This window comes from Rhinopithecus roxellana, chromosome 4 (assembly GCF_007565055.1).
Source record: "Rhinopithecus roxellana isolate Shanxi Qingling chromosome 4, ASM756505v1, whole genome shotgun sequence".
Classification (NCBI taxonomy): domain Eukaryota; kingdom Metazoa; phylum Chordata; class Mammalia; order Primates; family Cercopithecidae; genus Rhinopithecus; species Rhinopithecus roxellana.
Window position 1 is genome coordinate 104,345,078 of NC_044552.1, and position 144,179 is coordinate 104,489,256.

The window sequence follows — 144,179 nt, forward strand, 5'->3', positions numbered from 1 at the left end:
TCCCGCTGGGAGGACTATAGTGACTGACACTCGCGAAGACGAGGCGCTTCCAGCAGCCGCGGGGCTGCGCGGAGGAGTCCCCTCGCGGCGCAGAGCGCGCCAGCAGCGGCCAGAGCGCGAGATGCGGCGCGCAGCCTCCGGACCGTCCCGGCTGGGAAAACCCACGGGCGGCGCTGCGCGGCGCTGACCCGGCGCGGGTCCGAGGGGTGTGCCCCTGCCCCTCCCGTCTCCACCCCCTCCCGCGCCCGTCGCGCGCCCCTCCCCGCGCCAGCAGCGGCGGCGGCGCATCCAGGGGCGGCGCGGAGCGGTGCGGAGCGGCTAGCCCAGCCCAGCAGCCAGTGCCTGCGAGCTCCGCGGCTGCTTCGGGAATTCACTTTGCTGCTCGTTCGCTTCTCCCTTCCTCAGGCTTCTTCTGATGGCTTTCCGCCTCCGGCCCTAGCCTTTCCTTTAAAAGGAAAACTTTACTGCGATACCTTTTTCCCCTTGGAGGAGAGGATTAAAAGTTCCAAGAACTGGTGACGCCCGTGCCATTTGGGCGCAGGGAAGGTGCTCGGCGGCGGGGTTCCCGGTCCCACCATGTGCACCAATATAGTTTACGAGTGGCTCAAAGCGCTGAAGCTTCCGCAGTACGCGGAGTCCTTCGTGGATAACGGCTACGATGACCTGGAGGTGTGCAAGCAGATTGGGGACCCGGACCTGGATGCCATCGGGGTGCTGGCGCCCGCGCACCGCCGCCGTATCCTGGAGGCCGTGCGCCGGCTGCGGGAGCAGGACGCCAACGCCGCCGGCCTCTACTTCACGCTCGAGCCGCAGCCGGCGCCCCCTGGGCAGCCCGCCGACGTTGTCCCCACCGGCCGCCGGGGGGAGCCGTGCGGCGGCCCGGCCCAGGGCACCCACGGGGACTCTCGCGGCCACACGACCGCCCCCCGCAGCAGGGAGCTGGTGAGCTACCCCAAACTGAAGCTGAAGATCATGATCAGGGATAAGCTCGTCCGTGACGGCATCCACCTGAGCAAGCCGCCGTACTCCCGCAAGGTAAGGAGGTGCCGTCCGGGCGGCCCGGGGCGTGCGGCGGGAGGGGACACGACCCAGCTGCCTGTGCCAAGGCTTTGCAGCCCGTTCCAGGTGACGACGGAGAGGCCAGGAGGCTTTGGGTATCTGGGACCCTCTTCTATGTTCTTTCTGTATTAGCCCATTATTTCTTCCTTCGTGGTGTCTCCAGTGGTTGGTAAGACAAGCCCCCGCATCCAGATGTTATCTCTAACGACCAAAACTCCACATCGTCTCTGGTGCTTGCTTGTCAGGAATCGGACTCGCGCTGCTTTTCCTGGTAGCCAAGGGGAATTCCTAACGCCCTCTGTAATAGTTTTGGGTTTGAAGAGTACCAGAAAAATGATTAATACCTGCATTGCTTTCTACCTTCCTTTCTCTTTTTCTTTTCCTGTTTTGAGTCTTGAGAAACTCCCAAGGGAAATCGGTGAACTCTTCAGAGAGTGGGAAGTCAGGCCCTGCCTTTCTCAATTCCATAAAAAATCCCAGCGCTGCTACAAATTTGAGAAGCGTTACCATTCACATGAGCATTTTAAGGGGAAAAGTGAAGGAAGCACGTGTCAGTCCACTTGAGTTGATTTCCTAAACTCAGGTATACTGGAGACAATAAGGTGCTAAGGACATCGGAAATAATCGGGTCACAGGATGTGCTTCAGAGGTCTGTGCTGTCACCAGTTTGGTTTATTAAGCCAGATAAGATGAAGTAGGTACAACTGTGACTTCCAGGAAGTGTGAGTGAACTTGCATTTGGGAGAGGAGGATCGAGCACAAGTGAACTAAAAGGGAATCCTCTGCACAGGGGGCCGCAGGAAAGGAACCTGAAAGTTCCGAAATGTGGAGTAGGAGCTGGGTAATTAACAGAAAATTGTACTTCACACCAGAGCTCTGCTTCTAGCTGCGAATCTGTTCGGTTTAGGTTTCTAGCTTGGGCGGCTGTCAGAGTAGAGGGTCCTAACTTGATAGAGAAGTAGATAGCACAGGTAACCCTCAGGGTTGCAGAAGGTGCACAGGAATATGAGCACCTCAGCTTAAAAATCAAAACTTAGAAGAGCCCAGAGAGAAAATGATGGCAAAGATACTCAGTTGGTGGGCCACATAAACCCAACTCCCTAATAGGAAATGTGGTTAATCTTAGTGTTGTGTGGGCATCTTGGGCCCTGGTAGTATTGCTGTAGAATCTTAAGTAAAGGCCGTAATGCCTGGACTTAAGGAAGTTCAAGGGAAAGCTTTGTAAAGAGTAGATAACAATACCTAAGGTAGATGGGAATAAGGGGTTTAATATTATCTACTACCTTGCAGGTACCATAGGCAATTCAGATAACCTGCTTGACCATGTTAATTGGTTTTTTTAAGGAGGATACAAAGAAGGCAGGTTAGGAGGACAGAGTGCTTCAAATTAAACACATGTTCCGGTTACCCACTCTGACTGTGCCACCGATGTGTGCGCAAAACAGGAAAGGAGAGAACACTTTTCCCAGTCAGTTGCCTGTATGTAGGAGTTCCATGTGTGTCTAGTGTGGACAGAGAGATCGGGTCATGAGTATGAAGGCTTGGTCCTGGACACAGCAGGTCAAAGGAGATCAAAGCCCAGTTACATGTTTGTTATTAGCATCCCAGGAAGTAAGGTGGGCTTAGTCTGAGAGAATGTGAGTACCTGGGCACTTGGTGAGGACATAGTTCAAGTCCTGGCAAGAAAGGTAATGCAGAAAGCAAAGTGTGTCACTAGAGCTTGCTTATTCTTCAGGAAAAGTGCTGTGTAATGGGGTGGAGAGAGCAGGGACACTGTGGGCTGGAGATGAGAAGGGTAAGCTTGAATTGACACAGTTTAGTTCTGATTCTTAAAGAGCCAAAGACAGACCTACATATCAAACTTAGAGGCTGGAAAGGATGTTGAGGTGATTAAATGTCAGCACATAGGCTTTGAACTGTGGACTCCTGCCTTGATCAGTGGGTAATATGGTAGTGCATTTGCATAAGTGCAGTTTACATAAGAAAATGCCAAGTTGCATTGCAATACTATTTACTTTCCAGGGAAATAATTACTTCAGTCAACTTTGCTTTAAAATAAATCCCATAGCAATAATGCTTGATAACAAAGATATGCTCCTATTCACTTTCTATACATATTTAATTCTCCTCAAACTGATGGAAGAATAAAATAGAAACAGAAGTGTTTTCATTATCTCCTTCACTGATCCTTGAGTTGGGGACCACAAAAAAAACTGGCGCTGACAAACTTTATTGTAAGAAAGAGTAACACACAATGAAATAGGCATTAACATATAATTAATGTATATAATTAGTGTACACATATAATTAATATACATATATAGCAAGCTGAGCCTACACATGTTTAGTACCAGATCATGTTGATCATTCTGGATTTGTTGCTTGTATGTGCATTGCCTCTTAAGTTTTGGATTTTAAATTATTGAAGAATTTGTTTTCTGATGTAGCTAGTTTCTTCATGAGCAGTGCTAGGACTTTTTCTTTTCTTATATGATCCACATTCTAATTTCTCCACTTTCCTTGGCTTTATCATGCTCAAATGTGTAGTATTTTGTTTGTTTGTTTGTTTGAGATGGAGTCTCACTCTGTTGCCCAGGTTGGAGTGCAGTGCTAGGTCTCGGCTCACTACAACTTCTGCCTCCTGGGTTCAAGTGATTCTCCTGCCTCAGCCTCCCAAGTAATACCTGGGATTACAGGTACCTGCCACCACGCCCAGCTAATTTTCGTATTTTTAGTAGAGGCTAGGTTTCGGCATGTTGACCAGGCTCATCTTGAACTCCTGGCCTCAGGTGATCCAGCCGTCTTGGCCTCCCAGAGTGCTGAGATTACAAGAGTGAGCCACCACACCTGGCCAGAATGTGTAGTATTTTTGATGTGCATTTGGAATTCTGCTTGGTGGAGTGGGCTTCAATCCCCTTTGCAGTCATTTGCATCGATGATGCCTATGATTTTGTATTTTGCTGAGATTTTTAGATGGCTTGAAAGTGAATTATGCCAAAGATTATCGAGATAGGGAGAGTGAGTCTCTTACAAAGGAAAGTAAGTTGAGGGGTCTTCCCAAGAATCACCTGAAAGGATTGTAGGATTTGATCCAGTAATGGTCAAGGTTATGCGATTTAGGGATCAGTGAGTTAAAACATAAATGAAAAGTAAATTTTCTTGTGTTTTCCAAAGGGAAGTCTATAGCTTTGAAAAAACAGGAGCTTAGAGAGAGCACCAGGCTTGAAATCAAACATCATTGGAAGAGTTCCTCTTTTGCCCTGTATGTAGCTTCTCTGACTGCTGTGATTTCTACCTTTGTGAAATGGAGATAAAATAATTTTTTACCAAGCTTCTCTATGTCAGGCCTTCTGCTGTACTCCAGGTTGCTGTGGTTGGCAGGATGTGAAAGCTCTGCCCTCTGGGAACTTAGCATCCAGTAGGGAAGACTTAAAATGGAATGAACAATAATGATAATGTGTGATGACTGATTTGATGAGAGGTATATGATACCATGAACAGGTGTATCCAACCCAGTTTGCAGGGATTGGGCACCATCTCAGTTTTTCCAGAACTGACCCATGGCCTGAGTACTGACGGTTGAGCAGATTTAGCCTGAAGAGGAGCAGGGTCTTAAGGGGAAGAGTGTTCTCAGCAGAGAACAGTGTGTGCAAAGGCCAGGAAGGGGAGGAAGTTTAGCATCAACAAGAATGGCAAGGAATTCTGTCTGGTTAAAGCACTGAGTGCCTGGAGAAAGTGGCAGGAGATGGAGAGGCAGACGGCGGCCAGTCTTGGGTGGCCTAGAAGTCATGTTAAAGAATTTGGAGTATATCTTGTGAGCAGAAGGGAGCTATTGACACATCCTGACCAGAGGCAAGCCGAACACTTAGGAGATCGTTGCAGTGTCAGGAGAGAGATGCTGGTGGCATGGGCCACTTATGACCGTAGGGCAGGAGCAATGGAAGTAGACTTGACAAAACTTAAATGATTGTTTGGATGACAGGGTGGGAGGGGAGAGGGGTTGGAATGACACGCAGATTCCTGGTTTAGGATTGTGCTGTGATGTAGGAGACCCAGGAGAACAGCGAGTTTGGGAGAGAAAGATATTGTCCTTCAGGTTGAAACATATGGAGTGTGAGATGCCTGTGGAATGTCCCTACATCACACACAGCACACTGCAGCTGTGACTACAGATGAGCAGTAGAGGGAGGAGCCGTGGGGAACAGCAGGATTTCAGACACGTGCAGAGGAAGAGAAAGCTCTAAGGGAGGCTGTAAGTATATTTTATTTTCTAGCAGACTCGTCAAAGCAAAAGGGAAGCTCTAGGGTAAATAGCATGGAGAGACTGACAAGGGTAAACAGAGGGTAGGTGGAAAGCAAGAGGAAGTGGTGTTCTGGAAGCCACTGGAAGCAGTGATGTTTCAAGGAGGAGGGACAGGTCAGGAAGTCAGATAATGGTCAGGTAGGACAAGAACCAAATCACTTCATGGGAAGTGGTAACCATGCCATCGGTTACCTTTGCCACAGCAGATTTGGATGATGGGACCAGTGGGTACAGACAGGGATGACCCACAACTTTGAAACCAAGTTTGATGAGAAGACAGAACTAAGGTTACAGCTGGAGGAAGAAGGGAGACTTTGTGTCAAGGGAAGGGTTTTGTGGGTTTGTTTGTGTTTAGGATGAGAGAATCTGGAGTATGTCTGAGTGTTAATGGTAAGTAGCCAGAGAAAAGGAGATGCTGGGGGACAACCCAGGAGACCAGGGTCCTGGAGGAGGTATAAGGGAATTGTGCCCAGGGCACATAAGTGAAGGGAGCATTCACTTCTGCTTCCAGTGGGCAGGGAACTTCTCTTCCAGGTCAAGGGGAGGGAAGAAGAAGGGGTCAGGAGACTGGGACCTTTGGAGTCCTTACACCAAAGAGCTCTCATTTCTCTTTCTGACTGAGCAGTACCAGTGAGGGAGGAGATGGAAGGATTAGAGGTTTAAGGACAGCATTGTATTAATATAGAAATGTTCGATGTTGTGATCTAGTGGAATCCTATACATTCCATCATGTAATGTTTAGATATGGTCATAAACATTACATGATGGAATGTATAGGATTCTAAGTACGCACACACAGAAGGAATGCTCACCATTCACATATTTGTGCATGACATTTTGTTGAATTCCATCATGTCTGGCAGTGCTTATAGGGCTGTGGCAGATGTGAAGGGTATGGGGCTGTAAATATATTTGTCAAAGCAAAAGGCAGGCTGTAGGGTAAATTGTGTGGGGGAGGCAGTCTAGATTTTTTCACTGAAAAGTTGCTCCTTGCCACATCTACCAATTAAAATTGTTTGAGTTAGTATAGCATTATTTAATAGTTTTGTAGGAGTGTTCATCTTCATTCATACCCTTAGTGTGACTTTTATGAAGTAACAAGCATCACATACTAAGGCTATTTATGGATATTCTAGAGAGATGGCCTGGAATGAAGGGATTTGGAGAGACAGAGGTAGCAGGAAGGTTTCTGTCACTGGGGCCAGGGTAAAATATTTAGAAAGGAGAGAGACAGATTGGCAAAGATGTGCTTGTGTCCTTTGGAGTTTTGTCTTGCATGTTGGCAGAAGCTGAAATGGCAATAAATATTCTTCCTCCCAAGAATTCCTTCTGCCCTCATGACATTACTAGGGACAGATTGGAAGCTGGAAAACTTCAACTGTCTCCAACTCAATCAGTGTCCTCAAATATCCTCAACCTGTATCCTTCTAGGTTTTTGTTTTGTTTTGTTTTGTTTTCAGTGGCTGATTGGAACACTGTGGAAAAAAGTGGGGGCCGGAAGGAGACAAGAGCTTTGATGGTGTGGGAACATCTGCCTTTGTGTGCTCCTCACTGTTTACTGCCTGTGGAGTTTCCACATAAGTGGACCATTAGCCAACTGCCTGTCCACTCATCCATCCATCGATTTATTAATCTATCCATCCGTTCTTCCATTTATCCATTCGTCTCCCATCCATCCATGCATTCATCCATCCATCCATCCATCCATTTATTCATCCATTCATTCTTCCTTCCATTTATCCATCCATCCATTCATCCATCCATCCTTTCATTTACCCATCCATCTCTCCATTCATCTATCCTTCCTTTTATCCATCCATCCATTCCTCCATTTATCCATCTATCCATCCGTCCTTCCACTTAACAAATACTGAGCACATGCCATGTGCTAGGCTTTAAGATCAAGATTGCAAGGAGCTAGACAGACATGGTCTCTGCTTGTATGTGGAGGCCTAATCCAATGCCTGACATGTAGTAGTTGCACCATATCAAAGTTGAATATTATTTCTGCAAACATGAAGGATTGGAGAATGTTGCACTTGTGTTTATTTCAAATGTTAAAAGAAATCAACTCTGATTAAAACTCAAGTAAAGGTAATGAATGATGAAATTACAGATCAAAATGTTTATTCCTCAAGGGTTAGTGAAGAAGAACTGGGAATGAGAATGCTACTCCTGTAGGACATTTTAAAAGAAGACCTCTTTCTGCAGCATGGCCAGGACTAGGTGAAGCAAGTGAGACGACACCAAGGACACAAAATTGAAGGAGCTGCTGATTCTCAGGCTCATGCAAGCCCAGGCTTGACTAGATGGCTGACCACCATTAACAAAATAAATTAGTTACTGTGAAATATTAGTTATTAAGAGGTGTTATAGGCATTCCTCAAATCATACACCAAGTCACCTACTCTTCTATGCTTAATACCTGTCCTCAAGAGCAATGTGCTGACAACCATATCAGTGCCCATCTCCCAGACTAAGAAAACATGACTTCTGTGAGCCATGGGAGCCCATGGAATTCATTTAAGTAAGAATGGTACTGCTTTCTGCTGACACTGTAGTGTAGTGGTTCAGCGCAACAGGCTCAGAACCAGATATCACAGTTCAAGTCCCAGCTCTGCTCCATACTAGGCCACTGTTGGCTCCTCTGTGAAATATAGGCAAAACTAGTGACTGCCACATAGGGTTGTTATGGAGATGAGATGAGCTAACACTCATGAACTTATTAGATCGACATTTCTATGTATCCTAGAACTGCCATAAAAAGTTCCACAAACTAGGTGTTTAAAACAATAGAAATGTGTTCTTTACAGTTCTGGAGGCTTTAAGTCCAAGATTAAGGTGCTGTCAGGGTCTTGCACAGAAACCCTAGAGGCCTGCACTGTGAGTCAGCTCTAAGGCCCAGCAAAGGCTTTAAACAGCATCCATGTCTGCCACTGTTACTTCAAGTACCTTTGGATCTGCTGGATCATATGGCCCAAGTGGCAGAGCAGCTTGCACGACAACCTGGACCAGCAGAACCTTCTTTTTTTCTGGCTCCAGTCAAAATTAGCAGCTTTGGGGTCACTCAGTAAATAGGTTTTTGTAGCACACCCAAATGAGGAATATGTTGTTTTCAAAATTCAACGAGGCTCACTGGATATTATGCATCCTTCTCGGTTGTAGGAAAAGCCATATGCAACACCTTATTCTTCATCTTAGAAGGGATATCTTGATTTGCCCCACGTCACTGGACCCCTGCAGTTTTCACTGAGGTAGAAAGTCCCTGATTTTTTGTCAGATTTATTTTCCACCTTCTGACATGCAAAGTAAGTCTAAAGTAACTGCTTCATTTCAATCACTAGATCCAAACAGCATAATGTCATCAATGTAACAGACAGCAATGATGTCTTGTGGAAGAGAAGGGCAATCAAGGCCCCTGCTGGCTAAGTCATGGCATAGCACTGGAGAGGTGAGGTACTGGAGGTGGGACAGTGAAGCTGTATTGCTGGCCTTCCAATTGAAAGTAACCTGCTTCTGGTGTTCTTTACTAATAGGTGTTGAGCGAAAAAGAAACATTTGCCAGATGAACAGCCGGGCTGTAAGCACTCACCTGTGGTAGCTCCTCTGTACGTGGGTTTGCTTGGACATCTCAGTCTCCATCATAGTGGCCATGTGTCAGCTGTGTACAGAAGGGTCTGCTGACCCAGATCTTATTCCTAATGATAGGGGTGTTTGATGATAAATCAGTGGTAGATTTTTGGTGGAAATCATACCCAGTCATTCTTGTGTACTGGAGGATGGAATAACAAAAATGATTTTTAAAATATAAACATTTCAAAATTTAGATATTCAAAATTAGGTAATAATCTTGAAAACAGTCACTTGGAAGATCACAGTGTTGCTGTTTCTGTGTTGCTGTTTCTCAGAACATTTCTAGAGCTCTGATGTCTCAGAACATTCTTTGGAGTATCTTCAGTGGTGGCAAGCCTTCATTCTTATCAGATAGATCTGGTTTGGGGTAAACACCTAAAGTAATTTGGAGTCAAATCAGGCAGTTAAGAGTGATGACATTCAGTAAAGTGTGAAATGGAAAATGTAATCTTGGCAACAAATTAATGAGGTTTTTTTTTTTTTTTTTTTTTGGTATGACTTATAGAATGGTTTTCAGATTTTATGATATTTATACTCTGTTTCCCTAGTTTAAAACACTTAAAAAATGCTCTTAGTGGGTATCCATGTTTGTAAATATGCAAATTCCTCCAAAATACTTTTCAAAACACAAAAGTCAATTCCCCATGTATTTGCAAAGAGCAAGGTACCTGTTATGGTCTCTCCAGACGGAATTTTAGTGTAAAGGTGTCTGTGACCCAAAAAGGGAAGAATTAGGTAAATCGTGCATGGATGTCAGTAAACTGTGTGGCACTTGATGGAATAATCAGGATTTGGATAGTGTAATGGTGTTTTTAGGGCTCTTCACTTGCTGGTCCTTCTGTTCGTAGAAAGCCCTCTACTGTCTACCACCTTATCAAATCATAATGTAATCATAGCTGTGCTCATTCTTTCCTCCCCACTCTTGAGTGAAAAAAAGGTGCTAAAGGCAGGAGTGGCAATATTAAGGCTGCCCTCAAGACCTTTGTCTGTTCTTCAGTAGTTATCTAAGGCATATCTATGAAAAATAAGATAGAAATCAGAACTCTATAAATAGATAAACATGCAATTCTCTTCAGATTCTGTTCAAGTGCTCAGATTCATCAGAAATATGTTCTGAAACTAATTTTCCTGAAGTAAGGTGAGTCAGATGACATGGACTTGATCAGGGTTGGTCCCAGAAATAAAGAAGGCCTATCCTGAGGTGAAGACACCCTGAAGCTGAAAGAACACTGTCCAGGGTGGAATAAAGTACACTGGGAACCATAATTGATGGCACACAGCTTGTCAAGGTTATAGCGTGTGCAGAACTAGAAACAACATCACATTTCTGGCTATGGAAAAGGCTTGTTATTACTATTAATGCTACTAGTGTTGAGTTGAAAGGTTTTTATCAGTGATTTTCTAAGTTTTATGAAAAAATGTTCTTTCAGATCAGCCACTGGTTTGGACCTGGGGAGGCCTGAGAAGAGTAGTGAGGGAGTCCCCATTTTTAGTCAATATAAAAACTATTAAGGGCCAATAACTGTGGATCACGCCAAAAAGAATTAAACATACAATCTGTCTTACATAAAGACTAAGTGACATCTAATAGTTTAAAGATATTTCATTACTGCTTCTAATTGAAATAAATGGTCTGATGCTCTCTAAAATCTTACTGTTACATTTCCATAAAGTTAAAAATGCAAACAAATAAGACCTCCTTGATTTGGAACGTGTCAGAAAGATAAGGAAAATGATTGGCATGTATTCTTTATTTAGCAAAGTTGTAATGCACACATTGGACAAATTTAAAGATGTTTTTCCCCTAGGATATAACGTAACTCTATAATAAGACTAGAGATATACCTACTGCATTTGATACCCAAAATGCATCATTTTTTAATACCTTCACTTTTATATGAAAATTTACTTTAAGTAATAGTCATGTAATAATACACAGTAATTATTATTGTCCTCATTCCTTCTTTAGTTTTAAAGCAATTAATAATTAAAGGAATACGTTTTAAAGTATTAAAATTTAGTAAAAATATTTCATCTGCAAAATAGAATTCGCATTTACCAAACTCAAGTATTGCACCTTGCAGTTTGTATTGTTTCACTGTTTTAATTTTTCAACACAAATAAAAACTTCAAGTGGTCACATAAGAATAAAAGAATTAATGTATCACAAATTTTGTTTGCTCATTTTTACAGATCATGGTGTTATTGTTTATTTCAAATTGACTGTTTAACTCAAGAATATGTAGTCTCATGGGGGAGACAGGGCAGCTTTACAAAACTTACTCTTGAAAAGTACTTTTTTTCCAAGTATGTGGGTTGGGGGCCTCTGAATTAACTTCCATGTAGAATACAATGCTTATTAAAGGACAAGTAAGATGCTAATTTGAAGCTTATACAAACCATGAAAACTTAACATGCAGCAATTAGCATTTAGGCCAACAAGAGATTTTTCAAGGTGAAGTGTTTTATCACTGACATTGTTTAAAACTGTCGGCAGGACATGTTCATAATAAAAAGTTTTGTTTTTAAGGATTCCTTTATTCTTATAACTGGAGTGACCCTTCCCTCTGCCTGGTCCTTGCAAGATACAGAGAAATGTGTTCACTTTAAGAAAAGTTTCTGTATAGTGGTGCCAATATCTACCTCACAGAGCTGTGGTATGAATTAAATGGGATAATACTTATGAAGTAGCTTTGTAAAATTCTAAGATAACTTTATAGATTTTTTTTTTTTCGAGATAGAATCTCACTCTGTTGCCCAGGCTGGAGTGCATTGGCGTGATCTTGGCTCACTGCAACTTTTACCTCCAAGGTTCAAGCGATTCTCCTGCCTCAGCCTCCCAAGTAGCTGGGACTACAGGTGCCGCCACCACACCTGGCTAATTTTTGTATTTTTAGTAGAGACGGTTTCACCATGTTTGTCAGGCTGGTCTCAAACTTCTGACCTCAGGTGATCCACCTGCCTGGGCCTCCCAAAGTGCTGGGATTACAGGTGTGAGCCACTGTGCCTGGCCAAGAACTTTATAGATTTTAAGTGCCTTTACTGATAGTGAGTAAACCATTGTGTTTATAACAAAATTCGAAAACTGTTTCTGTTAAAAAGCAAACACATTGTATTGAGAAAATTTGGAGAACAGTGAAACAGATTGATAATTTTAAGTGGCCTATATTACAATTTGTGACATTATGCTATATTTCTTTAAAAATCATTTATGTGTCAGAATACACAAAACTAGTATCACAGTCTAAATGGTTAAGAGTCAGGCTATTTTTTGTCAGCAGATGTCATTTGAAAAATGATTTTTTCCTAGCTTTATTAAGGTATAATTGACAAATAAAAACTATATATTTTTGGTGTGCAGTGTGATGTTTTGATATTTGTATACATTGCAAGATGATTAAATCAAGCTAGCTTATCCATTACCTCACATACTTACATTGTAATGATGAGAACATTTGAGATATAATCTCTTGGCAGTTTTCAAGTATACAACACATTATTATTAACTGTAGTTCCCATGCTGTATAATAGATCTCAGAACTTATTCATCCTGTCTAATTGAAATTTTATACCCTTTAACCAACATTTTCCCATTCTCCTTCCCTTCTGAAAAGTGATTTTAATACTAATACATATTCAGTCTCAAGTTAACACCATAATTAATTTAAGCATATCCTTATTGGCCTGAAATTTTACCCGTGTTACTAATAATTCTTTTTTTATTATTTGAAAATGTCATGTTTGAGAAGTGGCATTTCATCATTCTTTGAATTACATTTCTTAGATTACCAGTTCACATAGTTTTATATTTGTGGCTTTTTATGTATTGCCTGTTCATGGTACTTGCTTCTTTCTTCTACTGGTCTTAGACCACATCTTGTTGCTTTGCAAGAGCTCTCTATGGATTCAAGAAAACAATTATTATTTCATACACGTTGCAAATATTTTCCCAAGCATAAGAATGTAACTTACCAGAGAATTTTATGAGTATTTTTTAGATGTCCATAAGTTTAAAATTCTTGTATTTTCTACCTTTTCAGTAATGTTTTAGCTATTTCTTTCAAACTGGAGAAATAGAGAGGGTGCAGTCTCAGACAGAATTGTCAATTCTTTCTTTACTGTTTGCTTGAATAAGTTTAGTTTTTGTAAACCTGAATTGCCTCATCTATAAAATGGGTGTAATATTACTTATTAAGGCTATTGTGAGGAATCAATAAAGCAGTATGTAAAGGGCCTCATATAATGCCTGCCACACAGTAATCACACAGAACATCTGACTCATATTTATGATGTTATACATAACTTTATGATTTTGAAGTGATTCTCAGTGTGACGACCTTATCTTAAATTATTAGTTCATTTCCTTGCCATTCTGTGGAGACATAGTTGTTCTTGTCATAATTTTAAAAACTTCTTTAAATAACAGGAACTACAACTTGTTTTTACTGTCACAACCATTAAAAAAAATTTGCTCAATTTGTCATTTGCCTTTTAGTTTTCTTTATTTAATTAGAGAAAACAGATCTTCTTTTGTGTTTGCTTTTATCTTTACAAATCTTTTCTCTAGTGCAAAATCCATTAATTTTCACCCATATCTCCCATTAATATTTTGGTTTCATTTTTACATGTAACTTTCTAATCTGTCTAAATTTATTTTAGTATGTGATATAAGGTAAAGCTCTATTGTTACAAAATTGCACACACATGATACTCTCATCTCCTACTTTGCAGGAATTATAGCTCTTATTTCTTTCTTCTAGTGTTATTGCATTGGCTAGAATTTACATAGCCATGTTAAATAATAATGACAACTAGGTATTCTTGTATTTTCCCAATTTTAATGGAAATACTGAAAGTATTTTGCAATTATCTTGCTGCTGGCTATCAGTTTAACATAGTTTTCATGACTATATTAAGGAAAAGCATTAAGGAAAACATCCTTCTTTTCCTAATTTTGTAGGAGTTTTTATTGGGATTGAATATTTAATCCTATGAAACATCTTTTAGGCAACTTAAAAATAATCAAGAGCTTTCTAAACTGGGCCCATTATTGTGATGTATTAATATTACATTAACAGATTTCCTAGTCTTAAACTATTTTTACATAACGGAGAAGAAGTAAAAAATGAAACAATAGCTTTTAAAGAAAGCTGAGTGTGAGATAAGAAATTTATAATAATCTTACTCCAAGACCATTATACATTCTTTTACACTATTGTATATCTTTTCTTTCATGATAAATGTTTGACATTTACCTTCAGTTGTGTAACCACTTCGATGATTGTTGTCATGATATCATTACAGTTGATTTCCTGCCAATAACTTTTTGGAAGTTTCAGTCTCTGTCTAGACAGGTACATGAGGCAGTGATAGCAGTGGGGCATGGAGACCAGCACCCCCGTTGCTCAAAAGGCAACAGCCACATAGTTGTGGGTAAAGGTTTCCTTTTCTGGCTTTTGCAGACATTCTGTTTTTGAACCAGGGGACAGAGACTGTGAGAAGGCAAGGAGTTAACTTGAATCTCTACTGATTTTACTGTTTTCACAGTAAAGAGGGTTTATTTTCCTCAGTGTAGTTCAGGAAATTCCTCCCAGGATCTGGAATTCTGTTCTTCTTTTTCATCCTCCACTCTTCTACTCGCCTCCCCCTCAATCCCCCATAGTCGACTCCCTTCCTGCTCCCACCCCACCCCAGACATTTTAGTGAAATATACACTTAGGAGCTGCTTGCCAGATGCCATGTCAAATTGAAAACCCTTATAAAAGAAATTGAAATGACAGTCATTCTAATTTGAATCATGGGCTTTGCATAGAAACAACAACCCAATGTGTAACACAGAAAATTGAAAATTCTACAAGAAATATTACTATAACAAATCCTTGATTTACGTTTAAACATTTATTGACACATCAAATAGGTGGATTTTTTTAAAAGGTCATTGAAGCAAGGATTAAGAACAGGGTACAGGAATCATATTTTCTGGAGAACATACCTCAACTGGGTGCTAAACTCAGCGAGTTTGCAGAAATGGATGCACCCAACACTTTCCAAGGTAACCATCAATCATGCAATAAAGATAGAGCCACTTTAAACAACCATGTATCAATACAGAATGGAACACTGCTATATTAAGACATGCTCCTCTGGGAAGTTCTTGATTGACAAAAATAGTACTGTGTTAAGCAGCAGCAGCATTTTCATGGCCAGAAAGTAATAAAACTAAAGATGAGCTTTATGAAGAGAAAATATTTCACATAAAAATCTGTGGAGTCATTCTTAGGACTTGCTTCCTTCAGGATCAGGTTAAGGGGGCAAAATGTGAAATGTGAAAGTAGAAACTGATAATTTGCTAATTTGTTAATTACCCACACAACTGGTCTTATAGTCACTGTCATTTACAGGCATCTGAAGAAAGGATGGGATAGTTGCTGCCTGGGATCACACAAACTCACTCTATCTCTGGCTTGCTTAGGCTTGTACAGTAGGAGCAAAAATCAGGATATTCATATTGAACCCATTATAGATTAGAGTTGAGCCAGAGAGTATGCGAGGAATTTGCTCTTTGAGACCTACTTCATTACAGAGAGGTGGTAGAGAGTCGGAGTTAGGTTGGTGACATTAACTTTTCAGTTTTATTGCAGTGTCATTTTAAGTCAGGGATTTTACTGCCACTTTTTGGCATAGCAGTTTGGGCTAGTATATTTCTCTCTTTGTTAATGTGACCCTTCTTGTTGATATACTTACCTTGAAAAAGGTGGCAAATTGACTCTTCTGCTCTTCTTCTGATCACTTCTCCAAACACTATGGCATGACCCATTTGACCTGCTCTCCGACAGCCAGTGTGATATTCTTGATCATCCCCAACATAGCTGGTTTTGGATGAGCATGATAAATTCTAGTAACAGTGATTTGGGGGGAAAGGGGAAGAGTAATGGTTTTTTTGTTTTTGTTTGTTTGTTTGTTTTTTGAAAACAGGCAAATTGTAAAAGCAAGAGCTCCTATAATAGTGAACTGAAGCTTTATTCTGAAAACCTTTTCATCGTGTTTTGATTTCATTGATTGTAATAATTAGACTTCTTCTTCGTTTGGCTATATGTTAATTAGTCACGGATATGTCTGCCATTCCTTTTCACATCTGGAGCAGACTTCTCTGCTTGCTTGAACCACCTCCCTCCTTCTCTCTGGAGTTTAGAAAAGTAAAATATTGTTTTCCATTCACACCTAGATTCACTTTTTAAATAAGACTTGCAGAAGTTGGGAGAAGCTTCGTGCTGTTGGTGGTCTCGTCAGCTATATTAATAACATAAGGAAAAAGCCTTGAAATATGTCAAATCACAGAAACAGTAGTGAGTTTATATTTATTATCATTTGTGAAGAGTGCTTTACCACAGTATTTCATTCAATCCTCACAGCAAGTTCTTAAGGTTGAGATTGTTTTTCCCATTCCTGTTTTATACACAAGGAAAATGAGGCTTAAAGAGCTTAAGTAACTTACACAAAGTCACATAATTAGAAAATTTCGTTTGAAGGCCACATGTACTGACCTCAGAGCCCATGGTTCTCATAACTGCAATTTCTCCAAGAAACATTGTTTTATAAGATTTGGCAACTGCCTGTTTCTCTGTTGGTGAAAAGTAGGTATGATATAGGGAGTGGGTATGTCTTAGAGATTTTTATTAAAAAAAAAGTAAGACTTAGCAGCCTGTGCCCTCAGGAACTTGTGGCAATAACCGCTCAATCAGTAGGGTTTACATTGACTGTGGTAAGTAGGATGAGTAGCTGTGGGGACCTGTCTGCGTGGTTCATGGACTGGGCATCTAGTATGACAGGAAGGAAGATTTTCATGGAGGTGGTGATGGTGTGGCTGACCCATGAAGATGTGTGTTGGAGACAAGTGTGTCATCAATTTGGCCAGCCTGGAGTGGGAATACATTTTTAAAAGTCTGTAGAACACTAATACATGGGGAAATAAGAATAGACTGGAATCTGTGGAAATGGTATTTAATCTTTTAGTAAACTCTATTAATTGATATCCAAAGTATTAGTAGCTAGAGGTTACAAGGGTAATGACTAACTTTTCCCACTTGTGACTTGGCATTGTTGTTACTGGCAATGGAAAGGCCAAATTTAAATCACAGTCATCAACCTTCTAAAGAGAGTAGTTCAGAATTTAATCAAGGTGTGAGCTATGGGGGTTGGTTACTATGTGAGCAAAATCAACACCTATGTCAAAAAGTCTGATGAAGAGAGAAGCCTTTGCCAGTCAGCATTAGGGAGGCACTGGTTACTGCCAATGTCCCTGAATGTTCTTGACCAGTTCTGCTTCTTTAGCAGGATCAGTCTGTTGATGTGTTCACATACAAGAAGAAAAGCACAACCAAGAAAGCCAGCATGCCTTCTGGAAAGCTAGATGGTTTCATGGTGGTGACATCAATCTCCAAACTAATCTTCAATTTCAACAAGCAGCAGGTATAGGCCCAGCCTTCTGGCCATTATCTTTGCATATACCACAGAGACCACACCTGGCTGCCTTTTGAGACTTCATCAGTGTCACCTACAACCACACTCTTCATAGAGCTTGCTAGAAATGAATTCCTAGGGCAGAACTCAGACATGATGAACTGGGCTTGTTGCAATTCAACTAAAAAGCATGAATATGTGCAGAAGGAATGGGAGCAGTGTTTTGCAGGGAAAACACTTTAAAACTGGAGTTTTATAGGCTTAGATTTGGTGAGTCTCATATTTGTGTTTAGTAGTGCATTTTAGCCTATTATGTGATTATTAATTAATACTGTTACTTACATTTTGCAAATATTAATTGAGCATCAAGAATGTGCAAAGCACTGTTAGGTGTGATGGGGGAAATTCAAAGGTGACAATAGTATGAATGTGCCCTAATGGAAATTATAGTCTGGAGAAAGATAAACACTCACACATCCACAGATCCATCCATTCATAGAAATATGTGTAAGTAAACATAACATTTCAGTGTGATATGAATGCCAAAATGAAATACAAACCTGTGGGAGCACCAAGGAGAGAACTATTCATTTTGACTGAGGTTTTGGAGTATCTTTCAGCAATAACTGAATGTGGAGGACAGATAGGATTTTACTAGGCAGAGCCACAGTGTGGACTGGGTACTGGAAGCTAAGGGAACTGGACTGTGAACTCCACAGGGATACTGTCCATTTATAAGCTTTTGTATATTCAGCACCTTGCTATAAATATTTATTGAATGAATGCATGCATGAAACAGCATTAGCAAAATCTCAGAGTGGCAAAAGTGCAAGGTATGGATTGGTGAGTGGTCCACTTTGGGTGGCGATAGGATAGGGGACAGTAGTTATGTGGTATAAATGAAGCATAAGGTTGGGCTGAGCTGTTGAGGAACTTCCCTGTGGTACTAATGAGTTTAGAATTTATTCCAGAAACTGGGACCTGTCAGATATATTTGATCTGAAGAATTACCTAACCCTGTTTATTTAATGAAGCTCCTTCACATTTTTACCATTTTTGGATTTCTTTCCCATTCTCTCTTCAGGAGTTCCTAATCTCTTTATCCCTAAGCACCCCTTTTACTGTATCCCACCTTATCCTCCAGCTTTGAAGCTTTGCATTGAAAAGCTTTGCTACATTGCTCCAGTGATAATCAGTTCATTTTCCTATTTTCATTGATCAAAGGCACATAACTCAGTGTACTAGTCCATTCTCATATTGTTATAAAGAAATACCAGAGACTGGGTAATTTATAAAGAAAATAGGTTTAACAGCTCTGGATTCTACAGGTTATACAGGAAGCATGGCAACATCTGCTTCCAGGGAGGCTCAGGGAGCTTTTACTTTCGGTGGAAGGCAAAGTGGTGATCCAACACTGAGTATGGCCAGAGCAGGAGGAAGAGGGGGCAAGGGCAGAGGTGCCATAGACTTTTAAACAACCAGATTTTTTGAGAACTCCCTATACATTTCCAAGGGGGTATGGAGCCAAACCGTTCATGAGAAGTCCACTGCCATGATTCAGTCACCTCCCACCAGGCCCCACCTCCAGCACTGGGGTTTACAATTCAACATGAGATTTGGGTGGGTACACGTATCCAAACCATATCATTTGGCCCCTGGCCCTTCCCAAATCTCATGTCTTTCTCACATTTCAAAATACTATCATGCCTTCCCAACAGTTCCTCAAAGTCTTAACTCATTCCAGCATTAACTGAAAAGTCCAAAGTCTCGTCTCAGACAAGGCTAGTCCCTTTCACCTGTGAGCCTGTAAAATCAAAAACTGGTTAGTTAATTCCAAGAAACTGGGTAATTCATAAAGAAAAGAGGTTTAATTGGTTCACAGTTCTGCAGGCTGTGCATGAAGCATAACAGCATCTGCTTCTAGGGAGGCCTCAGGGAGCTTTTACTCATGGTGGAAGGCAGGCGTCTTACATGGCAGGAACAGGAGCAAGAGAGTGCGCAGAGGGAGGTGCCATACACTTTTAAACAACCAGATCTTGTGAGAACTCACTCACTATACAAGCGGGGAGGCTGCTAAACCATTCATGATGACTCCAACCCCATGACCCAGTCATCTCCCACCAGGCCCCACCTCCAACACTGGGGATTACAATTTCACATGAGATTCGCTGGGGACACAGATCCAAACCATATCACTCAGGAACCGGATAAACCAGCAAGGGTTAAGCATGGATTTAACTGCTGACTGTATTCGTTTGCTATGACTGCCATAATAAAATACCACAGACTGAGTGGCTTCAGCAACAGAATTTTATTTTCTTACAGTTCTGGAGGCTTGAAGTCCAAGATCAAGGTGTGGACAGGTGTGGTTTCTTCTGAGGCCACGTGCCCCAACTTGCAAATGGCCGCCTTCTTACTGTGTCCTCATGTGGTCACCCCTCTGTATCTTGCCTGTGTCCTAATCTCCTCTTCTTATAAGGACACCAGTTATATTGTATTGGGACCCATCCTGTGACCTTATTTTACTCTAATCACCTCTTTAAAGGCCCTGTCTGCAAATACAGTCACATTCCAAGGTACTGGGGATTAGGACTTCAACATATTAATTTTAGGGGAATGCAGTTCACCCCATAAGACTGACCTAAGGAGTTACATCCGTGCTGTACCACCTGACTTAGAAAGTTATGTTGTCAGTGGTTAAGTTAATCCCAGTCACGTGTGGTCGGAATTTGAGCTTGACTCTAACAGCTGATCAAACTAGATTGTTGCCTAGTGAAAGTGGTCTCCCCTAAATAGTTCCGTTTCTACCACATGCAGGAGCAGTCACTATTACAATAGCTTTAAGTAGGCTTGGAAAAGATGAACATAAATCCACTGCATATTTGCATGGCATTTGTTAGAGAATAACCCCCTAAACAAAGGCCAAACAGTACCATTGATGAAATAAATCTCAGACTCCCAATTCACATGGTCCTGACTCCATCACTTTTGATCTGTGTGACCTCAGCCAAATTGCTTCAGCTTTCCCTGCCACTGTTTCCTTATAGATAAATCTAACATAACAGTGTTTCCTCCTGCCTAGAAATGTTCTGAGGATTAAGTCAGAAAATGTATGTAAAGCACTTAGCTTAGTGGTTGGTACATAGTAAGCACTTAGTAAACTATTATGTATTCAGTGTTAGCTTTTATTAAAGATGAAAATGGCAGATCTATTCACAGGCAGGTTAGCAATAAAACTACTAGTGAAATATTACTACTAGTGAAATACAACTACTAGTGAAATATTACTACTAGTGAAATAAAACTACTAGTGAAATATTACTACTAGTGAAATAAAACTACTAGTGAAATATTACTACTAGTGAAATAAAACTACTAGTGAAATATTACTACTAGTGAAATACAACTACTAGTGAAATATTACTACTAGTGAAATAAAACTACTAGTGAAATATTACTACTAGTGAAATACAACTACTAGTGAAATATTACTACTAGTGAAATAAAACTACTAGTGAAATATTACTACTAGTGAAATAAAACTACTAGTGAAATATTACTACTAGTGAAATAAAACTACTAGTGAAATATTTGCAGTTATATTTATGTAAATCAAATAAGTTTTCATACATTGGCAATCATGTTTTTAAAATATTATAAGTATTGTTCTTCTAACCTTATCAAATAAGATATAGATTTTATTCTTATCTATACCCCAATATTATTCAAGAATAACTTCAATTGGTCTTAATCCAACAATTTGATGAATGCCAATTTAAATGTAATTTAGGTGTATTTATCTTCTAGAATTGAACATTCTCTTCTGCTAATAGTATAAACGTTAATTGTCTTATAAAGTATACACGCAGATGAGCTCTCTTGTTGTGTTGCTAAGATATACAGGATGATTGGACACTTATTGTTTCATTATAGACAACCTTATAGGAAGCCTTCAGAAGGTTTGCATAAAGGATTATAGCACACATAGAAAATGCTGAATAAACTCATCAGTAATGATTTCCTTGGGTCATTTTTACTTTCTGCCTACTTCATCTCCACCTTTAAGCAAAGCATTTGCTTTTATCAATGCTTTTCATACCACTTATTTTGCTAGTATTATACTCATTTTAGAACATTTTTTAATATCCAATAAAAATGAATTGGACACTTACAAATATTTTGTACTATAAGAATTTTTTTTGAATATTATAATTAAAACAGTTATTTCAGGATTTCTCAGTTTATACAATGCATATGGCAACTGAGATACTTGTGATCTGCATTATGTGTTTATCAGAATAAAGTTAGTGAAAAAGATTTATTAGTTCTAGGAATCGGTTGAGAAGACATTTAAAAATGTCATGTGCATTAGGGATTCTTCAGCACTTTGTCTTATGGTGGTTTTTTTTTTTCTTAAAGTATGTTTTTACCATATATGGGGACGATTTTTTTTCCCTCTGATACTTAGGCTCTGCGTAAACTCCAAACAGAACTATCAAATAAACATATTAGAGTTTTTGCTGCAGAAAGGACAATATTTATTTTTAGTGTTGGAGATTTCTGTGCGGTAATAATTAACCTTAGATTTTGAACTATCATTGGAGGTGATGTGGACAGGAAACACATTGATACTGGAGGAGAAATTATTTTTTGCAATACGGTAACTTACTACCTTGCGCACACAGGCACTGCCCATGTGCAGGGACATTTTACTTGTCAAGATTTACCTCGCATGAGCATGGTCTGTGCGCAGCACAAAGGCGGCAGGTGCGGATGGCTTTTTTCTCAGTGATAGAGCACGTCAGTTCTTATTTCCTATGTGCTGAGGAGCACAAAGCGAAGCAGCCGGTGTTGCTCTCTGGGGCCAACCAGCTCCTTCCTTCCCCTTGCATCTTGGAGATATGCCATCCTCTCCCAGTCCCTGCCTCCTGAGCAACAACTGGCTTGTGGGTTTGCTTTTTGTCTTTGTGGTCCTTGTCGAGGTTTGTGTAATTAATAAGCAGAACCACCAGTGAGAGGCAACCTTGTGGACAGGGGAATTCCTACAAAAGCTAAGAATCACCAACTGAAGAGAGCAAAGGTGCAAATGGCTTGGGGTGGAGTTGAGGAATTGCCTGACCAGGCCATGGTTCCCAAACACAGAGAGAAAAAGCACATTCAGGGTTCTCAGCCCCAGGCATTTTGCATAATCAGCCTTCTTTGCTGTTTCTACTATTTGATGTCTTAATCTGTTATTCTGGGACCTATAAAATTGTGGAACACAGATCCAAGTTAATCCAAGTTAACCTCTGAACTTGACCTACTTTCATTTAGAATTAGTCTTATTTAAAGTTGTAAACTACAATCATGACTGAAACACACTAAATAGTGTTCTCTTATAAAGCATAAACCTTTTTCCCTTTCCTGTAGATCCTTTCTGGCTGAAGAGGTCTATGTAAGAAAACCAGAATGTATTTTTCAGTTATCCCAGGACATTTAAACTTTTGAGAATTTAAAAATGATAGTCTTAAAAGTTTTTTCTTTTTTTTTCATTTTAGAGATGATAGAGATTCTTAATTTTGGGTCTGATTTTTAGAAAAATATTTTAATCCTGTTTATGTGAATAAAGTCCAGTCCACATGTGAAATTACACTGAAGCCATAATAATCAGTTATGATTATGTAAATTGTAGAACTGATTTTGGCTAAGCATTTCAAAATCCTGCCCCAAATTGCAGTATTTAATTGTAATCTTAGATTATTACCAGGATAATTGCTGTTTTAAATCTTCTTATTTCCATATGATGGGAAGGCAGGCCCATGCCTTACTCATCTCCTCGGCCCCAGGCCCGGCATAATGCCTGGTACCTGGCGGGCACCCAGTGAGTGTTGCTGGGAATGGAATGCTCACTAGGACACGTTCCTCCATTTTCATTTTGCCCATCGGTGCAAATAAATGTATCAACCAACATTCATGTCAGAACTTATTGCTCATTATTGCAACTGTAGGATGGATTCCCATATAAGAGCTTGGCCAAAATCAACAAAAAACATTCTGTGAGAACCAATTGGATATATGAAGTTGATAATGAGGGATATTATAGAGTTTATTTATTTTGTAAATTGTGTGCTACATAGCCTTTTATTTTTGGTCTAGAAAAAATATTTTATTTAAAGATGAGCAATAAAATGACCCATAATAGAGATTTGTATGAGATTATATCATCCAAAAGTTTTAAAAAGGAGGAAATAGGAGAATTGTATTCAATATAATAATTTGTCATGGACAAGATAAAAATATTGAAAAATTTTGTAGAAATTCAGTGGAGTAATCATTTCTATAGAATAGGATCACAAAAGAGATACTAAAATCAACAATTATGTAGATACTACCAGAAAACAAATGTTCATCTCTTTTTTCATTGCTCTATTACTATCCCCTAGAACAGTGACTGGCACATAGTGTTTCATATATATATATATATATATATATATATATTTAAAATAATTATTTTTATTTCAGTTTTGGAGGTACAGGTGGTTTTTGGTTACATAGATAAGTTCTTAAGTGGTGATTTCTGAGATTTGGTGCACCTGTCACCTAAGCAGTGTACACTGTACCCAATAGGTAGTCTTTTATCCCTCACTCCCTCCCACCTTCCCCCACCTCCTTGAGTCCCCAAAGTCCATTATATCATTCTTAGGCCTTTGCATCATCATAGCTTAGCCTCCACTTATAAGTGAGAACATATGATATTTGGGTTTCCATTCCTGAGTTACTTCACTTAGAATCATGACCTCCAGCTCCATCCAAGTTGCTGCAAAACACATTATTTCATTTCTTTTTATGACTGAGTAGTATTCCATGGTGTGTGTATATGTGTGTGTGTGTGTATATATGTGTATGTATGTATGTGTGTATATATATATATATATATATGCCACATTATCTTTATCTACTCATTAGTTATGAGCACTTAGGTTAGTTCCATATCTTTGCAATTGCAAATTGTGCTACTATAAACATGTGTGTGCATGTGTCTTTTTCATATAAAGACTTCTTTTCCTTTGGGTAGATACCCAGCAGTGAGATTACTGGATCAAATGGTAGTTCTGCTTTTAGTTCTTTAAGGAATCTCCAGACTGTTTTTCATAGTTGTTGTACTAGTTTGCATTTCCACCCACAGTATCAAAGTGTTCCCTTTTCACCACATCCACACCAACATCTACATAGCCTTTATGTCAGTACAGTTTATAACATAGTTATAATGAGGTTATGAATGTGTCCACATGCATACATTTTTCTTCCCAGAGAGCCAGTTGTTAAATATTTAGCCCTGCACCACCAAGAAGGCATTTTTATTATGGTTACTTGTAGTTCAGATTTTGACTAATAAATGTCAACTAAAGTTCTTTTAAAGTGAGATTTGGGGGAGTGGTGGTGTTTTACTTCCTGTGTCATCCTCCCTGTACAGCAGAATGAAAGCAGTGCAGCCAAGGGGGAGGCCTTGGTTGGGAAGGTGGCTGGCAGTGCCAGCAGAGGCCAGCACACCTGGAGCCCAGACCCGACATAGGGGTCCAGACCAATCCACCAAGCCCTGGGGCGGGTACAGGGCTTGCGGGGCATGAAGTTTATGAAATGTAAAGGTCTTCTTTAAAGGAAAAGAATACAAAATTAGGTAAAGGGCCTGGGAAAACCAGGGCAAGAGGGCTTAAGGCCTCAACTTCATAGTAGACCTACTGATCAAGAAGGGAGAGCATTTAGGAAACCAAGGCCGGGCACGGTGGCTCCCACCTGTAATCCCAGCTACTCCAGAGGCTGAGGCAGGAGAATGGCTGAACCCGGGAGGCAGAGGTTGCTGTGAGCTGAGATCACACCATTGCACTCTAGCCTGGGCAACAAGAGTGAAACTCTGTCTAAAAAAAAAAAAAAAAAAAAAAAAAAATGGGAAGAAAAACTGACAGCAGGAAGGTAGAAGACAGGATTTGCAAGAGCATCAGTGGTGACAGAAGACAGCAAGAAGAGAGTCACCAGGAGTCCAGCAGAATGAAGAGATCTGTATTAGAGAAACAAAACCAAGAGGATGTGTGTCTTCCCTTTCCCCCTTTCTCCCCTTCCCTGCCTCCTCTGTTATTTTAAGGAATTGGTCACACCACTGTGGGGCAGACTGGCAGCTGCAGATCCAGGGATCCAAGAAAGCTGATGTTGCAGTCTTGAGATTGAGGGCAGTCTGGAAGCAGAATTCCTTTTTACTTGGGGGACTTTAGTCTTTTTCTCTCAAGGCCACCAACTGATTGGATGATGCCTACCCACATTATGCAGGCTAATCTGCTTTATTCAGAATCTACTGATTTAAATGTTCATCAACATCTAAAAATTACTTCACAACAATGTCTAGACTGATATCTTACAAAAATAAACTGGGCACCACAGTCAAGCCAAGTCGACACTTAAAATTAACCATCAGAAGCCCCAGTGTAGATTCTCAGCCTAGCCCAGGAGATAAGGAGGGCCAGGAGGGCAGGTCATCTCTTCCCACAGTGTGGACATGACCCAAGGTACCTAGAATAGAGGTGAAGGACTGCAAGAGGAATGTGGAATTCAGAGCCCTGTGATGCCATTAGCTAGTTTTGTTTTGGGCCCAAGTGGTGAACCCTTTTACCTTTCCAGCCTGAGTTTTCTGCTATGTGAAGTGAGAGCACTTGTAGAGACATGACAAGTCACAGGCGAAAGGACTGAGTTCTTTTTTCTCATGGCACCCTTTTTAAAGCAAAATCTCGTGTGAAATCCAAACCTCCCCAGAGTTCAAAGTATCTTGTCTAAATGAATGGTTAGGGCAAGGATTGTAACCACCCAAGGGGTTTACCCTGCCGGCTGCCTAGACAGATCCAATTCATCAAGACAGGGGAATTGCAAAGGAGAAAGTGTAATTCATGCAGAGCTGGCTGTGTGGGAGACCAGAGTTTTATCATTACTCAAGTCAGTCACCCCGAGCATTCAGGGAGCAGAGTTTTTAAGGATAACTTGGTGGGTGGGGGCAAGCCAGTGAGCCAGGAGTTAGAGATAAAATCATAGGAAGTTGAAGCTGTCTTTTTGCACTGAATCAGTTCCTGGGTGGGGGCCGCAAGATCAGATGAGCCAGTTTGTTGATCTGGTTGGTGCCAGCTGATCCATCAAGTACAGGGTCTGCAAAATATCTCAAGCACTGATCTTAGGAGCAGTTTAGGGAAGGTTAAAATCTTGTCACCTCTAACTGCATGACTCCTAAACCATAATTTTTAATTTTGTGGCAAACGTTAGTCCTATAAAAGCAATCTAGTCCCCAGGCAAGAAGGAGAGATCTGCTTTGGGAAAGGGCTGTTACTGTCTTTGTTTAAACTATAAACTAAGTTTCTCCCAAAGTTAGTTCATCCTGCGCCCAGGAATGAACAAGGACAGCTTGGAGGTTAGAAGCAAGATGAAGTCAGTTAAGTTAGATCTCTTTCACTGTCTCAGTTATAATTTTGCAAAGGCAGTTTCAGTCCCTTCCTTTGGGTTTTATAACACCTTAATTTCAAGGTATAGGCTATGAAGACAGGAAAAGGCCGTTGATTGCTTTGGCTTCTTCCCGCTGACAGGAGACATAGTGGGAATGGGAGAGAACCCCAAGGTGAGAAGTGTGGAACCGCTTTGTAATTGTCTAAGCGTACTCATGCAGACCTGGTTGAGCTTCCAAGGCTTTCAGGGCAAAAACATTAGTATTTTCATTTCTAGTTTTACTACAGTGTTTAAGTGAACAGCCTACTATAAGGTAAATAACGAGTCCTAGGATGAGGAGTACAATTTTCAATTTTAAAAGCAAAGATTTGAAAACATTAATTTGGGGACTTTTAACCCACACATAATTTAGAATTTAGTTTAAACTGCAGAAAAAAACCTTAAGAACAGCTAACAACAGTGTACTATAGTTTTTCTTTTGAAGCATAATTTTTTTCTTTAGTCCCCATTTTTATTAAAAACAAATCATGATAGAACTGATTTGTTTACAAAATAAACTTTAGTCTTTCTGCACTTGACCTGATTATTTGCATACAGTGTAGCAAGAATAATTATTTTTTACTTATACTTTTTTAATTGGCTTTGATAAAACTTTATTCTATGAATAATTTTAGCTAAGACTTTTTAAAAGCCAAGCCTAGCCATGGTTTATATCCTTAAATATCTGTGAGTTGGGCAAATTCCTTTTCTCTGGAGGTCCTAAGATAATTTGGGGTTCCTGGGCCTGTTAGAAAGTGACATTTTTTATTTACCACAGGTCAGGAACCTTGTATAGGGAATCTGTGTAGACAAGGTGTGAGGTCAGATGCCCTAATGTGCTTTAATTGGCTGTGTAAATCAACTTGGAATCTTTAAAGGCACCATGCCATTTCAGTCAAAGCCTTAATAAAATAACCAAGTTTTGTTTGTTTGGTTGGTTGGTTGGTTGGTTGGTTTTTTGAGATGGACTCTTCGCTCTGTGGCCCAGGCTGGAGTGCAGTGGCGTGATCTCAGCTCAATGCAAGCTCCGCCTCATGGGTTCACGCCATTCTCCTGCCTCAGCCTCCCGAGTAGCTGGGACTACAGGTGCCTGCCACCACGCCCAGCTAATTTTTTGTATTTTTAGTAGAGATGGGGTTTCACCATGTTAGCTAGGATGGTCTCCATCTCCTGAACTCGTGATCCGCCCTCCTTGACCTCCCAAAGTGCTGGGATTACAGGCGTGAGCCACTGCGCCTGGCCAAGAAAACAGATTTTTATTGTAATATGCAATTAACTATACTGCCATAAATTGGGAATACTTACAAATAGTTTTTAAATTCTGGAGAAATAAGGTAGAGAAGAACAAATATGCTTTAAGTTTTGTTTATAGGAGCAAATAGCTTTCAAGATATAAGTTTTTTTGGCTTTGCAAACAAAAAGTTTAGCAATGTTTAATGCATTAGCTTTTTATGACAGTCCAAGAAATTTGTTTTGTTTTTAAATTCCAGTAGCACAATTTTAAAAATTATTTGAGACCTGCACTTAGAGCCTTATATTTGATTATAAACTGCCTTTTGAAAAGGACCAAAGTAAGACAAAATATCTGTGGATGACAAGTCTGTAGCCATTATTAAATCTATAATTGACTAGGAATTTTGGTTACTTCTGTGGTGTACAACAATTTTACATAATTATAATTATTGATAATGTACACTAAATTATATCAACATTGTAGAAGTTTTCCATAATTTTGGAATACATCTTAATAACATATTTATACAAATACAGTCCAAAGAAAACCAAACACCATTCACTCTTATATTTGAATAGTTTTTATTCTAATGTTGCAATTTTCCAAAGTTATTAATCAGAAACCTGCATTTAAGAACACCTGTTAAGTTTTATAGCTAATTATAAAATCATTTTTTAAAGAGGACCAATGTGAGATAATAATTGTCTGTGGATGACAAACATTTTAGAGCAGCCACAGTTAAAGTCACAACTGATGAGGAAATTTACTTCTGTGGCACATAGTCATTTAACATAATAATTGTAATTATTACGGATAACATATACTAAGTCATATTAGAATTATAGCAGTTTAACATAATTTTGGAATATATATCAATAACACATTTACACAAGTATTAGACCAAAGAATGCTAAACACCATTTTATATTTGACAATGCTTTCTGTTTGATTTTTGTACCAAATAAGCCAAATGCCATTTTTGGACTTTAGAGAACCTAATATCTAAAATACTAGGTTAGAAAGAGACATGATTTATAATTTGATATTGGAAAGTTTGTTAAATATTAAAGGTTTAAAACACTGGATATCACGAAATAGAATTCCAGGTCACCATAAGTTATTCATTTGGCCAAAATGGTAACTCCAAAAAAATTTTTAAAAGACAAAATCTTTACTCTGATAGAGGAGACTCAGCTTTCCAAACAAGACCCAATAAAGATAGCATAAAGCTAACTAAATTAGTCTCTTTTCTTTTCTCCCTTTTTTCCTGGCCATGTACCCAAAGGAGATAATAAAACCCATTTGTAATTTTTTAACATTGCATAAAAATCATCTTTGAAAGAGAAAAGTAAATTTCATGTTTGCATTAGTGAATTTTTAATGTTAAAGCTAGTTTTTTATTTTTACTTTATTTATTTACTTATTTATTTGTTTGTTTGTTTTTTGAGGTGGAGTCTTGCTGTGTCATCCAGGCTGGTGTGCAGTGGCACGATCTTGGCTCACTGCAAGTTCTGCCTCCTGAGTTCGTGCCATTCTCCTGCCTCAGCCTCCTGAGTAGCTGGGACTACAGGCGCCTGCCACCACACCCAACTGTTTTTATTGTATTTTTAGTAGAGACAGGGTTTTTTAAATAAAATTTTATATCTGTTCAGTTTTAATTTGACCATAAAGTAAGATTTTTATAAACTTTTTAGAAACCTTCACAATTTTCCATCAAATAGCAGATTAATTTTTTTTAAGAAAACCCTGTTATTTGGACACATGGGCCCAGATTCTGGCCCCACAACAGTATCGTTTTAATGTTTTAACCTATGGAAAAAAGCTAAGTAATTTTTTTTTTAAATCTTAGCCAACTTGTTTATACCCACAGATTTGAGACGGAGTCTTGCTCTGTCGCCCAGGCTGTAGTGCAGTGGCACGATCTTGGCTCACCGCAAGCTCCGCCTCCCAGGGTTCACGCCGTTCTCCTGCCTCAGCTTCCCAAGTAGCTGAGACTACAGGTGCCCACCACCACACCCGGCTAATTTCTTTTTGCGTTTTTAATAGAGACGGGGTTTCACTGTGTTAGCCGGGATAGTCTCGATCTCCTGACCTCGTGGTCTGCCCGCCTCGCCCGCCTCGGCCTCCCACAGTGCTGGGATTACAGGCTTGAGCCACCTCGCCTGGCCAATTTTCCAATGCGATAAACTCTTTACAAACCCTTTCACTTTGCTTAAACTTTTAGTTTTGTTCCGTTACTTTTTTAGGTTAAGACCATCTTTAAGACCCTCTGAACTAGACAAAATTATATTCCCTTTAACAAAAGCCATATTCCCGTGCCTTTTTATAATCTTTTAACCAAAACACATTTTTTACAAACCTTGCATGTAAAACTGTTTCTCCCATTGTCTTAATTATATGTTACAATGTTACTTTTATTTTTAGTGAAAAACTTGATAAATAAGCAATGTTAATTATGTGCCGGGGTGATCCTAGGATGTCAGACAGAAATGAAGATAAGACTTGACTGTTTTTAGGATAGTTAGTGGGCATAGCTCTTCATATGTCCCCAGGCCTTATTCATAATCTAATGCTCCAAAGTAGGTAAATCAAAGTTTTCAAAAGTTAAAGAAACACTTTGACCTTGAAGCATTTAGCAAATCGGATATCTGACCTTAATTTAGACCAAATGTTTACACTTTGAAGACATTTTATTTTACTAATAATTTTTAAAACTGTTTTTATTTCCAAAAGATTACTGAGGTCACGTGAACAAAAAGGCATTAAAGTTTTTATTTTTTTGACAAAATATTTGATTTAAGCGCTTTTGTAAAATCAGTTAATCAGAGCTTTTTTATATATAAACATCACACACACGCACTACACATATACATACAGACAGAAGATTCAGCACTTAAAAGATTTTTCATTTGCCAGTTTTGTGATTGGATTACTGGCTTAAGGGTGGATCGCTTGGAGGAACAGGGCTAGGAAAGCATGCATTTCTCGGGTCAAATAAGCAGCAAAAAAGCAGCCGAAAGCAAAGACAGATCCCCAAAATTAAGGGTGCCATTTTATACTGGATCCTGGATCCCCAAGAGGAGGGAAATGTCTCCAGGAGAAGACAGTGCAGTACATCTACTCTGCATTTCGTTGCAAGGCAACCCAAAGCCAATCAGCCCGTTTTGTAATCAGCCTATCCTTCACGAAAGGAGTCTCATCTCCCAGTCTGGGGTGAGGATGTTTTCTTGTCTTCCAGGTGGCCAAGAGCATGCTTCTCTGATCCAGGTGTTCAAAGAGTCAAGTATCCCTCCCTAACTATTATTAGCCATCCCTTAAAGTATATTTCCTACCTAGTTACTACATACCAAAGTTCTTTCATAATGCAAAGTAATTTCTGATGCCCCCAAAACTCAAAACCATCAGATAACACAATGCAAAACAGAACATAACTTTTGATTTTGAGAGGGATTAATCTGCTTTTAATTCCTGGGGTATCATGAGGAAAACAGAGGTTTCTTCCCCCCCCCCACCCCCCAAAACGGGGTCTGTGGTGCCTTCTCTGTTTTTCCCAATGAGTTCCAGTCTACCAGAAGTTATCTTAGGACCTCTTATGGGTGCATTAAGAGTGGCAAGACAAAAAAAAAAAAAAAAAAAATGGAGAAAAATAATTTGGTTGACTGAGAAGAAAAAGCTTTTCTCTAGAAAAAGAAGTTCCAAGAAGAGAAAAGCATAAAGGCCTTTTAAAGATATTTATAGCTTGTTTATCTACTTTTAATTGAGCTGGCTTATAACCAAAGTTTTTAAAAAAAAATCCTTTAAAATTTTTTTATTATCTGACTTTAGCCACGCCAAGCAGCCAATGATTTTGGCTTTTGAATTTTACCACAGGTAATGTCCCACATGAAATTAATCAGTTTTAACTAAGATTATAACTTAACCATGGACACATAGGTGTCTTAAAGAGATGGTAAGCAGTTTCTTTTTTTTCTGTTTTTCTTTTTCTTTTTTTTTTTTTTTTTAACAAGGTTTAGAATCTCCCTCAGGGTAGTTTAGAGAAAGGTAAATTTAAGACTGCAAATCAGAAGCTAATGGGGGAAAAAACCTCAATAAATGGCAAAGTTACATAAATAAAAAACCAGAAAGGAATAATTCCGGAAGCCAAGAATAGAACCCAGGCTGTCATTGTCAAAAAGCAAAGCCTTAGCTACCGAGTTGGAGAGCAGTGAGCAGTTTCTATTGCTCTTCCCAGAAGGAGCCTAGAGAAGCCAGTTTCAAGCTTGCAGTGGCTTTTAACTGCTTAAGATAATTTTTAGGTCTATGACATGAACCTCCAAATTCCTGTCCTCTGGATGGTGGAAACCAAGAGAAAGTATCCCCATATGGTCACAAGGTTAAGCTCTTAAGGACACAAAACAAGACAGAAAAATTTCATACAGTATTTATTGGTTTCAGAGACCTGTAGCAAAGTTTGTAACTGACCAGCCTGCTGCAAGCTTCAGGGGTCTTAAACCCACATTCTATCCTGTGATACTCCTTTCTCCATTACAGAATACAGAAAAGTAAATTCTTAGCACAAAGTACACCAGATTTGCTGCCATCTAAGACTAGTCTTATAAATCCTTTTTCTGTTAATCAAACCCTTGCAGAGAGACAAGAAGTGACATTTACCATTTACCCAGACAGAGAAAGACAGAGAGAGGGGGACCAGAAACTTGCCTGGTAAGAATTTCTTATCCTTTTTTTGCCAGCATACCAGGTTTCTGGGATCCCTTTCTCTGCAGCTTCCTGAAGAACGGAGTGGCTTCTGATGACCCTGCTCACCACACCATAGCTGTGGGGTTCAAGCCACATTTTTTTTTTTTTTTTGAGACGGAGTCTCACTCTGTCACCCAGGCTGGAGTATGTTGGTGCAATCTCAGCGCACTGAAACCTCTGCCTCCCAGGTTCGAGCAATTCTGTTGCCTCAGCCTCCCGAGTAGCTGGGATTACAGGTGTCCACCACCACACCTGGATAATATTTGTATTTTTATTAGAGACGGGGTTTCACCATGTTGACCAGGCTGGTCTCCAACTACTGACCTCAAGTGATCTGCCAGCCTCAGTCTCCCAAAGAGCTGGGATTACAGGCGTGAGCCACGACACCGGGCCCTTCAAGCCACTTTACAAGAGAAAATCACCCCTTCCTGTTTTATGGAACCATACGCAAGATTCTTAATTTGCAAGATGCTGCCCAGCGGGCTGCAGGGGGGATAGAATTAACATTTTCCACCCCAGCAAAACACACGTAACAAAACAAACATTAGTCACCTTGTTTGGCACCAAGTATTAACCTGGCAAAGCTCAAACTTTTTCCCGTTGGTCCCTGTTGTCTTTGATTCATTCCAGGTGGGAAGGGATGACCTCCAAATGGTAATTCACAATGGGGTCTCTGGGCAAGGCAAAGAGCAGCTAGTCACTCTGAGAGACAGGCCTGTTGAGCCTTCTTTAGGATTCATTGAATGTGACCAGACAAATAAGGAGGGTTCTCTGAGTTAGGCATGCTGGACTTCCATCAGCAACCCCTTCTGAGATCCCTTCCACATATACAAACACACACAAAGACAAGACAGACAGAAGGCCTTCCAAATCAGATCCCTAACCAAGAACTCCAAGAGTGTCCCTTCCAAACAATAGTCCTATTCTCCATTTGAGAAACCTCCTCAAAATCTTCCTGATTGAGAAGTCTCCCATACCAGGACTCTTCCTACTACTTAGAAAGAGCCAACCAAGATCCCCCAGGAGCTGAACAGACACCCCACAATGGGGCTATAGACACAGACACCCCATAGTGGAGCTACAAAGAGACACCGTGCAGTGGGGCTACAGAATCAGTTTGGAGAAGGAAGGAGGTGTTGGCAGTGCCTAGGATACTTACCAATCCAGACACTCCACAATGGGGCTACAGACAGATACCCAACCATGGGGCTACAGATAGACACCCTGTCATAGGGCTATAGTTAAGAGACATCTTCCCAGGACTATTTCTCCGTTGCAATTAAATCCATGCATATTGTGTCGGCAGCACCCTGCCAGTAGAGAGAGTACCAGAGTCAGTCCCCAGTCCAAGAGAACTAGGTGGCTGCTCGGGCTGGCTTCTGGATCCATTGCTGGAGGAGTGCCACTGAACCGGTGGCAGGTAGCCGCAAGGACAATCCCGGATAAGCCCCCAAATTTGTAACCACCCAAGGGGTTCACCTGCCCACTGCCTAGACAGAGCCGATTCATCAAGACGGGAATTGCAATGGAGAAAGAGTACATGTAGAGCCAGCTGTGTGGGAGACTGGAGTTTTATTATTACTCAAATCCGTCTCCCTGAGCATTCGGGAAGCAGTTTTTGAGGATCATTTGGTGGGTTGGGGGAAGCCAGTGAGCCAGGGGTCCTGACTGGTCAGGGGTGAAATCACAGGGAGTCAAAGCTGCCCTTTTGTGCTGAGTCAGTTCCTGGGTGGGGGACACAAGATCAGATGAGCCAGTTGATTGATCTGGTTGGTGCCAGCTGACCATCAAGGGCAGGGTCTGCAAAATGTCTCAAGCACTGATCTTAGAGGCAGTTTAGAGAGGGTTAAAATTGTGTGGCCTCCAACTGCATAACTCCTAAACCATAATTTTAATTTTGTGGCTAATATTAGTCCTACAGAAGCAATCTAGTCCCCAGGCATAAAGGAGGTCTGCTTTGAGCAAGGGCCGTTACTGTCTTTGTTTAAACTATAAACTATAAACTAAGTTTCTCCAAAAGTTAGTTCAGCCTACGCCCAGGAATAAACAAGGACAGCTTAAAGGTTAAAAGCAAGATGAAATCAGTTAAGTTAAATCTCTTTCACTGTCTCAGTTATAATTTTGCAAAGTTAGTTTCAGGATTGGTCACCAGCAACCCTGGGTAGGCCGGACAACTGTGAGGAATGTGATTTGAAAACACTGATTGGCATCATTCTAACCATCCTAGTTTTTTGAAACCACTGAACCTACGTCTGTCCCAGGATCACAGGATGACAAAATGAAGAGTTGAAGTCATGTTCCTTCTAACTGCAAAATTCTTTTTATTGATTGAAAGCTGTTTAGTTTTATCCCTGTTTACATTAATTTGCCTAAACACACATGTTCTGATACCTAGAAACAACTTTGTAATTTAAAAATAGAACATTTTGCCCAGCACTTTGGGAGGTCGAGACGGGCGGATCACGAGGTCAGGAGATCGAGACCATCCTGGCTAACATGGTGAAACCCCGTCTCTACTAAAAAAAATACAAAAAAAAAAAACTAGCCAGGTGCGATGGCGGTCGCCTGTAGTCCCAGCTACTCAGGAGGCTGAGGCAGGAGAATGGCGTAAACCCGGGAGGCAGAGCTTGCAGTGAGCCGAGATCGCACCACTGCACTCCAGCCTGGGCCGCAGAGCGAGACTCTGTCTCAAAAAAAAAAAAAAAAAAAAATAGAGCATTTTGGTAGATCTCTCATTTCTCCTATTGCTAGAGAAAGTTCTGAGAGTGAGGGCAGAATTATAGAACTTAGTTGAACCTGCATAAAAGTGAGAAAATTTTAATTAAAAAGATTTACTATCAGAGTCTTCATATTGGTGTTTGTGTGGTTGATTTATTTGCTTGACACCTACCCACATTATGCAGGATATACCGAATTGGTTATAATTACCATAATTTATAATATTTAGGTATGTATACTTGAGAAAGGACACCTTGTTCTGAAATTATGGAAGGGCTAGGTATTGAGAATTGTGGACAATTTTCTTTACTACTGCAGCACTAAGACACGGTCTCTAATGATGAACTTACAGTTGACAAAGACAAATCTGTGAGATTTTAAATGCCTAAGTTAAGTGACAGTTTGAGGCAGCAAATATGGGAAATCAGGGTGGTTATTAAATGAACTAAAGGTTCAGAATAGGGAAATGATTCTTCAGGATGAGGTGATCTGGGTATGCAGTCAGGTCTAGATATGAGTTGGGAGAAGGTTTGGAGGCATTGCAGGAGAGTGTAAAATGCAAGCATACATGGGAAAGGAATGTTTAAGGGAGAGCAAGCTCCTATCTTTTAAAGATAATAAGAAAGGTATGTTTAAAATTAAGATACAAGAGATTAAGGCCCTTAACTGTATACTGTGAATAGAAAATTATAATGCACATAATTTATAAAAGACTTCCTAAGGTGGCACAACATTTTTATAAGAAAATTGTTGGGTTTGCAGGCTGTAACCCCCATTGTGGACAACAGATACGTTACTGTCAAAATATAGAAAATTTGATTTTAATGAGCTGACTTGCATTGCATGATCAGTTGTATGATGTTAATAGTAAATAGTATATTTAGATATATCCATGTGAATTCTAGTATTTATGGAATATTAATCTGAAATTCTGAAAGATGCACCAACTTAGATTTTCCCACATAACCAATCATTCTTCCCAGAGTAACATTTATATAAATTTATATGTGTAGCAAAACAACTTGACTTATAGTTATCTAAAGTATTCATCAGAGGAGTATTAAGGGTTTTTAAGAAGTGGTTATTAAGTTATAAGCACTTAAACTTCTGTAGAAAGTTATATTCAGAGTATGGCCATCTCTCAGAATGGCTTGGTGGATTATCCTGTATTCATTTCTTATATTCATGCAAATAAAACTGTTGTCATAGTGTCCTTGTTACCTTTTTGCAAATTTAGCGACATACCTTTGCCATCTTTAGTAAGGAGATTCATTTATGCTGACATTGCAGGGTCTGTTGTAGTCAGCTCTGATGGGTGGAGGTTTTGCAGTGGGATGGGAAGTGATGTACTACTTTATAAACTTTTGTGGCTGGTATATTCTATTTGATTTTTTACTCTATTTTTTGCATACCATTGTTTGCTGTAGAAATGTAAAATCCTGAATGAATAAGAAACAATTCACATAATTTTGTTCCGGAACAGACCACCAAATTTGGCAGTCTAAAATGCTGTTACTTATTGCTGTAGACAAAATGAACACTTTCAAAGTTAATTCTGCATAGCTGAAATTCTTTGGCAACAAAATAAATTCTGGATACTAGTAGAAAATTTATGGATTTCAATTAGAGTTTGTAGTGTGTCATAATTCTAGTTTTATATTCCATGAAGTTCAGAGTTTTGAGTTTTTAATGGGGCCAGTACAGTAATAATAAAAGTGATTCAAAATGCACCCAGTAATTACAGAGATTTGCTGTTGCGTTTGCATTAAAAGTGATGATGATTTATGCTTGGTGAAATTGTGGTCTGTGGCTCTATTTAGGGCATTCTTGCTATTAAGCTGCTTATTAGTTATGGTCAGTGATTTAAAGCTTAAGACCTACATTAGAGGGCTGTAAAATTATTTATTCTTTAATAGATAATAGTAAATTTGAAGCAGACGTTAGGTTAATTATAATCTTGTACATTAACGAATACAGATTAGTCCTTTGTCTCTTTTTAGGTCTTTTGAAATTCAAGTAAATGGAAAAATGGTTGATTGAGTTAGAGAGTTCAGTGAATTTACTTTCCGCTTCCTGGTTTGTAAATAGTTAACACCTTTTCTGAATGTTCTTGAAGAGAATTTTAACTTCTCATCATGGCTCCTTCTCCATGCTAAACAAATACAAGTTCTCTCAATAACCTGTCTTTGTTCCATGTTGACATTCCTTAAATTAGCTGAAAAGATCCGAGAGGGAGGCTTTTTGCCTGATTTGTCAAATCAGGGGTGGGGGTTGTGGGGGATGGAAATGTAGTTAAGGATAAGTGGACTTTAATTTGGCATTGCAGAAGGGAGTTTGTCATTATTCCTATTACTAGTAATTATGTATAATTTACATATATATGTGTATATATTTATACTCAGGTGCACACAAGCACAAATGTGTGCATGTGTGGGTGTATATATATACATAAAACACAGACACACACATATATACATACGTAAATCAGGATTTATATACCCTTCTCTATAGTTTGTGTAAGACGGAAATCATCTAATATATAAACATCAAAGTGTATTAGGAGAGGAATTTCTTGTAACATTAATTAAATTTGATATTCAAATTCCTGTGTGATGCTAAATGCAAATTCCTGTGTTACGCTAAAACAAGATAAATATCTAAGAGAAAGAGACTGCGTATAAAGCTGTTAAATCAAATGAGAAGATATGTGGGTATTATTCAGGATAAGATTTGGTTTCAGGATATGGTTTAATAAGAAAATATCTGCCCCTCCTCCAACCCCCTAATTCTCAACCTTAGCATAATAAATGCTTATTTCTGGCTCTTGCAAAGTCCTTAGGGTCTGTGGAGGCTTTGTTCCATTCAGTAACTCAGTGATCCAAGCTCCCTCCATCTGGTGGCCTATCATCTCAAAACATGACCTGACCTCTTCAGGAACAAGTGAAGACTGGCTTAGGATGATTTTTAAGAGTGAGGCCTGGGCTGGGCATGGTGGCTCACGCCTGTAATCCCAGCACTTTGGGAGGCCAAGGTGGGTGGATCACCTGAAGTCAGGAGTTCTAGACCAGCCTGATCAACGTGGAGAAACCCTATCTCTACTAAAAATACAAAAATTTACATGCCTGTAATCCTAGCTACTCAGGAGGCTGAGGCAGGAGAATTGCTTGAACGCTGGAGGTGGAGGTTGCAGTGAGCCAGGGTCATGCCATTGCACTCCAGCCTGGGCAATAAGAGTGAGACTCTGTCTCAAAAAAAAAAAAAAAAAAAAAAGAGTGAGGCCTGGAAGTGACTTCTTTTATTTCTGCTTACACCCCATTGACCAGCTCTCCATCAGGTGGCCCCAACCTATCTGTAAGAGAGCCTGGGGACTAAAGCCTTTTGTGTGTGTGTGCTAAGAAAGAGGAAAACAAAATGGCATTAGATGAACACAGTGTTGTGTTTTGTCCGCTGCAGTATGTAAATGCTTCTGAACTCTCTGAATATAATCATGTGAATTTACAATCAGAAAAATCCCAAAAATGCATGACATCTTTTTAAAAATTTCATGATCTCCCCATTCCCTTCTGCCCTATGTGCTAAGAATTGGAAAGAAAAATAGTTGATTGTTTCTAGATTCCTATCACTAGTGGTTTGGTACACTGTAGTTTATTCTAGTTATTCTGCCTCTTTCTTTCTTTAGAGTTGTTGATGGCCTCACCTGAGAATAACACTATACAGCTGGGCAAGGTTGGCGTTTCCCATTAGTCTGTCCCACTTTGGGTCCTGCCTTTCCATCACTGACCTCCTCCCTCTTTCCCCTGTTGAATTATCTTCCTTTTGTGAGAATTAATGGTGCACATTCTGAAGGTGGGAAAGAGTCATTATTTAGCTGTTTAACAGAACACCTTGGTTGATAAATCTAGTTACATGTTGCATTAGTTTTCTATTGCTGCATAATAAATGGCCACTAACTTAGCTGCTAAAAATAACATCCATTTATTATCTCATAGTTCTGTGGGTGAGAATTCTGGGCAAGCCCCAAGCTTGAGTGGATTCTCTGCTCAGAGTCGCAGAAAGCCAAAATTAAGGTGTCAGCCAACCCGGGCTCCTATCTGGAGGTTCTGGGAGTGGGGAATCCACTTCCAAGCTCATTTAGTTTTTTGGGAGAATTCCTTGCAGCTACAGATAGGAGATTCCCATATCCTTTGCTGGCTGTTAGCCATGGTCCACTCTCTGAGCTGGAGGCTGCTCTCACTCCTTTTCATGTGGCACCTTCCATCTTCAAACCAGCAATGGTGGGTTGGTTCTTTGCAAGCTTTTAATTTCTCTGACTTATTATTTTCCAGCCAGAGAAATACTATGCCTTTTAAGGGCTCAAGGTATTAGATTAGGCTAACCCGAGAGAATAATCTCCCTTTTGTCATGTACTGTAAGCTCATCATGGGAGTGCCATCTATCATATATTCACAGGCTCCACCCACACTCGAAAGGGAGGGGATTACACAAGAAGAGAAATCATTGGGGTCATTCTTAGAAATCTGTTGACTGCATATATTTCTGCCCAAGATAGCTTAGGAAGGAAGTTTTTTCATAGAACCTGTAGTTTTGCCCAAATTCAGAATTGAAAGGCAAGAAATCTTTCTTTGTTGAAGAATTAGATACTGATAGGGGAAGAGGAGGTGGCTGAAGCTGGTGGGGAGAGAGGATGAATTTTCTTTTAAAGGCTTCTTGATATACAGAAAATACTTAAAAAGCAGCTTAATTTAGGTAATGGGCATATAAGATAGTTTACTTGCTTGATTTTCAAATTAAGAACAGCACTCATAAAATCTCATTTAATAAGTTCAGCAAGAAAAAATATAATAATAGCCAATTAAGAGAGAGAGATTTAGCAGGGAGTGAGAAGCAGAGAGACAGCACAGAGAGCAAAATCCATTCAGAGATCTTTATAGATGAACAGTACCCCTTGGAGGATACTGTTGCTATTATTAAAAATCAGGTTGTGATTTTACATGAGTGGTTTAATAGTTTTTGTACATGTTGCTTCCTCAGAGAGACCATCATTTCAGTACCCCAACACTCATTATCATATCACTCTCTTACTGTCTTTCTAGAAGGTGGCAGAATTTGAAATTGTCTATGTTACATGTCTAATTGTTTATTCTCTGCTTCCCAATTTGAATACAGAATTATGTGTTCCCTGTTAACTTTATCCCAGAATGGGAAATACAGAGAACCAAATCCTAGTCCCAGGTCTGTCATTAACTTGCTTAGAAGTCAATTCATTTGTGATTCTGAGAACTGAACTCATCGCAACATCTATAAAATGAAGAAATGTACAGTAGAGGAATTAGATGATTTCAAATGCTTCTCCCAAAGGTATCTTCTATGCCTTTTTTTCCCTTTGGAAAATGATCTACTTAAAATGATCTGCTTTCTTGATTAGTACTTAATGTTTCTAAAAATATTGGGTGGTCATGTGCTGAAAGAAAAGATGGTGCTGTGAAGGAATTTGCACAGGATTCCCTGAAGTCAATTGTTTCTCTTACCCTTGGCTTTTTCCCTATGAAAATGAAGGCAGAGTATGACGGATTGTATTTCTCTTCTTGAAATCACCTTTCTTGCATGGCCCCTCCCTGCAGGAGTATTATGTGTCTTAACCCTTTGATCTCTGACATGCTTTGGTTAACAAAAGGTGAGTAGAAGTGATGTGTCTGTCTTCCAGGCAGAAGCTTTACAAAACTGTGCATGGTCCCCAAATTAAATCTTTTCCCTTAGTCACAATGACTGGCAGTGATCCTGGAGTGAAGAAGATGGCACAGAACCATAGCTGACCCACAATGGATTTGTAGCATGAGTGAAAAATAAACCTTTGTTGTTGAAAGCCATTGAAATTGTGAAGTCATTTGTTACTGCAGCAGAACTGGCCCCTCCTGACTGATACACGTGGCCTGATACTTGCGTGCACCAATTCAAATCATCTTGGCCTGAATTCATATTGCAGCTACTGCTGAGCAAACAGCTCTGCACAAGTTTCAACCAGCATCACATAGGTGCACCCTAGCAACTCACTGGTTTAGGCCTGTGCTTCTTGCTTTCGGTCCAGAGGTTCCTGTAACTTTGTCATGTACTCCCGTGGGAGCTGACTGGGCACTCATACATGTATGAACAGGAAGTGCAAGGATATTAATGCCCATGAGGCAAAACTTGACAAATGGATAATGGAAGGTGATGGATAAATGTTTCTCTCTTTGTTCTTTTTTCATGCACAGCTCTGAGATGCATTTCCTAAGGCTCCTGGAAAGATTTTACATAATAGAGCAACACATCTCCAAGTGGCCAACCCCTTCACGCATCACATGGTTTTGGGCTTTCCTTCCTTTGTTTCACTCTCTCCTTCCTTTTATTCTCTGGGATCACATTCCTGAATAAACTGTCTATATATGAGGCTTTGCCTCATGTTTTGTTTACTGGAAGAACATGACTCATCACCAGTTAGACTCTCTTTGAATTGAACCAACTTGAACATTATCCCCCACCATAGCGAATTATGTACTTCTATAGCATGGAGGATTATACTGTACATTTATAGTAACTTGCAAAACACAAACAGTTTGCTACTTAGACTGGAAGTTATTATTAGATTTGCTGATTTAAAAATAAGTTCTCCCTCCATTAATCCTCTATCAACTGGCTATTATTAAAAAGTCAAAAATAGGCCATACGTAGTGGCTCATGCCCGTAATCCCCACACTGGGGGAGGCTAAGGCAGGAGGATCACTTGAGCCCAGGAGTTTGAAGTTATAGTGAGTTATGATCACTGCACTCTAGCCAGGGCAACAAATGAGACTCTGTGTCTCTTAAAATAAAAAAGTCAAAAAATAGCATGCTGAAGGGAAAGGGAACATTTATACTCTTTTGGTGGGAATGTAAATTAGTACAATCTCTATGGAAAACAGTACAGAGATTTCTTAAATAATTAAAAATAGAACTACCATTTGATCCAGCAATGCCACTACTGGATATTTACTCAAAGGAAAATAAATTATTATATTAAAAGATACCTGAACTCGTATGTTTATCACAACACTATTCACAATAGCAAAGATATGGAATCAACCTAAGTGTCCATCAGTGGATGAACAGATTAAAAAATGTGGTGTATGTACACAGTGAAACACCATTCAGCCATGTAAAAGAATGAAATTATGCCTTTGCAGCAATATAGATGGAACTGGTGGCCATTATGTTAAGTTAAACTATTCAGAAACAAAGTCAAAAACAGCATGTTCTCACTTTTAAGGTGGGGGCTAAAGAATGTGTACGAATAGACATAGAATGTGAAATAACAGACTTTGGAGACTCAAAAGGGTGTGAGGTGGGAGGGGTTGAGGGATGAGAAATTACTTAATGGGAAAAATGTACATTATTGGGGTCACTGTTAGACTAAAACAGCCCAGACTTGACTACTACTCAATATATTCATGTAACAAAACTGCACTTATGCCTCTTAGATACACACACACACACACACACACACACACACACACTCCCATTATTAGTTCTCAGTCCATCCTGGTGCCATAACACACAGATTTTGATTGGGAGGCATCCATGTGTTTTGGCATTCAGTGATTTGTTGAGTAGCATGTTGTTAGACACAAGTTTCAGTGTGAAAACACAGTAGAGGGGTTGGGAGAGCTGCCATTCTATAATACCTGTTGCCCTTCCACTCCAAGTTCTCAGACCACTGACAGTGCCCTGGGGGCACAGTTCAGTTGTTAGGTGCCAAGGGAAATATTGTTTTGTTTAGGAACTGAATTGGCCAAATTCTCGTTTGCATCTGGGCTCTGTTCCCTTTTTCTCCTCATCAGTCTATTCCCTAGAAATCATAAAATTACAGCATAATAGAACCAAATCTTAAAATCATCTAGCTAACTCCCTTATTTCATAGGTCAAAAAACAAGAGGTTAAGGAAAATGATCTACTTTGTGGGGTGAAGGAGAGAAATTAAGGGGGAATGTAATTTTGGCTGTTAAGGAAATACCATTCTCTTTTAACATAATTAAGTTCTTGATTGTGATGCTCTTAAATGAACCATGAAATTCTAAGCACTTACCATGCAAGTGTGATTTTTAACTAAGCCTTTTTTTTCTACCCCCAATCTGAATGTTAAGGTGGCAGATGCATAACTAATCTTAGCTGAATCTATATTAAGAAATCAGCAAGGTGTCTTTATTTAACTTCCATGATGTGTGAATATAATGTAATGTTAAATAGCATGATTTTGCCCATTATGTCCTAAAATAAAAACAACTCCCTTAAAGTGATAGTAAAATGCAGTAATGTGAAAGGTTATTTTTTATTTGATCTCAAACAAATGACAAGCACAGAAGAAAAGAATTGGATACCTTATTCTTAAATGTGATTCTTATATATATATATATACTTTAACATTTTAATTTATATATATTTAATACTTTTAAACCTGAAAAACAAAAGTCAGTGTTTGGGTTTATATTCTATGTCACACAGAGGAAGCTCCTATCAGCAGGAGAGAGTGTCTAAAATCCTTGTTATCCGAGTTTAAATTTTCTGAAAAATGTTCTTGCTCAGGGATGTCTCCATGGGTCTGTATTAGTTCCAAGAAATTTGGGTCCTTTCTATTTTGTCTCTGGAATTGAGGTTCCTGCAGAAACTACAAGGGATTACCTGTGTTCTTTGCTGTTTAATGTCTTTGCTGCAATGAGTCAGATTCCTGAAGGAGTAAACAATGAAATGTTTTAAGGCTAACTGTGGGAGATTATGTGGAGAGGAAATACAGCTATTCTGAGAGAAGACATATAAAATGTTGGCCTTTTGCTTCTTGAAATAATACTGTAAAGACCCCTTGCCTGTTGTACATTAACCACTGCAAGCATGTTATATTTGAAGTTGGGATTCTGGGGTTCAACTTTTTCTCAGTTACTGAATTTTTATTTTAATGTAATTGAATTTTCTTTAAGAACCCAACTTCCACTTCAGAAGATACCATTCCCCTGGGAAAGTGACTCCCAATCCAAAGAACACAGACCCTTGAGGAATTAATACAAAACTCTTGGAACCTATTTGGACACCAACAATTGTCAGTGAACATCTGCATAAATAGTGTTTTATATAAATACATTTGAAGGTATTCTTACATTTTTGGCCACTTTTTAAAGCAGTACTTTTTCTCAATCAAAGGGTAGCAGGAATATAAGAAAAGCCTAACAGTAAGGTGACTCTGTGTATGTGTTTGTGCACATGCATACATATGCCTGTGTGGGGCAGGGGTGCGGAGGGGCCATCTGTGTTTTTAAAAACAATTAAAAAGGCCTTTATGCTTTAACAAGCTGAGATCTACTATGGTAGTTATGTTCTGTACAGCATGCATCACAAAGCTAAATGAAAAATTTTTAAGTTAATGGCTAACCAGTGCTTAAAGCATACACATTATTCATGATTTATTCTAATAACATTTGTGGATGACTAACTTAATAATGGTGCTGAACATCCATTATGTTTTTGTTCTAAACATGTGCCTAAGTATCTATGCCTCCTTAGGGGTGGGTTTACATCACTCTGCTATTGAACTGAGATATATAATTCCATGTCTTTATATAGGACAGGTACTGGAAAAATCATCCAGACAGGTATATAGGCTTCCACTGTGCCAGATCCTGTTCTAAACAGTCTTACAGATATTAGCCCATTTAATCTTTAGGATAACCCTCTGGAATGTAGGTACTACTGTGGTTCCCATTTTGTAGATGCGGAACTGAAACAGAGAGTGGTTAGGTTGGGTAATATGTCCAAGGCCATCCATCCATGAAATAGCAGAGCTGGACTTTGAATCCAGAGTCTGAGCAGATCCTTTGCCCTGTCCTGCTTCCCCCAGGGAACTTCATGTCTGTCCTGGCAGGAAGGGATGGGATGACTGCTGGGGAAAACCTAGAGGCTGGCTGGTTTGGTTTGAAGTAGTATGCCTCATGTGTTCTCCACTCCCTACCCCCAACTTCCAAATTGTTTTCTCTCTTTCTGTTTCTTTCTTTCTCTCATATACAAACTCACATACCTACAACCACTCTGGACCCACTCTGGACACCATGCCATAAGGTTGGCTGAGAGGTCCTTTTATCTGGGCTTTGCTCCTAAACATTCCCCTAGGAATTGTCACTGTATGACACCCAGCAAGAATGGGTAAGGTCTCCAATGCATGATAGAACTCAGTCCTATTTACATATTTTCCTGCTTTAGGTCACCCATTTACATTTTTTCCGAATTCATTTGGACAAAGTCGACATCTTGAGGGTTATTCAGATGACTTTGTAAGTCCGTTCTTTTAAAGCAGTTAGCAATGGTCTAACTTGAAAGCCACATCACAACATTTTTTTTTCTGAGAAGTCTGAAAGTGTTCTTTTTCAGCCCTGCCAAAATTGGAGATGAGGTAATGGGATGGAAAACAGCATGGGTACCCTGGACTTCCTTCATTCTGGCTGCCACTAAATATGTGTGTTAGTCCATTCTCACACTGCTTTAAAGAACTGCTCAAGACTGGGCGATTCAAAAGGAAAAGAGCTTTAATTGACTCACAGATCTGCAGGGCTGGGGAGGCCTCAGGAAACTTACAATTATGGCAGAAAGCAAAGCAAACATGTACTTTTTCACATGGTGGCAGTAAGGAGAAGTGCTGAGCAAAAGGGGGGAAAGCCCCTTATAAAACCTTCAGATTTTGCAGGAACTCGCTATCATGAGAACAGCAGTATGGGGGTAACCGCCTCCATGATTCAATTACCTTCCGCCGAGTCCCTCCCATGACACACGGGGAATTTTGGGAACTAGAATTTAAGATAAGTTTTGGGTGGGGACACAGCCAAACCATATCAACTTGCATATGTGCCTGGGAAAGAATTGCTCAAGAGGATGACGGCTGTTGTCTTGCTTCCTTGCCCCTTCCGATTCATCAAGTGAGGTCATGGCCAGTGGAGGCCAGGCTTCAGTGTTTGGGGAATTGAGCTTCGTTGCCAGGAGGCCACAGGCTATTTTGATATGGCAGACTGGCTGCACTCAGAATTGCTGGGTCGCTTCAAAAGCTCTTGTTATTGAAAAGGCTGGCAAGCACAGTCCTTCAGAGAACCATGTTTTTTTCCAGGCAGAGCAGCCGTCTTTGCAACCCCCTCACCAGACTTCCTCAATGGCAGGAAGGTTCCAGACTTCCCAGTTCCTGAACGGGCTAAGTTAGATGAGAGCCAGAAGGGTGAATGTGGAGTGATTGCTAGGTTGGAGCTATCATTTGAATGGGCAGAATTCTATTTCAGACTGACGACTTGGTTTGACACTTGATGCTGATTTTGTGATACCTACCTTGACTTCTTGTATCCAGACGTGCTATAGAGCAATAGTTCTCAAAGTGTTGTCCCCAAGGCCCTTTCAGGGGGTCTGCAAGGTAATAATTATTTCATAACAATACTATAATGTGATGTTATTTGCCTTTTTCACTGGGAGGGCATTTATACTGGCAGCACAAAAGCAACAGCGGATAAAAATGTTAGCGTCAAACTGTGTTAGTACTTACTGGATTCTTCACCCATATGCACACCCACATACACCTGCCAAAAGAAGCAATTTTTCCTTAAAATAGACTTGATGAAGCAGTAGAAATTAATGTTTATTAAATCTCAACCTTTGTGTACATGATTTTGAATATTCTGTGTGACAAAATGAGAACTACTCATACAGTGCTTCTGTTGCAAATGGACGTGTATGTAAATCTTGTTCTCTTGCAAACCACTTGTACTCTTGTTTGAGTTGCTGGCTCAGCTGGCTGCTTCTTCCATGTAACACCATTTTCACTTGAAAGAGCAGCTGAGAAACAAGCCATGCTTATTTCGACTTGGGTATTTGGCAGATTTCTTAAAAATAACTAAAGTGAACCTAATATTTCAAGAAACATGATTGACAGTGTTTGTTGTTGATGATAAAATGTGAATGTTCAAGTGAGAACAAGAATTTCAGAAAACTTATATTTGTCCCAGTGACCTTGATAGTTTCATACTGCCTAAAGATTTTTTTGATTAAGCTACCTTGGGTGGTGATATTAACACATGGGATTTTTAAAATATATTGAATAATGATATGTGTTGACATTTGGAAGATCTGCATAATTCAGAAACTGAATATTTCCCAAATGACCAATACATGATACCATAAAATCATGTATGATGGAAAAAGTCAATTAAAAGTAGAAGATTGACTACGATTTTAATTTAATAAACAGTAAGAAAAGTTGACTGATATGGTTTCAAATTTCACATGGCAAGTGACTTTTAAGAAACCATCTCTTATCAAGTTTTGCCATGGTATTAAAATGAATATCTACAATTATTTATCTGAAAAGTCTGTTCAGATACTCCCTACTTTTTCAGTGACACATCTGTGTGAGGCCAGATTTGCTTCATATACTTCAATTAAAAACATATTGCCACAGATCAAATATAAAGAGACACACAGAGATATGCACAAAAGTAGAACAATGCCGTTCTTCTTAATTTGGGGGAGAATATATGTTTATTTTTCATAAAAATATTTGTGTTCACATGTAATGCATTTACTAGTGTTATTTTAAAATGAGTTAAATATATATTTTAAATATTTCACAGTTATAATTTAAAATACAGTACATATCAATAGTTATAACCCATAAAACAAAAGCTCTTTGGAAACTTCAGTAATTTTCAAGAATTCAAATGACTCTTAGAACCAAAACCAGAGAATGGCTGGGATACAACATTGCAGTGTTTCTCAAGTTTCTGAGAAACATAGTATTGTTATGGAGGTTTGTGAGCTGTCATGAAATTACAAAAAGTTTCCCAGGTTGGGAATAGTGACTTTTCATTATGTCTTTAAATACATCAGAGACAATTACTTAAATATTTTTATCTTTAAAATGAAAACTTTGTAGAGCTTTCATTTGTAGAGCATGTGTATGCTTATATCACACATTAAACTCTCATTCTTCAATAACTGATATAAAAACAAAAATACTGGCAATTATTTTCAATTTTAATTTATCAGAAATAAATTATATCTACAACGATGGTATGTTATTTTTAGAGCAATGCTTGGAAGTGGCCACTAAAGCCTTCTTTCTTGTTTTGCAATTTAAAGTAAGTCACAAATATTCAAGTGAATAATAAATAAACCCGTGGATATTTTGAGCAAAAGAAAAATAGTAGTTCTATATGTTGACTATTTTCTATTTTTGATGCTGTAACCAATAGTTAAATCTCAGTCTGCGTATTAATATACATGGAGTCAACATATAAACATATAGTTTTCTTATGTATTTTAACAAATCATATTTTCATACATAATTTAAACAGTTTGCATCATTTATTGAATAGAAAGAAATCAAACTTTTTCATTATGACATTAAATATAACTAAGCATCATGCATAACATTTTATATTCTGAATAAAAATAAAATAACTTTTGTCTAAAATCACCTTTGTATCTATCACCAAAAGCAATTAAGGGATTAAAAAATATTTCTAATGGCATTTAAAATTCTGTGTTTCCTGCAAAGGAGCCCATGTTTTCTAGGGCTTCTGTAACAAAATAACACCAACAAACAACAGAAGTTTGTTTTCTCACAGGTCACAGCCGGAAGTCTGAAATCAAGGTGTCAGCAAGGCCATGCTGCCTCCAGAGCCTCTAGGGGAGACTTTCCTTGTCTTTTCCAGCTTCCGGTGGCTTCTGGCATTCCTTGGCTCGTGGCTGCACCACTCCACTCTCTGCTTCCACTTTCACCTGGCCCCTTGTTGGTGTGTCCCTGTGTCCTCTCCTCTCCTTTCCTTATGAGAACACCAGGGATTGGATTCAGGGCCCACCCTAAATCCAGGATGATTTCATCTCGAGATCCTTAACTAAGAACATCTGCAGAGACTCTATTTCCAAATAAGGTCACATTCTGAGGTTCCAGGTGGATGTGAATTTTGGCAGGGGGATGCTATTCAACCATTACAGTTTCCCAATAAAAAATGATTGGAGAGCATAGAAGTAGTTTTAATAAAGTGAGCTTTGCTGTTGCACAGAACCACTCTGCCACTGATTAGCAGTTTGACCCTGGCGGGTTGTCTACACTTTAAAGCCTCAGATTCTTCATTTATAAAGTTGAATCTAGGATCACCATCACATTGGCTTGTGGTAAGAAGTAAAGGTGATTATGTAAAAGTGTACATTGTCATCACAGTCCCTGGGAGGTAGGCACAGAGGGAGTTCACACAGTAAATGTTACCAGCCGTTTGCTGCTGTTGCTGGGGCAGGCAGGTAATAATAATCATAGTATGTTCTATAAGCACACTGTCATGGCAATTATATTGGTGATAACTGAAGTATGAGTTAGCAGATTAATGTTAATGGTGATTTCAAAGACAATTAGTATACAATAATAGATGATTTTCCTGTGGAGTAGGTTGATGAGAGAGAGAGGCAGAAGGAGAGAGAGAATGAGAGGAGAGAGAGAATGAGAACCTTAAGTGAGCAGCCCAGGAGCCTGGTGAGAGCCAGGCAACAGAAGCATTGTATCCAAAGACCCACCATATTTTAAAGAACTGCAGTAGAGGCCAGACACTGGCATTCAGCACACTCCAGTATTTATGGCTATTTCTGTTCTGGGCTTGTGTTGCGTAATTACAAAGCCTGTGTCTTGATCACATTTTGGATGGTATTTGGAGGACCTGAATCACAAGACAGAGGAAAAATCTAAAGGCGCCGATCACTGTGATTCCAGTCAATCCAATCTAAACCTGCCCTCAGCTGTCAAATTGATTTCCTGTCACAGTTCTCTTGGTGGCTATTTTCGAATCTCTCCCTTGTCCTCCTAGAAACTCTGCCCTTACCCCTCTCATGGGCTCTTCTGCAGGTAGCCTTGGCCCATCAGAACTGAGAAGTGGTCCACAGCACACTCCCGCCCTCCCTCCTTCTCCCACTGACCTCCAAATGTGTGGGCCCACTGACCCATCTGTTTTCATTCCTTCTGATTTTGATGAGAAATTACCCCTCTCCCCTTTAAGACTAACTCCCTCCTTATCTACTCCGACCCAAGTGATAATTATGGTTCATAATTATCCCTTTGTTTTTTGCATTTAGTCTGTCTCCATGGAATCCTTCTGCTCATGTGTAAATATGCCCAAGCTCCCTCTTTGTTCTTAAAATCACTGTCCTTTCCAACTACCAAATACCTCCTTAATTGTTCTGTTGAACTTCTTGAAAGAGTGGTGACCTTGCCCCCGCTTCTTGTTGTGATCAGCTGTTAATTATTAAACAATGGTTGAAAGTACAGTACAAAATTCCCAACAGTTAGAGTCCCAGTCATTTCTTCCTGACTGAGATAAGGCATGTCCCTGACTCCAGGCGGGAAGGCGGCGCTAGCCTCAGAAGCAGCTGTCTCTGGGAGCTGCCGCCTGCAGACCACAGCCCTGTGGGTTGTTCTTTTGTGTAGGAAGTTGGCATTCTCAGAAGTGTCAGTGATGGGTACAGCAAAGTACTTTTAAGAAAGTAGGGAATTTGCATAGCTATGCAGTTGGAAAAATTATAAAATAGGTTAATGCCCCAGGATAGCATAAACAAAGAGGCTTTGTTTTTTAAACTCTGAATTTGTTTCTGATAGTTTCTTCCTGAAGAAAAAGCCATAGGAAAATGTCCAGCCAGCCTCTCTACTATACTTTCCATTTGCTGAAAGCTGCAAAAAAGTCCTGAATGAAGGTTACAACTTCCCTGAAGAGGCAGCGAGAAGCCCTGAATTTTTCTCTGGGAAGTAGAGAAAATTACTTCACTTACCAAGGACACACCTCTGATGAAGACAGGACAGTGAGAAGAGTTTATAATTAGGATGGCATTTGAATATTTGCTTCTAAAATCGGAAAAAAAATTTAAAAAAAAGAAAATACATGTAGATCATAATGTGGATCATTTTGGAGTAGGCCAAACATTTTTCTCTTCTATAGAATCTTAGAAAATGTACCCTAGAAGACTTATCTTTAAATAGAAAAAGAGCATATTGGGACACATGTGTATGCCAGCTATTTGTATAACCTAACATTGCATCCTTCAGTCCTCTGGGGTTCGGGAGCCAGCCTGAGCCTTCCCCAGTGTAGAAGCCGAAGAGGAGATGCTTAGAGGAAAGATGATCGTTAAGACACATATGGGCTCTGTGAACATATGTTGATCATGTTTTCTTTATTGTATAGGCAATAAAGACTGACTTTCTAGACTAAACTTTTCTAAAAGGAATTTAGTTTAGTGAAAAATTTTGGTGAAAATTATAGTAGGGATTATTCAGTCAATCAGCAGTATAGTGGCTGACATGACATATAATGCTCCTATAGGAGATATGAACAAATGTAAAATGTGGGGGTTTTGTCCTTGGAGAAATTTACAGTTACAGTGAGGCTGTATTTGACTGTCCTCTCTCCACACAAATTCCCACCTTTCTTGGTCCTATAGTAATAGCCAGTGTGACATAGCTGAATGTTGGAAAACTGAAGTTGAGTTCTGTCATGAGGTCAAAAAATCTTGTGTCTTGTCACCAACCACCCAAAGACTCTGCTTAGTGCCCCTGTGTTACCCAGAAGGATGGAAAGCAGCAATCCTACCATCATCAATTTTTTTGTTACACAGTTGTCTCCCAAATTGTATGCAAATTTCACATACTATTAATATACAGTCACCGGTTATATTTCTTCAGCAACCAAATATGGAAAATGTGTGTCAACTGGTTCTACAGCTGCAATTGAGCTACATCCTTCAGAATAATGTCACAATAGAGAAATGACTTCTGAATGGTGTTTAGCCTGCATATCACTCTGATTGCCTTTAATTAGGGGGAAAATCACAAGCTAAAAAGAGTAACAGACTTGAAGTCAGTTAAAAATCAGAGTAATCAACTGAGAAAAAAATGCAATCTCATAAATCTTAATTTTTAACCATAGGATAATAGTTTCTTTATTCATTAAATAACTTGTACTGCCTCTCCCTGCTTCTCAGATTAGAATTCTAACACTGATAGGAGATTTGGCATAGGAGAACTGCCTAGCCTCTGAAATGAAGGGCCCCTCAAACCCTGTAAAAGCCTAGAACAAATGAAACTGAGAAAGTCACAACCCAAGAATTAGGTTTGGGTGGCTTGAATGTAAAAACTCCCTGATTGAGAGTGATCTCAAAGTCAAAGGGGGAGAATAGACCAACTGTGATGTAAACATTTTAGCAGTGTTCTCCTAGAAATAGGGAGATAATAATTTGGCACACTACAAAGAAACTTCTGGCAATCACTTTAAAAAACAACAGTAACAAAAGCTTATCTTTAAAAACGAAAAACGTTAGGGGTGTTAAGACACCAAAATATAACTTGGTATTCCTGCAGTGGCTGGCTTTCATGAATTTATTTATTTATTTGTTTGTTTATTTATTTATTTATTTATTTTTGAGATGGAGTCTTACTTTGTCGCCAGGCTGGAGTGCAGTGGCACGATCTCGGCTCACTGCAACCTCCAGCTCCCAGGTTCAAGTGATTTTCCTGCCTCAGCTTCCTGAGTAGCTGGGACTACAGGCACACGCCACCACGCCCAGCTAATTTTTGTATTTTTAGTAGAGACAGGGTTTCGCCATTTTGGCCAGGATGGTCTCAGTCTCCTGTCTTACCTTGTGATCTGCCCGCCTCGGCCTCCCAAAGTGCTGGGATTACAGGCGTGAGCCACTGTGCCCAGCCAGCTTTCATTAATTTTAAGAAGGGATCAATGCCTTTCATGATTTTTTTTTTTTTTATTTTTATTTTTTATTTTTTTTGAGACGGAGTCTCGCTCTGCCACCCAGGCTGGAGTGCAGTGGCCAGATCTCAGCTCACTGCAAGCTCCGCCTCCCGGGTTTACGCCATTCTCCTGCCTCAGCCTCCCAAGTAGCTGGGACTACAGGCGCCCGCCACCTCGCCCGGCTAGTTTTTTGTATTTTTTTAGTAGAGACGGGGTTTCACCGTGTTAGCCAGGATGGTCTCGATCTCCTGACCTCATGATCCGCCCGTCTCGGCCTCCCAAAGTGCTGGGATTACAGGCTTGAGCCACCGCGCCCGGCCGCCTTTCATGATTTTTAGGTCAACCTAGTATGATAACCGAGAAAGAAGACTGTGAACACATGTGACTGGATTATTTTTCTTGGTGGAGTGAAAAAAGAGCTTTTATTTTCTTCATAGCGGTGTGCCTGAGAATTTAGGGGGAAAATGAAATATGAGAAATGTGTGATATGTATGGGAACAGCTCTGTGAAATGCATATTTGTCTGTAAGAGTTATCTTCAGCAGTTACCTCCTTCAAGCTTGTCAGAATTTTAAAACTGTTCATTTCTGTTCCACTCAAAGAGAGATCTATCAAGACCAGCCTCTGGAGTGCCACAATGTGATTAGCCAGAAAAGAATGAAGGCGCATTAGGCACAGGGAAATCACCGACGTGTCCTATGGTCATGAAGCAACATGTGCTCCACTAATTATTGTTCTCTGTGACTGCTCTCACGTCTTGAAACTCTCCATGACCCATTGTGGAAATCCTGTTCATCTGCCCCTCACCCTCTCCCCCAAAGAATGAAAAATAGCAGATTGCAAGGCTGGACTTGTCTAATGAATGTGATTTGTTTTTGTGGAACCAAAGGCATGAGAGGTTTTGGAGGCTGTTAGTTTGACACTAGATTTGTGAAATGACTTCATGGTTCACACCATTCGATGAGTTTAATAGGCAGGGTGTCTTTGCTTGCTAGATGATAATCTGTCCAAAGGCATTTTCTTTGTTTTTCTATGTTTCTAGAGCAAAGTGACCTTTGAAGGTAGGCAGGATCATGTCTCTGACTTCAGGCAGAAGTCTATTGAACATGGGGCAGACATGGAATCTTGCATTATAATGAGAATGTCCTCAAGATACAGCGGACTCCCTCTGTGGCCTTTTCTTTTCCTGGAAGTAGTCTTGCTGCCATCTGAGTGACCCCTAACGCTATAACCTAAGGCTTTTCCTGGATTTTTTTTCTGACACAAATAGCTAGTTTTCTTGTACTCTATAGTAAATGCAATTTTTGGTGTTAACGCCTTTTATGTATTCATTTATTAGAGCATTAAAAACCAAAGTGTTGGCCAGGCACAATGGCTCACGCCTGTAATCCCAGCACTTTGGGAGGCCGAGGAGGGTGGATCACAATGTCAGGAGATCAAGACCATCCTGGCTAATACGGTGAAACACTGTCTTTACTAAAAATACAAAAAATTAGCCAGGCGTGGTGGCGGACGCCTGTAGTCCCAGCTACTTGGGAGGCTGAGGCAGGAGAATAGCGTGAACCCAGGAGGCGGAGCTTGCAGTGAGCCGAGATCGCACTACTATACTCCAGCCTGGGTGACAAAATGAGACTCCATCTCAAAAAAAAAAAAAAAAAGTGTTACCTTCTTTATATTCAGGTAACTTCCCTTCTCTACAGAATTTTCCCTCACTCCTCCTCCCTCCCCGCAAAAGCCCAACAACTTGGTTTGTTCAGATAGGTTGAAGATTACTTTTTTTGCAGTTTATAACAAGAGCTGATGTTTAATAGAGGTGTTGGATTGGATATGGGTTTATTTTGGCGACTATTTGAATATATTAATTAGTGGTAACATATCGTTACTTAGTATTACAGCAAAATAGCTTGATTCTCTGGAGAAAGAAGCTTCGCGAGCCTGGATAGTAATACTTTCCATCTATTTAGATGTGATTGCCTGATGGTGCCACCCAAACTAATTAATAATGACATATTAGCTAACATATTGCCGTCAGCAGGTGGCTGTTTGAGCAGGGGTGAAAATGGCAGGTGCTACAACAAATTGTTGTTCCCTAGAGAAATGTACAGAATTCTTCTTTTAAAGAGTCTTGATGATGTCTGCAATATGATTTTTATTTTTTGGGCGCTTACAAGGCTTGGAGAGGTTGGAGAGATAGAGACTAGAAAAGCAAAACTAAAGAAAGGAGAACAAAATTGATTTAACCTTTTCCACTAGTTTTCCAATTCAATAAGCAAGTGGTTGGATCTAAGCAGCACAAAATTCCCAGGAAAGACTCAGGCATCCTTCTTCTTCCTTCCAACTTTCCTTTTCTTCCTCTTGTTTGTCCATCTAGATCTGTCAAGGGATTGTGGGCACACAGCAGAGCCCTGACAGATGGGCAGTGCAATGTAATCTACTGCTGCTTTTCAATTTCAGAGGGATAATTGTGACAATGAAGGGGTTAAAACTGTCAACAACTATCAGAGCTTGGAGATAATTAGTGTAATATAAACCCAAGAACTTTGATGGCAAAGACCACACAGCAAATGAATTCGACTAGGTTGCTGCTTTGTAAGAAATACTTAATTAACCTCTTTCCAGCTCACATACAACTATGGTTTTTATATGCCTATGTGAAAAAGTTACTGTTTATACATACAGATGATAATGATTAAATATGATTGTGAATCATTTTTACTTTGGAAGATGCATTTCGAGTTAGCACGCGCAGCTACAAGCTGAATAGATAAGTGCTCTTCCAGCGTGAGATAGGTTGCCTTTGGAATGTCTCACAATGTATTGACTATTGCTATAGTACTAACGTTGCTAACATGTAGTACTGAGTAGTGTGACTTAGGATGAACTATTATAAGGTATATTTTATCTAACCTTTTTTTTTTTAAGTTTCCACCTCTTAGAAGGAACATAAAAGGAAAATAAAGTAGACCTTTTTAAACAAAATATAGGCTTGACAAGGATAAAATACATTCTTTGTTAATTAGCTTGAAAGAGAAAATTGATAGATAACAAGCAAAAACTCTTAGGACTGTTCTTCAAAAGTCCATGTGGTAAGCAGAAAGAGACAAGTATGACTTAAAAATAGGAGCAGAAATCCACGATGGACTAGGGGAAGAATGGGTAAAGGAGAACTTCAATAACCCAGATATGTTCAAATCCACAGGTCCCAATGGCTGGCATCCTAGAGTACTTAATGAATTGGCCGAAGTCATCACAGAACCGCTAGATATCATTTTTGAGACCTCGTGGAGGACTGATGAGTGCCTGAAGACTGGAAAAGGGCATATTTAGAACCTTCTTTCAAAAAGGGAAATGGATGATGACCCTGGAAATACTCATCAGCTTAACTTTTTGCTTGGACAATTTCTGGAATAATCAACTTAGTAAACTGGGTAACTGGCTTATAGCAGCTAGAAATAAGGCAGTGAACTATCACACATAAAGAAGTACTGAGTTCATTTTTTAAGAAGATATCATTATGAGATACAGTGCTATGCATTTCTTGGCATTCTCCCTTCCATTCGTAATGAAAACAGATGAGGTTGGCTAAGGCATTTGAGTCATAACTTACTTTAAGTACAATATAACAAAAAGGTAGATTTCTGATATTAAGTAGTAATTATATTATTTCCAATTTTGCTTTTAATTTGAGAACAGTAGCTTTAATTTTTATATTCTAGCATACATTCTACTTCATTTCATATAGGACCATGTTTTCATAAGATAAGATATACAATTCTACGTAGAATAGTTTGATGAAGGAATTCTTATTTTAAGGTGCTTTTATATAGTTATTTTGTATATTGGTACAATGATAAAGCTGATGAATTAAGGAACATTACCAAGGGAAGACAATTTCTTCTAACTTCTCTTTTTAAATTTAATCTGGCTGAGGTTTAGTATTAGGACTAATAAAAGTGTCTTGCTCTGACACGTATCAAGGAAGAGCCAGCTATTTTACTTCATAGCTAGTTTCTTGCACTCTATGGAGACTGCCAGGGTCACAGACCACAGCCCGTTCTGAACTGCAGTGCTTTATCCCACCTTGCTCTTCAGGCTTCTGACTTCAGGCCTGTGGAGGCCAGGAGGTGGGCAGTGGCAGTGGCCTGAGGAGCCCTGTAGCACTACGGCCAAAAAAGAGAGTAGATTGAGGTGGGGGGAAGAAATTAAGATGAATCTAGAATTTTTCTAATTCTTATTGTTCTTGTGTTTGGATGCTCGTATTTTTTTTTTTTTTATTTTTTTATTTTTTTGAGACAGAGTTGCTGTGTCACCCAGGCTGGAGTGCAGTGGCACGATCATGGCTCACTGCAACCTTTGCCTCCCAGATTTAAGGAATTCTCCTGCCTCAGCCTCTTGGTAGCTGGGATTATAGGCACGTACCACCACACTCAGCTAATTTTTTTGTATTTTTAGTAGAGACGGGGTTTCACCATGTTGGCCAGGCTGGTCTCAAACTCCTGGCCTCAAGTGATCCACCCACCTTGGCCTCCAGTAATGCTGGGATTACAGGCGTGAGCCACCACACCTGGCCTGGATGCTGGTAGTTTTATTTTCTGCTTAGAAAATGCAACCATGTTGATGGACCAAAAACTTAGTTGAAAGAAGCCATGGCAAAAGATGTTGACATGCAGCAGGCTCCTGAGGCTGTCAATTTTTGAGAGCTCCCAAGTAGTACTGCATTATGGAATCTACTACTTAGAAGTACGTACAAGATGTAAGTTCCTATCAGCATTGTCATGGTAAGAAGAATAAGAAACTCTCGAAGGAAAAGAAACTTACATTCACTTTTTCTTGGTCCATTTTGGTTCCTAAGAATAGATAGGCAATTAAGAGGGATATTAGGTTTCTAAGGGCAATTTTAATACAATACTGCTTTAAAAATCTGAAGTTTAAATAGTTTAGCTATTTCTATAGGTTAATTCAGGCACGAGTAAAATCAGTCTCATTATTATATACAAATGTAAGGAAATTAAATTTTAAAAGAATGTACAGGTTGTCCTTAAACTATACAAAAGCTTGTAGTTTCATAAGGATTATATTCCAGTTAACCTTTCATCTTTTTTTTTTTTTTTTTCAAATGAACTAGGGTCTTTAAAATTCCTAAGATAAATTCTTTTAAGTGGTAGGGGAGCCTGTATAGATTACAGATATAATTTATTGTGATAACAAATGGCTTCCTGTTTGACCTCATTTCCAGGTGTTGCGTCTGTGGCCGACTTATTTCACAGATGTACATTTGCATGCACTTGTTGAACTTTGCTAGAAAGAACGTAAGTTTTGAAAAATCTGTTACTTTCACTGTCGGCATTATGAGGCAATCTACTGCAATGGAAAAAGGGTTCCTTGGTCATTTCAAGTTTTATTTTGTGTTTGAGTAATATCTAACTTCAATTAATTTGCCAAGTTTAAACCTTTCTGTGTCTGCTGTTAGAATTTAAAAATAACAATGCTCTACTTAAAGTAAGAGTCACAGTCAGCAAAAAAGCCAGTGGATTTTTAAAAGACATCTTAGTTAAAGCTAGAGGAAGAAAACTTTCAAATAAGCGAGAAGTATTGAAGGATGCCCATGAATTCCTTTGCATTAAAATCAAGATGAGGTAAGAGGTAAAATAGAAGGAAAGGAATTATTTTTACAGTGAATTGTATCTGGAGACAATTAGTCTTAGGAGGAGTATTTTTTTCAGTGTTTTTTTGTTTTTATCTAAACACCAATAATATATTTAACTTTTGAATATAAAAGAAGTAGCAATTGACTAAATAAATGTTATAAAAACTAGAGTATTGTCTTGATTTGCATTTCCTAGAGCATTAAAAGAGACTAATTACAGACTTTTACTTGATAATATTGAGGAGTTTGGAGGGTCATAACAAAATTTTCTTTAGTTCATCTTAAAATTTAGGGAGGTAAAAAAAGATTTTATTCACATGAAAGATTTCTTGGCATAGCGAAGGCATAATGTTAAGGGCTCTTTCCTTACCCATGTGGGAGCCGAACCAGTAATTGTGGGAAAAACTGAATTTATAGCAATAAAAGATAGTAGTTTCTCAACCTGGAGCATTCAAGCAGTTTCTCAGTTCAGAGGTATTTGTAGCATCTTGTTGTTATGCAATAAACAATGACAACAATAAGCATTGAGTCTGCACTTTGGAGTTACTCAAGTCTTAGTTTAAATTCTAAAATTATTCCAGTAGTATTTTCCTGTGGTGAATCTGTTAAGGATGTAAGCTATACTGTAGCTTGGGGAATCATCTTGAGCAGTTATGAAACTCATTAAAGCTTCTTTTCCCTTGTCTGTAAAATGGGAAAAATAAATACCTCTATAGTTCTTAAGAGGCTTAAGAGTTTTACACCCACATACAGTCCTTGGCTCAGTGCTAGGCGTGTAGCAGGTGCTGACTGCCTCTCTCCCTTCCCTTCTTTACTCTCAGTTGTCTTATTTCTTCTTATGTAGAAGAGATTACCTTAAAGCTGACTAGAAAACTCACACATAAATTGACATTTCCTTATCATTGCCTGAAACCCACTGAATAAGTCCCCTTTGATTTCTCTAAGGAAGGATAAAAATGGCTACAGTACTGGCTCATCATAGCAGTTCAGTAAATGTTTATTGATTGAATGAAAAGAATTTGATTTAAGGAAACAATAACACTCCATCCTGGGCAAAAGAGCAAGACTCCATCTCGAAACAAGACAAAACAAAACAAAACAGCAAATTCATAAAGGACGGCAGTTTCAAGTCTGGGGAAATAGGCACATAGACAGATATGAAGGTATTTCATTAGCTTTCTTCTTTTTATGGCAGCTTCAGATTGACAAATTTGATGTACAAATGAGTGAGTGGCATATGTATATTTTCCTCTGATTTTATGACTGATTTACAAATTAGGAGTGCAAATGGGCTATTCCCTGGTAGCATCTTCTGGGAAGAATCCAGCCAAGATACAAAGCAGATGATGGTGGATTGGCAAACTCTTTTCTATGAAAAGAAAAACCAAATATACCAAGGACTGGAAAGCACCTGCTTGAAAATTGATATGAGCATGTCTGAATTTTTCTTTTGTAAGAGCCTGAGTATTGTTAACAGCTCACTTGCACGGGGGTTGAAAAATAACAAAAAAACAAGTTAACGTAATTAAAATGCTTGGACAAAACATTTGCTTTATATAGATTCTTATATGTAATATTCAATTAGGTATCAAAATAGGTTCAGGCAGGTGGAAGAGTTCTGAATTTTCAAGGCAAATAAGGCATAAAGGGTGGAACATTGCATCTAGGGATGAATAAGAGAAATAAGTGAAAGTCTGATCCTACACTGCCAATTCTCAGACCGAGTACAAAGTGTTAGGAATTTTTTATATCAACTGACATCTTGTGCTTAGAGTAAAGCCATATAGATGCACACGTAGTTACTTTATTAAATCAAACAAATTGTGCAGAGCAGAGCAAATCCATTAGGCTTTCTCTTTTCGAGTTTTCTAATTTTACTCTTATTAACTCCCTCAGTTGTCATCAATTACATATTCCTACATCAGATATTTTACACTATCAGAATCTTTGATTAAAAAATCATCTTCAGCTTTACATTATTAATCTCTGAGGAGATAAATAACTTTCTAGTCCATGATCATTAATCACTACTATTTTAGATATTTCCATAAAAGGCTTAAAGGGAAAAAATAATGGTAGGTACTTCAGAAAAAAATGGTGGGGCACGGTGGCTCACGCCTGTAATTCCACCACTTTGGGAGGCCGGGGTGGGCAGATGATTTGGGGTGAGGAGTTTGAGACCAGCCTGGCCAACATGGTGAAACCCTGTGTCTACTAAAAATACAACAAAATTAGCTGGGTGTGGTGGCGTGTGCTGTAATCCCAGCTACTAAGGCAGGAGAATGGCTTGAACCCAGGAGGTGGAGGTTGCAGTGAGCTGAGAACGCGCCACTGCACTCCAACCTGGGCAACAGAGTGAGTGAGACTCTGTCTAAAAAAAAAAAGAAAGGAAAGAAAAAATGAAGAACATAACTTTTCTACTTATCAAATAGATAATTTTTAAAAATTGTTTAAACTCCTGGAAATTAAGTGTTATTCTTTATTACTGCAGTTGAGAAATACCTTTTAACAGAGGAAAACGAGAGGCTAAATTCCATGTTTAGAGCTAAGCAGTATTTTTTTCTTAACAATTTTGCCAAAATTTCTTCTACCTGACCAAAAGGAAGCAAATCTACAATAAATCTACTTTCTAAATATTATTTAAGATGGGAAATGTCTTTTATAGGTATATTCTCTATAATACCCTTAATTAGATGAATTATCCCTTATCATTCCAAAAATGAAATGCTGTGTTAAATATCTCCAGGGCAAAGTGGTATGTTGACTGGGACAAATGTTAGAAATTGTATTGTTCATTGCAGTTGTTGTCCTGTTCCCCAAGCTTGTCAGTGTTTAGAGATACTATTTGGGTTATTAAAGCCATTGTTCATAGAAAATTTCTGCCCCTACAGAAGTGTGTGCGTGGGCCTTGGAAAATCTACATGTGTATATCTGAGTAGCCAAGCACAGATTCACTCTAATTGAAAGCAGCAGTTTGGTTTTGTAAATGTAATTGCAACTGACACTTTCTTTTTCCTTTCAGTTATTATTATTTTTTAAAAGGATGTTATGAGAAGGCACTATGAAAAGCCTAATTGGAACAACATTATGAACCATGTAATGTACGCCCATGCACACGGTGATTTGCAAACATATGTCCACTCTTCAATAAATGTTACGGCTTTCACAGCGGTTCCGCCTTGGCCTCTTTTGTCATCTTCCACATTTTGATGAATGTGGTGGAGTTTGTGCATTGTTTAAATTGACAATATGTAAATGTTTATGGTACTATAGCATTATGGTCAGCATGGAAAATCAGAGTTCTAACTGGAAAGAAAGAAAAAAGTGGCTCTTCCCACACTGCACACCAAAGTGAAATAAATCCATTTTATGAGCTGGGATTCTTTGGTATGGTTGTTACATAGGAGTATGTTGTAGCCTTCTCTTGTATGATTCTGTGCCAGTCATGGCAGCTCACCACGGTGGGAGATGGGATGGTGGGGGCTGTCGGATGGTAATAGGGGCCGTGTATGGAGTTTCTGTACCTGTGTTTCTGCTGTGGTTCCCGCAGCCCCTGAACCTCCATCACCTGGAATGTGTTGTGATTCACCTCCAGATAAGCAGTATTTCAGTGGTCATTAGACACAGAGTACTGGATTTGAATCCCAGCCTTACTACTTTCTGGCTTCAGGACCTTTGGCAAGTGGACTAACTACTGTGCATGCTTAACACAGTCACCAGTTCCCAGACATTAATTTGAAGACGTTTTATCACAGTGTTTTGGGTTTTATAGAAATGTCATCATGTGCGATGATTTCATGATGGTGCTTATTGTTTTTCCCACTGGATACAAGATGAGAAGAAAGTAAATATAAAGAAAAAACATGTATGGTAAATATTAGGAGGAATATGTACAAATGTGAATTTTAGAAATGAAAAGGACCTTAGGGATAACCTAGTCCGATTCATAAATTGTGTAGTTAAGAGACTAACGTGCCAGGAATTTGTGGCCTGTCCATGATAACACCCCAGGTTGGTGGCAGACGATTGGCATTCTTCCATCTCCTTGAATCCTGGCTTTTGTCTGATGTCAAATCCTGGGAAGTATACCTAAAGCGTTCTGTGGCTCCTTCCAAAAAGACTCATTTTTCTAGAATGGACTTAGTTTGAACTTAGATCCCTGGTTTTTAAGGCATAGACATAACCCTTTTGTTCATAAACTAAAGCTCCAAGCTGCCCCAGGGCTCTGCAGGGGCCAGCATTGTGGCTTGAAAACCTGATCTTTCAGCCTTAAAACCTTATGCTTCAAGTCCTCCTTGATCTGATAAGCATATTTAGAAAAGTTCATGACACTGGTGGGCAGCCCTAAAAAGTACTTTTTAAAAATAGGGAAATGGATGCCTGTAGTAAAGTTCACAAATAAGTGTTTGTCAAAGAATAGGATGGTTTGTATTATTAATGAAATCACATCACATAAGGCAGCTTTTAAAACATCTTTCATCTGAATCTAGATAATGAATATCTTCTAGTTTCATTCCAGGCCATTTGCTGTCCCACTGAGGATTTTTTTTAATTTAAAAGAGAAATCTTGAATAATTTTAAATGAAAAACTGACTCCACCCGCCCCCCCGCCCACCTCCTAGAGTTACCCTGAGGACAGAGTGCATTCATGTAATTATGGACACTTTTTTGACTAACTCGTCTACTTTAAAGTACATTCATGTACCAATAACAGGATGTCTGTGGAATCTCATTTGTTTCTTGGCTGAATAATGAGCACCAATTGTGAACACTGTATATTCGGTGTACATTATTTTAGATCCCTTTAGCTCAATCAATTTAACTTCAACTTCATTTTGGAAGTTAATTAATCTACATAATAGCATTTACAAAAATATCCATTTTGAGTGAAGAATATACATTTGATTAAAAAAAATCTTTGCCTGTAAATCAGAAGTTCTTAAATCCAGTCTCTTGGTTTTGCTGGTGAGCGGAGCTGTCTAAGTCACTTCCTTTTACACCTTCAGTCTCCCATCTGCAAAAGTGCTCAGTGGACAGCATTGCTAAACACACCCTGTGAAAGGTTTGAGACACAGATGGGATCTGTGAATAACCTCAAGTTTTTTTTTTTTTTTTTTTTTTTTTTTTGATGACCTCCACCAGGCCATCAGTACATCTGGTTTGTCCCCACTGGGGTTGTTCCCCGCTTGGTGCTTCCCTCGTTCCTAGTGTATTATCTGGCATGGTGCAGTGCTCAGTAATATTGTAGAATGAATGAAGGACTACATAAATTTTCTCATAAGCCTAAAGAAACTGAATGCTGAAGTTATATGAGATGGTTAGACAGGGCATTTCCTATTTTCAGGGAACCTGAAGGAACACTGTGACTTTGTCTTGGAAGGACAGTGGCTTTCTCCCCAATACCTGGGAAACCAAGTTTCCCTTTTTTGGAAGTTCACTTTATGGTGTGATTTTGTTATTATTCAGATTTTCTGACTTTCCTGTTTACTTTTCTATAAAACCATAAATACAAATAAAGTTCATAAAATAATATTTTGTAAACTCAATTAGGTTTGCTGTTGCAGAAATGTACTAAACATTGTAATTTGTGAAAGCACACAAAAACTACTAAAATGACACAGGAAAACAGGGTCTCACCCTGTCACCCTGGCTAGAGTGCAGTGGTGTGATTGTGGCTCACTGAAACCTCAAACTTCTGGCCTCAAGGGATCCTCCCACCTCAGACTCCCAATGAGGCACTATTTGAATTAAGATTTTCTTTAGGTCATATATTCCTACTATGAATTATGAGAGGGATATATATCTGCAATTAAAACTAGTAAGAATTAATTGATTTCTGCAATTATAGCTAATCAAACTGTGGTTAATGTACTTGATCACATACATGTTAGTATATGGTATACTGCTAGACAAAATACCAAGACATTTTGATGTGTTCAGCACAAACCCTAATTTACCCCTTAGATTACATTTTGGACACGTCTCCTTTTAGATATATTTGATATAAATTTGTGACTCATAATTTTGTCCCTGGAAAGAATTATTTCTTCCCTAAAGGGTACTTCTACCCTCTACCAAAATAAAGGCAAAAGAGAGTGAAGTAGTTAAGAACAGTCCAGGAGCATTCAGACCTGACTTTGAACCCCACAAAGCTGCTGAGAATTATAATTGCTTGCCTTAAGAATGAGCTTGCAACTCTGCAATCATTATGTGTCTTGTTTTCCTTTTCTTCCTCTGATATATATGGATTACGTGGGAGCCAGAAATGGACATGAGAGCTTTGAAGTCACAAAGGCCTGGATACAAATCCCAGCTCTTCATACCTGGCTGTATTAGTCCATTCTCACACAGCTATAAAGATGCTACCCGAGACTGGGTAATTTATAAAGGAAAGAAGTTTAATTGACTCACAGTTCTGCATGGCTGGGAGGCCTTGGGAAACTTACAATCATGGCGGAAGGTGAAGGGGAAGCAAGGACTTCTTCACATGGTGGCAGGAGAAAGAAGTGCAAGCAGAACAAATGCCAGATGCTTATAAAATCATCAGATCTCATGAGAACTAACTCACTATAATGAGAACAGAATGGGGATCACCTCCATGATCCAGCCACCTCCCATGAGGTCCCTCCCTTGACACATGGGAATTATGGGGATTACAATTCGAGAAGAGATTTGGGTGGGGACACAGAGCCAAACTATATCACTATACGACCTTACGTAAGTTACTAAATCCTTTCCAGTCTGTTCTATTATCTGAAAAGTGAGGTTACTAATCAGAGGGTTTCTGGGCAAACTTAACAAAATGACATGTAAGATAATGATAGAAGATTTTGTATTGGAGGAGGAGGAGGAACACAAGTCCTTACTACATATCAGCTGGGCAATAGAATGTGGAGGGTGGGAACAGAAAAGAAGTTTGTGACTCATTAATGAAAATTGTTTTCAATATATGATAGAATAAAAGCTTTCATTCATGGCCGGGCAGGGTGGCTCACGCCTGTAATCCCAGCACTTTGGGAGGCCGAGGAGGGTGAATCACGAGGTCAGGAGATCGAGACCGTCCTGGCCAACAAGGTGAAACCCCATCTCTACTAAAAAAAACAAAAACAAAATTAGCAGGGCGTGGTAGCCAGCACCTAACTACTCGGGAGGCTGAGGTGGAAGAATGGCATGAACCTGGGAGGCAGAGCTTGCAGTGAGCTGCAGTCATGCCACCGCACTCCAGCCTGGGCAATAGAGTGAGACTGTCTCAAAAAAAACAAAAAAAAATTGTTACATTCATTACTCAATTACAAAACAAAAACATCAAAAAATATGGTTGCCAACAGTAAAAAAAAAATTTAATATGTGCCCAGGATAATTCAAAGCACTCCCCGTGTATTATCCCATTTAATCTTTACAACAATCCTATGAGATTATTCTCATTCTACAGATGAGGAATCCGAGGTAAACATGGGTTTTTCATAATTTACCCAACGTCACACAGCCAGTAACCAGGAAAGTTAGAATTGGAATCTCAGCAGTGTGACTTTAGGCCTGTCCTCTTAACCTTTATTTATCTTCTGAGGGTACTAAACTTAGTACAGAATCAAAATGTAAGGACCACATATCAAGGAGCAGGACAGTAGAAGAAGAAGATTGACAAAGTTCTCATAAAAGAGGGGGTGCTTGAGGGATGAGGAGACCAGATGAAAGTGGTGTCTTAGTCTGATTGGTGCTGCTATAACAGAATGCCTGAGACTGGGTAAAGAATAGATATTTATTTTCTCACACTTCTGGAGGCTGGGAAGTCCCAGATCAAGATGCCAGCAGGTTGGGTTGTCTCGTGAGGGTTGCATTCTCCGGAGAATGTTGGCTGTGTCATCACATAGCAGAAGGCAGAAGGGTAAGAGACTGAATGTTTTTCGAAGCCTCTTTTATAAGGACCTTAATCCCATTACTGAGGGAGCACCCCTCATGGCCTAATCATATTTTAAAGGCCCCACCACTTAATACTATCACATTGACAACACCTGAATTTTGAAGGGAACATATTCAAACTGTAGCATTCTGTATCAAATATATTGTATTTCATCAAATCTAAGATGAAAAGCACCACCAGTAAATACCATTAAGAAAGGAGAATGCTGCCAGTTTAACTATATTAAAAGTTTACAATATTTTTTCCATTTAGATTTTTATTTTCAACTTATTGATAGAGCTATCTTAGGCTTATTTTTACATAGATATTTATGATTTAGCAGTTAAACATACGTAACAATAAAAGCAAAGCTAAGTAAATGTAAGGTAATTCTATAGTACTTTTGTAGGCAGTCGCTTCTGAATCTTTTCAATTCATGTCCATCTATGGCCCTGTTGTCCTCACAGGTTCTCTGGCCCACGGAGGCATTGCTGAAGTAGCACTTGTGAGAGCCCCTCTGTCACATCTGGATTTCATCTAAACCTTTCTATGCATTTATATGCTGGAACTTTCTTGATCTTCCCGGAAGTTGTCTGCAGAAAGTTTTCAGACAGCAACGCATTCTTTTCTCAGATAACCATTAAATGGTTTCTTGGCTCAAATGTCGCGGTTTGCAGCTCTGCAGCAGTTGTGCCACCAGGAATGGCAGCCATGCCTGTGTGTTTGCGCATTGTGGCAACTGTATCAATAGCTGCCAGTCAAAATTGACTGTAATTTTCTATCTCCTCTTTTCAGCTCTGGTTTCACACATGTTAAATGCGAAAACATGTACATTCAAATCAATGAAATTACAAGGAAATTTGGACCATCGATTTCATTTTACCAACTGTCCCTTGACATTGATAATGATATGTTAGTCATTTTGCATGTAACTGCCTAAGACTCAGAATAAGAATATCTTTTGATCTTTTTTGTAGTTGACTCTCTGCTAATATTATTCTCCAGTGGGTCTCTGACATGATTTACCCCATGGATACACATTACATACTGGTTGTGTTTGGCTTACTGCCATTATTCTGTATCTCATGGAACTGCCTGGTTCATGAAAAGTCTTTAAATCATTATTTAAATATTGTTTTATAGAATTTAGTACCTTCCCCCGTGGAACAATATCAATGTTTTATTTTATTATTTTAATTTCTAACAATAATGGCTGATTATAGGGTTACCCCTTGTGCTACCAATACCACACCCACTACTGGAAGCAGAACAGGAGTTTGTTCTTACTGCTGATTCAGGGCAAGAAATACTATATGTTTTCATTGGAATTCTAAGTGGCAGCTCAAAATTTACAATTTGGCCTTTAAATATTAGAATTCTGTTAAAATACTTTAAACTTTTTTTTTTCTTTGAGATGGAGTCTTGCTCCTATTGCACAGGTTGGAGTGCAATGGCACAATCTTGGCTCACTGCAACCTCCACCTCCCCAGTTCAAGCAATTCTCCTTCCCCAGCCTCCTGAGTAGCTGGGATTACAGGTATGCACCTCCATGCTGGACTAATTTTTGTATTTTTAGTAGAGATGGAGTTTCGCCATGTTGGCCAGACTGGTCTCGAACTCCTGACCTCAGGTGATCTACCCGCCTTGGCCTCCCAGAGTGCTAGAATTACAGGCATGAGCCTCTGCACCTGACCAAATATTTTAAAGTTTTAAGATGTCTTCAGGAGCTTTTAGACTTCCATTCCTTTATGCTCTGTGTGGTATAGTGGAAAAGGGGTGGGGCCTTGGGACCAGGGAGAAAGTGACTTCATACTCTTCACTACCAGGTGGCCTTCATTAAAAAATACCAAGTGCTTTCACTAGTCAGGGCAAGTTACGTACACGTTTCATTCAATCCTTCTAGTAACCCAACAAATAGTTGTTGTTACTGATCCATTTTACAGGTGAAGAAGCTAAGGCACAGTTTAAGTACCTTAGAAAATTAACTTCTGTTATCTGTGATGTCCTTAGATTTATAAAACAAAGACTTGCTGTATTAGCCATAACATGCATAAAGCACACTGCACATATTTGGTGACTGAAATGGAATCTAATTTTATTACACTGGTTTTTAATTGCTTTTCTCCTCCATTTCCCAAGGAGTATTAAATTGCCTTTTGAAATAGCCTTATAGATTCTAAAAGGAAAGTAAAGTTTTTAGAATTTTAAAACTGGAATAAAAATAACTTTCTATTATGCAATTTGATTCTACCTGTTTTGTCTTATGTGATTGATAATCCTCATTTTTTAAAATTAGGAAAACCAGTAGGCAGGTCCATACCTAAGCCCAAGATTTCCTACTGCCTGCACATCTTCTCCTTGATGCCTAAATTGGAGGAATTTGTACTTCACAGTGATGAAATTCTTTTTTTCAGTGGATCTTTGGGTGAGGCAAGCTAACATCATCTATACTTTTGTGAATCAATAGTCATCCAGCTGGATACATAACTTCTAGTAGTTCTTATCTTTATAAAACTTCAATGTCCACGTTAGAAGTATTCCTTTTAGAAAACATTTGTCATTGCCCCGACCAAATACAAAAAAGGGTAATATTTATACACATGTTTAAAACAGAAGTGAATTCAATAATGTGATAGGTATAATTAATTAAGGCATAGTTTTGGAGAAACATTACAATAATTGCCTCAAATTTTTGAGCCTGTCTGTCTTCCTTTCTTCTTTCCCTCCTTGCTTCCCTCCCTTCCTTCCTTCCTCCCTCCCTCCCTCCTTCCCTCCCTCCCTCCCTCCCTCCCTCCCTCCTCTCTCTCTCTCTCTCTCTCTCTCTCTCTCTCTTTCTTTCTTTCTTTCTTTTCTTCTTTGTATTCTCTCTTTCCTTCTTGGAACTGACAACTAAATGAATTGAATGTATCTCTTTTAGCCCACAAATCCTATTCATCTGCCTTTATTTTTCTATGCTTTAATCTCCTTCCAAGTACATTTGAAGAATAAGTAAATATATTTTCTAAAAACCTTGGCACATTTCCTGGTTTTGAAGGCGTGAGGAGAGAGTTGGCAAAAAAGTGATTTTTGAATGAAAATAAGTCTAAACTTACACTTAAAATCCCCAGAGACATCATTGATATAAACCAAAATAGCCATTTTCATAAAGAAAATAGCTAGGTTTTATGTGCTTTTGATGATACAGTGTTTTAAAAAAGCATGTAGCAACTGAATATATATGTAAATCTAGTGTATGGTATTTCTACATCACAAACCGTAGCATAACCTAAACCAATAATTGGAAAAGAATAAACCCATGAAAGCTATATTCTAGAATCACGTACAGTATTACAAAAGTTCAGTCTACCAAAATAACAGATCTGTTAAATGCAATTTTAGGAACAAGGCAAAGCTTCTTACTCTGCCATACAATGGAGAGAAGCTGAAATGCATTTACAAAGCCCACTTCTCAAAGTTATATATAGTAGAGAGAATCAAGAAGGATAAAAAAAAGCCATGCATTTCATTTACTGTCCATCAGAAGAGGTTTCTCTCTACTTTATAAATTTTTTAAATCTTGCTTTTGAATTTTTTGACTCTAATTATTAGTTGCTTAAAATTTATTTTGATACCATGCGATTTAGTTGTGTTGTTAGTAGAATGTTTTGTTTCTCTCTCTCATATAATTTACCTGGCTTCATAAACAGGAAATAATGTTGCACAACTAACGTGTCATACCCATTTCCATTCCCACCTCCTTGAAGAAGAGTGATCCTAACTTATAATAAAAACATGCTCTGACTAATGCTTCTCTCTGTTCACCTTTGTAGATAGCAAAGGAGCTTTAAAATTCACATCAGTTATTAAAAATTCCATGAGAATACATCTTTATAATAAAGGATGAATTTGTTCTTTTTGTTATGCATAAATAATTCTGAAGGATTATCTAATTGCAGAAAAAAATTAATTTTCCCTTTAATGATTAAGTTGATTATAGTAGACGTGGAGGATGATAAACGTCAGTAGGTTGTAGCTCATGTTAGGTACTAAAATGCCACCAAAACAATTTGGTGTTCATAATCATAGGAAAATATATGGCAGGTGTTAAAAGTTGTTTGTGGGTAATAATCATTTATATTTTATACAGAACATCAAAAGTAATATCTGTAAAGTAGAAAAAAAAAAACCCAATCCACATTTGTTACAGATGATGAAACACACTGCATCAAAGGAAAGAAGAGTCAGACACGGGTCTGAATTTCTTTCTGCCACCTAAGTCCATGTGGTCTTGGGCAAGTTACCTTGCCTGTCTCAGGATAATATAAATAATTTACCTAGTTCTGTGCATAGTAAGTGCTCAGTGTTAGTTATCGTCATCATAATTCATTTACATGTTTGACAAATATTAAGACTGTATGATGAACCAAGCCCTGATAAATTCCTAAACAATCCAGTTTGAGAACAACTGACTGAGCAGTATGCCCTGCAGGTACTGCACTGGTCTCTGGGGGAACACGAGGAGGAATGAGTAAAAGATTTACCATAAGTAGGAGGAGATAGCCATGCAGAGAACTTAATCTCTATCAAAACAGAGTGGCACCAGTCAAATAAATTCCTGATACATGCTTACATAGGTGGGAAAGTAAAGAGAAGATGTATATAACTGAGATGAACAGTCTTAAAAGATTGGTAGGATTTTGATGGGCATAAAGGGACAAGAGTGCAAGGCGTTTTATGGAAGAAAAGCGATTGGCCAGTGGCTTTGGAGTCTAGGCTGAGGGGAAGAATAAAAGCGAAGATATGCCTGCAAGAGTTTGGAAGCAGGCCTTGATTTTATTTTATTTTTTATTTTTTATTTTTTTTTTGAGATGGAGTCTCACTCTGTAGTGCAGGCTAAAGTGCAGTGGCTTGATCTCAGCTCACGGCAACCTCTTCCTCCCAGGTTCAAGCGATTCTGCTGCCTCAGTTTCCCGAGTAGCTGGGACTACAGGCATGTGCCTGGTTAATTTTCATATTTTTAGTAGAGACAGGGTTTGACCATGTTGGTCAGGCTGCTCTTGAATTCCTGGCCTCAGGTGATCCACCTGCTTTGGCCTCCAAAAGTGCTAGGATTACAGGCGTGAGCCACTGTGCGCGGCCCTGAATTCTTAAATGTTATACTTGGAAGGCATATTTTATTTTATAGGCTGGGTATTTTCCAACTTTCTTTAGGCTTATGAATGATGCCCAACATATTTCCATGCAACAAATATGTGTGGAATCCTTACTCTGTGCCAGGCACTGTTGTAAATGTTAGAACAAACTAGATTTAACTCCTAACATCATGGAGATTCTCTTTCTAGAGAAATAGAGTGTAGGCAATTGAATGCTGGCTACTACTTTCTCCTTCACTCAGGAGGGAATATCAAAACGCAAGTCCCTCATGATTTGGTTATGATAGGAAGAGCCTAACTCGTAATGATGCACACCACGCACAAAATGTTGCTTTAAATATAGTTGTTAGTAGATTGTTAGTATACTGAAAATCAGTGCCAACTCTTCTGAGTGTCTGGACCCCAGCACTGACAACTGCTGCTCAGGTCTTCCAAGAAGGCAGTGGTGTAACTTGAGAAAGAACCAGAGAATGTTAATATCAAGGCCAGTCTCAAGTTCCTCTGAACACTACCATTCCACCAGGTCAGGGACGACCTTTCCTTAAACATCCCCTCAGACCTCCTACTTACTTGTCAGACCTCCTCTTACATTTTAAAGGCCAAAGACATAGCTCTTTCCATTGTAAATTCACCACTGGGCTTTTCCTTTCTCATTATATCCTATCCCTCTTTGTTTTATTTTCCATCCTCATTTCTGTAATTATATTTGTCTAGACTAGCACTGTCAAATAGGACTTTGTGTAATGATGGAAATGTTCTATTCTGCACTGGTCACTGGGGTAGCCGCTAGCTAGCCATGTGTGAATGCTAAGTAGGTGCAATGTAGCTAGTGTGACTGAGGACTAGACTTTAAAATTTTGTTTAATTTTAATGGAATAGTCATGTATGGCCTGTGGTAGCATATTAGCACAGGTCTAGATGTTCATGAAAATGTCCAATTCCGTATTCTATTTCCTTGACAATATATATCTGGTGAATTCTTACATTCAGTTTATCTAGCTTTTAAAGACATAAATTTCTTTTTTGCAGCTAAACTATGATTTTTTTTAAATAATGCTCACCTAATTCTAGGAGCAGGAAAGTGGTAGAGAATTTCACTCTTTGTCTACACTTGACCTTAGAGTCATAGCAGCAGCCTGGAAAGAGACGTTATGTTGGGGGTAAAGCTCTGCTGTGGCTTTTTATTTTAATCTACCTCTTGACATTCTCTAGCCAAGGAAAAGAGCATTTTTTTTCTATTTTTGTCTTTTTTTTCTCTTTTCTCCAGAGAGGCTGCCTAAGGTAAGAACTGCAAGAGGAAAGAGGTAGCTCTGCTTAGATAACAGTGTACTTTAAACAGTGATGTGATTCCTCCTCACTGGTTCCTGTTGCTAATGGATGTGGGGTGAAGGAGAAGGAACAAATACGTATGACTTGACAGGTGACTGCATGCATGGCACCATTCATTCATAAATCATGTGCAAGAGAAAGAATACATTTGTAGGGCAAGGGGGATAATGGGCTCCCTTTTGGACATGTTGAGTTTGAGGTCTTTATGTTGAGATCTGTCCTTGGAAGTTATCTATATGTGCGCGCCTCTGGAGAAAGATCTGTCCTGGAGATGAATGTTGGTTCGGTGGGGGGAGTGGATCATTGGTATATGCTAATTAAACCACAGGAAAGGATAAGATGGCCCAGGGACAGCGGGAAGAGTGAGAAGAGGAGAGGATGAGCGATGAAATATAGCCAGAGCACCAACATTGATGTGATGGATGGAGGAATAGGAAGGGGCTTTGAACCAGGTAGAAGGACAAAAACCAAGAGAAGGCAGTCACCGAGATGAAAGGGGAGACAAGTTCAAGATAAGGAATGTTCAACAATGCCACCTGCTGTGGGACTGTCAAGGTAATGGAAGGACTGCAAAGTATCCATTAGGTTGAGCCCTATGACATAGAAGTCAGAGACCTCAGTGAGAACAGTGTCAGAACAGGTGACAAGGGTTCAAAGGATGGGTGGGAGGTGAGGAAACAAAGAGAAAAAATATAGAGAGCTCAGATATTTGGTTGTGAAGAGAAGGAGCTGGAATAGCTATACCTGGTGGAGCAGGAGGGTGAGAGGTGGGTGGAGAGTTTGTTTTGAAAGTAGATTAGAGTATGTTTAAATACTGGTGGCAAAAAGAGGGGTTGGTAGACAGTGCATAAAGACACAGAAGGAAATGAGATCATTAAGGAACCAGCCCTTGAAAAAGGAGGAGGGTTGGGGTCTAGAGAACAGGTGGTGAAAGACACATTGACCTAGGCAGAGAGAGGGATGACTTTCGGTTTAAGATGGAAAGGAGGGGCTGGACATGGTGGCTCACCCCTGTAATCCCAGCACTTTGGGAGGCCGAGGTGGGTGGATCACCAGAGGTCAGAAATTCGAGACCAGGCTGACCAACATAGTGAATCCCCATATCTACTAAAAATACAAAAATTAACTGGGCATGGTGGCGTGCACCTGTAATCCCAGCTACTTGGCTACTTGGGAGGCTGAGGCAGGAGAATCGCTTGAACCCAGGAGGCGGAGGTTGCAGCGAGCTGAGATCTGCCACCCCCCTCAATAAAAGGAAAGGATGGGTGTGGCTGCAGGTAAGTTAATAGGCTCAGGAGGTGATAGTTGAGAGGTCCTGTCTGTGTGCTGGCTTTGCCAAAACTAGTTTTATATCTAAAATTCTATGTATTCCTCAAGTGACTTTTATGTTTGAATGGAGCTAATGTAAACATTCTCATAAAAAGCATCCCAGTGCAAGTGAGTTGTGCATTTGAAGTTAGCATTGGGCTTTAGGAAAGCCAACCTGTCCAGTCTTATCTGCAGAAGGACTTCTTAGCAGCAGTCAATTTTGGGGCTGTAAAGTGAAGAGGAACTTTAGGTATTTCCCCTTGACTAAAGTAAAAGCCAGAATCAAGCACATTACTTGTTTTGGCTTTTTCTCTCTGCCATTTCTATTGGAAGTGCATAATTCTAATTTTGAAAACTCTATGGAAATGTGTCCTGGAATGCCTAAGGTGCAGAGCCCTAAGCAGAGAGTGAGACTTGGGGTTGGGTCAGCACTGTGTTCAGAAGCCCCGTGTTCATGGTCAGCAGCACTTGTTTGTGAGGACAGTGGGGTCTGTAACGTGTGCCTGCCACAGTGTACAGCTCAGACATGACCTTTGCAGGTCCTAGAAAACACATGTGTTTCAGGCACGTGGAGTGTGTTGGGATCTGGTTGGCATCAGCGTCTGAGAAAACCTTGTTATGCAAAATGAAAATATAAATAAACATTAAAAGACTTAATGATTTCTTAAAGCAATATACCCTTTCATTAAATAAAAACAGGACATATAAAATCCATATCTGGTTTTACACATAGACATTTCATTCCGTGAATATCTCTCTAACATGAAACTGAGCAGCTGTTTCTCCAGATGCCACATCAGGGCTCTGAAGGGAATTGTTGCTAAATTCAATACCATAGTTAGCTAGATATTGAAAGAAATGCTACTAGATGTATCTGATCTAATCAGTAAGCCTCAGTGAACTAAAATTTAAACACACAGCATGGAATTAATGTGAGAATTTGGATTACATTCTAAACAAGTGGAATGTAATTGCTAGGCCTTTGAGCTTACCACATTCTAATTTTTATCATTTAAAAAGTATTAAGGATCCATCACAAGAAACCCTTTTTGTTTTTTCTACAATAAGTTGTCATTGTGGCAGCCAATTATTTTGAGAGAGAAAGTACAACATTATTATTTATGAGAAAGAGCTGACACACACAATCCATATATTTAGCTGACTCTAATATGCCTGGACCAGCATATTAAATTACATAGATAACTACCTGAAAGATAGATCTAGAAGGTTACAGATAATTTTTAATGCAGGAACCATCAGCCCTGTACTGAAATGAGAAAATACTCATCAACTACTTTATAACGTATTGCCATTCTACCCCATAGAGTGGTAAATTGAACAGTAGGAGAAATTTATGCTCTAGGTCTATTGGTCTAGAATTAGTGACCTGATAAAAGGTGAAAAAGTGGAATTTTCAAACACACACACACACACACACACAATGGCTATTTACTTTGAAGAAATTTATTAGTAAAAACAACTAGTCAATCCTCTTTGACAAATAAATGATGAATTTCTTGAGTATCTTTCCATTTCTAAAACATGTATAAATAAAAATGTTCATTTATATTACCAAGTTTAAGAAAGACTTTAAAATTCTCTGGAAGTACTTCAGAGCATATGATTTTAGAAAAAAAAATATATATATAGTCTACACATCTAGGAAAAATACTGGAAAGTCAAACGGCAGTATGTTAACAATTCCTATCTCTGATTGCTGTGATTATAGGCATTTTTATTATTTTTCCTTTATTAGTGGATATCAGCATTGAGCATGTATTACTTCCATACATTAATATATTATTAATATAACCCACTAAACAAGTAATACCCTAAGCATTTCGTACACTGTGATGGGAGGTTCATAAACATCATTCAGATGATGTTAACCAAGCGCTTGCTTTTATTTGTCAAAGAACTATCTTTTGCCTTTATCTTATATTATATTGATGAGGAAATTCTTTAATCTTTGTGATTTGATCCACTGCTTCTGTCACTCTTTGCCACGGATGCTTCTTATCCTCACGCCAAAGACCACAGCATCGGAGTACTGAACAGTGGCCACTTAGCCTGCAGCTGGCTCAGCCCATGTCCTTCCCCACTTCCCAGAAACCTGGACTGGCCAGGGCTGCTCTGGCCTCACCACCATTGCCTTGGCCAGTCCTAGCCCACAGTCCTTATTATCAGCTAACGGGGATCCGGGACAGTGCCAGCTGTAGGTGGCATTTGTTCATCTGATTCACACAGCATTTTATCGATGATGAATTAATAGGTGCATTACAATTATATACATATTTTGTTAGTGTAATATGCCTTCTTAGAGTAAATAAATGAGGATATGTATTTTCCTTTAGAGAGTTTCAGACCACTAATTAGATTAGCTCTGTAAGTTAGCAAAATATAACTTGTGTGTTATCCATGGCAGATATGTTACCAGCTATAAAACCTTTATTAGAAAATGTGACAGAAAGGAAAGAAGGCACATGAGAGAAAAATCTGTTGATTTTGCAAAAGTAGCTGCTGGTAAAAACAGATGTTACAAACCAATGGTTCTTAATACTTCAGGATGTCTAAATGTATGAGTATACTAGAAGCATTTGGAGGATGGGAGAGAGCTCTTCTATAAATTGTACCTACTCATGTTGACTCTATGTGCTTTGTCCCCACCCTCCACTCAATGTCTCACCCACTTCCATGAGCCACTCTTCCTTATGAGAGGTGTGTCAGGGCAGACAAAAGATTGAGACCATTAATAGTGACACAAGAATCTGGAGAATATCGTGGCATTTATATGGAGGATCTGTTCTCGAGAGGGATGGAAGTGAGTGGAGGATTTTTAAACATTGCAAGTTCAAGTGAAAAGTTATAGAGGTAACTCCAAATGCCACTGTAACTGTTATCAGAGGGAATGGAGACAGGAAAGGATGAACAGCATGAACTCCTTCCAACAGGTTTAGTCAGAAAACATTTCCCCAAAGTCAATAACTGATCTCACCAAACAGAATAAGAGTTTGCTCTTAAGAGCTGTGATGGGCTCAGTACTGACTCTTACGAACTCTATGTAATGGGCAAGAACTACTAATGGGAAGGCGCCAGAGGGCTCCTGTTTAGAAGGTGCATTAACTATCTTAGGCCGCTAGGAATTTTTTTAATAAATTGCTATTCTAGCATAGGAAATCACCCCTTCATGGCCTGAGAAAAAAGTGTTCCATGGAGTAGCAATTCACTCCCTTCTTGGCAGGAGGAACAAGCCCCATATACAATATTAAAAACCATCCATTTCTTCATCATTTAAAACAGGATTCTGAGTTTTGGCCTTTAATTACTTGCATACAAATTATATTTGATGAATTTCTAAAGAACTTTGATTTTCTTAAGACCTCATGCCATATCACTTTTGAGAGAGAGAATATATACATACATTCACACTATGAAGGCTAAAAACAGCTGGTGAAAAAGTAAAAATTCAGCGTTGACATAAATCCTGTTGAAAGCATCTCAAAAAAGATAAAGGTTGTAATTTAAATTCACATGTTTTCTTCATGCTATCGCAATTAGACACACATGGATCAAACGAAAATGAAAAAAAAAGGTCAAATCATAAAGAACAATACAGGAGGGTGAGTTTAGGTAAGAGAACTGTTCACAATGGATGACAAAGTGAGGGCGCCTCAATGATTCTGTTCAGAGTAAAAGTATCTGCCAGTTATCTGGGCTTCAATTATTGCTTTGGAAAGGACAGAAAGCCCCAATATTTACATAGGGATCATACGCTCATATTCACAGTGGTGCTGCTGCTTCTCTTGGCAGCCTGTGACTTGCTGGCAAAATGTCTTCAATTATGGGCAAACTGCCTAGTCTCATATCATCACAAACCAATTTGTCAGGGTGTGTGTATTTGGAAAGCTCTGGAAACAGAAATGTTTTACTTATTTTAAGAGAGTGGGGAGAAACCCTAGTACACATACATTCAAAAAATACCAAGTCTTACGAAATTTTACCCTTAGACAAATATGTTTGTGCCCTCCATAAGGGAAAAAAGTAGAAATATCTATATTGATGTTCATGTGAAACAGCTCTATGGATGTTTACAGAGAAATTGTGGAATGGAGAGGCTAAAATCTCTCCACCTGAACTCCACATTTAAACTAATCAACATTACTATGGTTTTTCTTTAAATAAGTCCATATTGTCTAAATATTTTTAATCACTATTTCTTCAATACTCTGTGATAATTGTGGGAGTCAAAGTATTAATTATAATAATTTATATTATAAATAACAAAAAGATATAAATGATATAAAGATAAATAAATGATACATGGAATGTGGAAAAGCACCTGTGGTAGCCAAAATAAAATAAAGTAAAAGACAATTAATGAAATAAAACCCCAAATGAGGAAATATATTAGCATTCTTCCAGTTTTCTTGCTTCTCACCTTTCTCTTTCTCTGATAAGTTGTAAAATAAAATTTCAGAATTATGGGAACTAATAATTATTTGTACATAAATTATGTTAACACTAATTTCATTCCTCATCTACAGTTTTATATATGATATTTTAAGCTTTGAAAAATATCTGCTTGCTTGCAGAATTGATTGTACAGTGAATATCAACAAAATGAATGTTATATTTCTGTTAGATTTAGTTTTGGGGTTTGAGTATTTATTTATTTATTTGTTTGTGTGTTTATTTGTTTAATTCATATCTTTTCTGCTTGATTGTAAGTTTTCAGACAGTAAGGACTATGTCTTTTTCATCTATATTCTCAGTGCCTAGGGCAATTGTAATTCCTGCTAAAAATACTTTTTCAACGACTATTTTTGTTCGTTTTTTGTTTCTTGTTTTTTGAGATGGAGTCTCACGCTGTTGCCCAGGCTGGAGTACAGTGACGTGATCTCTGCTCACTGCAACCTCTGCCTCCCAGGTTCAAATGATTCTCCTGTCTCAGCCTCCCGAGTAGCTGGGATTGTAGGCATGTGCCACCACGCCAGTTAATTTTTGTATTTTTAGTAGAGATGGGATTTCATCATCATGGCCAGGCTGGTCTCAAACTCCTGACCTCAAGTGATCCGCCTTCCTTGGCTTCCCAATGTGCTGGGATTACAGGCATGAACCACTTCTCCCAGCCCTTTTCAATGACTATTGATGCTGTTCTAGAAAAGTATCATCTGGTATAAAAAATTGAAAATTTTGTAAAATAATTTCAGTTGAGAGATCATCTACTCCCATGTTATAATGGCTATATTAATATGCCAACAGGGATATGCTTTCCTGACTGGTGAATTTACCATAGAGTTACTTTTTCTCCTGCAGCAGTTTCAAGACTTGGTAGGACTTTTCCTTTTCTGGGCTCTCCCTTTGACTATCTGACATAGTTGGTTCTTCCTAGTCTACCAGAGCAATCACTTATTTTGTTAAGTTCGTAGAACTTAACCTCCTTTCTCTATTTCATGTCTAAGTTTATAATAACAAATAAAGCTAAACTGTGAGGATTTATTTTTCTGAGGTATGTTCTACAACTGGGAAACTTTCAGTGTTTGAAGCATTGCATTTTTCAAAATATGTCATGGATCTACTGTTTCAACTTTTTAAATTTAGCTCTCTATACATAGATTTCTTCGAAGGAGATACGTGTGCTTCATTTATAAATGAAAGCAAATAAATTAAGGTGAAACAAGCAATAATGTGAGGCAATTGAAGGCTAAGGAACAAAGTCCAGGGTATGGTCACTTAAATCTCCCTCATTCATTCGCAAAAGGAATCATTATAAGCAAATTAACAAATCTTAGTGAGAACTTGAAACATAGATACAGATCTTAATTTGTTTTCAAATAGTTTAGATAAATGCACAATATAAATAATATTGACCAGTTTTTTTTTCCTCTTACTGGTTTTTTTTTTTTTTTTTTTTTTTTTTTTTTTTTTTTTTGAGACAGAGTCTCACTCTGTCGCCCAGGTTGGAGTGCAGTGGCGTGATCTTAGCTCACTGCAACCTCCGCCTCCCAGGTTCAAGCAATTCTCCTGCCTCAGCCTCCTGAGTAGTAGTCCCAAGTAGGGGACTACTTGCACACCACCATGCCCAGCTAATTTTTGCATTTTTAGTAGAGACAGGGTCTCATCATGTTGGCCAGGCTTGTCTCAAACTCTTGGCCTCAGGTGATCTGCCTGCCTCGGCCTCCCAAAGTGCTGAGATTACAGGCATGAGCCACCATGCACAGCCTGCCCAGTTTCAATGAATCATTTCAGTTCTCCAAATAAAATGTGTTTTTTGTTACCCTGTGATGCAATTTTGAAATAGCTTTTGGAAGATCACTACTATAACAGTTTGCTTATCAAGACATTATACCAGGCTTACTTATTAAAAGGATTACTTAACTTACAGAAACTGGTATTTGGTTGTTTACCCCATCCATCTTTTTACTAATTTTCAATCATGTACTAAGTACTCAAGTACTCAGTACTTCAGTTCATGAAATATGGGCATGATTTCATGTTACAGACGGCCTTGCTGGGGGACTATACCTTCTGATTTATGCCTGTGGTCCTGGCATTGTTATTATTATTATGAGATGAGGTCTAACTCTGTTGCCTAGGCTGGCGTGCAGTGGCACAATTGGAGCTCACTATAGCCTTCACCTTCTGGGCTCAAGTGATCCTCCTGCCTCAGCCTCCTCAGTAGCTGGGACTACCATGTACCACCATACCCAGCCAATTCAAAATTTTTTCTTTGTAGAGACAGGATCTCACTATGTTGCCCAGGCTGGTCTCAAACTCCTAGGCTCAAGCAATCCTCCTGCCTTGGCCTCCCAAAGTGCTGGGATTACAGGTGTGAGCCACCATGTCCTACCGGGCATTATTATTTTAACAATGCCTGTTTTCACTTTCAAAAGTTTAGACAGTAATTTATATGTTAGTCCATCTGTAGGGACTTTTAAAACACCTTCCACATATTTTTCCCCACTTCTCTCCACCTCTGATTCTCACAGACCAAGCCTGTCTTTCTCATATGTGCCACAGAGACAAATCTAGCTTGGTCGTTATGAAACATAAAGGATTAGGAGTTGGAGCCAGACTACCTGGGTCCAAATCCCGGCTCTGCCATTTTCTGTCTGTGTGATCTTGAGCAGGCTAGCCAGCCTCTCCATGCCCTGGCGTCCTCATCTGAGCATGGGGGAATGGTAGTAGCACTTCTTAGAAAGGCAATAAAATATAGCAGTTACCAACCTAGACTTTCATATCCAACTGCATGGGTATGAATCCACCATAACTTAAGGCTGTGACAGCATTAAACACATTGATATATATATTCTTAAAATAAAGCTTGGCACATAAAAAATGCTTAGTATATGTTAGCAATTGTTATTAGTGCTCTGAAGATTAAATATTGTATAAGAGTGATGCGTAACACATAGTCAGCACTTAATTAATGAAATCCAGTAATGTCACTGGATACTTACCTGGAATGTCTCTGGCTTATACCCCTGCCTAATCCCAGCAATAATGTATTCTTCATAGATATTCTAAATATGTGCACACATTTGTATGTACATAGGCCCGGAATTAGAAACTCTGAGCAGATATTGCTTTATCTCTCCAAATAGACTGTTCAGGGCTGCCAAACTGCAGTTAAAAATCTAGCAAAATGCCAGCACATTTCAAATAAGATGCAAATATGAAATTCACTTACTCTTAAAGGGTATATAAAGGCTTTGCTAAATTAGAAATGCAGAGAAGGGAGGTTTATTTATCCTGTTTATTTGAAGTGAGAGCCAGAATCATGATGGTTTAACAGTCCTAAGTATTTCCTTGGGTTTTTCCAGGAGAGAGAGAGATTGCATTTATCTCTTAAAGGTCCATACCTACTTCCACAAAGGAACTGGGAGTAATTTTATTTATTTAATGTTTCTCAAAGAAACCCACCATAGCTGGGTCAGTGTTTTTCTCATTTAAAAATCCACCTACGTAGCATAGTGTTTAGTTCATTGTATGCCCTCATTAACTGTTGGTTGTTTGTTTTTTGAAACAGAGTCTTGCTCGATTGCCCAGACTGGAGTGCAGTGGCGTGATCTCAGCTCACTGCAACCTCCGTCTCCTGGGCTCAAGTAATCCTCCCACCTTGGCCTCCTGAGTAGCTGGGATTACAGGCATGCACTGCCATGCCTGGTTAATTTTCGTACTTTTTGTAGAGATAGGATTTCATCATGTTGCCTAGGCTGATCTCGAACTCCTGAGCTCAAGTTATCTACCCACCTCAGCCTCTCAGTGCTGGGATTACAAGTGTGAGCCACTGTGCCTGGCCTCAGTAACTGTTTAATAAACCAATACTAGATGAATGCTTGGCTACTTTATTGGAAAATGCTGCTTTTGGTAAAGAGAATGCTTTCTCAGAAATGATTTTCACCTAGAACAATCTAATGGTTACCTACTGGTATCTGTTTTCCTGTAAGAAGTAACTAAATGGTAGTAAATTGTCTTGGTTTTAAGATGTGGTCAAGGACTTAAGATTATTTTGACATTGCGTGTTATTTATCTTTGTTTAAATGTATTCAAGGTTAAAATGAAATGAACTTTATACCTTTATATGACTTTTTCTCCTGGGTATATTAGTGCTGTTCTTTGAGGTCTTTTAAAAAGCTGTTAAACAATGTAAAACCATGGAGACAATAGATGGAAAAAATTACTTATCTAAGACAGACTCTTACCCATACTGTTTCCATAACAGCATCAATTTATGAAAAACAACAACAACAACAACAACAACAAAAACAAGATGGGGAAAAGGTCAACAGAGCAACTACGTCTCTCAAAATCAACCATTTCACAGAATGCTCATACTGATAAGAAAAACACTTCACTCTTCAACCATGATGGTTTAAGCGTATAACTCAAAGAAGATGTAACTCCAGTGGCATATAAAGCTGCTGCAGAGTGTGCACTACCTGATTGTCCTTGTATCCCTCACGTGCCCAGCGTGGAGCTCTGCACCTGCTGCCACTCAGGGAGTGTTTGCTGAATTGAAGGGGGTCGCCACACAGGGGAGGGGTCAGCCACTGCTGGATGTGTCAGTTTTCTTTCTTTCTTCCCACTTATGTACTAAGAACAGAGTTCACTAATGTGAAATCTGCTTGACCTGCTGGAGTATGTGACACTTTATGCATAGTTTTGAACGTTTCCTTATGACCAGCTTACATCTTATGGCTTGCACTATAAGGATGGGCATTCTAGCACAAAACCAAATCAGTCATACATCTGGATAACAAGCTGTTCAGTTTTCCATTGAAATGGGGATTGTATTCATTTAGAAATAGGGGATTTTCACTAATTTGAAAAAACTAAGGATATAAAGATGTCTGTGGCATTTTTGGAGAACGAAGCTGTGATGAGCATATAGCATCTACATTTACAGGTCACCCTGACCCCCAGGGCAACACCTCCTTCAGGTGCTCCCTCGGAGCCTTTTCAGAGTTCCTGTGCCACCTCTGAGAAGGGCTCAGGAGGCTGGTATCCCTCAGCAAGCAGCTCTTCTGTCTTTAGAAGTCTCTCCAGTTTTTCTAGCCTGGTGAGTAAGATAGCCACAGGAGCATTGGGAAAAACAGATCAGAATTAGTGCCAGAAAGTAGTAGAGAATTTTACTCTCTCCTGAGGCCCTGATGTGCCTCACCCTTTACGTTCAAGGAGATGGGCTCAAGCGATCCTCCAGCCTCAGCTTCCTGAATAGATGGGACTACAGACACATACCACCACACCCAGCCAATGTTTTTATTTTTTAGTTTTTTGTAGAGACAGGATCTCACTATGTTGCCCAGGTTGGTCTCGAACTGCTAGGCTCCAGCGATCCTCCTGCCTAAACAGGTATTTTCCTAAACAAAGACCCACCCTTTCTCATATGAATTGTTCCACTCCCCTAGTGGCTGCAGAAGGTTTCTCTCCCACCATAGAAATGAAGAGGCAGCTAGAATGAAGTAGGATCAGTGCAAGGAAAGAGGTGGGTGCGGGCTGCCATGGGAGTGCGGGAGAGGCACCTCACATGGTCACAGACCTTCAGGGATGGCTCCCAGAGGAAGAGGCGGGCATCTTAGTTAAGCAGCCAACACATCCCAACATAAGAAATTGGCTCCTATGGATTTAAAGAGTGAACATAATTTGAAGAATGACATCCAAATATGTAAAGCTCTACTCAGTTCAGATAGACTCTATTTTCCTAAAAGCCTGGGTTCATGTGTTAATAATACCCAGCAACTAGATGATGGTCGTGATTATGAACATGTTAGCTCTGAAGGACTGGGCAAGATGCTTAACATTTCGGTGCATCAGTCTGCTCTTCTGTAAAACAGATAATAATACCCATATTGAAAGGATGCATGAAGAATGTGTGAGAGAACATATGTTAAGTGTCCAGCCTGGGATCTGACATGGAGTAGGATTTATAGATGGTTAGCACAGCTGTTACCATCATTCTTTTTTCTTACACTGTATTCGGGACCCATAACATTCATCCACCATTGAGATCTTGAACCTCCTTAAGCCAGAGGTAGCTCCTAGACTTTTGGAGCTACAAGAGACTTCAGGATCATGTAGTCTAGGTATTTGATTTTTTTAACAGCTATGTGGTGGAGTCCTGGGATACTGCAGAGGTAATTAAGGTTGTGAGGGATTGGGTTTGGGTTCATGTGTCAGGGAAATGGTGTGGTAGAGGGAAGTGGCTTTATTAGATCACACCAGAAGTTAGTGGCTGGGACTGGAGTCCAGCACTCATGCATTTGCTCATTTATTCACTCATTCATTCATTTTACTGAACATTGAGATCTTACTCTGTATCATGCACTAGGAAAATAAAAGGCTTTATAGTCCTAAGCAAATTAGACCTGTGTCCCTATCCTAACAGAGCTGAGAGTCCAGCAGGGAGACAGACAACATACAAATAAATATCCAAGTAAATGTATGATAAATGTATGATCAATACACTAAAGCAAAAGGAGAGGGAGGCTAAGGGGAAGGAGTGAGAAACCTATTTAGATTAAGGAACCAAGAAAGGCCATCTGTGCAAAAAGTCACTGATTTAACAGAGCTTATAGAAGTGCCGTAAAATGTTTGGTCAATAAATTTGGTATATTCTTTATAGCGAATGTGTTGGAAATAGTAACCAATGCCCCAGCTGTGTATTGAAGCATTAGTATTAGTCACTTGCAATTGCCTGACTGCAGCATTTTTCAAGCTGCCTTTATCTGAAGGTTTTTCAGAGAGTGACATAACTTGAACACAGATTTCAAAATGATTAAAACTGCAAAAGCATGCATCAAAGTTAGACTCTGCTGTGCTCGCTTCTCCACAGTCATATCTTAGGCTTACTTTCCTTCACCACGTCTGAAGGCTTAGAGGACACATCCATTGTAGGAGCTCTAAGACTCTTTTGAAGACTCATCCCCATGAAAGTAAAATAAAAAAACAATAGGCAGCCGGGCACGGTGGCTCACACCTGTAATCACAGCACTTTGGGAGGCCAAGGTGGGCAGATCACCTGAGGTCAGGAGTTTGAGACCAGCCTGGCCAACGTGGTGAAACCCCGTCTGTACTAAAAATACAAAACTTAGCCTGGCTTGGTGTGTGGGTGCCTGTAATCCCAGATACTCAGGGGACTGAGGCAGGAGAATCGCTGGAATCTGGGAGGCAGAGGTTGCATTCAGCTGAGATCGTGTCACTGCACTCCAGCCTGGGTGACAGAGTGAGACTCAGTCTCAGGAAAAAAAAAAAGCAATGGAAACAAAAGAATAAAATGCAACCATGAGCACTTCCATTTCCTAGTCTGAATTAGACCATTTGTGAATTATCAATAGCTGAGTACTTGGATCCCTTTTTCCCTATCCTTTGCTCATCTCTCGCTCATTTGCTTGCTAAGATGTGAACAGAGTTAGGTAATAGCAGAATGTGGAGAATGCAATAGTCTCTGTTACTTTTTGTTAACAGCTGTTGTAAAAGGTTTTGGGAGCAGAGAAGATTGAAGGTAAAATGAGACTATAACTGAGTTCACGGATAATGTCATTGATTTTAATTACGCCAAGTTCTGAGTAGCAGACATAATTGAGACACAGTTTATTCTACAAGTTTTTATCTAATCCATTATATTACAAAGGTAGGTATTGGTAAATTGTCTCCACTTTAAGGTCTATTATTAAACAGATAAACAGATCTAGTAGAGTTATGATGACAACAGATTCCTTTTAGTATTCAAAGAGGAAAGACAGGAGGATGGAGCGGGGGGACGTTCAGAGCCCATCCAAACTCCAGCTTTACTTAGGGAAGATAACTGTAAACATGCTTCACTAACAGTCAATCAGAAATGGACACCAACCAGGCATCTCTCAGAAATTTTGCCGTATGAAGAAAATTGGAATCCAACCTGAAGGTCTTCAGGTAATTCAAGAGGATGAAGTAGCCTCTGAAGTCTCTTAGGAAAACCGAAGTAACTTCAGTATCATTTTGTTAACTATTTGTGTATTCTTTCCTCAGAAGTTGGTGATGCCTGCATCTTGAAAGTTTCTGCTTACCAGAATTTTTATTAATCTAGTACATCCCTTCTCTAACCCCAGGTGGAAAATATAACTTATCCTACTTGACTAAAACTACAGATGAAAAACTTGCTGAAGCTATTAATTTTATGTGTTAGAATAAGTTTCATATGCTATCTTAGTACTTGCTGTACCTGTTAAGACCACTGCATAATATAACGTCTTGCGAGTTGCTCTAGCTCAGAGATTCACGCAGCCTTGAGCAGCTCCTTAAAAAATGCCTAATATATTTGGAATGTTTGCACAAATTATGAGATCTATTTCTCAGAATAATGACAATAATAAGCATTGATATTATTAACACTATGCAAAAAGCTTTATATGCAACATATAACTTAGTAGTCACATCAAGTTATGAGAGTACTCTTATTTCCCCCATTAGTTTGAAACTTAGAATAACTTTCTCAATAGTTAACCCAGATTTTAATTTTAACTTGGCTCTTCCACCCAGTCTTTGGCGAACTGCTATTATTAAGCCTCTAGAATAAATGTGCCCCGGACTATCCCCACCCCCTACTGTATTTTTAGTAGTGACTAAACTACTTTTTTTTTTTTTTTTTTTTTTTGAGACAGAGTCTTGCTCTGTCACTGAGGCTGGAATGCAGTGGTACCATCTTGGTTCACTGCAACCTCCGCCTCCTAGGCTCAAGAGATTCTCCTGCCTCAGCCTCCTGAGTAGCTGGGACTACAGGTGCCCGCCACCACATCCAGCTAATTTTTGTGTTTTTAGTAGAGACAGGGTTTCACCATGTTGGCCAGGATGGTCTCAATCTCCTGACTTCATGATCCACCTGACTTGGCCTCCCAAAGTGCTAGGATTACAGGCATGAGCCACTGTGCCCAGTCTAAACTGCTATTTTTTTAATTAGTAGGCAAGCCATCCATATTCCTCATGTTTCAATTTTCTTAGCTGGAAAATAGTGATAGCAGGGGCCCTCTATACAGCTCCATATTACTCTTACTATTAGGAAGCACATGCATGTGGGATAGGCTTTTAGCAGCATAGATTGTGCTAGCCAGGGATATAATGTAAAATATGTTTGGAACATATGCTGATTACATGATGAGTTTGGCTGTAATCCCTTCTGTGTTTGTCAGTTTCCCAGTTAAGTAAGAAACTCAAGGCCATGGAAAAGTAACTGAAAATTGGCTTGAAAACCAGATTACTTAACTATTTCTTTTTTCTTTATTTGCTGTCTCCTCTTTGCCAGGATTATGTGTTTGTTGATTCTTTCTCCATTTTTAAAAATTATTATTATACTTTAAGTTCCAGGGTACATGTGCACAACATGCAGATTTGTTACATATGTATACATGTGCCATGTTGGTGTGCTACACCCATTAAGCCATCATTTACATTAGGTATATTCTCCTAACACTATCCCTCCCCGCTCCCCACACCCCACAACAGGCCCTGGTGTGTGATGATCCCCTTGCTGTGTCCAAATGTTCTCATTGTTGACTTCCCACCTATGAGTAAGAACATGCGGTGTTTGGTTTTCTGTCCTTGTGATAGTTTGCTGAGAATGATGGTTTCCAGCTGCATCCTTGTCCCTACGAAGGACATGAACTCATCCTTTTTATAGCTGCATAGTATTCCATGGTGTATATGTACCACATTTTCATCATCACTGGCCATTAGAGAAATGCAAATCAAAACCATAGTGAGATACCATCATCTTACACCAGTTAGAATGACGATCATTAAAAAGTCAGGAAAGCACATCAAAAAGCTTATCCACCATGATCAAGTGGGCTTCATCCCTGGGATGCAAGCCTGGTTCAACATATGCAAATCAATAAACATAATCCAGCGTATAAATAGAACCAAAGACAAAAACCACATGATTATCTCAATAGGTGCAGAAAAGGCCTTTGAAAAAATTCAACAGCCCTTCATGTTAAAAACCCTCAATACATTCGGTATTGATGGAACATGTCTCAAAATAATGAGAGCTATTTATGACAAACCCACAGCCAGTATCATACAAATGGGCAAAAACTGGAATTATTCCCCTTAAAAACCAGCACAAGACAGGGATGCCCTCTCTCACCACTCCTATTCAACATAGTGTTGGAAGTTCTGGCCAGGGCAATCAGGCAGGAGAAAGGAAGAAAGGGTTTTCAATTAGGAAAAGAGGAAATCAAGTTGTCCCTGTTTGCAGATGACATGATTATATATTTAGAAAACCCCATTGTCTCAGTCCAAAATCTCCTTAAGCTGATAAGCAACTTCAGCAAAGTCTCAGGATACAAAATCAATGTGCAAAAATCACAAGCATTCTTATACACAAATAACAAACAGAGAGCCAAATCATGAGTGAACTCCCATTCACAATTCCTTCAAAGAGAATAAAATACCTAGGAATCCAACTTACAAGGGATGTGAAGGACTTCTTCAAGGAGAACTACAAAGCACTGTTCAATGAAATAAAAGAGGACACAAACAAATGGAAGAACATTCCATGCTCATGGACAGGAAGAATCAATATCGTGAAAATGGCCATACTGCCCAAGGTAATTTATAGATTCAATGCCATCCCCATTAAGTTACCAATGACTTTCTTCACAGAATTAGAAAAAACTACTTTGAAGTTCATATGGAACCAAAAAAGAGCCCACATTGCCAAGACAATCCTAAGCCAAAAGAACAAAGCTGGAGGCATCACGCTACCTGACTTCAAACTATACTACAAGGCTACAGTAACCAAAACAGCATGGTACTGGTACCAAAACAGAGATGTAGACCAATGGAACAGAACAGAGCCCTCAGGAATAATACCACACATCTACAACCATCTGATCTTTGACAAACCTGACAAAAACAAGAAATGGGGAAAGGATTCCCTATTTAATAAATGGTGCTGGGAAAATTGGCTAGCCAGAAGTAGAAAGCTGAAACTGGATCCCTTCCTTTCTCCTTATACAAAAATTAATTCAAGATGGATTAGAGACTTAAATGTTAGACCTAAAACCATAAAAACCCTAGAAGAAAACCTAGGTAATACCATTAAGGACATAGGCATGGGCAAGGACTTCATGTCTAAAACACCAAAAGCAATGACAACAAAAGCCAAAATTGACAAATGGGATCTAATTAAACTAAAGAGCTTCTGCACAGCAAAAGAAACTACCATCAGAGTGAACAGGCAACCTACAGAATGGGAGAAAATTTTTGCAATCTACTCATCTGACAAAGAGCTAATATCCAGAACCTACAAAGAACTCAAACAAATTTACAAGAAAAAAACAAACAACCCCATCAAAAAGTGGGCAAAGGATATGAACAGACACTTCTCAAAAGAAGACATGCATACAGCCAACAGACACATGAAAAAATGCTCATCATCACTAGCCATCAGAGAAATGCAAATCAAAACCACAATGAGATACCATCTCGCACCAGTTAGAATGGCGATCATTAAAAAGTCAGGAAACAACAGGTACTGGAGAGGATATGGAGAAAGAGGAACACTTTTACACTGTTGGTGGGACTGTAAACTAGTTCAACCATTGTGGAAGACAGTGTGGCGATGCCTCAAGGATCTAGAACTAGAAACACCATTTGACCCAGCCATCCCATTTCTGGGTATATACCCAAAGGACTATAAGTCATGCTGCTATAAAGACACATGCACACGTATGTTTATTGCGGAACTATTCACAATAGCAAAGACTTGGAACCAACCCAAATGTCCATCAATGACACACTGGATTAAGAAAATGTGGCACATATACACCATGCAATACTATGTAGCCATAAAAAATGGATGAGTTCATGTCCTTTGTAGGGACATGGATGCAGCTGGAAACCATCATTCTCAGCAAACTACTGCAAGAACAGAAAACCAAACACCGCATGTTCTCACTCATAGGTGGGAATTGAACAATGAGATCACTTGGACACAGGAAGGGGAGCATCACACACCAGGACCTGTTGTGGGGTTGGGGGAGGGGGAAGGGATAGCAGTAGGAGATATACCTAATGTAAATGATGAGTTAATGGGTGCAGCACACCAACATGGTACATGTATACATATATAACAAACCTGCACATTGTGCACATGTACCCTAGAACATAAAGTACATAAAAAAAAGAATATAAAGTTCTCTACAATGTCAGTAGAAGAGTTGAAAGTTAATTCATGTTTTGTCAGTGCAATTTAACTTCACCATGAAACTTCAATGTGTGTAGCAATAATGCAAAATGTACTACAAAAGCATAATTATTTTCAGAAATCTAAAAACATGATAGTAATGAAAAGTAAGATGAAGTTTGCATAACTCTAATAAAGACAATGTAATAAAAAAAAAAGTCAGGAAACAACAAGTGCTGGAGAGGATGTGGAGAAATAGGAACACTTTTCCACTGTTGGTGGTACTATAAACTAGTTCGACCATTGTGGAAGACAGTGTGGCACTTCCTCAAGGATCTAGAACTAGAAATACCATTTGGCCCAGCCATCCCATTACTGGGTATATACCCAAAGGATTATATATCATGCTGCTATAAGGACACATGCACACGTATGTTTATTGCAGCACTATTCACAATAACAAATAATTGGAACCAACCCAAATGCCCATCAATGATAGACTGGATTCTTCCTCCATTTTTTTAATGACTCCTGTGGTTTGTCAAGCAATATGTCATAGTGTAGATGAGTTATTGGCTAATGACTGTCTTTGCCTCAGTGCCTTCAGTACTGTAAACTTTCTTATAAAATATTCTCAAGTTTTAAACTTAGCATGATTTTTAAACATTGATTAAAAAGTATATTTTCAGTTGCATATTTATTAGACCTACTAGTCTGTGGTTATGGCCATAATTGCCACTCTGGCAAAATTTTGGTTTGTATGTATATATGAATTCTAATGGAAACTAATGTTCATTCTCTACAAATATATTTTTCAGAGAAAATAGGATTATCATTTGCTGTGAGATTGTCATGTTAATAATTCAATTTGAATAATGAGCTATTAAGCACTCCAGTATTTCTCTTTCCCCAATTATTAATGAGCTATTACCAAAAGCTCTATAAAACTATAGGAAGGATAAACATCACTTAGATTTACTCTAGCCACACTTCATAAACAATATTTCTTTTACAAGTATTTTTAAAATTTACTTAACAAAACTGCCCATCCACTAACATTTGCACACATCTGCTTCATTGGTTAGATAGGTGTTGTGGAAGAAGGGTCTATGTCTGGTTTGATTTTATTTGGAAAAAAGCCACGTGAACCAGTTGCGTGAGCTGATCGTAATGTTTCTTTACATTTATTCAGAACCTTCCATTTCAGAGGAAATGGGTTACTTTTGAGGGCTATGTGCTTTAAGTTTCAGATAAATGTCATTTGAGGACTTTTCTTTCATGCCTTAAGTGCTTATGGTTCTGGGTCATGGTGGAAATGTGGGGAGTGGACGCCCAGCTGAGGAATCACCTGGATTCGTGATAGCATGGGCATCCTGGGATGCCATTGTCTAGTTAGCCAGCGAGTATTTTGGAAGGATATTTATCATACAGATGGATCTTTAGAAAATCACCATTTTTCTCAACTGTAAGGTTGATGATTTTTAAGATTAATTAGTAAGGTTATTAATCCAAACAATTAAATTCTCTCCTAAGATTACAGCTGTCTGATTAATTAATCTATTAATTAATCAGTGGCTCCTCCAGATGTCTGTTGAGATACTGTCCCTTGAGCACTGCTGAGATGTGTTTTCAGACCATGAATTAATCCCTTTCACTTATTCAACTCTACAGTAAAAGGAGACTATTTATTAAGAGAGCCCAGTTGTGGGTTTGCTGTGAACAAAAATCTATTTGTAATTATTTCAGGTTATCCTTCTCACTCACGTATGAGACATACTTCTGTGTCGTGAATTGATAACGTTTGATAAAATCTTAATAGCTTTTTAGATGTATTTCCTCTCATCCTACTGCAAAGTGTACTTACAAAATTAAACATTGCAGTTGAACAGAGAAGAGTCATCACGTTCTAAAACATGATTTATTTATTTCAATAAAGCAAGAAAATTATACCAGTAATTCTAGTCATATAAATTTCATGATCTCTTCAAGAGCCATTGTTTTCCAAGGCAAAACTTTATGCTGCAACCAGTTTTTTCCTGACTCTTGCTTTAAACTCACATGAGCTCCAGGTTCGCTGAACAGTCCTTCTATGGCTGTAGCTAGGAATCACCAGGGAGTCATGATCTGGTAGCTTACGGGGTAACTTCTTCCTCTGGGCATGACCGACCCACCCTGTCCTCTGGTCACCTAGATACTGCCCAGATAAGAACCACCCTGCTGGCCAGGTCACTCAGAGCACCCCAGGCCTGCATAGCTGCTCCTTGGGATGGCTCCCTCCTTCCTGGTGCCATGCTACTTTGGCTGGATTATGCCAGGCCCTCCAGGCAGAGTCACCACACCATTGATGCAGTGGAGTCCGGAGGTGACAAAGTTGCCAGGTATTCTTTTTTCTTTTCTTTTACCAATTATTTCATTTTGTTTTATTTTTGAGACAAGGTCTGGCTCTATCGCCTGAACTGGATTTCAATGGTGTGATCATGGCTCCCTGCAACCTCCGCCTCCTGGGTTCAAGCAATCTTCCCACCACAGTCCCCCAAGTAGCTGGGGCTACATGCGTGCACCACTACACCTGACTAATTTTTGTATTTTTTCTAGAGATAGAGTTTCGCCATGGTTCCCAGCTGGTCTCCAACTCCTGAGCTCAAGTGACCCACCCGCTTCAACCTCTCAAAATGTTGGGATTACAGGCATGAGCCACCATGGCTAGCATGTTCTTTTTAAAATGAAAAAGCATGGTTCTCTTTACCCTGCTTTTTTGGCAGCAATATAGTACAGCAGAAAACAATATAGATTTTTGAATCAGAAAGCCCTGGGTTTGAGGCATTCATCTACCCCGTGTCTACCTAGATTAAAAAGAGGATAATCATGATGACGCTGACTTCACAGGTAGCCATGAGAAATTGCATTGGGAAGACTGAATAGAACCCAGGCATCTCATTCTGCTCTTTCTGGAATCCAGCCCTTGGATCCCCTGCAGAGTTAAGAGCATCCTCTTCTGTACATCTGACATGTGCATGCATTCATTCATTTGTCAATCTGCACCTACTGTGTATCTATCATTAATATTTAGCACTGTGTTGATGTATGTCCTGAAGGTGTGTCCCAAGTGCATAAAGTTGGGGAAGAGGACAGGAGAGAAGAAAAAGCCTGGGTAGAGGTTGAGGTTGCAGATTCATTGGAACTGAATATGCACAAATTAAAGGGACAAAGACTGAGGATGTACTTCTGTGGAACACAGACATTTCAAGGGAGGGCAGGAGAACTGTTCAATAATGAATGCTGACACTGTGTCATAGAACACTGAGGACATCTGGTCAGTGGAGTGGGAGGAGAACTGAGAACCACAGTGGGGGAGGTTGCAGAAGATGAGGGAGAGTTCCAAGGGGCAAGTGGAAGCATATCAAATGGTTCCAAGTGTCCTTTTGATTGGACAAGGCTAGGACTTCTGTGACCTTGATGGAGTGATGGCAAAGAATGTCAAATTGCTGTGGGTTTAGAAGTGAATAAGGAGAATGTATAGGTTTCTTGAAAGAAGCCGGACTCTAAAGGCGAGAAGGCAGTAAAAAAGACAAACAGGGCCAAAAGGTTTGTATTTTCAGACTGCACAATGTTGTGATAAGTTTCAGATAATTTTGCTTGCCACAACAATTTAAAATTTGCAGTGAGATAAGGTTTCTAAAATTATAAAATGTTAATGAATCTGTGAGTACAATGTTAATTATTAAAGTATAAATTATAATCGAATCTAGCCATAGACGTTGTCGGAATTGTAGGGAAAATGTATTTTTAAAAATTTTAAGAATTCTTTTTTTCCAGATAAAATCTGAGATTTTGACTAGTGAAATCCTATGGGGGGAAAAGGACATGTCCACATACTTTTCTCTGACCTCCTTTGAGGCCTCAGCATTAAACTTGAATGTTTCTTTCCTGAGTTAGAATTAGAAGTGAAGAGAACCAGAACTATTGTCAGTTCATACTTCCATTCCATTTCTTGTCACAAGAGATTTGTGAAAACGAACACAGTTTTGCTTCACTGCTTGGTAAAGCCAAAGACCTCACTACCAGACTGGTCATTGGCTGCTTCTCTCAGTTATTCATGTAAAAGTGTTATTTACATGTATTTTATTGTAACAGCCTGACTTCTGCAGCAATAAGGAAACAAATGCTGAACTTAGTGTACTGCTGGGGCTCCAGGAGGTCCCAGCAGGTGTGTATGGGACCAGGAGGTGTGTATGGGACCAGGAGGTGTGTGTCAGACCAGTCGTGGTCACCCTATCCCTCTCTTGCTGCCTGTTTCTCCTGGAGCATTCTGGTTTGGGGAGTGAGAGCCACTCTACTTGGAGGAAAAATGACCAGAGAACATGGATCCTCTTTGCAGTGTGGTCAGAACAGGTGCTAGATATTGAGCCTCTGGGTCCGTGAGGAGCTCCTTCTCAATGAAAAGGTCATAGGAATGGTTCCTCATGGATATTCTATTTAGTCAGGAGCTATAATGACTTCTGCAGCAGTTTTCCCTGACCTGCCAGGGTATCTCTGCTGTCACTCCAACCCTCCTCTAGGGAGTTCACCTGGGAGTCAGCCTGTGCCTGCATACAGACTAAGGAAAAGTCCATACTTTGAGATGGCAAACTTTTCTTTGATTTTTCTTCTTGGCTTCAGATAGATTTTCTATTCCTTGATAGATAAAAGAGGTAAAGAAACAGCACTGAGTGATGACCAGCCTCCCATTCTTGGGAGTTTCATATGGAGCCTCCTCCCACCCTCCTGTCTAGTTCACAGGGTTACCTGATCTCCGATTTGTCTTTCTCTTCACTTTCAAAATTAGATAAAGAAACATGTCTATTCTTGGAGTACATCACTTTTCTCCACTCTCCCTCTCCTCATTTAGAATCCTATGTTTTGACGTAATTTATCATGGATTGTCACCCTTGATGATTAAAAACGGCACTAATGAGATGAGGCTTGTCAAGACTTGATCACAGGGTCTCTATGTTCTGTCAGATGGTAATAGGACATCTTCAAGAGACTTTGAGAAAGCAGAAAGTGTGAGAACAAATTATGGATTCTTGTGGATGAGGGCAGAGGTGAGATGAGGCTACCCCAAATCTGATTCCTTAAGGAAATGGAATGCCGCTATAGCAGTTCTACCCTTGACTGTGTGAACAGTGCACCAGGCAAGATAGAGTGAATGCTAAAACTTAAAACTAGATCGTCACAATCGTACAATCTTAAAAATCACGGGTGGGCTGTTCTTGCTGTGGTTGGGACCGAACTCTGATTATTTTATTTGGGTGACAAACATAACATGAAAGGCTGACAGATTTGTTAGCTTTCCATGGGTTCCATTTAGAATACACAAGCTGACCGCAAACAGATGAGACTGAGTTTACATGCTCCTCCAGTGGAGCGTGTTTGAGATCCATCTTTTATTCTCCATCAGTGTGGTGTGTCCAGCAACTTGGCAGCAGTTCATTAGGAAATGGGTATCCAAAAATAAGCGAATCACAAATCCATCAGGTTTCTCCCATATGAGTTTATAGATTGTAAATGCACATTATTTGTCCATCCCCTAAACACCATAAATCAGATTTTTTTTTTTTTTTTTTTTTTTTTTTTTTTTTTTTTTTTTTTTTTTTTTTTTTTTTTTTTGCTGGACTGCGGGCAACTATTTCATTCAGATATTTGGATAATCAGTTTATTTTTATTTCTAGAACAACCTCTCTAACTCATGTAAGGACTTATTTTACTGTATGATTTGTATCTGACTGTACCTTGTGGTTTAAAAAAAAATTGTACATGTTTCAGTTTAATATTGTTTTAGAGAGTAGGAACTTCGGTATGTCCTGAGCTCACACTTTGATCAGATCTTCCCAACGGAACACACGTCCATGTACGCGTTGTTTGAAAATAAACATACCGTAGATTATAATGCTCAGTCCTGGTCATGAATTGAAACACTTGTTAGAAAGATAGAAAATAAGAAACAAAATTAAATAATTAAGTGAAAGCATTATTTTTGTCTCATGTTACCATTCTTCATGTCTCATATGGTATTAAAGGGTTAATCATGGTATGTTGCCCGTCGACCCACAGATTTGACACAGTTTACTTCACCGTGAATGCAATTATGCATTTTGGGGTTTTCATGAAGAAGTAGCTGCCAGAAGGAATGGGTGCTAGGGAGTGTTCATATTTCATGAACGCTATCTTAGTGCATTGCTTCCTTCACTTGAATTAGCACTCAGTAGTCCTAAAGGAAGGGGCTGAAGACTCAGCAGAGTTGTAAGAGACCTCCAATCTCATTAGTATAACAGCAGCTGCCTGAATTTGCTCACATCAAATTGCAGCAACTTGTTTCATTCTGGTTTTACTGTCTTACTTTGTAAGAGACACAAATGCATTTCACATTTTAAAAATATCCTCACACAGATTGAGAACTACGTAACAGCTTGAGAACTGGTCAAACCTCTCACTTCTTAGATATCTTTCATTCCCATTTGGGTTGGACAGGCTAAAGACTGAAAGTGCATCATTTTCGACATAACATTTTCAATTCTAAACCAAACAACTGGACTGGAAAGGGTAACAGTGCTGAGTTAATGCCATTCATTCTGCATTAAAAATTATACTAATGTATTTTTTCCAAATTACCTATAGGGATAGTATATCAGGTCATATTTCAGAAGTGTTCTTTTGCTATGTTTGAAGTGATCCTTGTGGAAACAAACATTGTCACAAAAATTCTCACCCAGTAGGGCAGGCGTAGTGGCTCATGCCTGTAATCCCAGCATTTTGGGAGGCTAAGGTGGGTGGATCATCTGAGGTCAGGAGTTCAAGACCATCCTGGCCAACATGGTGAAACCCTGTCTCTACTAAAAATACAAAAATTAGCCAGGCGTGGTGATGGTCGCCTGTAATCCCAGCTACTCGGGAGGCTGAGGCAGGAGAATCACTTGAACCTGGGAGGCGCGGGATGCAATGAGCCGAGATTGCGCCACTGAACTCTAGCCTGGGAGACAGTGTAAGACTCTGTCTCAAAAAAAGAAAAAAAAAAAAAGAAAAACAACAGAAAAACTCACCCAATAAAATAGAGTAGTTCTAGAATAAGAAAAGTTAATAGATAATTAAAAATAGAAGAGAGAAATATTCAGGCCAATAATGCTAAAATGAAATGTGTGGGTGTGGAGGATGAGGGATGCTGAAAGCCCAACTGTGTCTGGAACTAGTGGAAGAGGGGCTACATTATTTGAAGTTGATAAGAATCAACTGAAATGGAAGGAATGGATGGAATGGAAATACATTTCCTAAGTATACACAAATTACTGTGCTATAATTTTAAGGCCATGTAAAAGTAAAGATGAAATTGAAAAGATAAGACTGCCCAAGTTCAAGATTCTCATTCTTTAAAAAGAAACAGATCTTATGTTTCTTCTTGGGGAATTGCATCAAATATATTAACTGAAGTTATTTCTCAGTAAATTACAACAGAAATTAAATTGAGGTTTAGGGGGGATATTAACAAAACAGTCTATTGGCAGCACGATTTCAGGCCCACAGATATGTTATGCAGTAGAATATTTTCAGTGTCCTATACAATAATTTTTCTCAGCATGGAGGTGTATGGAGATGTTATATTGATGGGTTTGTATTGATGAAGAGAGAGATCCTTTTTCATTAGATTTCTAGTTTGGACCTTTTAAAAATTATTATTATTAGAGTCGGACATTCCCCAGAGGCAATCCTTACTTCAAAACTACAGGGAACAGTGCTTCAAATTTGCTCTAGTTAGAAACTGACAATAGTAAGTTGAGTTGGAGGAGCAACAAGAATGTGACAGCCTCTCAGCGGCTGCATCTCCCAGCACCAGGGCCTGGCTGCTCTTCAGTTCTTCTGGGGACCAGTGAGGGCAGCTCAGTGTCACAGAACTAGTGATGTGTAAAGCCAGGTCTGGAGCATAGGTTTCCCAATTTCCTAACCAATACCTTTTCACTAAGCTGTTCACAAAGAGTTCATGTAAATTGACATTTGGCATATTTATGAACAGAGTACATTCATTTTATTAAAAAACAAAACAGAACAAAAAACAAAAACAAACAAACAAAAAAACAAGCTACCTTCCTTGCTGGGAGCTGGAGGGTTTGATTTTTCCATGTTTATGCAGAAATTGAAATCTGGGCAGGTTGGAGTTAGTCTCTGTATGCTTCTAGCTTTCATTGATACTACTCTCTAATAATCTTTCTAGAAGACATTCTCTCTTACCTTATGAGGCTGCATGTATATTTTTAGGCCTTAATTTCCCATAGTGGTTGGATTAAAAATGCACACTTTTAAATTTAAGAACCCTGGTGTTTAATCTGGAATATAGGCTTAATATTATGAGAAAATAATGTTTTGTTTCTAACATGAAGACTGACAACTAGAAAAATTGCAAATTTAACACAACAGCCAAAGTGAGTTACGCCAGACTGACAAGATTATTTTTTACATAAATATACTACCTTTTTTTTGTTGTTTTCTACTAAACGATGCTTAAATATCAGGACTTATGACTTGAGTTACGCTTAGATCAATGAAAAGTCTCATTTTTAACATTGCCCTTAATTATTCCTCCTATAAAGACCTGCAGTTCTTGACAAAAAAAGGAGGACAGCAAACGTGTTCTTCAGTTGGAATGAGATTGTGAGGAAATTATGCCCCTTTCCCCCCAGCACGTAAGTTCCAGCCAAGAGATAGTTTCCCTGTTAGGTTAAGTGCTATGTAATTACAAAATCACTTTCAAGAGAGGGAAAAATATAGTTGGCAGAATTGGGGAGTTTTGGAAGACGTGAGCCCGTGCCAGCAGCAGTAGGTGGGGATCCAATTTCAATTCTGGTTTTCAAGAATGCACCTAGTGTTGGCTCATCTTTCACTGAAGTGCCACGGCGCTTTTGCTCAACTTGGTTGGAAGAATTCTTTTGATTCTTCGGCGCATTGACTTAATTAAGCTTCAGCATCATGGAATATGTGAACCAAGGCTGGCAAATTTATTGAATAAATTTACCTACTACGTAATTGCCTTAATGATAGTTTCTATGTATGTCTTCTAGAATACCTGCAGTCCACATGTGTTGATGTTACAAAAACTCCAGGTTATACCTTATTGGATTACTGGATCATGGAGAATAACACAATGACTTTTAAAGATTTAATAAAAAAGATAGTGGGGAACTAAAAATGTTTTGAGGAAGAATTTCTAAAGCTCTAAAGTGTGACCATTGATTTATATATGAGGGATAATCGGAGCCTTGACCACTAAAATAAGGAATTTATGGTCTGGTTACATTTCCACATCTAAGATTTCTCTGACACTGTCTTCTGTCACTTTCAGTACTAGTTCAATGTCATGCTCATGTTGCTGCTTTTAGCATTTTATTTCATTATTATTTTTTAACAGACAAGGACTGTTCCAGGCTGGAGTGCATGATCATTTCTCACTGCAGCCTTGAACTCCTGGACTCAAAGCGAACTTCCTGCCTCATCCTCCTGGGTAACTGGGACTACAGGCATGCACCACCACACCTGATTAATTTTTACATTTTTTTGTGGAGATGGGGGTCTCACTATGTTGGCCAAGCTGATCTTAAACTTCTGGCCTCAAGTGATCCTCTCTCCTTGGCCTCCCAAAACACTGGGATTATAAGTATGAACTTCCATACCTGGCTTTGTTTTTAGCATTTTAATTTCATAAAATGTATTGATAAGAATGGATGGTAAAGAATCTGTAAGTAATCTTTGTAGTCTTAAACCTATTCTGGAAACCATAGTACCATGTAATATGCTTGGAAAAGAAATATTTTTCCAGGTTTTTCTATAAACAAAGCAATGTACAGAAAATGGAGTGAATGGGAGGGATTTAAAAATATATACTAACCCATTTTTAACCTATTGAAATTCCATTAAAATCAGAGACTTAACCCCTTTATGCTTTCCTAAATTCAACAGAATTCACATTAATTTAATTGCCATGTATGCAAATTTATCACACAGAAATCCAAGATGGAGTGATGAATTGAGCCAAAAGATAAAAACAATTACCATCAGGACTGTATCTGATGATGGGCAGTGTACCTTAAACGGAGAAAAATTCCTTTTTTTAAGCTGGGAAGCCAAAATGGCAAAGAGAATAAAACTGTTTCCCATGGGGTATGTTTGAGGTACAGAGTGCTTATCACAGAGAAGACTAGTGGGCCTAGAGCAGGGTTGGCACACAAGATACAGCGGATATTTGATGAATGCATGAATAACAGCATTCAAAAACTCTGGGATTATCATGTGAGGGAGGAATTAGATAGGTTCTGTTTGATCCCACAGACAGAATTAAGTTCTATTCTGCTCAATAAAAGGAAAAACTTTTACCTTCCGGCTGTTTACAGGAGGATGGGCATTCTCTCAGGGGGATTCCTGCCCAGCACAGACTAGATGACCCTTTGGCATGGGTGCAGTAGAGAGGACCCAAGAAATGTGCGGAAGGTGGGCACAGGTGGCTTTGGTGGCCTTCGGTGACTTTGGTGGCCCCCTTTGTGTCTGATGTACTGTAAAGTGATCTTTTGTTGTTGTTAGGTTGTTTTTCTTGGATTCTCACTTGATTTCCTTCTTGGCAAATGTTGAGGCTTTAATAGTGCTCCTGGATTTATTAAATAAAACTAAACAGAACAAAGATAAGCCATGGGTGAGATTAGGCAGGCCCGATGACCCAAGGTAGGTCCTTCATGGCAATAATCTTTATGTCTGCATGGCACAAGGAACATCTGTGTATATACATAAATGTGTGTATATATATTTTATATATATGTGTGTATATATATACACACACACATATATACTCTCAATTAATCGTCACAACATATATATAGTTCACTTTACAGATGTGGAAACTGAGAAACAGTGAGATTAAGCACAGCTTTTTGACAAGGTCACACAGTAGTAAAGTCAGACAAATCCAGGCAGAATATTCCAAAGAATGTACTTTCAATGATTATTATACGTAGTTAAAGGAGGAACAGAGAGAAATGTATTATCCAAAGTCATTCAAATCTGTAACAGCTTTATCCAAAAAAAAAAAAAAAAGAGAAGTATATGAAGTCCTTGTATTCTGCTTTTCATGTAGCAAGTCTAACTGCAGGCTTACAGCACGTTTTAAAGCAGTGACTTGCAACCATGGCTGGACATTATGTCATCTGATGAGCTTTAAAAAAATTCTTTCATTTTTATAATTGTTTTTATTAACTCTCATAGAATTTTGAATTTTTTTAAACAGAAAGTGGAGGACACCAAAAAAAAAGAAAAAATATTCCATGTTCATGGATTGGAAGAATCAATATTGTTAAAATATCCATACTACCCAACACAATCTACAGATTCTATGCCATCCCTACCAAAATACCAATAACATCATTCACAGAAATAGTAAAAAATCCTAAAATGTATGTGGAACCACAAAAGACCTAGGACCAAAGCTATCCTAAGCAAGGAGAACAAAACTGGAGGAATCACAGTACCTGACTTCAATTTATACTATAGAGCTATAGTAACCAAAGCAGCATGGTACTGGCATTAAAAAGAGACACATAGACCAATGGAACAGAATGGAGAACCCAGAAACAAGTCCATTCACCTACAGTGAACTTATTTTTGATAAAGGTGCCAAGAATATACACTGGGGAAGAGACTACAGGATATCCATATGCAGAAGAATGAAGCTAGACCCCTGTCTCTCACCATATACAAAAATCAAATCAAAATAGATTAAAGACTTAAATATAAGACTTCAAACTGTGAAACCACTGCAAGAAAACATTGAGGAAAATGTCCAGAACACTGGTCGGGGCAAAGATTTCTTGAACCATACTCCACAAGCACAGGCAACCAAAGCAAATACAGACAAATGGGATCACATCAAGTTAAAAAGCTTCTGCACAGCAAATGATGCAGTCAATGAAGTGAAAAGACAACCCACAGAATGGGAGAAAATATTGGCAAACTACCCGTCTGACAAGGGATTAATAACCAGAATATATAAGGAGCTCAAACAACTCTGCAGGAAAAAAAATCTAATAATCTGATTCAAACCTGAGCAAAAGATTTGAATAGATATTTCTCAAAAGAAGACATACAGATGGCAAGCAAGCATATAAAAAGGTGCCTAACATCGCTGATCATCTGAGAAATGCAAATCAAAACTATAATGAGATATCATCTCACCCCAGTTAAAATGGCTTTTATCCAAAAGACAGGCAATAACAAATGCCGGTGAGGATGTGGAGGAAAGGGAACCCTTGTACTCTGTTGGTGGGAATGTAAATTAGCACAACCACTATGGAGAGCAGTTTGGAGGTTCCTGAAAATATTAAAAATTGAGCTACCATGTGATCCAGCAATCCCCCTGCTGTGTATATACACAAAAGAAAGAAAATCGGTATATCAGAGAGATCTCTGCATTCCTACATTTGTTGCAGCACTTTTTACAACAGCTAAGATTTGGGAGCAACCTAAGTGTTCATCGGCAGATGAATAGATTAGAAAATGTGGTACATATACACAATGGAGTATCATTCAGCCACTGAAAATAATAAGATTCTGTCATTTGCAACAAAATGGATGGAACCGGAGGTCATTATGTTAAGTGAAATAAGCCAGGCACAGAAAAACAAACACCACATGTTCTCGCTTATTTGTGGGATCTAAAAATTAAAACAGTTGAATTCCTGGTTATAGAGAATAGAAGGATGCTTACCAGAGGCTGAGAAGGGTAGTGGGGGTTGCAGGGTAAGATGGGATGGTTAATGGGTTAAAAAAAAATAGAAAGGATAAATAAGACCTACCATTTGATAGCACATTCAAATTGTTATAATAGTCAATCATAATTGTACATTTTAAAATAATGTAAACAGTGTAAATTGGATTGTTTGCAACTCAAAGGACAAATTCTTGAGGGAATGGAGAACCCATTCTCTGTGATGTACTTATTTCACATTGCATGCCTGCATCAAAACAGCTCATGTAGGCTGGGCGCGGTGGCTCAAGCCTGTAATCCCAGCACTTTGGGGGGCCGAGACGGGCGGATCACGAGGTCAGGAGATCGAGACCATCCTGGCTAACACTGTGAAACCCCGTCTCTACTAAAAATACAAAAAACTAGCCAGGCGAGGTGGCGGGCGCCTGTAGTCCCAGCTACTCGGGAGGCTGAGGCAGGAGAATGGCGTAAACCCGGGAGGCAGAGCTTGCAGTGAGCTGAGATCTGGCCACTGCACTCCAGCCTGGGGGACAGAGAAAGACTCTGTCTCAAAAAAAAAAAAAAAAAAAAAAAGCTCATGCATCCCATAAATATATATATACCTACTATGTACTCACAAAAATTTAAAAAGATAAAATTAAAAAATTAAATAAAATAGAAAGCGATCACTTTTTAAAGGATACTTGTTTTCTTGTATCAAATGGGTAAGAGCTACCTTTTAAAAGCTATTATTTTTCAAGTTTCTTGTTCTGAGCTTAACTGCATTCCCCCACCCCAAATTCATATGCCAAAGTCCTAACCCTCAGTACCTCCGAATATGATCTTATTTAAAGATAGGACCTTTATGAAATAATCAAGTTAAAACAAGGTCATTATAGTGGGCCCTTATCCAATATGACTTGTGTCCTCATAGAATGGAAATCCGGGGCCAGACACACATACAGGGGGAGCACCTTGGGAACATGAAGATGGCCACCTACAAGCCAAAGAAAGAGGCCTGGAACAGAACCTTGCCTCTCAGGCCTTAGAAGGAGCCAACTCTGCCAACCTCAGTGTAGGACTTTCCACCTCCAGAGCTGCGAGACAATAAATGTCTGTTGTTTAAGCCATCCAGTCTGTAGTTGTTAGTTATGGCAGCCCCAGCAAACTACTGCACTCCCTGAAAGACATTACTTCCCATCACTACTGGATTGCTAAAGGGAGAACATATTTACCTTCTTTTTTTTTTTTTTTTTGAGACGGAGTCTCACCCTGTCGCCCAGGCTAGAGTGCATTGGTGCGATGTTGGTTCACTGCAACCTGCAACCTCCGCCTCCCTGGTTCAAGCGATTCTCCTGCCTCAGCTTCCTGAGTAGCTGGGATTACAGGCACCCGCCACCACGCCTGGCTAATTTTTTGTATCTTTGGTAGAGATGGGGTTTCACCATGTTGTCCAGACTGGTCTTGAACTCCTGACCTCGTGATCCACCCGTCTCGGCCTCCCAAAGTGCTGGGATTACAGGCATGAGCCACTGCACCCGGTCAGGGAGAACATATTTAGTGGATCAGAGAAAAATACTTGTCCCATGTAAGCATTTCTATTTTTTTATTTTGTAGATACACCTGGATTTAATTTTTTTAGCAGTCTAGTTCAAAAGACCACAACTTGTTGTCTCTTTGTTGTTTTCATCAAACAGTTGCGAAAATAGCCACGAACCAAGTATGAAGATCACACATTATGCTGTGTGCTGCGCTCTGTAAACAATGAACATAATTTTCTCACTTATGAGATACTTTCCATGCTGGGCACAAATCTCTTATTACACATCTTACACTGTGCGTGTTCAGGTTTCCATTTACATTTATATGTGAAAAGTATTTGGGCTGGCTGATAAACACACAGTGAAAGGAAGGAAATGGATCATTTACCTGAAGCATTCAGTCTGTTGCAGTTCCTATTATTCCTAACTGATCTACCCCACTGATGTAAAATGAGGAGAAAAAAAAATGTCCCCTCTAAACAAGAGTCTGTATTCAAGACATGACCGGCATTGGTGCAACGATGACACTCCTGGGAGCAATTGCCATGCCAGGCGATGCTGTATGTAAGCAGTGCTCCAGGGAGGTGATTACAGAGCAGTGTCTCCCCACTGCCATCTGTTATGCAATATATTTCCTCTAAAATGGTATGCAAGCATGGAATTGAAATGTTTATCATTACCAGTAGTTTCCTAAAGTAAGGCACTTGCTGGACATGACAAAGTAACACCAGAATGTCTCTGAAATTCAAATTGCCCACTAGTCCTTTTAATCAGACCCACACATACTGACTGTCCCGGGAGCATCCTGATTGGCCTCAGTCTCACAAGATTGACAAGTCCTGAATAAGTTGCTCTGGTGAGTGTCTGGCCCTCATTTCTCTTATGGTTGCAGGAGGTTTGATCAGGATTTGGGGTTGGGCCCAGGAGGGTGGCCTGGGATAGGCGACCAACTAGAGAGAGATGGATGTGGAGAGAATCAATAGGATGAATAAAAGCCAGAATTTTTTTTTTTTTTTTGAAACGGAGTCTCACTCTGTTGCCCAGGCTGGAGTACAGTGATGCAATCTCAGCTTACTGCAACCTCCACCTCCTGTGTTGAAGCTATTCTCCTGCCTCAGCCTCCCGAGTAGCTGGGACTACAGGTGCCCACCACCACGCCCAGCTAATTTTTGTATTTTTATTAGAGGTGGGGTTTTTCACCATGTTGGCCAGGCTGGTCTTGAACTCCTGACCTCGGGTGATCCACCCACCTCAGCCTCCCAAAGTTCTGGGATTACAGGCATGAGCCGCCGCACCCAGCCAAGGCCAGAGTTCATGGTAAGAAGTTAAGAAGCCTGGCTCCGGAACTACATACAAACGCTTAGACGGAAAATGCAAGAGAGGAATTTGAAAGAAGATACTGAGAATCATATGCAAGTGGAAGCTTGTTTGGAAACCACATAGAGCTGGGTGCGGTGGCTCATGCCTGTAATCCCAGGACTTTGGGAGGCTGAGGTGAGAGGATCACCTGAGGCCAGGAGTTTGAGACCAACACGGTAAAACCTCACCTCTACTAAAAATAGAAAAATTAGCCAGGCATGGTGGTGCACGCCTGTAATCCCAGCTACTCAGGAGGCTGAGGTGGGAGAATCGCTTGAGCCCAGGATGCGGAGGTTGCAGTCAGCCGAGATCACGCCATTGCCCTCCAGCCTGGGTGACAGAATGAGACTCCATCTCTTAAAGCAAAACAAAACAAAAATAATAAAAAAAAAAAAAAAAAGAAAGAAGGAAAGAAAGAAATCACCAGGGAGAGTGAGGGACAACCACTGTGACCTGCCGTGGGGGTTTTCATAATGTGAAAGGTGAAGGGCACATTGAACTCCTCTGAAGATTTTCAGTTGAGCCAATCTTGAGTTTTGCTGCTGGTAAAATTCTTTAGTTAGGAGGAACAGAGACTCCTCAAAGTCACCTGAATTACTACAGCCTAGTTACAAGGATCTGTGGCCAGAATCTCACTCAGGGAGGTTGCCTAGAACCCTGGTTACAATCATACATTAGCTTCATGGAGATGAAAGTGTAATCTGGGAAAAGGGCAATTGTCATTGGGCTCTAAGACAAGTGGAACTTCTAATGATCTTCCCAACACCTGAGCACAACAGCTGTAGATACCTGCTAGAATGCTGGGCTATCGATGAAGCTCGTCTCCCTCTGATTCTGCTTTCCTATATATGCCTTTAGGCATCTATGGCTATTACCAATTGTTTATCTATCATCGTGTGCCTCAAGTTCAAACTCTCCGAAAGCAAGGGTAGTATAGGTTTAGTTGATCGTATTATGGCCTAGTTGCTGTCCAGTGAATGTATCTTGGGTCAATTCCTAACCCTTAACTCTAACCCTAAGCCTAACCCATCTCTCGTCATGATGGGGAGGTCACGTGGTTTCCATATGGTGACACATGGAGGAACACTGTTGGTTGGCAGAGACTATGAGTTTGGTACCATTCTGAGACCTGTTTAGCCTAAAGCATAATCAGCCCAAAAAGTCACAATGTGCGCAACTTTTATACTAACCTAATGGCCTAAATCATTCTTTTTTTTTTAATAAGACTTTTGCATTCCTATTTTTTCAATAAGCCTTTTAAATCATTCTTTATATTTTATACTACCTCTGATTTAAAAACCAAAACTTAATTCCAGTACTGCTTCTGAAGGATCACGTCTACACTTCATTACTTGGCATTGAAATCCTTAGTCATCTGGCCCAAACTACTTTCCTAACCTCCTCCTCCATTAGTGTTCTACTCTTTTTCTACCATCTCAAATTGCCTCTTTAAATTCCTTTACCTAGTCAAATCCTGCTCGTGAACTTTTTTATTTTTGAGAAATATGGTAGGAACAATGCTAGATTTGGCCTCAGAAACCCACGGAAGCACAGAGGAACCTGCTGTGTAAAATTGGATGAATCACTGGTTCTCCCTGAATCATCGTCTTCATTTATAAAACCTATTGAGTTCTATCACGTTATGTAAGCTCCTTTCTTCATTTCATACTTGCTGTAGGTCTGAGCAGTGACACAACTCAGTCTTCCCTCTGACTCTGTTTTCTCCTTCCTGAAGCTGTCACAGTTAAAGTCTCAGCTTTTATGGAAAAATTTGGCCGGGCGCAGTGGCTCATGCCTGTAATCCCAGCACTTTGGGAGGCCTAGGTGGGTGGATCACCTGAGGTCAGGAGTTCAAGACCAGCCTGACTAATATGGTGAAACCCTGTCTCTGTTAAAAATACAAAAAAATTAGCCATGTGTAGTGGCCTGCACCTGTAGTCCCAGCTACAGTGAGCCGAGATCACACCACTACACTCCGGCCAGGGTGACAGAGCAAGACTCCATTTCAAAAATAAAAAATAAATGAAAATTCATTATGATTATATCTCATAGAAGCATTTGTCCTATCATCTGCTCCTCCACCTTCCTGCACCCCCTAGAGCAGCTGTGTAGTGCAGGAGGAGTGTGTCTAGTCAATGGGTTTTTGTCCTGTGAATCTGTGGGTTTCTTTCCTTATTGAGCCCCTGATCCTCTTATATGTCTTCCGAGAGCCCCACCCACTAAGAGATAGTCTGACCCATTGTCAAACTTCTGGCCCCCTTTCTGGCTAGTGGAGACTCGGCACTCACTGAGGCTTGGAGACAGGGATTATTCTCTACTCCTAACAGTTCTCTTCCACTGCCACCTTGAGACCACTCTTTTTCTTCCCCTGATACCCTGAACAATGACCACCAGGCCTGCTGCCTGCTGTTTGGGAAGAGGTATAATGAAAACTCCAGAAACTTAGTAGCTAATATTCCATTAAATGTTTGTCAAGTGAATTCACTAACACAAGAAGAGGAATAAATGAACATGTAAGGCAAAGAAAACAAAGAATGAGATTGAGAGAAACAGAGAGATGCAGAAGAAAGGGTAGAGGAGGAGGAAGAGGAAGAGCAGAAGGAGGAAAGATGGAGAAAGAAGAAAAGAGGTGGCAGGAGAGGAAAAAGGGAAGGAAAATGGTGAGAATGCATCTGGGCCTTAATTAAACATTTTCCTCCCTCTGTCCTCCACGGCTCCACCTCCCAGCTACATTCATCCACCAAGTGACTATTGGTCTGTGTCCTCTCCTATCCTTCTGGTGAGTGCTCTATAGAATGAGGGAACTAGCACTTCCTGTCCCCCAGGGAGTACCAACACACCACATGTGGCAAAATGAAATGCCTTTTAAAGAAGACAACATGAGCAGAAAAGGAGCTGCTAATTTTGTCTGGGGAGATCGAGAAAAGCCTGATGGAGAATATGGTGTTGGGTGAGTTCAGTAAGATCAGCAAGATTTGTGAGGCAGCGAAGGTGGCATCTGACACAGAGTGAACAGCCTGTAGAAAGATAAGCCGATAGGCCGGGTGCGGTGGCTCACGCCTGTAATCCTAGCATTTGGGAGGCAGAGGTGGGCAGACCACCTGAGCTCAGGAGTTCGAGACCAGCCTAATCAACATGGTGAAACCCCGTCTCTACTAAAAATACAAAAAAAATGAGCTGAGCGTGGTGGTGGGTGTCTGTAATCTCAGCTACCTGGGAGGCTGAGGCAGGAGAATCACTTGAACCTGGGAGGCGGTTACAGCGAACCAAGATCGTGCCATTGTACTCCAGCCTGGGTGACAGAGCTAGACTCTGTCTCCAAAAAAAAAAAGATAAGCTGATAAAAACCAGCAAAAGAGTGATACATGCAACAATGTGGAAGAATCTCAGAACTACAGTGTTGAGTAAAAGAAGCCAGACACAAAAGAGACACTCATAAGATCCCATGTCTATGAAGATGAAATTCAGTCTAAACTAATCTGTGGTGTAGGAAGCTCGAAAATGGTTACCTGAGATTTGGGGTGGGGAAGGGTTGGGGATAATACTGCCTGAGAAGGGACCCAAGAGAACTTTCTGGAATGTTGTCAGTTTGCTCTGAATAATGAGTACATGAGTACATACATACATTAAAATTCATCAAGCTGCATACTTACTTCACTTAAGATTTTTGCCTTTTACTGTAGAGTTGGCCTTCTGTATTCGAGGTTTCTGTGTCTATGGGTTCAACCAACCACAGACTGAAAATATTTTGGAAAAAAACGTAATCTATACTGAACATCTACAAACATCTTTCTTGTCATTATTATGTTATAAACAAATTTATATCTATGTTTAGATTATTTAGAGAATCCAAATAATATCATATGACAATTATTTGCATACTATTTGCATTGTATTAGGTATTATAAGTAATCTAGACATGATTTGAAGTATATGGGAGGATGTGTGTAGGTTATATGCAAATATACACCACTTTATATAAAGGACTTGAGCATCTTGGAACCAATCCCCCACAGATATCGAAGGATGACTGTATATAAATTATACTGCAGTTTTTAAAAAAGCTAAGCAGAATAAAAGTATGCATGTAGAACAGTACATTTAAAATACCAACACAGTCAAACAAAGCATATTAGACACTAGCCCTGATTTTATAATTTATATTTCTGGTTTTTAAAAGCTCATTGAAATTTTAAATTAGGCTATATTAATGTCGTGTGAATAAATTATATTTCTGATTTTAAGATTAGATTCAATAAATGTGTGAACCTTTAAATAGTTATTAACTTAAAAATAAACCACTGATAATATTTGTCTCATGCCTTTTGGGCACCTATTTTCCATGATTTGAGGAAAAGCATTCATTTTTATTTACATCAAAATTAATAAAATTGAGAAAAATGAAGATATTACTTATTTTGAGGGACAGATGAATGAAATAAATGAATGAAAATTGTTCCATCCATGGTTGCGAACTCATTTATAAAAGCCCTCCAGAATAGCTGAAGAATTTGCCATTCATATATTAGTGAAATCCAAATATTAATAAATACTTAGTTCTTTGAAATACGCCTCAAATGTGTGTCGGTATACACATATCTTCCTCAACAGAGTGGTATGAAAATATTGGCTAGAATGATTTAACTGAAATGTTTGCAGTTGAGTATTTTTTCAATAAATAAATTATATTATCCACAGTTTGAAATATACCAAAAGCATAAATTCCTTCACTATGATTCTGCTGTTCTAGATGAGAGGTCCTGACTTTCCTCTTGGCTTCTAAGTTGATAAAACAAAATGTTTGCAGAGGCTCTGGGGAATGAGGCGTAGGTCACATGTGTGGTTACATTTAGGGTCCACAACCTCATAGGTGGTGTGACATTGGGCTTTGGCCTTAACCTTTCTGAGGCTCAATGTCCTCATCTGCAACTGCTTGTGCAGTCCCTGTGAGGACTGAGTGATAGGACAAGCTGAAAACACACAGTCTGGCATATAATAGGTGCTCAATAAATGTTCCCTTCCCTCTCTCTTTTCCTGGGGATTCCTTGGTCACTATGATCCCGCCATTAGTCAGCAGCAGTGGCTGCACTCATACTGTTGCTCTTTGGCTTTAATGGTTCTGTTCACTAGCCATATGATACTTTCAGAATATTAATTAGTAAACAAAGAGGGAGTGTTATTTGGTTCAGATAACACTTGTTCCTTTGTTTGGAGTGTTAATAAATAAATTCTAGTTTGTATTAGCCCATTTTCACACTGCAATAAAGAAATAACTGAGACTGAGTAATTTATAAAGGAAAGAGGTTTAATTGACTCAGTTATGCATGGCTGAGGAAACCTCAGGAAACTTACAGTCATGGCAGAAGGTGAAGGAGAAGCAAGTACCTTCTTCACAAGGCAGCAGGAGAGAGAGCTAAAGAAGTGTCACACTTTCAAACCGTCAGATTTTGTAAGAACCCACTCACTATCACTAGACAAGCAAGGGGAAAATCACCCCCATGATTTAATCACTCCCTTTCCTGATACTTGAGGAATGCAGGTCCCTTCCTTGACATGTGGGGATTACAGTTTCAGATGAGATTTGTGTGGGGACACAGAGCCAAACCCTATCCGAGTTGGATAGAGCAAGTTGAAATTATGGGATAAAAGTTTCTCCTGGTAATTTAATTATTGAGATCTAGTTGAGGCTCTTCTCTTCTTGAGGATCTCTCTTTCTTTGTTATGTGAGGGGTATCATATTGTGGATGGTCTTTCTTTAGGTGAGTCTTATTTATACCTGATATGAAGAGATGCTGTCCTCTGAATGGGAGATTTGCAGAATTATGCTAACTCAAAGGGTTATTAGGCAAAATTATTCTTCAGGGAGAGTATATCTTGACAAGCAGGTGAGAGACACTCAGGAACTTTAAGAAAATGAGGACCTTTTATGGTGGTCATGTGTTCGGCCCTGGCCGCCATGCCCTTGGGCCTCAAATTATGGAAAAGTATCTGGAAAAAGCAACTTTTCTGATTCATTGGCCTTTGGAATTGGTTTGTGACTTATAGACTCTACTTAGAACATGATTATGCCATTTCCATCTTCACAAATGTGGCATACTCTTGAATCTAAGCTGCAGGGATAACTTTATGAAACAAAATTGCTCCATAGTGCTTTAAATGGAGATTGCTGCATCAGCTACATGGCAGTATCTATTCTGGAAGCTAATTGAAATTGCTCTGGCAGATGCCGGAAACAAATGCTGGGTTACATTAGCTTATGGGGGTCACTTTCTCCACTGTGTCACATGCAGAACTCATCACACTGTCCTGCATTCTGGGAATGCACACAGGGCTAGGGCTAGGAGAAAGGGAATTTGTCCATTGCCCTCCATACAGCATGTACTTCCAATGGCATCCAGCTCTGTCTGTGACTGACAGATCCCTTGTATGCAATAATAATGCCTGTTTCCCATAACTACCACCCAGGTTTGTGGATATTGATTCAATGTGAAAGTGTTTCAAAGATAAAACTTACTGGGCAAGTGAGCAATTTAATTTTTTAATGTTGATTCTGTCATTATATCAATATTCGTTCAGTCTTTTGTTCAACAAACATTTATTGAGGGCCTAATAACAATGCAAACTTTATATTCAATGAAGTTCAGCTTAGAATATACTCAAACAGGCTACTTTCTATGTTTTGACTCATTTAATCCTCATAGTAACATTAGAATCTCTATTTTATAGGTGAGGAAACTGATATAACAAAGGCAAAGAGGTGAAATGAGTTCTTCAAATGTTGGTTGAGTGCTTTGAATGTGCTCGGCACTGGGATGGATGCTAGGAATACACAGAGCAATAAGATACAGTGCCATGCTCACCGGCATTAATGTGTAGGTTTGGAGGAAGGGTAAGAACAGAGAAATTGACCAGCCTGTGTGGACAGGTGGACAGGCAGCTCAGTGCGGAGGGGAATCTCATAAATTAGGGATAATTGGTAGCACTTGAGAATGAGTAGTGGGGGTACCAGGAGGGGGAGCAGATTCCCAGAGATTGGGAGGAAGGTGGGACTCATTGGAGCCTGGGGCTTCACTGGGAAGCAGGCTGCCTACAAGAGTACTTTGCAGCCAGTGGTGAAGATATTGGAGGTCAAAATAAAGCAGGTGATGAGAAACAGAACAGATAAAGCAAGGTATGATCAGAAACTCAGGGTGACTGTCCCCTCTGTGTAACCATGTTGTGAGGAGATGGAGAGTACCACTAATACCCAGTCCTTGGTGGGAGCCCAATATCTAGTCAGTCTAGAGAGTTTCGGTCCCTCCCCTGACCAATATGAAGCCTGCCCCTCAGGGCACCTGACTGCCTCATGAGCTCAGTGAGGATATTTAAAGAAACCACCCAAGCTTGTTCCTGTGAGCTTTCTCCTTTTTACTAAGACATCTGAACAACACCCTTCTCCTTAGGAGATTCATCTCTTCAAAGTACTGTATTCCTGTATCAATGGTTTGTCAACATTTCTAAGTTATTTCATCTTTTAAAGAGGATGTATCTTACTAGGAAGTTGGAATTCTTTGCAAAAACATAGCAAAATGGGAGCTATCCTTCCAGATCATTTAAAAACAGCATCTTCAACAACCTTATTTTCTTTTAAGTATGAAGCAGGACATCTAAAATGAGAAAAAATAGAAATCACCTTGTATTTGAAATGAATTATTGACATGAATTCTGCGTTTATAGCTGAACCTTCTAGTAGCCAAGATAAAAACAGAGAAATGCATTGGGTTATTTAGTTTTCATATTCCAGCAGAAAAGAAGCACACACCGTGATCTTGAGAGAAACTTCCCGAGTTTTGTATAAGATCCATGGCAGATATACAGATACTCATGAGGCAGATACACAGATACTCATGAGGCAGATACACAGATACTCATGAGGTAGATATGTGGATACTCATGAGGATACATCTAAGTGAAGATATTCCTTGATATTCCTAAGGTCACACATTAATCCAGGAAGAGATCCTTGTTATCTGTCTCTAAATAAATAGAATTGAAGAAGGAAACTTGTGCTATTTCTGCTTTTCTGTTATTTCTAAGAGTGAGGAAGAGCTGGCCCCTTCAGAAATTCTTCGGAAACAGACCAGTCAGGGGGAAGCTGTTGGCAGTATCAGGGCCTAGAGATAACTGTTGGCTGCAAGAGAGGCTGGACTATCATCATGGTTACCCTGTGTCTGGAGAAGCCATCACAAAATGTAGCCTACTGCCTGACAAGCGGGAGGCCACCTACTGATGATAGCTCCTCAAAGGCTGATACCCAGTCCTGAGAGTTCTCCAAGGCCCTGCTGGCTGTCCCTGATGGAGTCACTGCAGCGGGTCTGGTGGGATCCTAGGAGACAGCAGGAAGCTTCAGCTGCCTACCATTTGAATTGTTAAGGCTTCTATGTGAAATATAATGTTTTTATTAAAAATAAGTTGAATGTTGGTGTTTGGTCCTCGAAGTCACGTGTAGCCCTTGTGGGAATGAGCAGTGACAATGTTCGTGGCATCACAGTGCCCTTCCCCTGCTTAGGGAAGCCCCATGGGTTCCATCCTTCCTTTCCTCAAGCCTCTCTTCCTCCATCCATTGCCTGCTCTCCACGCCACTTCCTGCAACTCTGAGCACTGTCCTGCACAGCTCCCTTGCTCATTTTCTTCTTGCCCTTCTCCCCATCCATGGGATGATTCTTGTCTCTTCTGCTCACAGATTCTGGCCCCAGCCTTACTCCCATATGACCCCTTACCCGGCCAGCTTTGATCACTTCTCTATTTAGCACTGCTCTCACAATGAAGTGCACAGTTCACAGCATTTGATTCGCATTTCTATGCCTGTAACCTGTATTTATTGTGCACCAATTATGTGCAAAGCCTGGGCGGAAATTCTGCCTTCAAAGAATTTATAGCAGTGAAGGAGATAAGCCACAAGTATACCTAATTCTGCTTCAAGGTAGAAGTAGTAAATGCCATAAGAGCCATAAGATACATTACAGAGAGAGAAAACAGTTCTAGAAGGACCCAGAGTGATTTCATGAAGGAGACTGTGTTCCCCAAAGCAGAGCTTTCTTATTGATGTGCTGGGAGTTGAATGCAGGTGAATTAACATCACCTCTGCTGGAAGGACCTAGCTGACTTGGAGGCTTACCTCAGGGGCTGTACAAAGAGCTTCATGTACTCTGTGTGTCCCCAAGTGGAACTGGTCAGAGCACCTTCTTAAAGATGGGGTCAATTTAGATGTTGGGACTATGTATGAGGAAGAGTTAGAAGGGAGACAAAGTTAGAAGAAGGAACCATGACTCCAGTGTGTTTGTGTATGTGAGTGTATGTTTGTGTGTGTATGACTGTGTATGTGCTTCTCTGTGTGTGTGTGTGCACGTGTGCGCATGTGCATGTACGGAGCAATACAGAACATAGCAAATTGCAAACAAGCAATCATAAAGGTGGGTTGGAGCATCATCACAGAGGGTCTCACATGTCAGGCTAATCGCTTGAATTTTACTCTGAAGTTAGAGCAGAATGATGTAATCTGAGCCAAGCGTCTTGTACGCTTTTACATACTTCTCGGGTTAATAGGGGGAGTGAGGCTGGAGATGAGAAGAACTTGGAGAAGGGTTATGAAATTTCAGAAGTATGAAATAATGAAACGTGAAATCAAACAGTGACAGTGAGATCATGAGGTTGGACAGATGCTGGAGGTGTTTAGGAAAGATGGTCAATGGCGCTTGACTTCTGATTGGAGGAAATCCAGTGTATGAATCAAGATTGGAGATGGGAGAAGGAGAAAAGGAGAGTCAGGGATGATGCCAGAGCCTTCAGCCTGGCAATTGGGTGATGCTTACAGCTGCAGCCACTGTCAGGAATCTATACAACAGCCATCCCTCCTTCTCTCTTGCTGACACAGAGCTATCCCCTGTCCCAGAGAATGACTCGTTATTGGCCTGAGCCTGTCAAGGCCATTCATTTTTCTTCGCTAGTGATGGTTTGGGAGTAGACATATGACCCAGGTCAGGTCAACAAGCCAGATAAAAGGAGAAGTCAGCTAGGGGTTCTCTGCCAAAGGAGAGCTGCCGAGGAGCAGCCTTTCGTTCCCTGCTCTCCCTCCCTTATGTGAGTGCTGTTTTGTACTATAATGATACCTGGGGCCACGGCAGGCATTTCTGGACCATGTAGGGGAGGCCAAGAGAATCATGGACAAACCAACTAGAGTTCTGACATTATTGAGCTCGGAACCAACTGGAGAACCATGTGTCTTCAGACTGTCTGCTAAGTGAGATCAGATGCGTCTGGACTGTTAGTATTTTGTTACCTGTAGCCAGACATATCTGAATGGATAAAATGATTCTCAGGAATGTGAAAAGGGAGGAGGAACACATAATTGTGCTGGTGCCAGTAAATGAAGAGAGAAGATAAAGAGTTTTGCCCGGGCTGTGCCTTCTTGTTTTCCTAGGTTGTCTTCTGATTCTCTCTCACCAGCTGGAGCCTGACATTCCCAAAGATAGGCAATGTACAGCCATCCCTCAGTATCTGTGAGGAATTGGTTCCAGGACCCCCACTGTGGATGCCAAAATCCTCAGATGGATGCTCAAGTCTGTGATACAAAATGGCATCATATTTCCATAAATCCACACACATCCTTCTGTATACTTTGTCATCTCTAGATTACTTATGCTGCTTAATACAATGCAAATGCTATGTAAAGTCATGATACTCTGTTTTTATATGTATCTTTTTATTGTTCTATTGTGGTTTTTTTTTTAAAAATATTTTCTTTCCACGTCAGGTTGAATTCTGGGATGTGAAACCCATGGATATGGAGGGCCAACTGTAGTTAGTACTGTTCTTTTCAACACAGCAGCAGAAAGTATCTTGAACTGACTTATACTCCAAAGCAGAATTTATGCTAAGTCTCAAGGAATATCTTCTAGAAGCCAAGTGTTGGAAGCTGAGACTCAGGAAGGAATGGAGTCTGGGACTGTCAAACCCACCAGGAACTTTTTCCCGTCACTCATCTCTGGTGAAAATGGGCTTTCTCCCTTTCTCAGGCCATGCAGCAGGAAGATGCCTGCCCAGCAGTACCTCTGGTTCAGGGGACTGACTCAAAATGTCACTTGGTTCTTGTATTAGTCCGTTTTCATGCTGCTGATAAAGACATACCCAAGACTGGGTAATTTATAAAGAAAAAGAGGTTTAATGAACTCACAGTTCCACATGGATGGGGAGGCCTCGCAATCATGGTGGAAGGTGAAAGGCACATCTTACATGGTGGCAGGCAAGAGAGAATGAGAGCGAAGCAAAAGGGGAAACCCCTTATAAAACCATCAGACCTAGTAAGACTTATTCACTATCATGGGAACAATATGGGGGAAACAGCCTCCATGATTAAATTACCTCCCACCAGGTCCCTCCCACAACACGTGGGAATTATGGAAGCTACAATTCAAGATGAGATTTGGGTGGGGACACAGCCAAACCACATCAGTTCTAATCCCACATTCTTGGACAGACAATCTAGCCTGGCTTAATTCACTAAGACTGTGAAATTACAGTTTATAAGCCTGTCAGCTGTGTGTTGTGGGGGAGGAAAGAGGGCATCAAGAGGGGTCCTCATGAACCTCCCAGACACCCCAGAGCCTGTCTGCTATTCTGATCAGTCATTTAGCTATTCTCTTCCAGTAATTTCTCCCACACCATGGGATTCTTAATAAATAACTAGCCCCATATGACAAATAATGTTAATAATATTAATAGTCAAGTCATTACTTGACTATCAAAGGAGTTTGACACAAAAATTGTATTTCCATATTTTAGGACATGTGCTTTGAATTGTAACACATATTACACTAACATTGTAAGAGGAGTTTGTTCTGCCTCCCACCCCACTGATATACACAGGAAGGACTAGACTGAGTAATCTGATATTATCTTTGCAATTTTCATGATTTATTTTCTTGTTAGAACACATTCATTGAAGGAAATAATATAACTCAGCAGATACTTGCAGCAGTTCTTTCTAAAAACAAAGTATATTGCAGAAAAATAAGCTTTAGCTCATCATAACTGACTCTATTATGCCTGGTGTATCTGAAAAATCTTAAGATTTCAAAGAGCCATTACATTTAAGTAAGATTGAGCACATTAGAAAAATGAGGAATTGGTAAGTGGTAGATGGTAGTTAGAATGTTTCAATTAGACTGAAATTTAAGTGGGACTTATTTCCTGGATGAGTTTATTTTACAGTCTTTTTAAAAAATTTTTTTTCTTTTTCTTTTTCTTTTTTTTTTTTTTTGAGATGGAGGCTCGCTCTGTCGCCCAGGCTGGAGTGCAGTGGCATGATCTCGGCTCACTGCAAGCTCCGCCTCCCGGGTTCACACCGTTCTCCTGCCTCAACCTCCCAGAGCAGCTGGGACTACAGGCGCCCGCCTACCACGCCCGGCTAAATTTTTGTATTTTTAGTAGAGACGGGGTTTCACCGTGTTAGCCAGGATGGTCTCAATCTCCTGACCTCGTGATCTGTCCGCCTCGGCCTCCCAAAGCGCTGGGATTACAGGCTTGAGCGACTCCGCCCGCCTAATTTTTTTTTTTTTTTTTAATTGAGAGGGAATCTTGCTCTGTCGCCCAGGCTGGAGTTCCATGGTGCGATCTCTGCTCACTGCAGCCTCTGCCTCCTGGGTTCAAGCGATTCTCCTGCCTCAGCCTCTCAAGTAGCTGGGATTACAGGTGTGTGTCACCATGCCCAGCTAATTTTTGTATTTTTAGTAGAATCGGGGTTTTGCCCTGTTGGCCAGGCTGGTCGCAACCTCCTGACCCCAAGTGATCCACCTGCCTCAGCCTCTCAAAGTGCTGAGATTACAGGCGTGAGCCACCGTGCCTCACCAAAATTTTGAAATTCTGAAATCAAAGGAGAGTAAATAATCTAAAAACCACAGTTAGGCTTGTAACTAACTTAACAGTGGAGTGTGCTCAGAAGGCCAAGCCCAATTGAGGGTCCTGATTAGGGCATGCTGGCTTCCCCCACCCCACACCCATCCCTAGCCCACCCCCCAGGGGATGTGGAAGTGCCCCAAAGGACATAGGCCACAGGAACCAAGGCTCAGCCACCTGGAGTGTGCGTTTTGCTGCTCCAGAACTAAAATAATTAAAAATGTTACTTTTCATAGTTTAGCTCCCACTGTTGAATGAGAACATGTGATGTTTGGTTTTCCATTCCTGAGTTACTTCTCTTAGAAGAATAGTATCATATCCCATCCAGGTTGCTGCGAAGCCATTAATCCATACCTTTTTATGGCTGCGTAGTATTCCATCATATGTATATACCACAGTTTCTTTATCCACTGGTTGATTGATGTGCATTTGGGTTGGTCCCACATTTTTGCAATTGTGAATTGTGCTGCTATAAACATGATACAATGGACTTTTGAGATTTGGGGGAAAGGGTGGGAAGGGGATGAGGGATAAAAGACTACACATTGGGTTCAGTGTACACTGCTCAGATGGTAGGTGCACCAAAATCTCACAAATCACCACTAAATAACTTACTCATGTGACCAAACACTACCTGTTCTCCAAAAACCTATGAAAATAAAAAATTTTTTAAAAAATTATTTAAAAAAAAACATGGTTAGATTATGGAGAGAATGCAAGAAGTGCTTGAGTTTTTAAAATGAAAAAATAAAATAAAATAAAAACTGCCTGTTTAGGGCAGTCCTTCTCTAGCTCTGCACGCAGAACTGAGGGTGGAAGCAGGTGTGACACCTGAAAAGACTAGGCAAAACAGGTGCCGTTTGTTCCAGACCAGTTATTCCATTGGTGTGGTTTGTATGTGGGGTTCCTGGAGGGTTTACATAAATCCTGATGATTACCCGGATGAATATCCCAGGCCTGAGAAGGGCCCAGCGTCTCCCAGGGATAATGAAATCAGTCTGCTCATATTTAGTGCTTCATGTGGACATGGTGTTTCCACTGTTTAGGCTTTTAGTCGTCATGGTAAATGCTGCCGCTTCCATTTCTGATGCTTTCATAATGTTAGGATCACTCAGTATTAGTGCCAGGAGGAACTCATGGTTCACTTAGTGAACTCTCATGCCACCAAATAAAGTCAGCACTGGCACTGGAAGAAGTCATATTATTAGGTGAGCTTCTGAAATTACTGAAGTTATTAAGTCAGTCAATTGTTTATTAGGAGAATTGGCTAGGAGTCTGGTTTTTTCTAACTTGGAGCTGCAATTCTTTTGAGAAAATAAAAGTGTAGATATGAGGATATGTTAAGGCTCCTAAACAGCATTAGCTAATCCAGCTTTCCTCAGTGCCACCCTTAATACCTGCAGCCTTATCCCCAGTCAGCAAACTATAGCCCCACTCATAGCCTATTTTTAGATAACTCACAAACTCAGCACTTTTAGAGGATCATTAAAAGAACATACACATACACAAACACACCACAAAAACAAAGATGAATCTGTGGCAAAGACCCTCTCTGGCCTTCAAACCTAAAATATTTACTATCTGGTTCTTTAGAGAGTTTGCTGGCCCCTAAGGCATTGTGGCAAACCGTGGTAACTCCACATCCAGTCCCACCCTTGCAACAGAACCCCACTTTTGTTCCAGGCCTCAGGGTGCCTAGCTCCAGAGAGTGGGTCAGAACCAGTCGTGGCAATCCGGTTCATGCTTCTCAGCTTGTTTGCTGTTAAGGGTAGCCTTGCGATGTAGTTCTGACCTATGACACCTAAGCAGAAGTCTTCTGATTGACGGAGTGGGGAGTTGAGGCAGGGTATAGGGAAAGTTTTTGCTTTCTGTTGTATTTATTTGACAGTGCTGGCCTCACTTCTTTGAGTGTGATATGATGGCTGGAGTTGCAGCAGCTCTCTTGTTGACATGAGAAAATGGCCAAAAGGGTCACAGTGTCATTGGCCCTTACATTCCTGAGCCAGTGCCAGCAACCCCCATCTCAAGATGTCTTGCTGTGTGTGAGGAAATTAAACTCATGTTTTCTTAAGCCACTGTAATTGTTTTAGCTGTTAAAGCAGTTACAGTCTAATATTTTCTTACTGATAGAGGCAACATTTAACCTCAAAAATCCCACTTGCTTTCCTTTTTTTTTTTTCCAAGGAAATAATTTTGGGTCAACCAAGAGTTACTGGACATTTTCTGATCTATGTTTTTGTAAATAATTGCCCCCATCCCCTCATTATGTAGTCAAACATAGATTTAGCTTTTGTAACTAGTGTGATTTTTATGCCATTTAGATCAGCTGTATAGTCTTGAAAAATTACTTACCTTTTCAGTTTTCAGATTTCTAAAATAGAAATAATATTAGTACCTACCTTGTAAGGTCCTTTTGAATATTAAAAAGAACCAATGCCTTAATATAAAAAAAATTAAGGCATTGGCTAATTGTGGTGGCTCATCTCTGTAATCTCAGCACTTTGGAAGGCCAAGATGGCAGGGTCGCTTGAAGCCAGGAGCTCCAGACGAATCAGGGCAACATAACGAGACACTGTTTGTATGAAAAAAAAAAAAAAAAAGAAAGAAAGAAAAAATGAAGGCATCTGAAGTACTTAGCATACTGCCTGGCATATAAATAGCACTCAAAAATATTTAGTGTTGTTGCTGTTGCTTTGTTGTTATTCTGTTCCTCTTCCTCTTCTTCTTTATTTCTCTAGGTCTTTACTAAAGGAAAAAGTACTTTAGGTCATATGGGAAACCCATCCCTTTGCTAATGGCATGAAGGCAATGGCCTTAGAACTACTCAGAAAATATTTACCTGAAGAGGAGAAGCTTTAACTTTTAAGTTTGATGTTGGAAATAACCTGAAGCGCTCTCATTCCTGGGTGGAATTTTCATTTGAATATTGATATGGACAGATTTGGAGTACAGAAGACAGCAGAGGAATCACTTTTATTTTTCCTCTTTCCTTGTGTCAAAAGTTACCTGGTAAACTGAATAAAAATATTTAAGAGAGCATCTCATGACCAACTGAAGGCCCTTGCTTAGGTTTACCACACAGTGATGGCTTTAGAGGACCGGGGTGGTGTGGCACCTGAGAGATACACGTTTTTTGTGTAGGAATTTTTATCATACTAATTTATATTAATCATAAAGAACCCTTGGGGGTTTGACAGGAAAGCGAATCTATTTAGTAAAATTAGGAACTGGGAGAAAATAGTGTCTCTTTTTTCAAATGATGCTTCAAAAGGAGGAATGTTTCTATTGCAATAAATTATTTTTTGATTGCCTCTATACCTCTTCCTGCTCCACATTCCCATTCTGAATGGCATCATTAAACAGTGCCCGGTGTGAATATTAATGCGAGTCAGGAGAAGTCTGCCAGCCACACACAATGCATTCAAATGTTGGCTTTACATAATTATCTTTCCTTTTCCCTGTTTTTTTTTATGATGCCCAGTCTAGATTTTGCAGTGCTCTCTAGTAAATCTGCAGTGAAAATTTCTCTGTATCTGGATGACAGCCTAAAGTATTGCTCGCCGTATACCTGGATACATTTGTCTGAAATAAAGGAAACCAGTGGCAAAAATGAAATTTTATTAGAGTTTTAAAAATACTATTTACAGTTCATGGATGTTTTACTTCTTCGTTGTACAGATGTTTCCTGCCAGTCAATTATTGTTCCATATCTCTGTGTATAAAAGGGTTAATAATAAAGGCTGTTGTATTCCCCTGCCCAGGATTTGTTCAAAATACTTATTGACTACTGAATGAAAGTCCTGATAAATATTTTCAGCCTATGAACATATATAGTTCCTCACAAATGAAATATTATATCTGTGGTCCAACAGATATTGTTGGTAAGTTTGCTTGTTTTCCCTAATGTTGATGAAGTTTCTGTAATCTAGTCACAGGCTTTTGGTAAGGATCCAAATAGACAGGGAACAAGAGAACTTCTAGTTCCTCTAAGCAACTTGAGATAAATGAATTACAATCTAACATACTAAAGAAAGTGAAAACCCTATTTCTAGATAATTATTGTTCATTTTTAAAGGATCTGTGGTTAACATGAAAGATAATTTTAAAATTTCTATGGTTTGGCAAATGTAGTCCTGATTTTCAAAAATGATTAACTTTATGCCTGTTTCAACCTAGCGTAAGACAGACTCTTAAACATATTTTGAGAAGGAAAGAAATGAAAAAGCGACAGATCACCCAGGAGCCACATGGATCTCCTAAGATTATTTGCTTTGGTGATGGGATTACTGGAGTGATAGGGAGGGAAAGGTCAGGACAGTCTATCTGAATCTCAAAGGCATTTATCAGAGGTTATCTTGATACTCTCATAGAAAATAGAGAAATTTGGCCTAAATCAATGCTTTTCAACAATCTGTTGAACACAAAGGATTTTTTTCAAACAGAAGATTGTGAGGAAATACAATACCCATCCTCCCCTCCAAAAAAGGAAGAAAAAGATCTGGCCATAGGAATAGGGGAGAGGCCACCTCACTCTGCTGACCCATGGAACTCATCATTCTCTGTGGAGAACAGGTGGCAAATCACTGGCCTATATGATGACATCTTTGGTTGGGTTCATAATTGATTGAATAGCCATACCCAAAGGGTGCTCATTACCATATTTCATGACAATCTGGAATGCATTCTCCAGTGGAATGTCACAGATCTTTATCTCTAGTTCTCATGTTTCCTATTTTTAAAATTTCTTGGGTAAAATTTTAAAATTGGTGATCAGATTTCTGAACACGGGCTAGGTGCAGTGGCTCATGCGTATAATCCCAGCATTTTGGGAGGCCAAGGCGGGAGGATCACCTGAGGTCAGGAATTTGAGACTAGCATGGCCAACATAATGAAACCCCATCTCCACTAAAAATACAAAAACCAACCAGACAAAAAACATTAGCCAGGCATGGTGGTGAGCACTTGTAATCTCAGCTACTCAGGAGGTTGGGGCAGGAGAATTCCTTGAACCCGGGAGGTGGAGGTTTGTAGTGAGCTGAGATTGTGTCATTGTACTCCAGCCTAGGCAACAAGAGCAAAGCTCCATCTGAAAAAGAAAAAAAAATCTGAATGTGAATCTAGGGGAAATACTAACATATTGGAAGGCAAATTCAGACTCTAAAGAGGTCTCAAAAGGGTAGAATGACAAAAAAATCCAATAGGATGAAATTCAGTGGGAATGGATGAAAAGCCCACATTTAGATTCATAAAACCAATACATATAAGACATGCAGGATATAATGCAGCAACAAGTATGAGAAAGGTTTGGCATTTTCAGTTGATTTTAAAGGGAAAACTAGTGTAGAGTAGTAAAAGGATACTATCTAGGACAGGTGACAGAGGACCTTATATTATTTGATGGTCAGAAGTAACCTAACTATTGTGTTCAGCCTGGTAATAACAATTCTGAAACACTTACTCTGTCAGACATAGTGCTTTTCCTTTCATTTTACATGGACTGTTATCCGTAGATAACATGTCCTGACCATGTGGTTTCCTCTTGTGGGGCTGTGTCAAGAATCTCCTGTTATAGCACCTCTTCCTTCCAGCTTGGAGGGGATAAGGGAAGGTGTAATGACTACCCTTTGAACCTTCAGCAGTTATGTGCTCTGGAGGATCCAAGTCTAACACTGACCCATTAAAGAGTTTTCAAAGAGTCACGACTCGTAAGTTTTCTTTTTTTGTTGTTTTGAGACGGAGTTTCACTCTTGTTGTCCAGGCTGGAATGCAATGGCACGACCTCCACTCACTGCAACCTTCACCTCCCGAGTTCAAGCGATTCTCCTTCCTCAGCCTCCCGAGTAGCTAGGATTACAGGCATGCGCCACCATGCCCTGCTAATTTTGTATTTTTAGTAGAGATGAGGTTTCTCCATGTTGGTCGGGCTGGTCTCGAACTCCCGACCTTAGGTGATCCACCCACCTCAGCCTCCCAAAGTGCTGGGATTACAGGCATGAGCCACCGCACACAGCCAGGTTTTCTTAAGAGGAAATAATTCTAGTTTTTCATCTATTCATGACAAAGAATGGATCAAAGGGTCATGGGTGATTCATACTACTGGATTGATGTGAGAGAGACTTGTGACAACAGACTGTAGTGTTGACTGTTTTCTTCTAGCCTACTGAGTCACAAACTTAAAAGTTTGTGCAAATGGCTAATGTTCTTCTTAAAATAATAATAAGCCTTAAAATAATATTCTTTTTCCGTGGCAGATGTTAGATTAGTACCACTTACAACTTAAATTTTAACAGGTTATTGGGCAGAATTTCTACATAAAAATTTGAATTCAAACATCTTAAAATTAATATAAGTCCTTCTTTCCCACTCCCCTTTCCACAGTCATGCCTTTTCATCTTCTTAACCTCCTCCTTTCTTCCTTCCTTATTAATCACCTTTGATGCCACAGGTTCTGTAGAACAAAAATAGAGTGAAACTTGATCAATCAGTGTTCAGATGTAACCCTTGAATGAAGAGGTAAATTGAATCAAATGACAGAAATACAGGCAGTTTCAGTTTTTTGGATGCCTTCTTAAGGGGAAACATCAAAAAAATAGACCACTTTATTCGATGGCAAAGGTGTGATGAATTTTGTTCCCAAATACACCAAATACAGCATTCTAGAGGCAAAGTGCCCAGATCTTTTGTCTTAAAGCTGTAGTAATTACTTTAGATAATCTTTCACCAGAATTATAAGCCGTGTGCTTTGAAAAGATGAAAAATTCCAGCGGGCACTGCCTGCTATGTCTTCTCTTTGTGAAGTTTCCTGACCCGAGGGCTCTTTCGGGCTGCGGTTTCTTATTCCTTCTGTCACCAGCAGGGGAAATAGCCAGTGACATTGTTAGCTTTGCTGGTTGTTGAATGATTGGGAGTGACTAGGGACATCTTCTGCTCACACTAGCACAGTCTAGCATTTTGTGGAGATAGCCTGAGGGAGGAAGCTTACACCACCATAGGCTGACAACGGTTATTTTTCCAAATAAAGGAAAGTACTGATATTAGTGTGGAAGTAATTTCCTCTGGAGACCAACACACAACAGCTTCCATGCAAAGTGTTGATCCCAATCTGGTAATTTGTATATACGTTTAAAATTTCAGATAATACTTTTTTTTTCTACAGTCATAGAGCAAGCTATGATGCCTATTCTCCTTACTCTTCTTTTCCTTCATCTTGCATTCTGTGTGTGTGTGTTCAAAGGACTGTATTCATTTTTTTTCATTTGTTTTATTAAGATAGAATTCACATACCATACAATTCATCTGTTTTGAAGTGTATACTTTCATGGTTTTACTATATCCACAGAGTTGCATAACCATCACCAAAATCAATTTTAGAACATTTCAGTCACTTGTATCCTTTAGCAGTTACTCTTCATTTTTCTCTGGCTTCATTCCCACCCCTACTCCCAACCCTCCGAACCTACTAATCTCTTTTCTGCTTCTATAAATTTGCCTACTGTGGACATTTAATATAAATTAAATCATACAATGGGTAGTCTTTTGTGTCTACTTTTTTTCACTTAGCATAATATGTTTAAGGTCTGTATTAGTCCATTCTCACATGGCTATAAAGAATTACCTGAGACTGGGTAACTTATAAAGAAAAGAGGTTTAATTGACTCACAGTTCTGCAGGCTGTACAGAAAGCATAGCTGGGCAAGCCTCAGGAAACTTACAGTCATGGTGGAAACTAAAGAGGAAGGAGGCACCTCTTACATGGCCGGAGCAGAAGGAAGAAAGGAGGGGGAGGTGCTACACACACTTTTAAACAACCGGATCTCATGAGAACTCACCCACTATCACGAGAACAGCAAGGGGGAAATCTGACCCCATGATCCAATTATCTCCCATCAGGCCCCTCGTCCAACACTGGGGATCACAATTTGACATGAGATTTGGGTAGGGACAAAAATCCAACTATATCAAGATTCATCCACATTATAACATGTATCAGAAGTTTATTCCTTTTTATGGCTGAGTAATATTTCATTTTATGGATATACCACATTTTAGTTCTTTCATTTTCTTGAAGCACTGAAGTTTTATCTTTTCTACTAGAGTGTAACTATTTTGAAGAGAGGAATTTTACCCCTTACTAAGCTTTTATTTTTCACCCCATAGAATGCAGCACCTGCAATATAATAGACATTCAATATTGTTGAACTGATGCTACAGAAGTCAATGTGGAAAAAATGAGTTCAGCATCTTTGTGATTTTGACAGAGTGAAGGTTGTTTAGGGAAGAGAGGAAAGGGAAAGTGAGAGAAGTGGTTTGATGTACTAGATTGAATGAGTATGAACTTAAAAAGGACAAAATAAAGAAGAGACATGAAGCCCCTTAATAGTGCACAGAGGATCTTTGGCGAGAAGAAGGCTCATAGGTAGAGTGGGAACAGCCAAACGGAGACACTCATAGACCAACACAGGCAGTTTGAGTAAGTACCCATCACAGATTACATAGAAAATTTTGGCAGAGATAACTGTGTACATAGTTTTGTTCCTTTAGTTTGTACTGTAGAGATATCCTGAAATTGCTGGGTTTGACAGTAAAACTAGTTCATAACTGAAACTTTCTGTAACTTGTCACTGCCCTCATCACCATCATCACTGTTGTCACCACCACCACCACCGTTATCATCATGAACATTTATCAAACACCTATTAAAATTTCATGAAAAATAGCCATTTTCTGGTGCCCCGGGCACTGTGTGACAACATTTTACATGAGTTATTTCATTAGTCTTCTTAATAATCCTATGAGGCAGGACATATTAATCTCACCAGTTTTACATATGAGAAAAATGAGGTTGGAATTTGAACTGCATTGGATTGACTCTGTTGCCTATATATTTTCTAAAGTAGTTTTTAGTTGAAGCTCCCAAACTTTTAGTTTTATTTCCCCTTCAGTCTATTTCGACTTCATTTTTATGATGGTTTGTATCATTGTCAACAAATATTCATACCCCTTCCACTCCCATTGTGGGTGCTTTCTACCCCCCTAACTTGGGCTCACGTGACTGACCACAGCCAGTGGAATAGTAGGAGACATCATGCAAGCAGAGGCCTTAAATGTGCTTGCAACCTTTGGCTTGCCTTTCATGCACTGGTGATCCATGAGAAGAGGATGCCCAAATAGCCACTGCCCCTTTAGTTGTGACCTTAGAATGAATACATATGGAGCCGATTTGAGACAACCCCTCTGGGGCCAACACAGCTGATTTTCAACCTGAAGGTTACTCAGATCAGCTCAACTATGCCAATCCATGAGCATGAGAATTAATGTTTGATATTACAAGCTGCTGGGTTGGGGTAGTTTGTTACACAGACTTATCTGGCAATAGTATCTATTACAATAGGATCTCTTTTTTCTGTCATTCATTTAGCAGTTGATTCAACTATGACTGATTTGATTGTGTACCATGTGCAAGTCAATATTGTAGGTATTGGACATATAAAGACACCCGTGGGAAAGCCTTTGTTGTCTTGATGTCTAGTTTTAAGTTAGGAAAAACAATGTGTCTATACATTATTAGAAGGCAGGATAAAATCTGGTAAGTACCCTAGCAGGCCACTGTATCTATGCTCTGGGAGATCTGAGGAGAGGATATTATGACAGTGGAGGTATTCAGAAAGGCTGAGGGACTATGAACATGCAAGGTAATTCTGTAATAACTAGAATTTAATTCCCTGAACACCAAGAAATGTCATTTTGTAAGTTTTTCTATCCTATTTTTAGCAAATAGAGATTATGCCCTCATCAAAAATTTAAAAATTAAATATTCATTATCAAAAATTGAGAAATTAGAATTGCTCCCAGTAATTCATTGGTATGAGCATGTAATCAAGACATATGCATGAAACTATAAGAAAACTACAAAATCTTCTCATTTTGTTCTTTTTCATATCTCCTGGCCTGGATTATAAAAATAAGATATCTGTTGTTGGATTGGTGCATCTGTCACTTTTTAGCAATTTTTTTGTGGCCACTGCCTGGCATGGTGGGTAGAGGCTGCCCAGTGGTTAGGCATTTGGGTTCTGGGGTCAGACAGACCTTGATGAAGATCCAAGCCTTTCAAATTACTTAACTTTTCTAAACCTAATAATCCTTATAAAGGGTCAGTCATGTGGCTAGCAAATGTTACATTTTACTCAGTTTGGTCTAAATCCTTGATGAGCAACCCTTGAGACCCAGCTAGCTGTCAACTACTGCTACCTACTATTGTATTATGGTCCACAGACTGATTTCAAATACTTTTCGGTTCAGACCACACAATAGACTTAAGGGCATTTTTTTAAAAAAGACATCTTATTGGGTCTTAGAATCACTCATCCAGGGCAATAACGCTCTAGCCAAGTGAGAACAGTGAAGAAGGAGAAGTGACAAGTCTGCAGGAGTGACAGCAGCCCCCAGCAGGCTGAGATCTGGGTGCCAGAAACCCATGGAGGTCACATGGAGTTCACATGGTGCAGAATAGCCCAAGTGTTAGATGGCCACCATTCTCTAGCACCAGCCAGATCACTCTAGCTATCAGGGCTCCCTCTGCCAAGCCCTCCCCACGTTAGCAAAGAAGAGATCCCAGGCCACAACTGAGGGAGTCCTGGTTGGGTGAGCAGAGTGCCTCATCATATTCAGCTCAGTGGCATGTACCAGGCTCTCCATAAACCTCACACTTAATGGAATAAGCTCATTTCAGCTCCATATCCCTAGTGAACTTACAGGCAGGTGTGACTTTATCTCTCTGAACCTCAGCTTTCCTAAATAAAAGTGGAGATGATAATACCTATTCGTTACACTCAGGGTTAAGGATGGAATGAAATACCATCTATAAACAGGCTTCTGTAATGTGCTTATTTGATGGGAGGGATGAAGGGCTATAAGGCTATTGCCATTTTGTGACTCCCCAGATGTGCTAAGGTATTTACATCTCAGCAGAGCTAAGCAAACCTGCAGTCTAAGTGGTAAGACATAGGCGAAGGGATTGTACACCTTTTCATTCTGAGAAAGGAAAAAGAAACCGTTCGCCTCAGGAACACTTTTTAGCTTTTCTAAATCCATCGTCATACAGTACAGTGGTATTCACCGTGATGGTGACATGAGGACTTACAGGTTCATTCTCACTCTTGTGCACAGCAGCTGTCTCAGGAAAATGAATGGTAGGCTGTCACCAGAGTGCTTTTCTGAGTATGATTTAAGCATCTTTCTTTTCAAAAGCAAGTTCTGCTTTTTTTTCATTTTAAACCAATTTAATACCTTTGTTCAGTACCAGCCATTATTAATTTCTCTCATGCACATATTTCAAATTCCTCACATGACAGTTTTGAGAAACTAATGAAAATTAGAGTGTGTTAGCATATCACATTCCTACAGAGACCTGCTAATACATTCAATTACACTTAGTAATGGTAATGGAGACTACAGAGAAAAGCCTTGCCATTTATACCTGCTTGCCTGAGCGTTCTCTCGCTTTCTCTCTCTCTCTCTCTCTCCCTCCCTCTCTCTCCCCACCAACTATTTGGAAGAAATATAGCATAATGCAAAGGAAGTCATTTTTGATGCTATTTTTAAAAGTGTCTATTTCTGAAAATGCATTGCTTCTTGATAAGAAACAGGATAGTATAGTGGTGGCACATGTAACTTACTTCTTATTTGTCAGTTCGGAGCATTAGCATTAGTCCATTTATCTAAACTACTGAAAATTTTCCTTCTGCTCACCAAAGGCTTCAAAGAAATTTAATAGAGGTATTTTTTCTGCCTAAATATATACTTTGGCAATTTGATTTTGTTTTAAAGTAGGATAATTACATTTTCTCCATCCATTCTGTGAATCACAGCTCCCTTGCGAATTCCTTTGAAAACCCTGATTAGGAATAGAAGATGTGAGTGACTGGTGTGTGATCGTTGATGTTTTCTCGTCTCCTGAGCCTGGTTTGAAATTCAGCTCTGCCTAGCAGGGCTTGCTCTCAGTTTTGAGGCATTATTTTGAGATGTGTGGGCTCGAGTGTGTGTGTGGCCAGCAGGTTGGCCAACTCATCTTCTGGCAAATGAAGTATGGGGGACCTCAATCTTTGATGTCAAACACTTTTATAGCCTATTATGGAATAAATTAAATGCATATTTATTCTTCATAAATGTGTCCATTTCAATATTTTCTGTTTTACATGATGAACTTCTAGAACTCAGTGCTATTAAATTGATTTTGTGTTACCTGTAATATGCATTTTGACAAAAAAATTTAACAATACATTTCTTTACTAGATAATGACTTAGTAAGCTAGTGTTTTCTAATATATTTATTAATTTGTTTGTATCGGATCAAATACTGGCTTATTTTTCCCAGTGAGATGGAAAAATTAGGACAGATACGTAGACTTTGGCTGACCTGGGTGAGTTCTGTGCCAGGCATTGTGCTATCTATTGTGATTCTAAAGATAGACAAGGCAGGGTTAATTATTTAAGCTGCATATTGTGAGTACTTGGCAAATGAAAGTTATTCATTTTCTGACCTTTTTTGAATTTTCTAGTCTTGGAATCCATGGCAGGAAGCCAGAATTTCTAGCTTTGATGTGGTTTCAATTTGACGTAATCTAAGCAAAATACTGTAAGTATATGAATCAAGAAAACATAAAAGAACAATTAATGAAGTTGATTATTTTTAAAATGCTGAAGATATTTCATTATTTGGTCTATGAAAAAAATATATATATGTCCAAGATAGGATATTAACATTTTATTCTATGTAGCCCATGCATATATATATATGCATGTGGATGGTATTTTCAATACACTTCATGCATAGCTGTGTTCAGATCCCTCAAAGCGCAGCCCGTGATGAGTCAGAAAGACTGTAGCTGCAGCTCTGGGGTCCTGGAGGAGCTATGGCTCATCCCCATCTCGGTGGGCTTCAATCCCAAGGGGTGGGTGCTACATCTCCATCGTCCCTTGTCCCAGCAACATTCTCCTCTTTTGTTAGCCAGGAATCCTGGAGGAATAGCAAGAGCAGAGGGTAGCATGAGACTTGTGTTCCTTCCTAACTGCTGCCTTTTTGATTAGGAAGCATTGAAAAACGTACTTGTGTCTCCTCTGCATCTTTCTTTGGAAGAATTTTTCATGTAAATCATGAGATAAGAGTTATTCAGATTGATCAGTTTGAACATCCATTCCGTTTTGGTTGGCAGTCATGTCCTAAACACTTCAGTGTAGATCTTTTTTTTTTTTTTTTTCTTGAGACGGAATCTCGCTCTGTTGCCCAGGCTGGAGTGCAGTGGCTCGATCTCGGCTCACTGCAAGCTCCACCTCCTGGGATCATGCCATTCTCCTGCCTCAGCCTCCCAAGTAGCTGGGGCTACGGGCGCCCGCCACCGCACCTGGCTAATTTTTTGTATTTTTAGTAGAGACAGGATTTCACCATGTTAGCCAGGATGATCTCAATCTCCTGACCTCGTGGTCCACCCGCCTAGGCCTCCCAAAGTGCTGGGATTACAGGCGTGAGCCACCGCGCCCGGCCCAGCATAGATCAGTTTTAATAACCATATAGAAACAGGGGCAATTTCTAATTGAGTTTTTTTTTTTTTTCTATTAGGACAGGTTGCCACTGACTGTAAAGGGCAAGAATATTGGAAGTTATTTGTAAAGGTGGAGATGGGAGAAAAGAATAATTTGAAATCTGAATTATTCAGCTGCAGTCACACACATTATAGCTAAAAAACTTCATGGTAAAGAATGACGGCTGGGCAAGGTGGCTCACGCCTGTAATCCCAGCACTTTGGGAGGCTGAGGCCAGCAGATCAGCCTCAGGTAAAGAGATCGCGACCATCCTGGCCAACATGATGAAACCCTGACTCTACTAAAAATACAAATATTAGCTGGGTGTGGTGGCACATGCCTGTGGTCCCAGTTACTCAAGATACTGAGGCAGGAGAATCACTTGAACCCAGGAGGCAGAGGTTGCAGTGAGCTGAGATCATACCACTGCACTCCAGCCTGGTGACAAAGCGAGACTTCATCTAAAAAAAAAATTAGCCAGGTGTGGTGGTATACACCTGTAATCCCAGCTACTGTGGAGGCTGAGATAGGAGAATTGTTTGAACCTGGGAGGTGGAGGTTGTAGTGAGCTGAGATCACGCCACTGCCCTCCAGCCTGGGTGACAAAAGCAAAACTGTCGGGAAAAAAAAAAAAAAAAAAAAGACATAAAATTAAGTAGAAGTCTGTAAAATCTAGTCAAGATTCAAGGAGAAAGCCTTAAGCATGGTTAATGCTAAAGTTTTTCTCACATATTGAAGAAGGACATATTATTAACTTCAACATTTACCCAAATAAATCAGTATTACTGTGTCCCTTCCCATTTAAAACAGGTTCAATGGGAAGCGTCATTATTAAAATAAATAAAATTGTATGACGTTGCTATTTCCTTAATACCCAAGTGGAAAAGCACCTAGAAAAGTTGCCAAGCCAAACAGCCACAGGCTTTGCAAGATTGTGCATCAATGCTATGACCTACAAAGTTAGACCTGAGGACTTTGTCTTTAAGATCACTTAGAGGCTTATCTTGTTGCTTAGCAATTAAGTATTTTTTAATTTAATGTTAGCTTCTCTTGTCCTGCTTCTTCACCTCCTCAAAAATCCCTTTGAAAATTCACTGGACTCTTATAGAAACGTTAAAATTGTATAATAGTAAGCTTGATTCCTTAATCCTCTGTAAACCTGCTTTAACATCCGGTAGACGTTAATAATGGTTGGACACTGATGGATAGTGATTGCTTTGTTGAAAAGCGTAGGACACAGGATCTCAGAAGCTTAGCTTTTTAACCCAATCTCTAAATTCTTCCTCATATGAGAGCCTCCTGAAATGCTCAGCTCCAGCAATTAAGATATCTGATTCAAATATGGAGGTCCAACATTGGAAGGTTTCCTCCAAGAATTTCCTTTCTCACATTTCTTCATTATAATGAGCTTTGAGAGCTCATGATGAAATTTTCTGCCCTGTTGCTGGGGAGCTCAATTTTGGGGCTTCATTGGCTACAGAGAAGTCAAAGGACCCTCATCACAATGTATGTGTTGGAGAAATTGACCTGTATTTGGAAGATGGACCTTTTGTACCTGGTTAAGTGAAGTGCTCAGGAGAGAGCCACAGAAAGCAGGGGTACATAGCAGACATTTTGCATGTCAGGACAACCTTTTCAACTTGGTTTTTGCCTTGTAAAACACACTAACTCTCTTTCTCTGTCTTCAATTTTTTTTTTTTTTTTTTTGGCTCAAAAGTTTAATGGTTGTATGCCTATATTCTCATAAATTTTCAAAATGTCTGTAACGAGTGTGTGTGCTTTTAAATGATGATTCAGATCTTAGCTTTTTAAGAGTTAACGTACGTGACTAACATCCAGTCGTCTCAAAACTCCACTGTGCACTTTTCTTTACTGTTGCCAAGTCTATATGGTTACGGAATCTTTTAACTTTACCTATAAACTTTAAATAACTTAACATTTAATGTTTTGAAGTAATCTTGTTTGTTTCTTTGGTGTTTGAATTCATGCTTACCTAAAATCATTTTCCCCTCAATTTATTTATAAAATGCTTAGAAGGAAATCTTATTCTTAGAATACTTATTTTTTTCTATAACAATGATTTTTTCTTATAACAATGACAGTCTAACATGAAGATGTTTGATTTACGTTCCCATTTGATTGTTCTGCTTTAATTCATGCAGATCCAGAAGTAATGAATTATACCTTTTGTTAAAACTTTCTCTTTTGTTTAATGGAAAAGTGAACAACAGGGTTATTATGCACACATTATACAATGTTTTTTCTTTTTCTTTGTGAGAAAATAATGAGCTAGGCTGCAACCACGCTGTAAGAACATTTGTGGCATTTGTGATTATCTCTCTGTTTTAAGAAGTCCATTTCCTCTTTCTTACTTTAATAATTGGATAAAAGTTTTTATTTTTTTTTTGTCCTTCTCATTCCACCTATTGTCTTAGTGTCTTTAATTCTGTATGACAAGGGCTGTGAAAAAGAACTCGAATAATGTCCTCATTGGTAGATGTGCTGCTTCTCTCAGCCTCAGTTTCCTCATCTGTAAAATGAGAGACTCGTATGAGATGACCCCAGAGCTTTCACAAAACTCTAAGTTAGGTGACACTTTAATGATACCAGTGAGCAAGATGAACAAGTCATTTCAGTGGCTGAATTACCCTGCTCATGTCCCACATTCTTGAGATGTGACCTTTACATTCAAACTGTAAGTTCGTCATCTCTGGATTCCCTGAAAGACATTCATTCTTAGAGATGCCTGCCAGCGACCATTTAGCCCAACCCTTTCGTTTTCCAGATAAGAAAAATAAAACAGTGTTTTATTGAAGCATCAATAGGAAAGCATATAAACTGACTTTTTGTTTTCTTTCTAATAGCTATGCAATCCCAGTCTTACTATAAATAATCCCAAACCAAGGCTGCAAAATCACAAAACTAATTCTGTAAACATTTTGTCTAAGGCTAAGACCTACCCATTGCCTCTAGGGGAGCCCTTCTCTTCTGCCTGGGGTGCAGGGCCTCAGTGCTAATATGAACAGGGTCCCAGTGGTTAGTTGGCTGCCATCTGCACTATTGTCACCCCAGAATAAATAATTGAGAAGCATATGCCACTTAGGTGTGCCTAATTCTGCGAAAATAATTGTTACTTCCCCAGATCCAAGAAATTTAGCTAACTCATCACACTGTAATAACAATTTTATTCGTTATTAATCCTGGTGAAGAAAACTTCAGCTGCTTCATATCTGTTTTATACCCTCCACTTTGACCCCTGTCTTTGATACTGCAAGTCCTCTTGTTGAAGGGCATGTGAGATTATTGGTGAATCAAAAAGGTGGTGTTTCATTCCATATGTTAATGCTTCTTTTGTAAATAAAGAATTTACTTTTGTTTGTAGTTAACTCAAATATGCGTTTTTATGGGTGTCAGTGTTCCATTAATTTTTAAAGGAATGAAATATTTGCTTAGATGTGCCTTCCACAGTTCTTTCAATCATGTCGGTAGATTTTTTCCCCTTAGTTGTCTATGTTAAAAAGGGGAAAAAACAACTAAAACACACAGTAAAGAAGGTGATTTTTTCCAACTGTGTGGTATTTCTATTCCTTCATTTGACTTTGATGTAGTCAAAAAGTTGTCCTCTGGTCTGACTTAAACTTTACTTCTTTTACCCCGTGGCAACATTTAGAGGGAAGAGGAATACAATCTCCAACTGGAAAATCTCCCAAATTCATTAGACTTGCCACTTATTTACCAATAAGAAGTTATTTTAAGTTGCGGTTTTCTGCTCCAGTAAAGTGTATAGTCTGAAGTATTTTGTTACCCAGAATTTGGTGTATTTTATGGAAGGCTTTACTAAAAGGAAAGAGACAGAAAAGAGGGAAAGAGAAAGAGGGAAGGGAGGGAGGGAGGGAGGGAGAGAGAGAGAAAGAAAGAATGTCCTAAGGTAAAGAAGAGAGTCTTTACTAAAAAGGATGGAAGGAAGGGAGGCAGGAAAGAAAGAAATGATAAGTTCCTAATACATGAGCAAGGATTTGTCTGGGATCTCAGCTTGCCTGGAGTTAACTAGTGTTGTTGCAGGTCCAAAGTAACTGGGTTTAAATGTCACACATAATGACAAGTAGGAAAATTGGAACGTTATTTGCATGTGAATGGGGATAGAGGTGACTGGATGTTGATTCATTGCATGATGAATGTTTGCCCTTGGTGAAATGTTTTACCTTCCACAAAATTATAAACAGTATTTCTTACTGACTGTAAAATGTAGACAACAAGCCTAGAAATGTCTGCTCCTGAAATGCTGCTCCAATTAGAAAACTGTTTTTAAAACAAAACCCAATCAGAGGAGGTGAGGAATCTTGGAATTCTACACTTTTGAGGAAGGACTTCCCTTCATGTATTGCTTTAGGTTTAGGAGAGTTGGGAGTGGACCTGGGAAATATAATTCGAAGACGCATTAGAGATAAATGGACAAAGATAGTTTACTCACATTCTTTGCAAAATATTTTTGAAGTGTCTAAAATAAATTCAATTTATTATTCTTATACTGTTTTATGTTAGTAATGTTTCTCTATATATTGATCTAATGTGCTTTTTAATTTATAAAGCTAATACTTTTGCAGGAATAAACACAATCTCAGCTGTGAGACTCTTAAGGAAAAAGTTTTTTATAGACAATGCATCAGTATGTCTTCAAGACTTATAATTAGTCTTAGAACTTGATCAAAAAGTGTTTCTTAATTTTTTGGAGAAATATTATCAACTACTTCCATTGATTGAAAACATTGATTTTCCAAGGTCACTTTTCTTCTTAATCTTTTCCTTCAATTGGATTATAGTGATTGAATGATGGAAAACTTTCCCCAGTATTGTGCCATGACAACTTGCAGTATATGTGTATTATACATTTTAACTTAGTAATTCTCCAAATCATCGCAAGAGAAATGGGATTCATGGAAACCCTTGGATTAGCCCAGGGTCAAACAGTAAATTAGGATCAGGGTCAGAATTAGAGTTCACTAGGGACGCTGAATTTTGAGTTTGTTTTTGAAGCATGCTGGTTGTGGTTTGATCATGCATAGAATCAGAGGTCAGGATGCTCACAGATAGGTTTTTGTGCTCTGCGAAAGACACTACAAAACCAAACATCAGAGAGCATGCAGGATGCCAGCTTCTTAAGATGTGGAATGCCAGAATCCCCAGACTTTAACAAGGAGATGCCACAATCAGAGGCTCCATGGGACTTCCAGGCTGGGGCAACCCCACACAACAGGACATCTGACTGATTTGAAGAAATACCACTAGCAGCTGCTGACAGCATGTGCAAGGAGGGATGACAATCGCCACTTGGGGGTCACTGGGCCTGACATATTTCTTTCAAGAAATTGAACAAAGGCCAGCTCCCTTGGGCTATGTAAGGTAAGCATTCCAATCAGCATCACCCATGGAAGCTGATTTGGAAATCATTCTCAAGAAATACTGTCCGAGTTCATTTCTCTAAGCTCATGCAATATATTTTTAAAGCAAAAAGAACATTGACCCTTCCTCTGCTTGAGGTGATAGTGTTGATTCCCATGTTAGAATTATAGAATTTTTCTAGACCTTATGTATTTATACATTTATTGCACATTCAGCACAGAGGCCATCCTGGGAAAAAAGAGGAAGTTACATTGAATTCTAATGTGTTACATATGATCTTGCACAGGTGTGTGAATACTTTTCATCTCAAAGGGTTTCCCCTAGTTTTATATAGGAGCAGGGTATAAGCTCGGATGATGGTGAAGCAGGCCAAGGAGAAAACCCTAAGAATTGATGAGGTCTGTGATAAATCATGGCACCTCAGTGTCATCTGAGTTGAGTTGATCCTATGCAGCTCTAGCTGCTGACTGTGTGAGAAATACAGACCCAGTGCTATCAGATCTTAAGACTTGCTTTCACAATAAATTAACACTCCAGGTTTTTAGGTGAAACTTTGCCATCTAGTGAAATACATCCATGGGCCAGAACTGGCTCTTGGGTCATCAGTTTGTGATAGACTATCATCATTATCAGTGGCTTAGTATATGTCAAGTTCCGTGTCAACTATTGTCTTTGTATCTATCTATCTATCTATCTATCTATCTATCTATCTATCTATCTTCTATCTATCTAGTCTTACCTATTCACAGTTGACCCTTGAACAATATGGGGGCTAGAGGTGCCAATCCCCTGTGCAGTCAAAAATTCAAGTATAGCTTTGACTCCCCCAAAACTTAACGTACCACTACTCCACTGTTGACTGGAAGGAAGCCTTACCGATAACATGAATAGTCGATTCATAGACTAGCGTGGTGGCATGTGCAGTGAGCCATGATTATGCCACTGCGCTCCAGCCTGGGCGACAGAGTGAGGCCCTATCGCAAAAAAATAAAATGACAGATACATTTGCATCAATTGTTTATGCTTCATGGATTCATTTAATATTCAATGCCTCTTGACCTGTTTGGTTTCTGCTTATTTTTATTGGTACCTATCACTTCTTAATCTCAAAGGATTTTGGTTGGCCTGTTTATGTCTCATGCTTAATAATATCCCGCTTGATAGAGTATTTGTGTCCTGTGGTATGCTAAACTAGAGAGCTTATCATTATCACTGTACAATCATCTGTAGAAAACTTTGTAATTTGAAAACTTGAGGTGGGACTTGTAGTGTTGTATAAATGTATGCAGAAATAAATCCATATTTAGAATTATTTCTTTTAGAATTAATTATGCTTTAGAAAACATGGCATTTCTTATCTCTTCACGTATATAAAATAAACTTGAAATTTCACTTTGGGTTACCATAAAAAATAGTCGATCATATATATTTTGTGTTATATGTATTACACATTGTGCTTTTAAAACAAAGCAAGCCAGAGAAAAGAAAATGTTATTAAGAAAATCATAAAGGCCGGGTGCAGTGGCTCATGCCTGTAATCCCAGAACTTTGGGATGTATCACCTGAGGTCAGGAGTTCAAGATCAGCGTGATCAACATGGTGAAACCTCATCTCTATTAAAAATAATACTAAAAAAAAACAGCTGGCCATGGTGGAAGGCACCTGTAATCTCAGCTACTCGGGAGGCTGAGGCAAGAGAATTGCTTGAACCCAGGAGCTGGAGGTTGCAGTGAGCTAAGATCATGCCATTGCACCGCAGCCTGGGTGACAAGAGCGAAACTCCACCTCAAAAAAAGAAAATCACATAGAAAACACATGTATTACTCATTAAGTAAAAATAGATCATCATAAGGTTCTTTATTCTGTCATCTTCATGTTGAGTAGGCAGAGGAGGATGAGGAAGAAATATTTAAAACATAGAACAGGCCAGAAATGGTGACTGAATAGATGCAGGGGATGATAAAAATGAGGTTAAGGTTTCTGGTTTAATTAATTATGCAGTTGGTGAAACCATTCACCAAGATTTGGAGTTTGAAAGAGGGGGGTTTGAATCAGGTGGCTGATGAAGCAATCAGGTTTGGATGGGTTGAGTCTGAGTTTCAGGTGCCAGTGGGATATTCAAGTGGAAATTTGCAGAAGTCATTTGGAGACGTTTTATGCTCTAGGGAGCAACTTAGGCTGGATAGATGATTGTAAGTGGTAGATAGTGATGGAAAATATGGAAGAGGATGAGTTGGCCACAGTAGGGTGTGTATTAAGAAGCAGCACAAACACTTTGAGAGTATTAGTTCCAGACATTGTGAGTTGCTAAAAGCAGCCTTCATCAGGTTTCTTGATGCCCTGGCAAGATATCACTCTGAAGAGATAGAATATCAGCACCATTCAGAATTCACCTTCCAAGAGAAAATTTAGGCAACTTGAGAGGCATCACTCATGAATAACTCATACCCTCTTCTGAAAATGTAGCCTTTGAGCTTATCTCAACAAAAGATGCCTCTACAATTTAGGTAACAGAGTGTTGGTGTTCAATCAGACCCATTCTTCTGTTGGACCACTACAAGAGATTAAGTAAACTGATCAAGGTTACATGACAGAATTTGAACCCAGGTCTGACGGTCTTGACTTCAACCCATGATCAGTTAGGTTGATCCTGTTATTGGGGAGACTTCCCTCCAAGGCCAGCTGTCTGTTTTATAGAAGCAGATTTGTGGAATGCATCAGTGCATGTATTAATCCATTTTCACACTGCTATAAAAACCTCCTGAGACTGGGTAATTTATAAAGGAAGGAGATTTAATTGACTCAGTGTTCAGCATGGCTAGGGAGGCCTCAGGAAACTTACAGTCATGGCAGAAGGCAAAGGAAAGTGAAGCACCTTCTTCACAGGGTGGCAGGAAAGAGAATGAACACAGAAGGAACTACCAAACACTTACAAAACCATCAGATCTTGTGAGAACTCACTCATTATCATGAGAACAGCATGTGAGAAACTACTTCCATGATTCAATTACCTCCACCTGGTCTCTCCCTGGCTATGTGGGGATTATGGGGATTACAATTCAAGATGAGATTTGGGGTGGAAACACAGCCAAACAACATCAGCGTATAAACTAGTCTGCTTCCAATAAAGGAGCTCAAAGCTTCTGGCTGACAAGGATGCACCCCCACCATCATCTTCCTTTTAGCTGATGTACAAGACCTTACAACCATTCTTCTGCTAGAAATAGAAAACTCTGAAAGAGATATAAACCGTAGTCTCAACTTTGGATCCTCAGAATTGGAGATGATGTATCTTAAATATCTCTGTTCAGGTGGGACAAATGTGCTTGGTACTCTTTTGGCTGCATCTGCAACTCATCAAGAAACATAAGAAAGTAACTGGTCCAAAACTTTATTTGGAACTGTAGTTCAATCAAAAATTTACTTTTAACTTCTGCATTTATGTATCAGTTAAAAGGCATTGGCCAATGATGCTTCACTATATACATTTAATTACTATAAAAACTTGATAGGAAACATTATTTTTCTTCCACACTAATGTTGCATTAAACTTTAGCCATTTGAACTGATAAAAGCCATCACCCTGCAAAGAAGAACTAATCGTGGAAGTGCATTCGAACAAGAGAACATTTTTTAGATGACCTCTGTTGGATTCTTATTAGCAATGTTTATGTTCCATGTAATGTTTTCCATATGCTGTTACTGTTTGAAAGTTCAGTCTTGCATTTATTCTTCTTGCCAGCTGTGGAAGTCTAGACCCTAGGCAGCAGCTTCTACCCACATGTCTGCATATTCTGGCATTCTGGCCACCAGAACTATTTATTTTATTTTATTTTAGTTTAGTTTTGTTTTTCATAGAATGAGGATTTGGGTCACATATTTGTCAATATAATCACAAACTTCAGATGTCTTTTATCTTTATGATGGAGCCACCTTATCATATGCTTAGATGACTTCCAATTTGCAGAATATTGGCATATATCATAGTTCTAAAGATAAAACAAAATATTCTAGATAATTCACATGAAATGAATTATACTGTGACTCTTTCACAATAGTTTCATTATTTTTATAAAAGGGATGTATGCTCAATGAATGAAAAGAAAGTCAGTAAAGTATGAACAAGCTGGGCATAGTGGCTCACACCTCTAATCCCAGCACTTTGGGAAGCCAAGGCAGGCAGATCACCTGAGGTCAGGAGTTCGAGAGCAGCCTGGCCAATGTGACAAAACTCTGTTTCTACAAAAATACAAAAATTAGCCAGGCATGGTAGCACATGCCTGTAGTCCTACCTACTCGGGAGGCTGAGGCAGAACAATCGCCTGAACCCAGGAGGCAGAGGTTATAGTGAGCTGAGATAATGCCACTGCGCTCCAGCCTTGGCAATAGAATGAGAAAACGTCTCAAAAGAAAAAAAAAAGAAAGAAAGAAAAATAAAAAATAAAAAAAAAAAAGAAAAATAAGTACCAACAGGTGGAAAAAAGCCACCTAAAACTTTACCACCTGGGCAAGAACATAGTTCAGTGACCACTCTCCCCAGATCTCTTGCTCTGTGAATATATTACCATGCCTTTTAAACGGTATTGTTTATTAATAAGGGTATAAATATACCTTATATGTCAACTTACAGAGATTGATGAAATAATTTATTGTCTACACCTGGACACTTTGGCGAGTGAAAGGGAGTGCTATTAACAATCAGACTGGGACAACAGATGTGTACCTGAACTGTCCCAGGCACCTTGGCCTAGTATTGCCCTCCACATAGACCCTTTACCATACATGAAGCTATTCATTTATTACACATTCATTGAACATTTATTCAATGCCAGACATTAATTAATAAAGTTAATAAAACACACAAAAGTCTACGGTTCAGCAGAAGATAAAGTCTCACTCAGTAGGGACTGTGGTGAAGGACACCTGTCACATTGTAAGCCATATGGACTCTCAGGGAAGGTGGAGGTGACTTTCAAAGGATCAGTGGAGTTAGGGTGGCAAAGGAGGGGACGAGGGACATTCTCCCTACAGTAAGTGATTTATGCAAAGACTGGAAACAACAAAGCATATGGGAACTGGGGAAACTGCAAAAGGCTCAGGATGGTTTGAACCTTTGGTGGAAAGAAGAGGCGTAGCTGAACACGAGGCTGGACATGAACCGCTTGATATGCAATGCTGTAGAGATTGGGT

The 144,179-nt window shown here is 39.5% G+C and overlaps 1 protein-coding gene across 1 annotated transcript; it reads left to right on the forward strand.

Moving 5' to 3' along the window:
- The first annotated feature begins 337 nt into the window (after window positions 1-337).
- Window positions 338-62,263, forward strand: SAMD5 (sterile alpha motif domain containing 5). Its single transcript, XM_010386910.2, has 2 exons — window positions 338-1,035; window positions 56,645-62,263. Exons 1-2 carry the CDS (start codon window positions 577-579, stop codon window positions 56,705-56,707), a joined length of 522 nt encoding a protein of 173 aa, XP_010385212.1. The 5' UTR covers window positions 338-576; the 3' UTR covers window positions 56,708-62,263.
- The last annotated feature ends 81,916 nt before the right edge of the window (window positions 62,264-144,179 follow it).

Excerpts from the sequence above, each read along its gene's own strand:
- SAMD5 (XM_010386910.2), top strand. The coding sequence starts at position 577 with ATGTGCACCAATATAGTTTACGAGTGGCTCAAAGCGCTGAAGCTTCCG. Across the intron at positions 1,036-56,644 it reads AGCCGCCGTACTCCCGCAAG|GTCCCAATGGCTGGCATCCT; the intron begins GTAAGGAGGTGC and ends TCAAATCCACAG.